The 143,190-nt window shown below is 32.1% G+C and overlaps 15 protein-coding genes and 1 long non-coding RNA gene across 27 annotated transcripts; 5 read left to right on the top strand and 11 right to left on the bottom strand.

Moving 5' to 3' along the window:
• Positions 1-14,426: 14,426 nt before the first annotated feature.
• Positions 14,427-19,301, top strand: LOC103849500. Of its 2 annotated transcripts, none has more exons than XM_033292846.1 (3): positions 14,427-16,255; positions 16,473-18,897; positions 19,044-19,301. In XM_033292846.1, exons 1-2 carry the CDS (start codon positions 15,759-15,761, stop codon positions 16,636-16,638), a joined length of 663 nt encoding a protein of 220 aa, XP_033148737.1. In that variant the 5' UTR covers positions 14,427-15,758; the 3' UTR covers positions 16,639-18,897; positions 19,044-19,301. The 2 variants fall into 2 exon arrangements, with proteins under 2 accessions (XP_033148737.1, XP_033148736.1); XM_033292845.1 differs by having other exon boundaries at positions 19,031-19,301.
• An 8,334-nt stretch (positions 19,302-27,635) lies between these two features.
• LOC117134430 lies at positions 27,636-29,628 on the bottom strand. The gene is made up of 2 exons (XR_004458600.1): positions 29,234-29,628; positions 27,636-29,183 (listed from the first exon to the last, which is right to left on the bottom strand). It is a non-coding gene; the product is annotated as an uncharacterized LOC117134430 (long non-coding RNA).
• Positions 29,629-30,604: 976 nt separating this feature from the next.
• Positions 30,605-33,056, top strand: LOC103868290. Of its 3 annotated transcripts, XM_009146390.3 has the most exons (5): positions 30,605-31,000; positions 31,069-31,291; positions 31,617-31,769; positions 31,864-32,547; positions 32,740-33,056. In XM_009146390.3, exons 1-4 carry the CDS (start codon positions 30,689-30,691, stop codon positions 32,526-32,528), a joined length of 1,353 nt encoding a protein of 450 aa, XP_009144638.2. In that variant the 5' UTR covers positions 30,605-30,688; the 3' UTR covers positions 32,529-32,547; positions 32,740-33,056. The 3 variants fall into 3 exon arrangements, with proteins under 3 accessions (XP_009144638.2, XP_018514281.2, XP_018514282.1); XM_018658765.2 differs by lacking the exon at positions 32,740-33,056 and having other exon boundaries at positions 31,864-32,710; XM_018658766.2 differs by lacking the exon at positions 32,740-33,056 and having other exon boundaries at positions 30,760-31,000; positions 31,074-31,291; positions 31,864-32,710.
• A 1,457-nt stretch (positions 33,057-34,513) lies between these two features.
• LOC103868291 lies at positions 34,514-37,330 on the bottom strand. Its single transcript, XM_033292848.1, has one exon. The coding sequence runs from the start codon at positions 35,245-35,247 to the stop codon at positions 34,744-34,746; it is 504 nt and encodes a 167-aa protein (XP_033148739.1). The 5' UTR covers positions 35,248-37,330; the 3' UTR covers positions 34,514-34,743.
• A 12,995-nt stretch (positions 37,331-50,325) lies between these two features.
• Positions 50,326-53,510, bottom strand: LOC103868292 (probable zinc metalloprotease EGY1, chloroplastic). Its single transcript, XM_009146392.3, has 10 exons — positions 53,029-53,510; positions 52,384-52,851; positions 52,167-52,307; positions 51,906-52,007; positions 51,529-51,740; positions 51,378-51,428; positions 51,213-51,282; positions 50,855-50,923; positions 50,700-50,750; positions 50,326-50,626 (listed from the first exon to the last, which is right to left on the bottom strand). Exons 1-10 carry the CDS (start codon positions 53,395-53,397, stop codon positions 50,468-50,470), a joined length of 1,692 nt encoding a protein of 563 aa, XP_009144640.1. The 5' UTR covers positions 53,398-53,510; the 3' UTR covers positions 50,326-50,467.
• A 9,012-nt stretch (positions 53,511-62,522) lies between these two features.
• Positions 62,523-63,768, bottom strand: LOC103868294 (probable disease resistance protein RPP1). Its single transcript, XM_009146394.3, has 2 exons — positions 62,975-63,768; positions 62,523-62,788 (listed from the first exon to the last, which is right to left on the bottom strand). The coding sequence occupies exons 1-2, from the start codon at positions 63,463-63,465 to the stop codon at positions 62,644-62,646; spliced, it is 636 nt and encodes a 211-aa protein (XP_009144642.1). The 5' UTR covers positions 63,466-63,768; the 3' UTR covers positions 62,523-62,643.
• Positions 63,769-70,661: 6,893 nt separating this feature from the next.
• On the bottom strand, positions 70,662-72,211 carry LOC103868295 (eukaryotic translation initiation factor). 2 transcript variants are annotated; one of them, XM_009146395.3, is made up of 5 exons: positions 71,958-72,211; positions 71,710-71,884; positions 71,485-71,610; positions 70,996-71,061; positions 70,662-70,904 (listed from the first exon to the last, which is right to left on the bottom strand). In XM_009146395.3, the coding sequence occupies exons 1-5, from the start codon at positions 72,152-72,154 to the stop codon at positions 70,872-70,874; spliced, it is 597 nt and encodes a 198-aa protein (XP_009144643.1). In that variant the 5' UTR covers positions 72,155-72,211; the 3' UTR covers positions 70,662-70,871. The 2 variants fall into 2 exon arrangements, with proteins under 2 accessions (XP_009144643.1, XP_033148738.1); XM_033292847.1 differs by lacking the exons at positions 70,662-70,904; positions 70,996-71,061 and having other exon boundaries at positions 71,244-71,610.
• Positions 72,212-73,210: 999 nt separating this feature from the next.
• On the bottom strand, positions 73,211-75,124 carry LOC103868318 (zinc finger MYM-type protein 1-like). Its single transcript, XM_033292849.1, has one exon. It carries the CDS (start codon positions 75,071-75,073, stop codon positions 73,271-73,273), a length of 1,803 nt encoding a protein of 600 aa, XP_033148740.1. The 5' UTR covers positions 75,074-75,124; the 3' UTR covers positions 73,211-73,270.
• A 2,734-nt stretch (positions 75,125-77,858) lies between these two features.
• LOC103868296 (phytochrome C) lies at positions 77,859-88,925 on the top strand. 2 transcript variants are annotated; one of them, XR_004458599.1, is made up of 4 exons: positions 77,859-80,132; positions 80,239-81,058; positions 81,179-81,795; positions 88,886-88,925. XR_004458599.1 is itself a non-coding variant. In XM_009146396.3 (3 exons), the coding sequence occupies exons 1-3, from the start codon at positions 78,098-78,100 to the stop codon at positions 81,675-81,677; spliced, it is 3,354 nt and encodes a 1,117-aa protein (XP_009144644.1). In that variant the 5' UTR covers positions 77,859-78,097; the 3' UTR covers positions 81,678-81,910. The 2 variants fall into 2 exon arrangements, 1 of the variants encoding a protein (XP_009144644.1); XM_009146396.3 differs by lacking the exon at positions 88,886-88,925 and having other exon boundaries at positions 81,179-81,910.
• A 2,184-nt stretch (positions 88,926-91,109) lies between these two features.
• LOC103868297 (protein RRP6-like 2) lies at positions 91,110-96,978 on the bottom strand. 3 transcript variants are annotated; one of them, XM_033292844.1, is made up of 14 exons: positions 95,916-96,978; positions 95,557-95,712; positions 95,140-95,298; positions 94,974-95,057; positions 94,270-94,481; positions 94,075-94,183; positions 93,308-93,390; positions 93,066-93,111; positions 92,904-92,991; positions 92,646-92,815; positions 92,177-92,362; positions 91,998-92,096; positions 91,853-91,928; positions 91,110-91,813 (listed from the first exon to the last, which is right to left on the bottom strand). In XM_033292844.1, exons 1-14 carry the CDS (start codon positions 96,588-96,590, stop codon positions 91,311-91,313), a joined length of 2,646 nt encoding a protein of 881 aa, XP_033148735.1. In that variant the 5' UTR covers positions 96,591-96,978; the 3' UTR covers positions 91,110-91,310. The 3 variants fall into 3 exon arrangements, with proteins under 3 accessions (XP_033148735.1, XP_009144645.1, XP_033148734.1); XM_009146397.3 differs by having other exon boundaries at positions 91,110-91,928; positions 94,270-94,320; positions 94,402-94,481; positions 95,916-96,934; XM_033292843.1 differs by having other exon boundaries at positions 91,110-91,928; positions 95,916-96,970.
• Positions 96,979-108,332: 11,354 nt separating this feature from the next.
• LOC103868298 (dual specificity protein kinase YAK1 homolog) lies at positions 108,333-115,730 on the top strand. 4 transcript variants are annotated; one of them, XM_033291472.1, is made up of 19 exons: positions 108,333-108,558; positions 108,598-108,952; positions 109,748-109,947; positions 110,091-110,244; positions 110,340-110,449; positions 110,569-110,638; positions 110,732-110,814; positions 110,901-110,979; positions 111,068-111,108; positions 111,318-111,440; positions 111,774-111,924; positions 112,120-112,234; positions 112,327-112,409; positions 112,512-112,586; positions 112,892-112,966; positions 113,054-113,835; positions 114,294-114,449; positions 115,056-115,342; positions 115,448-115,730. In XM_033291472.1, the coding sequence occupies exons 2-19, from the start codon at positions 108,806-108,808 to the stop codon at positions 115,513-115,515; spliced, it is 2,799 nt and encodes a 932-aa protein (XP_033147363.1). In that variant the 5' UTR covers positions 108,333-108,558; positions 108,598-108,805; the 3' UTR covers positions 115,516-115,730. The 4 variants fall into 4 exon arrangements, with proteins under 4 accessions (XP_033147363.1, XP_033147365.1, XP_009144647.2 ...); XM_009146399.3 differs by having other exon boundaries at positions 108,366-108,952; XM_009146400.3 differs by having other exon boundaries at positions 108,366-108,952; positions 115,420-115,676.
• A 164-nt stretch (positions 115,731-115,894) lies between these two features.
• Positions 115,895-117,836, bottom strand: LOC117134319 (the record flags this gene model as incomplete). Its single annotated transcript, XM_033292587.1, is given in 5 exon segments — positions 115,895-116,169; positions 116,289-116,361; positions 116,540-116,619; positions 117,488-117,596; positions 117,598-117,836. Coding segments are annotated over 5 exon segments (774 nt in total), but the record flags the coding sequence as incomplete, so codon positions are not given.
• Positions 117,837-120,515: 2,679 nt separating this feature from the next.
• Positions 120,516-121,551, bottom strand: LOC103868299 (protein COFACTOR ASSEMBLY OF COMPLEX C SUBUNIT B CCB3, chloroplastic). The gene is made up of 2 exons (XM_009146401.3): positions 121,290-121,551; positions 120,516-121,198 (listed from the first exon to the last, which is right to left on the bottom strand). The coding sequence occupies exons 1-2, from the start codon at positions 121,341-121,343 to the stop codon at positions 120,710-120,712; spliced, it is 543 nt and encodes a 180-aa protein (XP_009144649.1). The 5' UTR covers positions 121,344-121,551; the 3' UTR covers positions 120,516-120,709.
• Positions 121,552-127,094: 5,543 nt separating this feature from the next.
• LOC103868301 (tyrosine aminotransferase) lies at positions 127,095-129,218 on the bottom strand. The gene is made up of 7 exons (XM_009146402.2): positions 128,866-129,218; positions 128,350-128,689; positions 128,045-128,263; positions 127,909-127,968; positions 127,667-127,822; positions 127,494-127,587; positions 127,095-127,417 (listed from the first exon to the last, which is right to left on the bottom strand). The coding sequence occupies exons 1-7, from the start codon at positions 129,135-129,137 to the stop codon at positions 127,296-127,298; spliced, it is 1,263 nt and encodes a 420-aa protein (XP_009144650.1). The 5' UTR covers positions 129,138-129,218; the 3' UTR covers positions 127,095-127,295.
• A 1,344-nt stretch (positions 129,219-130,562) lies between these two features.
• LOC103868302 (cellulose synthase A catalytic subunit 8 [UDP-forming]) lies at positions 130,563-133,337 on the top strand. Of its 2 annotated transcripts, XM_033292101.1 has the most exons (5): positions 130,565-131,856; positions 131,963-132,042; positions 132,115-132,166; positions 132,255-132,411; positions 132,504-133,337. In XM_033292101.1, exons 1-5 carry the CDS (start codon positions 131,718-131,720, stop codon positions 132,754-132,756), a joined length of 681 nt encoding a protein of 226 aa, XP_033147992.1. In that variant the 5' UTR covers positions 130,565-131,717; the 3' UTR covers positions 132,757-133,337. The 2 variants fall into 2 exon arrangements, with proteins under 2 accessions (XP_033147991.1, XP_033147992.1); XM_033292100.1 differs by having other exon boundaries at positions 130,563-132,042; positions 132,504-133,277.
• Positions 133,338-141,004: 7,667 nt separating this feature from the next.
• Positions 141,005-142,367, bottom strand: LOC117134318. The gene is made up of 2 exons (XM_033292586.1): positions 141,986-142,367; positions 141,005-141,087 (listed from the first exon to the last, which is right to left on the bottom strand). Exons 1-2 carry the CDS (start codon positions 142,365-142,367, stop codon positions 141,005-141,007), a joined length of 465 nt encoding a protein of 154 aa, XP_033148477.1.
• Positions 142,368-143,190: the final 823 nt, after the last annotated feature.

Below are 143,190 nucleotides of genomic sequence, written 5' to 3'. Positions count from 1 at the left end.
GAAGATAGATGTTGTCTACACCAACCTAAACACAAAGTTTGAAACTTTGAGCACACATATGAAGAAGTTGGAGATGCAGGTGGTTCAGACAAGAGAAGCTCTTAAGAAGCAAGAAGCCTTAGTTAAGGGTAAAGGAGAAGAAGAACTGAAACACCACGTGGGTGCCATCATAGATGATGATTTCTGGCAAGTGGTTAAGCAAGAGAAGTTTCAAGAGGGCGATTTTTAAGTTGAGAGCTCCATGAGTTTTGGCAGTTCATACTGGTGTCGACCGACACCAAAAGAAGAACATGGACCGATGGAGTCATTAGAGCACCGACCGACACATCCTGTCCAGCATCGATCGACACCTTATATGGGATCCGTTTCATCGTGCGAGACAGTGAAGATCATGAATCACGAGGAGTTCGCAGCTTGACACCCTCATCCACCCCAACCCTACCGTGTCACCACGAAAGAAATCGATTGGCACCAATAAGCAGACACCGATGATCGACACTAGATGATAGGCAACGATCGACATGAGTCCCCCAGTGTCGATCGACACCCGCCTTTCACCTACCAAGTGCAGTTACCTAGCATCAGCGTAGCAGACTTAATAAACTCATGAACTCATCTAAACCTTCAGAAACATCAGCAGACAACAATAATCATCAATCTAAAGATGCATCAGAGCCTATGGTGGTTGAACAGGCTACTGAGGGACGAACCTTGAGAAAGAGGAAGGAAAAGGTTCCCAAGCATCTGAAGAGAGGAGCTACTGAGAATGAGATGGATAACTTCACTAAAATGGTTCTTAGGATACCCTTGGATAAGCCATTCAATGAGGCTTACTTTACCCATAGATTGTGGATGTTTTTCAGAGAAACCAAGTAGATTGAGAAAGACATTGAGAAGATGTTCCATCAGGTCAGAGAGAAGATGAGACAGAGGATTACACTGAAGAAGAGTGATCCTGGAAATTTTCTAATATCATGCTTGATAGGAGGCATTGACTACCCTAGTGCGCTCTGCGACACATGTTCTTCAGTCAGCATTCGACCAAAGGTGATGGCATACCATCTGGGTCTTGATATAGAGCCTTCAAAGGATTCGTTCACTTTTGTCAGCTGTTCTCAGAGGAACTCATGAGGAATCATCAGAAACCTTGAGGTGCAGATCGGTAATGCCCTAGTTCCAGTAGACTTCCATGTCATGGATATCAAGCTCAACTGGAACTCTTCAATACTACTTGGAAGAGCCTTTATGGCTACTTTAGGAGCAGTTTGCAACATGAAGACCGACAAGTTGTGCTTGACACCCATAGACCCTAATGTCTATTATGATCTAGTGAGAGTTGTCAAGCCACAGACGTCCTACATGGAGATTGGAGATGATTCATAATTCATTGCAGTCTGTTACTCCGATCCTGGAGATGAAATTGAATCGGACATTGGAGCATCGATCGACACCCAGCCTGAACTGTCGCTCGATGGTAGGTTTGAAGTTATGATCGACAGAGCTTTGGGAGCACCGATTGACAGTGACTATGCGAATGAGATAGACGACTTCACAGAAAGATCTATCAACAGTTGGGAGAATGACTACTACCAACCAAGCTTCACGATTCACACTGCTACTTCTTCGAAGAAGAAGATCTGTGTCATACAGCGAGATGAGTATGGAGTATACAGAGATGAAGATGGCAACACACATGCACTGGATGGAAGGATCATCAATGTTTCTAAGGAAGATATAGAAAATCTATTGGAGATGGTTGATAAATCAGGAGGAAAGTATAGTAGTAGTTGAAAAGATTTGAAGGTTGGTATTGACTCATTTCCACCTATTCATATTTGCAGAAAGTGAGAGTAGTGATTTGAAATTTTTTGAGTCCTTGCTATTTTCAAACCTCTTTCATATGACTGTCCTATGTTTTGCTTGAGGACAATCAAAAGGATAAATCTGGGAGTGTTGATATTTCATGGATTAACTATTTTCACCCATGATTTATATATGGTTTTTATAGTCTTTTATATGCATTTGAAGTCTTTTTAGAGTCTTTACATGTTCAGGTACTCATTGGACACAATTGGAGCTTTTGGATCATTTTGGAGCTTTGAGGAAAGCTCTCTTGAAAATATGCAGTCGGAGTCGATGATTGCAACAAACATTTTGGAACTTTTTTAAGATTTCATCCACCTGCGAGTTTAATTATGATTTTCCTCCCAGAAGTTCCAAGATTTGCGTCACAAGTCCATGGCCGCCTATTAGACTATTTATTAGAGTTTTCTATTGTTTTAGAGAGATACTTCTTTTTACACTTCGTTTTCTAGAAGGGACATTTTGATACCTAGAGAAGAGAGAGAGCTTAGGATTAGAGAGAGAGATCTGAACAGTATCTCAGAGAAGATCTCGAACTCCCTTTTGTTTCTTGATTCTACTTTGTTTGCTTTTCATTTTATTCTATTGTAGTATTATTTAAACAATCATACTTTTTCCTATGAATATGTCTGAGTAGTCTCATTGTTAAATTTAGGATTCTTCAAAGGTTTATATGGTTTGCTAATATGAACTGTTGTTAGGATGATTTAATCAGTTCTTCATCTAGTTCTTCTTACTGCTAAGTCTAGGATTGATCACCCTGAGCTTAGATTTATGATTCATTGGCCAAAGTAGAATCTTGGTCTGTTGCCTGAATTAAAACTAGTATGATCTAATTAATTAGGCGCACACAAAAGTTGGTCTAGGCAATTAGAGAACACATCAAACCCATTTACTAATGCTTGCTAGAAGAAACATCGATTGACACTCCGACATGAGTATTGATCGGCGTTTTGAAAGGTGCATTAATTGATACTTATAAAGTATATCGATCAACACTTTTTTAAGATTAACAAATGGAAGTTGAAATCATAGGTCTAGTCATTAAATATTCTCCACATACGAAAATTGATAGATTATAGCTTAAGTTTGAGTTAGAGAACATTAATATAAATAATCTCTAATAACCTTATGAGTTTGCATGCCTCCTGAAGCTAGCTATTTCCCTCATCTTGATAATTTACAAACAAACTTCATTTAGTTATTGATTAATATCATTTATGTCTAGTTTTACTTCCAAAATGATAAATCTATTGTGTAATCTTAGAGTCTTTGTGGATTCGATCCCTAAATACTATGGTTGAACCTCTAACTTGAGAGAGTAACAGTAAATCTAGGGTAATTTGAGAACTTATCAATAAATTATATAAAATTATTATGGAATGAAATTTACATTTAAATATTTAAAACTCTTAAGAATCATTTATTTATGTATAAGTATACACTTTATATGATATGTCTCAGGTGTTTGCATATTTTATAAACATAAGGAATCAACACAACTGTAATTAGCTTAAATAATCGTATGTATAAATATATAATTTTATAAGTAGCAAAAAAAATAGAAGTTTAAAATAAAAAATCTTGCATTTTGAAAGCGCGGATCAAAATCTAACCATTGTAAAACAAAATATTGATGTTTTATAAATATTGATTATTTTAATAAATTAACTGTAAATCATAAATTATGTGGAAGCCCCATTAGTCCAATGGTTTGACTAAGGGTTCATTAATGCTTCTACACCAGCAGGTCCAGATTTCAATTCCCGAAGAAAACGGATTTATTAAATAATTATGGAGGCTACAAAGGAAAGGCTTACAAGGAATCTTCAACATGATGCAAGTAAAGTCGGACATGTGTGATCTTCGTAGGACGGCTCAGGTGAAACAGTTAGACATAGATCCTTATAAGGCATGTAGTATTATTGGTTGTCGGATCGTCTATGTAATATTTTTTATAATTGTAATATCATAATAAATCAACGTTAAAAAAATTAACTGTAAATGGTAAACCAATTATCTTTAATTAAAAATAATATGTACTGAATTAAAGTTTTGTTTTATATAGATATCGTAAGTAAGAATAATATTTTCTGTAATTATTTAATCTTAGTGCTTACTCATTTTTATTACATTTGTTGCATTTAATTAATTAGTTGACTGAATAAATAGAATTTATAAAATTGTATGTTTGATTTTAACTTTTTATGTTATAAAAATTTCTTCTTATCAATCCTATACACAAGAGTTATATCCTCGTTATAGTATTTTAATTCTAGCTTTTCTCTCGTGTAACTCTCGATTAATCTTTGTTGTGTTGTGCATAATTTAGTTCAGTTGTGTAATGATACTATTAATTTGTTTTATAGAAATTTTTTTATTGATAAAATATAATTTTCTAAATTAAGTTTTAGTTACTTTTTAAAGATAATTAAAATTTATAAAAAGATAATGTTTTGCTTTAGCTTTTAAAATGTTTGTTGAATTCCTGGCATCCACATCATAAAAATTAGTTTCTATAAAATTTAAACCAAATATGTTTATTTGATATTTTTCAAAGTTTAAATATTACTTTCTCATGATGTTATATTTAATGTATAAGTGAACAAATTGTTATACTGTGGCCATGCTTTGATCGTTAATGCCTATATTTAAACTATGAGTTTTTTAAAAGTATATTATTATGAAAAATATTTACCACCTTAATTTAAATCTCTAATTTTTTTTTCTCCATCTTTTTTTGAACAAAAAACTCTAAGTTTATGTTTAAAAAAACTGATGAACAAAAATTTATAGCCTGGATTTATTTAAATTTATTCAACTTTAAAATAATAAGGTGATCATTTGACGTTAAAAATATTGTACTTTATTTTTGACGTAAAAAATATTGTACTTACTGTCATGATGAGACACTAGACCACGGAAAATTATTTCATAATTTGCGTGACATCATGGATTACCACATAATAAAGATTCAGTATTCTTTTAATTGATGATGATTCGATCAAATTGTATAGTTTACTAACTGATTATAAAGCCATATTTTATTTGTTTTTTTAAACCAAGCCATAGTTTTTCTTGACTGAAAAAAAAATAAAAATGAAACCGATATCAGATGCAAATTATACAGGGTTTTGCCCCCTGTTCGAAAACGCGGTGTCGGCGGCCGGAAACTCGCCGGAAACTCGCGTTGCGCTATAGCACCGTCCCGATTTGGTGCAATACGGTCAATTAATCGGACATTTTTTTAAATCATCGTTTTCGAACGTTTTGTGTTCCAAATCACATACATATCTGTTATAATTGTTAAATTATAGTTAAAACCTACAAGAATAGCAGAAAGAAACAGTTGAATCGAAAAAAAAAAATAATGGCGGCTGTAACTTTGGGAGAGAAAGCACAGGTCTACGTTGAAGACAAGGTTGTTTTTGTCATTTTCCTATTAATTTATCTAAAATTTGAAAAAATGACAAAAATGCTTCCTAAGCAACTCGAACCCGGGTGCTGAGAAGAATATAGGAAGCCAGTAACCACTAGACTATGGACCATTCCTGCTGAAATATTACATAAATAATATATTTAACCTAAAACTCCTCGCCGATTAATCCACGTACACTATTCGATTTATTGATTCGGCGCTAGGCTCCTATCCAACCGCACGCGTTGGGCCTACCGAGTTTCTGAACAGGGGTTTTGCCTAAGTCAACTATAGCCAATCTGGTAGGCGAGCGAGAAACCGGTAATGGAAGTCTACTTGAAAATGACACTACAAGTTGACGGACGGCAACTGTATATATATATTTTCTTATTTTAATAAAGCATAAAATATAAATATGAGTTCATACCTTTTTTTATAACACCATAATGAATAGGAATCGTACAATCAGGTTCACCATATTCTAGCGTTTTGATCAAGTGATTTAGGGCCTGACTGGTCCAAACGCATTGGTTGCGGTTGTGATTGCGGGAGTTTGTGGATGCAGGCGATTGCAGTTTCTAGTGGTTTTAAGAGATTTGTACGATTGGTATTGCGGCTAAAAATTGGTGCGTTTGCGGGTGACTTATGACTGGTTAATTACCTAATGCGGTAACAGTCAAATAATAAATTAACAATATTTACATTTAATATAATTATAAAAATATCAAAAATCATAAAATTGTAATAAATATAAAATTTATATTTAGAAAGTTATAATCTTAATTTTTGCAAATTTATTGAAATTTTTTTTATTAAAATTTTATAATATTAATTAAAATATAATAGATATATTTTAATATTTTCATAATTTCAATTTTAAATTTTTTATTAAATATTTTTACCTTTGTATATATATTGTTTTTTTAAAAAGAAATTTTTTTTACCCTCCCGCAACCGCAAACGCTAGCTGGCGCCAGCTTTTGAATTTATGAGATTCAGAGCGGTTTGAAGCGGTTTAGAGCGATTTGAGTGATTGTTGCAAATCGCTGACAATCGCTATCGGCCGCAAAAGCTACGTTTGCGGGTGGTAGCGGGAAAACCAGTCGTCCCCTTAGTTACTGTGTGGTGCAAGTTAACCGATTGGTGGGTCTGTTTTTGTAATTTCAATCTACGTTCCATATTAGAAGTTTAGACAAATAATATCTACTATGTAGAAATATATGATTCTAATTCGTATGAATTTTTTGGATAATCTCAAAAACCAAATTTATGCGAAATTTGTCAATTGGACTCAAAGTAGATCATGTTTAGTGATCACTGATCGCCATAAAGAGTTGAACGTGAGGTTAGAAAAAGCCTAACAAGTGATATCAAAGTCTATAGAAAACAACACTCCACTTCTATAAGAATTTTGGAGGTTTTGATGTAGAAGGTAGTCTCAAGGTAAATTTGGTAGTCTTGTATCGAAAGTCTTCTCAACGGAAAAAGTGGAGTTAACCAGCGTGTTCCGTTGGTAAAATACGATTGTAGAAGATAGCTGTCTGATTTTGGTAGAAGGTTGAAAAATCCACCGGTAGAGAAGAAATTGTGATATCGATGTTGACTCAAGTTTCACATTCAAAGTTTAGACAAATAATATTTGGTATATAAAAAGTGTTCAACTCTGAATAGTACAAAGCCTTTTGAAAATGAGCTCAAAACTAAATTCATGCGTGCTTTGCCAATTAGATCTATAGTGGACAATATCATACTAACTAATCACCATAGAATATGATATGGAGACAAAAAAAGTCAACCATTATTGTTTAGTGTGGCCCACTAGCCACATCAATACTATTAAAAGGGAAGGAGTCTAAAAAAATCTACTTATAAAAGTTGTTTGGACCATTTCATTTAACTGATTATTTTTGGTCTTAACTTAAATTTATACTAACAATATGTTACCATATATTTCTCTAACAATAATTTAGTCAATTCTTTTATTTATTTAAATCTCACTCCTAAATCATAATCATTAATATTACTATATTTATCATTTTGATTTTTAATCGTAAACGCATTGAAACTAATATTTTATATTATCACTTTTATCATATAATATATGATTTAAAGCAAAATAAATTACATAACATATATGTGTACATTCTAACTTTCTCATTCGTTTATAATAAAGTAATCATATCATATATAAACTTTCCCACTAAAATATCATATCATATACTAAACTTTCAACCGTCTATAGTTTGATAAGATTTTCATATTTAAAAATGATTTTTCTGAATATTCATGCTACCTTCACAAAAATGAAGAAATTCATTGGTTCTATTAAAGCTAACCTGACTTCACAATATCAGTATTGATTATTCAAGGTTTTGAAAATTATTTGTTTAGATATTATACTTTTATATACTTTTCACTTAAAACGAATCAATACTATTAAAAAGGAAAGAGTTTTAAAAAATCTAATATAAAAAAGTTGTTGGAGTTATGTATAACTATTTATTATTTTTCTAATAATACATTAATCATTCTAAACATACAATATTTTAAATATTTTTAACAAATCTTAATATTATTTCTTATGATACTTTTACTCAGAAAAATATTTCATCAACCATGTTTTGTACAATAACGTTAAAAATCTATATCAAAAGGTTGTTGGATCTGATATGGACATAATGAGTCCACATCTGTTCGAGTATTTAACGTTATTGTACAAAAACATGGTTGATATAGATCCTAAAAGAATTTGAAATGTATGAAAAATCTGAAAAATATCCGAAACACGAAAAGTATTTGAAACTCCAAACAAATACCAAAATAAATTCAAATACCTAAAAATTTAAAATCTTATTCAAAATCTGACACGATGAACTGAAAAATACCCAAAATTTTATCCAAATACCCAATTTTTTTTTAATTTGAAAAATTTACCTGAAATCAAAACTCTAATCGTAAACCAAAAACTTAAAAACAATATCCATAATACCGGAAACATATTCGGAATATCCAAATATACCTAATAAACACATATTTATGATTGGGTCTAGGGTAGGACCCGGACTCAAACAAAGACCTGCAGGTCAAAATAAACCCAATAGGTTATCTTCTCTGGACCTGAACTAAACCCATAATTTTGGGTCGGTTCGGTTTGTTTTTTTGATCCGGATATAATTCTCATGTCGAAAAGAAACTTACGTAAAAGTGTACATATAAAATTTCAAATAAACTAATTTGTAGATTAGATAGCTGTTAAAAATTATGTTTTTCGATATAATAAAACTTTGTATTATAATATAATACAACAACCCCGCGCTTTCTAAGCGCGGGTCAAAATCTAGTTTACTGTTTAATAATGGTAACTTAACGAAGTCTAAAAATAAATATAAACCACTTTAAACAGGAAAAAAATCAATATCTAGATCATCATATGCGATCACTCAAGTTTTTTTTTGTCAGCAACTACCACTCAAGTTAATAATCCCATATAATACACACTGGTATGAAGATCATGTCAAATACTACAAATAAAGACTCTGTTTTCCTGTTCTAGATGTGTTCATTTTCAGATTTTAATCAATCATCTTCATTATTTGATAGTTTAAGTACAAGAAACACAATTTATTAACTTTAGTAACACTCCTTAGAAAGATTTATGACATATGGAACGGAGCAGAGGCTTGCAGTAGACGTAATAACATTTTAAAATTAGACAGGGTATTACTTAGCAAATGGAATTTGAAGGTCTTTTAAGTTATATTTGAACAAACATATGTTTATTCGAAATCAAAAATTTATGTTAGAACCGAGAATGAATATTTATTATGTGTTTAAATCTGAATAAACGTTACGCTCAGTTTGTCCATTTAAAATAATAAATTTGATACTTTTTTTCCTTATTAATAAACATATGAGTACAATTAATTACAGAACATATAAACAAATATAACCAAAAACATCAAACAAGAGAAACAAAGAAAGGCAAAAAAAAATTATTAATCTTTAGTCAACTATTCATGGTAATTAGTTATGTAACAATGCATTCAGTAACCATAATAACCCATATAATGGTACCATTATATAAAGCAAAATAAAAACCCTCAAATATAACATAAATACCAAAAAACAACAACAACAGTTGTTAATAATAGCAATTACTCACATTGTCTAAAAATAACTATATAATATCTTTGACAGGAAATTCCTCTAAATCAAAACCTAATTCTCCACTATATTAAATACCCTCATTAAAAACAAATACAGTGGTATTTGAAAACTTAATCTCATTATCTTTTGATCGATTTTGTCTGATTTAACTTATAATGCTCAAGGTTTAACTGTAGAGAAGTGTTATGAGTATTATAACAATATAAAATTTTGCAACTCTGAAACAAATTAACAACAATACTGAGAATGCTCTCATGTCATTTTTATTATATAATTGTAATTTGGTGTAGACAATACTAATCGCTTAAGATAATCACCCCCACAACCAACTGAACATAATGAAAATTTACACAAAGTTACTTTTTTCATAAAAACCAATACATCAAATCCCGCACGTAACGCGTACCAGTCTTAGTTTTATAATATATATATATATGTATATTTCCTAGTGGAATTTATGCCCGCACATATGTGTGTCTTATTATGATAGATTTACTAAGTTTTTCATATCTTTTTTTCCTTCACAATATATTTACCTTACAAACTAAAAAAAAATTTGATAGAATTTTTTAAAATATTAACATTTTAAACATCAAAGTAACTAAACTGAATCAAACTGATTCGGTGTTCTTGGATCCTAATGAACTGTACTGCATAAACCGATCTAAACAGTAAAAGTAGAACAAGAATTTAAATTAAATAGATAATAAAATAAATACAGAATTTCGCTGATTTTAAATTTAAAAAAAAACTTATCTACAGTCCCCTTAAAATAACTTTAGGCATGTTGTCCACTTAGTAATAATATTAGTGTCAACCCAATTAAATTCCTCTAATTATACAATTAATATATTTATTTTAAATTAATTTAACTATGATTTTAAAAATTTATTTTATTAATCTCACCAACATTACTTATAGTTTTTTTAGGTGTGATTCCTCAAGGACAGTTACCACCATGAGCTCTCCAAGCTGCGAAGCAAGCAGGAAAAGAACCATACGTTTTTATAATTAACCAGACTGCATTACTGGTTGAGTCAAAGTTTAGGCTTTAAGACATTATGATGCATCATGAAATGAACTTTTTTTCGGTAAACATGTTAAAATTTATTACCATTTTCAGTTTTGACAGAAATGACAAAGCCTAACTAGTAACGGAAAAAGTACAAAAATATAAACAGTAACCGTAGCAGAAAAAGGAAAACACCACAACAAAACTATAGAAAATTAAACAACTAGGTAGCAGACTTAAAGCAACGTGACCACATCGTAACATGGACAGACCTATAAACCAGAACCTTATAAGCACCGACTACTAGCTAGTTGCCACGAGCTACCGATGTTCGGGCCACCCTCAAATCTTACGGCTCCTACAACTTCCTCCAGACGAGCTCCAAGAAACCGAAAATAGAACCCAACCACGAAGCTTCAAATTATCAAGTAGGAAGCTCCCACCGGCGGCATGGAAAAAGCAGGAAAACAACCTTTCCGTCGTTTGGGAGATGAAAAAAAAATATTGCCACCTCTCACTTATCTAACTGGGACCGTTACACCCATTTAACCATAAATCCAAAATGAGAAGTCAGACCGGTCTGAGCATAATCCCCCGAGGAAATCCACCACATGATTCAGATCAAGACAATTGTTCAATTTTTTTCCCCACCAACCATACCTACTACCTAGAGATCTCCTCTGTCTTGGCCAGTTACTAAAGCTCTTATTTCTTCAGAGGATGATGACTACGCTCACCACACCAATGAGAATTCACAAAGAGGAGATGCTTCCATCCAGCATCTCATAAAGCCCAAATAGGTCAATAAATACCTACCGCAAAAACTCCAATGACATGAGACCTAAACACGCTGCCAATGAGGAATGATGATCAAAGTTGATAAGACTGAGACCCATTCTCTCTACTCCCTACCAGAGCCTTAAACCAATGACTAATACCACACCAACTGGTAGATCTAAATAGAGAGATGCATGCAGTGGCCTAACTCATCAACACCTCCAAGGAACTGACCGAATATAGCAAAATGATAAAGACCCGATTGAAATCTGAAAACGACAACCCTTACAATGCCATCAACCAGCGCCGTCAAAATATCTCTTTAAACTTCGTCAAAAAACCCGAGCCAAGACCCTTCAATCCGAGAAGCAGTGAGTGAAGACCACTACAAACCTGAGTTAGATGTCATAGATTAGTGAGATACGCCTGATATCACTCCCGGAAACAAAGATCTGGCCAGCGGAAACCCTAGCCGTCATCACTCATGAACAAAACCCAACAGCTCGAACCGCACAAAACCAGCATCGCCGTCCCTCTCAGAGGAGACCGACGCTATCCAAACAGAGCCACCACTAAGAAAACTCACAGGAGTCTGAGACAAACCTAGAACAACGAGCATACCAACCAAAGACGAAGTGAGAGGGCGAACATAAGATACATAAGAAGGAGAAGAAGAACACCGAAAAAGGGGTGACCGGCGGTGTGCCCTTGGCTTCCCAGATCTGATTGTGAGGGAGAGAAACAAGCGCAGTGGAGATTTCCCATGAAATGACGTTTCATCTGTCATAGACACATAAACTAATGTAAAGCATTATATAGTTATGGTTGAAACTATTTCAGTTTGCTTTAACTTTTTGAAGTGGTACTATAATGGTATTATAGACAAGCCCAAAGCAAAGTCATCAAGCCCAATATAATGTCCTAAGCCCATGTGTTTAGGGTTCCCCTTACAAATAGCGTCCTATAAGTATTGATGTTATACCTTTAGTTTTGTAACTTTGGCTGCACAGTTGCAGCCTCTTCTTTGCTCATTTTGGATGAAATACAATCCTGTCTTTTAGTTCGTTCAGCCAAGTTAATCTTATTCCTCCCTTTAGTTTACTAGTCACTCAATAAAGCTCTACGAACTATTAGTCTTTCAATAATGCTCTATAGAGGCATAATCTTTCTGCATCTTATAACAAACCGCTTACACGCTGAGACGCTCCTATGCACAATAATCGAGAAAATACAAAAGCTCACTCTCCTCGACGCCGGAGGTGCCTTTGGCCGCCAGCTCTGACCCTTCAGCCTCCTCTTTCGTTATCTTCCAACTCACTCTGCAACATCGTTTTGTGTTTCATAGTGTGCTCTGTCGCCATCTCTGCTCTCTGCTCCACTCACTCCGATATTCATCCGCTGAGAGCGCTTCTTGCTGAGAAGAGAAGCTCCAAATCCTCAGCCCTGCTTATCACCACCTACAACCGTCGTGACCCTCCAACATCGAGTTCTTGCTTCGTCAACCTGCGTACCTTCGACTATCCATCCCAAATTGAGAAAGTTAAATCGAGGTCCTACGGATCTACGCTTAACCAGCGAGACATTCGACTCACTCTCCTCTACGAATATATGAGCTTTCTGATGGTCCCTCCCCTCCGGAAGGCGCTGGTATCAAAAGAACCACCCTGCCATGCTTCCACTCAACATCACCAGTACGGAGTGTTGGACTGTCTCTCCTCCCCTCGTGTAGCTCAACCCGTCGTCCGCTCGCCTGGCCTTTCCTCACAGTCACTCCACTGCGTCTCATTCCATCATCAATGGTCGAAGGTCCAAACCGGCAACTTTCCTCTCATAGGATCTATCATGTTCGCTCGCTCACCGTCTCCCTTCACCAGCCACAACAAGCCGCTCTGTCCATGGAGGTCCGATGTACAAAGATCCTTCCAACGAGAGTTACATTATCGGTGACCATTACTTCGGTTCCACCAAAACCCTAATCCCTTGTTAGGTATGGGCTTTACTTGATGTTTTGGGCTTTGACCTAATTTCAGAAGCAAATGTGTTTTAAGTCTTGGGGTCTCCTACCCCTTAGCCCACTCTCTCCCACATCTAAGCTTCGCGAGCCATACGTTCATTTAAACTCAAAGGTTGTACCGTCAACGACTCTATGTGTAGTACTACTCCGACAGCCTATCCACAGCTCACTGCAATGTCACCTAAACTCAGCATCTCCCGACTTTGTCAACTGCAATCTTTCAGAGACTGTATCGTCGACGACTGTGTGTAGTCCTTCTCCAGAAGCCTCTCTGCACCTTACTGCAACATCGGGAGATCCATACGTCTTCAGAGACGGTTATCAACAGCAGTCAAAACCCATTGGTTGGGTACTTCAACGTCGATTTCGACTTCTTAGTGTTCTTTAGGATGCAGGCTTTAGGAATACAAATGAAGATTTTCTGCGGGTTACTTCTCTCTTTAGCCACCTCTCTCTTTCGTTATGGTTTAATTATGTTAGCTTATCAGTTTACCGTCGAGTATCTCTCTGGTTATAACCGATTTAGCCTATTGGACGTTTAATTTTAATATGGCATTTGTTGTTAAAAAAAAGCCATAATCTTTCTAGTTTCAAAAATATTATCATGGTATCATAGCTTCAGTCGGTTCATGGGAGTCACTCTTGTCTTCTTGTAACTGTCGCTCACTTTATCTAAGCTAAAAGCATCTGGTTTTCGAAGTCATCAAGCAGATGGAGCCAGATCATTGTCAGAGATCAAACAAGCTCCATCCTTTGTGCTTAAAACATTTCAAGCAAGGTGGGTCTGAAGAAACCTCACACAAGAGCTTCACGTCAGCAGGGTTGTGGTAACGTGTCGGAGACCCGTCCAGACGTCCTCAACATTAAGTGAAGCGGTGACTTTATTTGCCCTGATTCAGCGCAGAAAAAGGGGGGGGGGGGGGGGAGAGGGGGGGGGGGGGGGAGGGGAAGTAGTGGTGAAAGCAACATCAAGTCAAAAAAAATTCAGAGATCATGGGCACAAAATATAGCGTGTACTTATCCAAAGTAATTTCTTTGTTCTAAGACATAACAGAACATAGAGCAATGTCGTGTAGTCATAGCGTGATAGGACAATGCTGGTTCGCTGTATTGGTCTGCAATTAAGAAGCTGCGATGACTTATCCTAGTTTGGGTTAGCTAACGGTCATTTTAGAAAAAAGTTTCTTCTGGGTTTTATGAACATGATGAGTGCAGACAAACTGTTCGACAGAATGCCAAAATGAAGAGCAGAAGGTCTATGAAGATTCTAATTGGTTATTGGATGGAAGATAGATAGTGGATATGATCAAAGTTGATGTGGAAAAGTCCCTTTTGTTATCAGACAAATTTGATGAGTTACATGGGTCATAAAGAACCAGGATTCTTTGTGAGAAAGAAAGGTCACAATGTACCTCTGAGTGAGATCGACTAAGCTCTCCAAGTTCAAGAGAAACCTATAAGTGAAGCCATGCGATACTCATGACCAAACAATCTCTTATACATGGTGAATTGAAGATTACACCTATAGCTCCATGAGATCATGCTTCCACCACTCATTCCACCAAGCCATATGCATTTGGGGTTCAAACTTGGCCTCTTGCTTTCACCCGATTCCAAGTTTGCGAGGGAGTACTAGAGACAAGTCCAAAGCAAAGTCATCAAGCCCAGTATAATTTTTTAAGCCCATGTGTTTAGGGTTTTCCTTACTAAGTAGCTTCATATAAATAAGTACTGATAGTGATGTTATGTGTTTAGCTTTGTAACTTTGTCTGCACAGTTGAAGCATCTCCCTTTCTCATTTTAAATTAAATACAATTGTGTTTTTTGACTCTTGCAGACAAGTTAATTGACTTCCTCTCTTTAGTTTATTAGTCATTCAATAGAACTTTATCAGCTATTAGTCTTTCAATAAAGCTCTACAGAGCCATAATCTTTCTAGTTTCATAAATGTTATCAAATGGAGGGCAGATTTTTTCATGAATTTCAAGTTTTCTCTTAAACCAAGTTCTTCCGAAAATGCATTAGCTTCCATTTTGATGTTCCCACAATTTGGAAATTTGGCGCATGAGAATTTTTAGTATAGAAACAAGGCAAAACCAATAAAGGAAAATGAAATAGTTGGGAGATTTGGATGTGTTTTTGTGTTAGATGTTGGTAATGCCTAAAATTAACCAACGAAAAGGTGACGTAGTACACAAATATAGCAACACTAACTATCACAACCACAACCACAATTATCTTTTTCTCATTCTTTTTCTCTTTCTCTTTCTCTTTCTTTTTCTTACCTATTTCTAAACATAGCAAGCCTGAGAAAGAAACACACACAAAAACCATTGTCTTTAGTCCTTCCTAACTGTTTTTCAGAGATAAACAAAACGTGAGTTCCCTAAATTTCTCTTGACCAAAAGAAACAATTTGCAACAAGAAAAAATCGTGAAAATGGCATAAAAAATGGTGATGCTATAGGCCAAGGGAAAAAGAATAAAAAGGTAGAAGAGGCAAAGGACATGGAAGACAGTCGCAGAGGATCATCTTCAACACCACAATCTCGAAGAATCATGGTGATTGCCGACCCAACCCGTGAATCCGCAGCTGCTCTTCAATACGCTCTTTCACATGCCGTGCTTGAGCAAGACGAGCTTATCCTCGTCCATGTTGAAAACAATGGTGGCTCATGGAAAAATGCTTTCTCCAGTTTTTTGAGATTACCAAGCTCCAGCTCCTCCTCAAACACCAGCGGGTCTTCACCAGGAGCTGCTAATTTTAATCCTAGCACAGCAAACTCGGCTTCATCTTTGGCCTCAGAAATTGGTCAGGGAGAAGGAAATTTTCTTGAACAGATGAGACGTATATGTGAAGTCGCTCAGCCAAAGGTGCCTGTGCACACCGAGTGTATAACCATGGAAGGCATCAAAGCTGCAGCTATTCTTCTTCACGGAGAGAAACTTGGGGTTGATGTTATAATCATTGGTCAGCGGAGGACAATCTCATCCTCCCTTCTAGGGTATGCTCTCTCTCTTTTTCTTGAGATAATCCAATTAAGAAGAATCATAAATCATGAAATATTTACGAAACGTAAAACAAGAGCCCCCAAACTAAAGAGAAAATGACCCACTGTACTTATATTTGTTTTAGAGAAACAGAAAAAAAAAACATTTTGAAGTTTCCAAGTCTGAATTTCTTTAAGCATAGAATTATATGAGAATGGTTTTCTATGACAGATCTAGGCGACCTGGAGGGTCTCTAAGAGGGTCAAAAGGAGTAGACACAGCGGAATATCTAATCGAGAATAGCAAATGCACATGTGTTGGTGTGCAGAAGAAAGGTCAAAATGGAGGGTATGTTCTAAACACCAAGACCCACAAGAACTTTTGGCTCTTGGCGTGATCATGCTCAATGCTCCTAGTCAGTTTCATAATTCATAAATGTAGCTAAAAAGGAAATTATTAAAATTTACCTGTCATCTTCACTTGCTTGTTTCATGATCTCTAACTTCAGTAGATGAAGTGTTATGGAGGCAAACATAAATGAACTATTTATTTTACCAGGTTCAATGTTAGCCAGATTGTGTACACCCCATACCTTCAAAACAAGTTTTTCTGACAAAAATTAGTTTCAACTACTGTGTCAACCTAAGGCTTCACGTATGCTTCAACACAAACCTTATGTTTGCATATATATAATCGTCGATTCATACCTCAACACTTAATTGTGGTCCCTATCCGAATATGCATTAGCAACATTTGCTAAACCTATCTTTTCTTTTCACACTAAAAGTTTCATTCATCATTTGAGGGATACAGTGGTGGAATACCTTTGTGAGATACAAATCGGCAGTACAAAAGGATGACTCCGGAGATATTTGCCGGTGAAAACCATAAGTTTTCCCAGAACCAAATCCTTAAGAAAGGGAGACTAAAACAACACCAAAATTAACTAACCGAGGCTGGATCCTAGAGAAAACAACAATGACTACGAAAGCAAAAGAGAAAGGTGGACACAACTGAGAACACAAATCAACCTTCACCTTGAAATAATTTAGTTCTCTCTATAGACTAATCAACTAATCGTTTCTTCATGATAAGCTGGCTATGACGTGGCCAGTGACTCCTAAACAAAAATAATATTTATAACAAAAAGTAAACTAATAATATATAAATATATAACAATGACATATAAAATAGAAAAAAAACATATTGTCATCGTCTTTCGCACATATATGTGAAATTGTCTCTTCTTTTTTCATTTGATTCCACCAAAACTAATCAACTCGTTCATGCGATCTCCTTTTAAGAACAGTGCTGATTCCAACAACTAGAAAAGTGCTGTGACAAAAATGAGAAAAATAGATACAGAAACAGATGGATATAGCAATATAACAATGACATCTATGTTTAACGTGGTTGGTACTAGCTAGCTACCTTTACATGTAAAATTTTTTTTATTATTGGAGATGATATTAAATTTATGGAGGAAAAACTGATAAGACATCTAACCTATACTAAAAGGGTTATATGAGGAGTAGAGAGTGTGTCCACGTAGGACAATTAAATCATCCAATCAGGAGACTTCTTTATGACACGTCATGCCCTCATCAATCAATAACAGATTAATAATGTGTCAAAAAAATTGGAATTACGCAGAGAAGAAACGAGGGTTGTCTTCCCTCTTCGTGCGCCGTTCTATGTCGTTTCCGTTTACTTTTACCTTCTGAAACAGTTTGAGTAAAGAGTTTGTGTTTAATCTCTTTGATTCGTCCATTCACTACTCCGTCTCCCTCTCTCTGTTTTCCCCCTGTTTTCTATTTTGTTGAACCCAAATTGATTGAGAAGATGGGGAGAGGAAAAATAGAGATAAAGAAGATTGAGAATGTGAACAGTCGTCAAGTCACTTTCTCCAAGAGACGTAACAGGTTGATAAAAAAGGCGAACGAGCTTTCGTTTCTCTGTGAGGTCGATGTCATCGTCTTCTCCAACACCGTCAAGGTTTACTATTTCTCCAGCGGAAGGTAAAAAGGATGAGTCTTTTGTTGTTTTGGGTTCATTTGAGATTCGTATAAAGGTTAGTTTTATGAGTTTATGTGTCTAAAGAAACCCCTTGAAAACAGAGCAGTGTTGTCTACCATTGATAGGGTTGATGGTGAAGTGTTTGTTCTGGGTTTTGTGTTTGAGGACTCTAGATTGTGTCTGCGTGGATTTGATTTTATCTGAGAAAGATCTGAGATTAGTAGTAGACGGTAGAGATTGAGGATGAAGAATCAATCTTTAGACGCTTTTGGTGATATGGTTGAAACTAATTAAAGGAGAGTTTTTTGTTTGTTTCGAATGTGTTCATGGAGCACATTCTATCTAGGTATGAATACAACTGCTAAGACTGAACAACAACTTCTACTTTGAATTAAAGGAGAGTTTTTTGTTTGTTTCAAATGTGTTCATGGAGCACATTCTATCTAGGTATGAATACAACTGCTAAGACTGAACAACAACTTCTACTTTGTTCTTCTCAAGATAATGGTGATGTGGTATGTGTATCTATTATCTATAAGCAGTGAACAATGGGGGATGGAACCAATGAGGAGAGCCAGTTGATGTGGTGACAAAGCCAGGACATGCTGCTCTTTTGATCAAATTATGATACACAACAAATGTAAGATTCTGATAATAACATGTTCTAAATTTTTGTCATCAGGAAGAATGCTTTTCATTACTCCTCACAATGACTTCTCTTGGAAGGAAAACCCTCAAATTATAAGTATTGATATCTGATGCATTCTATTCAGTTGTTTCGTGCAGATTATTACGTCACATGATCAGAGAAACAGCAGCTCACATATGAGAACTGATACATTGAGAAATGTCTCACCAATGGATTTTTGGAGGCTCTCCTTCTGCACATGTTAATCTTGGCAACTGGTTTTATTCCTCATCTCCTGCAACTATATTTGTATGACTGTATTAGATCATATTACTACCAATCTTCTTCCCAAGAATGGCTTTATTGTTGTTCAAGAAATGTTCTTATATGTGCTTCTATTTTATGTCTTCATTTTAGGTTCCAGAAAATTGTTCCTCTTAACGCATGTAATGTACTTGGAGCTGAAGACAATGGTCCTGCCCAAAACATGACACTCCCTCATAAGGAAAACGCTCAACAGCCTCCCTGGGACAAGCGGTGCTGTCCCCAATGCAGAGATTGATTTCTAATTTTCTCTGGATCTTCGAGTCAGAAGAAAGGGACTTTCTTACATAGGGACTTTCCAGCCCCTGAGCATGGAGAATGGATGACCAGGACCCTTCAGTTCTGCCATCGTTTTAGCATCTATGGTCATGTGTTCTTCAGTCATAGACCAAGTGAAGCGATTGTATTGGGAGTTTTAAAGCTGCAAAATAGTTCTAGCAAAGCTTAAAAAAATCTTCGGGTATTGAGGTCCATTTTGATGATCAAACATGTCTAACAATATCAGATACAAATCAGAAAGATGTCTTCACATGCTGTTGCCTATTTTAGAAATGAACCAGTCATAGAATTGGAAATATAATTATGATATTGGTTATATTGGATGACTACAATTCGACATGTTTATGTTCGAGCTGTAAAACAGCAATACAATATTACTTTGTTGTATGAAATGCTTTTTCATATTTAGAGTGAAAGCTATAAGCACAAGTTGTGAAATGTTTTTTTTAGATAGCATGTATGTATAGTAGTATAACTCAATTGTAATTTTATTTTCACTATACACTGAAACAGTTTAAATGTAACTTTTTAATGTATCTTACTATTTCTCTCGAATTTTATATAAAATTATTCTTAAAATATTAGAGCATCTCCAACCCATAGCTATTTTCACCTCTATAATAGCATTTAGAGGTGAAATTGCTCCAACCCACCTCTATTTCTTCCTTTATAATAGAGATCTCTATTTTTTTCTCTATTTATAGAGGAAGAAATAGTATTCCTCTATTTTTTACTCTACATTTAGAGATTGCTATTTTAGGAGAATACATTGGAGTATATCCCATCTCTATTATAGAGTTTCTCTATTTTAGAGGTGAAAATTGCAAAATACATTGGAGATGGTCTTAGAAAAGTTTGGTATGATAAATAGAGCGTGATAGTTCTGTAGGGTGATCATCTGATTCGGAAAACATAAACTTCAATTCAATCACTCTAGCAGACATCAGAGGCCACGCCAATAGTCCAACTACAAAAGCTTATTCTGTTTTCACTACTCTACCGACTGAGCCAAAATCACATTCCATTATATGTATAAAATAAAATTAGTTAAAGAGTATAGCTAACTACAAAAGCTTACAGACAATTTATTAGAATATTATTTTCAGTATCAACTACCCATTCGGTGAGTTAAACTTGACAGTAACAAAAAAAAAATTACAACGTCAGTTTCAACCCAAACTTTACAGTTAGATTAACATATTAACATTCAAAATAATCCTTAGACTAGAGCTTGACCCGCGCGCCTGCGCGTTTATTTTTATTTTTTATAAGTAAATTTTTTATTTGTATTAGTTATAATATATATTTTATAATTTACCCGTTCAAATAATTGTTTAATATGACATTTCGAAGAAAAATAATTTTATTTTTTATATTGAGTAATTTTATTTTATCATGTAAACCATCAATTGTATGATCAATATTTTTAGAATATGACATGTATATCCGAACAAATGTATTTTTATTTTTTTATGGATTAAAATTTTATGATAATATATAATAATTTTTTCGTATATATTATTTATGGATTAAAATTTATGATAATGTATAGTAAAATTGTTGTATATACTATGTATTATGTATTTTCAAATTATTAAAATAGTTACCGTATAATGTATGTATTTAATTATGAAATTTATATATCAAATTAATTATTTCCAAACACACATATATAAAATAATAGAAAAAGAGAAGGAATACAAAAACTTAAGTTTATTAATTATTGTTGCCATAAAGTTTTAGATAGAATTTGATTTTGGAAATACATTAATTAAAAAAGAAAAAAACAAAGAATCATAAAAGGTAAGTTAATTAATAACTTCAGTGGCATGCGTTGTAAATAAGTTGAAAAATTAAGGAGTATTTTATTTTTGTACTTCTCTTTTAATAGTATAATATAGAGTGTCCACGTAGGCAAAAATAATCGGCCAATGAGAAACTATATTTTTGCCATGTCACCTCCTCAATTTATTTATACAAAATGATCCTTTAAATTTTTACTTAAACAATTATAACCGGAAATATTTTTTAGTGAAATATATTATTTATATAAATATAATTATATTTTTTATTTACATAATAGTTTGTAAAGAAATATTTAATGTAAATAATATCATAATTTTATAAAATACTAAAATAAATTGGGCTGGTTTTCAACTTTCACAAATAAAAATATTATTTGTAAACTTAGAAAATAATATATCAAAAATATTCCTTTTTTGGATTGAAAATAGAAAATACATCGGAGACAAATCCATCTCTATTATGAAATTCCTCTATTTTCTAGAAAAAAATAGAGGAATACATTGGAGATGGTCTAAGGCATGATCGACGTAAATGATCGAAGTTGAGATGATCTATTCAAATATTCACTTTGTTTTATAATGTAATGGTTTAAAAGTATTTTTTTGTTTCACTATATAAATTGTTTATATATTTCAATGTAACTTTATATTTATTGGATACTGTGTGGTCAATTAAATTATGTAAATTATTATGTAATTGATTAGATTTATATATTAAATGACAGTTTTCTAAAGTAATAACTTTTAAATATTACAGATTTTAAAAATTGATTACATTTTGAAACAAATAGAGTAATCTATAAATCAACTCTATATAGATATGAGTGGCCTCACCTTGAATTTCTCTCATTCTGTGCATTCCTAATTGGAAGGAGATAATCAACATCTAATATTATGTTACTCTCAGTATATTAGAAATGGTCGAACCGTAAACCAATTAAGTATGATGTAAGGAAGACATAAGATATATTTTCAGTCATCACAAATATAGAATCAATTCATAACAACTTAATTATGTCCAGCGTAGGACAACAAAGAAGAGTTTTCATACCTTCTAATATTAATATATCTCACTATATTAGTGGCTAAATGAGTTTCTCTAGCACAAATACTCACTTCATTCTTGGAGTTTAAGCTTTTCTATCTGATGATATTAGTAGTTTGATCCAAAAAAACGGTCGAACTGTACATTGTAATTGGCGAAAGAAAACAAACAAAAATCAACCGAAGAATTTTAATGTATATGAAACAAAAATTGGAAATAGCAATTCTCTGCAATTAAAGAATAAGACAATAAAATTGTAAAAATACAAAATAAAACAAAACATATACACAGAAAGAAAGATTTAGTAAAATAAAATCATAATATAATTTCCATAATTGATAGTGCTCAGTTACACTAAAAAGTCTAAATTTACAACATACACATTTTTATTTACATCTTTAAACTTATTATCTAATAAAAATGATTCTAAAAAAATGTCAGCATGAAGAGTTAGAAAATATACAATAAAATATAATACTTAACGTTAAAAATACATTATCACTGATCTCTAAAAAATCATGTTAGTAGTAATAAAAATGAAATGACAGTACATTTATTAAAACCATAGAACGACACGCAACAAGGTGTTATTAAATATACAAACTACAAATTATATATGCTTAACGCAAACACACATAAAAATGAGACATCATATTCGGATATATTTAATTAGATAATTTTAAATATATTATATTCTTGATAATTTTAAAAGTACTTAAAAAGAAACTAAATTATTAAAAATGAATATAAAATAAAACTAAAGCAATATTTTGTAACGTTAAAATAATAAATGAATAAAAAATATATTATGTTAATAAAATAGATTTTAGATTTTAAATACTTATAATTCATGTAATATTACAAAATTCAAAATTTGTTTATTATAATTAATATTTTATCATTAGATATAGTAATATAATATTCAAGATCGATATTCAATTGTCAGTTTTCAACTATTACATGTTAAAAAGTATTATTAAGTACACTTCTTTTTTTTAAAGAGAGTTTTATATTTTAAGTAGTTTATTGGAATACTTTTTCGTGAATTTATTCGAGATGAGATTCCGATCTTTTAAACTAAGATAATTTATGTTATATACATAATTTTTTTTTTTTACATAACTTTAAAATCTCGGACTTGATTCTTCATATTTTATTAGTTAATTATGTTACATATAATAGAAACACTTACTTCAAACTAAAAATATAAAAAAAAATCCAATTTAAAAATTAGTTATATATAATTTAATATACAAAAATTCACATACAAATAAAGATGGGAAATGTAACAAATTTAAATATATTATCCGCGCGTAGCACGGAGGAAAGATCTAGTATATAGTAGAATCCCATATCTCAAAACATAGACTCATGTGTCTAAACCCACAATCGGATAAAACATCGATAGCAACTTGTTGCAATCTAGTTAATATAATGCACTTGATGTAATATCCATCGTCTCGATAGAAAATCCAGATTCAAGAAACATCAACAAAAGGAGTTTTTCTATCTTCTCAATTTCCGTCCTTTTTTGATAGAAACTGAATTACCAAATTAAGCGTTGCGATACAATATAGTTTATCTTTTGTATGTGAAATGAAATAATAATATGAATGAACATATAACATCTAAAGCTCGTAGTCACATTTTAAATAAATTTGTTTAATTTATTGTAAAATTTGAAAAGAATATAATCCGGTTAGAGAATAATCGTAAGTTGGTTAGAGAATAATCTAACAAAATAAATAATTTTGGTTAATTAATGAAGTTTGGTAAGTTTGTATAAAGCATAATATAACAAAATAATTAATTAATTTGTAATTATCAGTTAAGTGGCACAACTTGTAATTATTAAGATCAAAGAATGGTTAGTTTCAAAAGGTACTTCAATTTTAATAATAAAGATTTGAAATGAAATAATAATATAATTTAACATATAACATTTAGAGTTTGTAGTCACATTTTAGATAAATCTGTTTAATTTTTGTAAAATTTGAATAGAAAATAATCCGGTAAAAGAATAATAGCAAGTTTGGTTAGAGAATAATAATCTAACAAAATAAATAATTTTGGTTAATTAATGAAGTTTGGTAAGTTTATATAAAGAAAAAAAATAATAAAATAATAATTAATTAGTAATTATTAGTTCATTGGCATAAGTTGTAATTATTAAGACAGAAATTGGTTAGTTTCAAAAGGTACTTCAGTTTTAATAATATACTAGATACTGACCCGCCTTTTCAAAGGGCGGGTATTCTATCTATTAAAACTAGAGTTTTTAACCGCGCTACGCGCGGATAAGATATTATATGTATTTCTCAATTCTAAAAAAATAATGTATAATATTGTATTACATTATTTAAAGAATATAAAATAAGACTACATAACATAAATATTTTTTTTTAATTTTCTTTGTGAAAATTATTATGTTGTTTGATTGTTGTACTTGATTTGCATATTTTGCATAGATATATGTGATAGATGAATAACTTTATTTTTATTATCAGTAAATAATATATATTTATTATATAATATAAGAAAAATAAAATTATTTACTTTTTGAACAACCTTGTCTCATGTTGGGAACTCGGTTATAGACATATCATATTCGAAGAAGACATTTTACAGTTATCGATCTTCTTAAAAGTCAAGAAACAAATCTGAATATCAAAACAATATCTCATACGATCTCTTTGTGGAATAACTACTCTAAAGTAATTGAATTTAGGCATCAAAAAGGACTGGAAATGGATGTGCATATCTGTTATCTAAGTCAGCTTTACAAAGTACTATTCATAGTTCATATATCATTTATGTCCATCCTATTTTTTTTGTCCATCATTTCTTAAAAATCTTGAAATAATTGATGCTAATTAATAATAAAATTTTGGCTGGCAAAAAAAATCAAATTTGTCTAATTATCGCTAAAATATTTTATTAATATTGTCTAAGAAGCTTTCAAGTGATATCATAGTTTAATTTTTGTTAGTTTTTTTTGTCAATTTTTAGAGTTTTTTGTATTTAAGATTTTTTCCATATTAAGCTTCTATTTCTTTCACTGAATTGATATATATATATATATATATATATATATATATATATATATATATATATATATATATATATATCATAAAAATTACCATCAAATTATTTTTACTAATTTATTATTTTGTTTTTAATGAAAATACACCTTTAAATAATTTAATTTAAAATAAAATTATATATTAATTTGTTGTATTCTAACAATTTGATTGATTTAATTAATTTGCTTTGGTGGATAACTTAAAAAGTTTTCATATGAATCGGAGAAAGCAATCTTATGTTGTTATATTATATTTATTTGTGTATATAGAATCTATATATAATGCTAGTGTAATAAAGAAAGAACAATATTTTTTGTAACTTCAAAAAGATACATTATTATAATTTGAAATTAATTAAAATTGAATAAAATGGTAATTAAATATTTGTAAATCTAATTGTTTTTTTTATCTTGTTCAGTTCGATTCTCATGAAAAAAAATCGATAGGTTAAACAAATGTTTCAAAATTTGTTGTGTTATTGTTTTGTCTATAAATTACAAAATTTATTGAATTGATATATTTAACTATTGCACCCTTAAATAATATTTTATTAAGACATTAGAGAACTATGTTTTGAGTTGTTTTGTCAAAATTGTACAAAAATCTATGATTTTTCATATTTGTCACGGAAATTTATATGTTAAACTTACTTTTACAAAATTCTTAACTTTCTCACGAAAACAAAAATCTATGATTTTTCATATTTTTCAATGTTCTCACACTTTCAAAGAATATATTAGCTTAGTCACTTACTTATTTTTTTTTACAAAACAAAGTATCGGAGTCTTGAATGTTGAATTCATATTATTGTAATTGTACATAAGAGTTTGTGATTACATACTTAGTGATTCTTGTATATGTGTTCAAGAAAGTTTCAATGGCTTAGTGGTAACTGTCCTATATTAATGTCATAATAACCCGGGTTCGATCCTTTCCTTCGCATTGTTTTTCATTTTTTACGAAAAAATAAATGAAATGACCTGGCAATTTCGGGCTCTCTGATTGGTTGATTTTTCTATCCTACGTGGACACCCTCTCCATTGCTTATATTTGCCTTTTAGTATAGTATAGATGTCATTTTTCAATTTTAATATTATTTCTAATTATATAAGGATGTGTTTCAATATTTTATTATCTAATATGGTTTTATTTTTATAAATTGTAATTCTAATTTGTGCGAGTATGTGTTTGAATAGTTTATTATCTAATATGGTTTTTATTTTTATAAATTATAATGTAATATGTCAAAAAAAATTGTAATGTAATTTATTTGTTATTATTAAAATTGTGTTTATACATATAGGACTGCAAATCCGTTGTTTGTTTAATTCTTAAATATATCACGTATATTAATTTGTTTATTTCTTAAATGTATAATCTCAATAAAAATAAAACAGCATTTTTATGATTTTAAGTATAGATATTTTACACAAATTGGCATAATGGGTTAATATATTTGTTTATCTCTTAAATGTATAACTAGATTTTGATCCGCGCTTAGAAAGCGCGGGTTTGTTTGTTTTTCATTTATTAATCGAAAATTGATTTGCAAATTACCATTATTTTTGTTTCGAACCATAACAATTGAGTTTTTAGGGTTTTATCATTTTTTTTTCTTCAAAATATGGTATTTTTTCAAAATATGGTAGTTGTTCTATGACAATGTTTGAGTTTTAAGATTTGTTTTCATATCTGACCTAGATTCATGGTTGGACCTATAGACCCGATACATTGTATATAATCCGGTTCGGATTTAATGAAAAATTCATTAATTAAAAATCTGATATAACCAGGTAAAAATCCAAAAACTCACTATTAACCTGCAATCTGATACCATTGATCCGATTACAAAATATCTAATAGTAATTTTTTTAAAAATTGATTAAATTACTCATATATTTATTAATATTACATAAATTAGTGATTCCTTAGAATTTGATAAAATTATATTATGTTATCCAAATAAAAAATAAAAATACAAAAACTTATTGATATGACAATATTAGTTTATTTTCGTCATTAATAACCTATTATAAGTTTGTGTTTTTATTTTAGATTTAAAAATTAATTTTAATATAGTTTTTAAAATTTTCTTGAACACTCGTAATTGTCATATCAATATTATGTATAAAATGATATTCAAATATGTATATGATATATGGTGTAGGATATAAGATTTTGGTTTGTATTGAAAAAATGTATAATATTAAAATGAAATATTGATATGTATATTTAAGAAAATGATATTTTCATATTTGCTAATTTATTTATAGTTTGTAATATATTTATACATATATTATATTTAAAGTTAGTATATCTTTTAAATATATATAGGCCCATTATTTATAGATCTATTTAGGTGTACATGTAGGCCCAAAACCAAAAGACTTAAATGCCATTAATGAATTTTATTCATCCTTTGTAAAAATAAGGGTATTTTTGAGAAACTGTAATTTTCATTAAGTGAATGATCATCTTTTAATGGTATTGATCTCTGTATAAAAAATAAAACAATCTTTTTAATGATTTTCACTAAATATATTTTAAACAAAATGGCCTAATGGATTAACAATGGTTCAGTTTGGACCTATCGAATGGGCTTTAAATTTTTGTAGATCATTAAAGATATTAAAAAAGTAATGGTATGTTTTATAATATTTTTAAAAGGTCAGGGGCATAATCCTAAGAAGGATTCTGCTTGAATAGTATAGATATCACAATACCGGCTCTATGAAATGTTGAATTTTGTTTTTTCTTTTATGAAAAGCTTCATAATTTATTCTTCATCTTCTCCGAACTTGTTAATAGGATTTTCGAAGTATATCCATGACAGCCGACCATTTTTCTCATATAGATCATCAAAAGTTTATGCATTTATGCGTTATTTAAATCTTAGACTAGTATGGTTTATAACTACATTTTAATAAAATTTCATTTTTATTTTTCATTTATCTATAGATTAGTAACAAACCTCTTAAAATGGGTATTATTTAACAACCCATGATATTTATTATTATATACAATATTATTGAAATTTTTTCAAATTTTAAATGTTTTAAGCATTATTTATTACATTCATTTAAACTTAAATAGAAAATTACATCATTTAAACTTAAATAAGCTTTCATATTAAATTGAATATTATATAGAAATGAAATGTTAGAGTCAATAAGTTGACATCAAATAAGTTTTGTAATTCAAAATTTATCAAAAATATATGTCACACAATTAATCAAATAAATTACAGAAATTTAATTAAAAATTCATAACAAAAATATTAAAATGTCTGAAAATAAAATTAATTAATATCTTATATAAGTTCATATTAATATAAATAATATATATATATATATATATATATATATATATATATTATTTCTTTAATAAAATTTTGTTAAAAATAATTTTGCGCTGATCAAGCAACGTAAAAAGTATGATTCTCCCTTTTTTGGCAATGATTGTTCCCTCCCAGTCACAATAATCGAGACTGTTTCTTATCCTTTGGTCTGAGCACACACGATTTTGCATTGCCACTCGGTTTATTCATCTTCTGGCTTATTACCACTAAACATTTCGCTCCTCTTTTCAATTTTTTACCAGTTACGGGTGTAACCGTTGGATAATACTACTTCTTGCTCATCAACCCGCTTGGTTCTTCTCCCGACCTGGATCGGATGGACCGCCTCCAGCTGTCCAATCATAGGTAATCGTCTCCTTAACCCTACCGGAGATGAACTTTGGATGTCAAAAATGTTGCAGAAACTTTGGACATGCAGGATCATCCCGCTCTTTTGTGATATTATTGCGGAAACTTTAACAATGCGAAAAACTATTTTCTCTGTTCTCAGTCGTGAGATTAAATCTTCCTAGATTCTCTATGATTCTCAAGTTCTCAGAAACTTAGTGAGATCACATGCAAGACATTTAGAGATTGCTGATTTCTCAACCACATTCACCTACTTACTCCTTTTTTTTACTAACATCCAGTTTAGATTTATCTTTAGAATGGTCAATGTTAGAGCTCACTCTATTGCCAAACAAATTCTCTCTTTAATTTATTACTAGGATAAGACCCGCGCAAGGCGCGGGATAAACATTTCTAATAATCTATTGATCACAAAATTTTCAGAGTGGGAATCTTCAAATTTCTAATAATTTATAGACGTTTTGAAAAATTCAAAATATAACATATAAAAAAAAATATAAATGTTTTTATTATATATTTAATGTGATTTTTAAATATCTTTTAATAATATAAAATTAAAAAAAAGAACTAAGATACAAAAATTGTTATCAAATATTTATTATTCATATTAGGTAATTTCGTAGCTTTTATTTAAGGAAATTGCAAAACATTTTTTGGTACGTTATTTATCAATTCGATAGTTAGTTTAATAAAAAGTGTAATATAAATTAAGATGGACCAACCTATTTTTCTAAGAATAGTATATTTTGTATAGTTATTTATTAAATAAGAATTTATAATCATACGGTTCTATGATCATTCATATCGTTTTATAACAAAATATTTAAATCATCGATAACAAAATTTTCAATCTGAAATCTTTAATAAGTTTATAATTTATAAATGTTCTTGAAAATTCATTGAAAGTTTTGATATTAAAATATTTATGTAATCTTATGGTATATAGTGTTTAATATATATATATATATTTTTTTTTTTTTATTATTATTAAATGATATTTTTTACTCATATGGTTTTAAAATCATGTGTATCTTCTTATAATAAAAATGTTAAACCATTGATCATTAATTTTTAACATAATAATTTTAATAGTTTTAGTCATTTATTGTCGTTTTTAAAAATTCAAAATATAACATATACGAAAAAATCTAAATTTTATTTTTATAGCTAATTTGATTGTTTAATTTATTTTAATAATATAAAATTAAACAAAAAATGATGGAGGAGATATAAATTGTTATCAAATCTTTATTATTAAAATTATTAATTGTCATATATATATATTAGTCATTTATGGTAATTCCGTAGGTTTTATTTAGGAAAGAAAATATCATATCATATCATTATATCATATAGTTTGGCCAACTTATGTATCTAACAACATATAAAAATCGAATGTGGACCTACTTATTTTTCAATTGAATGTAATTGACTACCTAATTGAGTGCCACCTATGCATTGGGGCTTCTTTTAATTAATACAAAATTGAGGTTACAACTTTTCAAATGTTTCTCAATTAATATATAGGGGATATTAAAAAAAAAAAGAAAAAAAAGCGCTGATGAGAATCTACAGTCTTAAAACTTTCTACAGTAACCCCAAAACAAAAGGCCGCCGACAATTCCAAGGGTTTGAGATTTCTGAGATGAACTCGATTCAACGTTTCTCGTTAACGCGGCGGTTGAGCAGCGTCGAGTCCTATCTACGGCATCTCTGCGGAGGAGCGTTCCGTGTAGGCGTGAAGGACGAAGGAGACTGGTTCTACTCGCAGGAATGGTGGGACCCTCACGAACGCGGTCACACCGTTTCACAATCTTCTTCGAGCAGAGGAAACGGTCTTGTTTCTGTCGTCGCCCACCCTTCTTCTCTTCCCGTGAGTATCCCGTGTGGAGTCAGTTCTATAGCTCTAGATGATTTCTAATGCTTCCTGTTGTTATGTAGAGTAGAGAATCATGGGCAGAAACTGAAGGATGGCTAGATAATAGGTATATGGAGATAATGGGAAGAGACGGTGAGAAGTTTAAGATACTTGGATATCAATGGAGATCACTTCGCTTCAACGATGATACTCGACAAAGCACTGTGAAAGTCATGGCTGCTTGTAGAGCATTGCAACCGAGTTCCATTTTCTACATGCAACACCCTCATTGCCTTGCTGTTCCATGTAATTATATTAACCCTCTCTCTTTGTTGCCACCAAATGCTGAATCACCCACAGAACATGACTTGTTCAGATGATACTACTAGTACTAGATAAGTGAATGAAGTTTTTTTCAGTTATTAGTTGTTACCCCCAACTTATCATGTTTTAGGTTCTCTGTTTTTTTTTTTGAACACTTTTTATTTTCAGTTATTAGTTGTTAACTTTTTTTTTTTTTTGAACACTTTGACTTAACATTTGTTCTCTGCTTTAACTATAACATAATATTGTTGTTACTTATGGTTTTGATTCTTTTGAAACCGAACTGTTTTTTTTTTTATTGTGACAGATTTGAAGAGCATGGTTTCAGTGGGATTGACGTCTCTAGCAGCTTCGAAATATGATATGACGAATGCAGCTATTGGGAAGAAACAAATGCGCATATTATGCGTTGGTCACGGTGGAGGAAGCTTACCGTTGTTTTTAGCTAATCACATTCTTGGTAGGAACTTTTCATTGTACCTACTATTGTATATACTTTCCATCACTAGTTCTTATGTTAATTTATGTGAATGGTGCTTTGATCCGTCTTCTAGGTGCTCTTGTTGACATAGTTGAGATCGACCCAGTAGTTATTTCCGAGTCGGTTCGAGCAATGGGCTTCCCTGCATTCTCTGTCATGACAGCAACAGGGAAACGTGCGTTACCAACTCCTGACATTATTGACCAAGTGATGTGGCGAGGCATCCACGAGAGACTCTTCCTCTACGAGTCAGAGGCTAAGGAATTCGTTCTCAATAACCAAAATAATTCTTATGACATTATCTTCATGGATGCTTATGATGGAGCAGACATTTTTCCACATAGTCTGTGGGATTCCAATTCTCTGTTCATGAAAGCTCTGAGCGAAAGACTTCACCATGACCATGGGACTCTGGTGGTGAACCTTCACTCTGATGCGGACATCTCAGATTTAGACAGATCAAATGAAGGTGTAACAACGGGAAAGTATGTTAGGAAAGTCGGTAAAGCCTATAAAAAGGGTTTAATGGAGAATGAGAGGAATGGATTGGTTTTTGCTTGTGAAGTTCCATGGCTATGTAATGTATCTCTGGTGGTGAGCAGAGGCATGAGTTCAGATGGAAGACGTAGAGACCAAATCAAGACCAGTCTTATGAAGACTTCCTTACAAGTGGACAAAATCCTTCGTCTTCCTTTCTCTTGCTTGGATTACCTGAAAACTGGTCTTGCTATCATATAAATTGATCTCCAAATATGAGGTAAGTCTTTTGATAATGGTTTGTGCGTAGAAAACAGAAACAAAGCAAAAGCTAAACACGATAGAAAGCTAAAAATACAGTGGAACTTGTCGTTTATTTGGTGTTAAAGACTAGTTTGTCTTGCACATTTGGTTGCTATAAAATTTTGTTGTGATTCCATATATTCATACAAGTGTTGTCTGATGCATCTAGAGCTACCAGATGGTCTGTCTGCCCCCAATTGCGTTTGTCCATACACACCATTTGTTTATGGAGACTCTAATTGGTCAGTCCGAAACGGAACACTTACCCCAGCCGATGAAGACCATGTACAATGGAATTGTCACTGACGGCCCAATTTTGTGGACTGTTTTTTACTATTTCATTAACCTGTGTATTACAAATTGGTGTTTTCTCTTTAAAGAGTAATATAAGCAAAATTAAAAATAAGTTTGGTATACATGTTATAATATGCGTGTGTATTTATTAGACTTTGTATAGAAAAATTAAAACTCTTATGATTTCTTCAATGAGTAATTCAAAGTAATTTGTTGGATAGTTAGTAGTTGGACAAGTAAATACGGTCCGATAATTCATAACTTTTTTGGAAAAGAAATTTTTTTCTTCTATGAAACGTAAATAATGGAAAAGCATGTGAATGGTAATATAAAACCAGTTAAAAAAAAACAGATTTTGATCCCAAGATTAATTTTTACTAAAAAATTATTTAGTGAAAATTAGCAATTTTATACATAGTCATTTTTATATGACACTTTTTGAAAGTATATATAATTAAACTAAAATTTATATAAATATCATTTATGAAAATAAGATAATTAAATTTTATAACCCTCCTAGTACTAATATGAATCTATTTTATAAATTCTTCATAATGGGAAAAATTAATTTTATTATAATATAAATTAACTAATGTCATTTAATCCGTTTCATACTTGATATATACATATTTATGAAATAATTTACAAAATGCTGTAATTATAAATTATAAGTTATAATTCGATGTACCATATAATAAAATAATATTAATATTAATTGAATTGCATGGCAAAAAATTGTATCCAATAAAGAAAAACCAGCTAAAAACAGTATAAAATCAACCAATCAAAAATTAAAGAAACTAATAAGGAGACATCCGAGCTTGTGAAAAATATATTTTTCTTTCTAGAAGGTCGTTATAGACCATCAGTTCAATAGCAGACATGAAACAAAACAATGATCACATGGCAAGAAGTGGATCGGCAATCTTATGCGAAAAGTGAAAGAGATTGGTAAGGAGTTATGAGTTTGTAAAAAAAAATATTTTTCTTTCCGTAACATAAACTACCTCCCCAAACATAAACAACCATTATCCCTAGTGTTATATAATCTAAGTTTGGTGAAGATTTAAATTATAAGAAAAATTTTAACAAGAAAAAACAGAATACATGCTCGCTGATATGAGTGTCGATTGACACAGTTAAGTGGCGTTCAATACTCTAGAGTAATATCGATTGACATTGACCAAGTGTTGGTCGATACTTATTGCAGACTCGTCTTCTTTGAATTTTTTAACCTGAAATAAGTAAATACGAAAAATTAATAATCAATGAAAAAACAAATTTAAAACTTGCTAATGAATTGTCTCCTGTGAAGCGCTTATTTATACTCTTTACCTTGATGTTTTGGAATCTTAACCTTGATGTTTTGGAAGTTTTGAGCTAGCATGGAGATAAATGATATACTATGAATTTTACCAATTTTTATGCCATAGTATATGTCAATATGTCTCATTAAGTACACCTCTCGATTACATACCACCATGAATAAAGACATATGTGGAAACTCCCAGCCAGAGCTAATATCAAGCCCCATTTTTCCCTCCTCAACCAACGTGTGATCCCATTCCCACCATTTTACTTTTAAATGCTGTAACAGACTGGTACTGTTCCCCATCGAGATAAAGAAAGGCCAAAGCAACCATCCAAAGTAACCAACATAAGTCCTTATTATGATCTTATAGAATGATCATAACTCGAACAACTTTAAGCAAATTGTTTTTATCATTATTACAAGTCATAAGAAACATAAAATAGAGTAAAAATAAAACCAGTAAAATACAGCCACATAACAGGGAATAAGATCATGAAGTTAAAAAAAAAATGACAAGCAAAAAATAAAATAAAATAAAGAAGACAGATCATCATATCAGAATATCCATCAGTTGTGCTCGAGAGGTTGAGGGCTAAACAAATCAGAGTAGACCTCCATAAAAAACTTCTCAACCACATCGATGTAAGCAGCGCAACGAAGACGAGAGTAGCAATCGAGGAACTCCCGAACATCTAAGACATGTTCCTCATCATTTATTATATCAGCATTCATTATCGCCTCCATCTCTTGTAGCTTTAGGAGAACAAGCTCAACCTTTGGTTTGGAAAAGAGTGTCTCATCTCTGTCTCCTCTTCTCGGTGGTTGAATCAAAACTCTGTTTTTGGTCGCATAGTCTCTGGATTTAGGCTGTAACTGCTTATGTATGGATGATGTCGATGATGATGATATGATGTTATTTGGGTTTTGATGATGATGATCGTTGATGGGAATGTTATTAGGTGTTTTAGGTAGTTTGTGATAGGTAGCATTGTTGGAGAAAAATGATTTGACGTTGTCGATAGTTTTTTGGAAGAATTTTCTTGTGTTGGAGATGGAGCTTCTAAGCACCATCTTTCTGTTTTCTTCTTGTAACTCTGAAGTCGAGAAGCAGGCTTGTTTTCGTTTATTAATTCTGTCGTCTTCTTTGAGTTTGGTGAATTGTCCCCAGAAAGCTCTTCCTTGTATTAAAGAAAAAAAATAAACTTAGGGACCATGGTTTTTTATTAAAATATCAGACTATTTATCTCGAGTAAAACTTTTAAAATAGTTCAGTTTCAAATTTTTTTTTTTTTTTTTAAAATAGTATTGATTTAACGTGTGATAATGCTTTATTTGAAAATCGGTAAAACACATAACTTTTTACGAAATTATCATTGTTTATATACTAAAATGACGGTCGTGCGGATTAATAATATACTAGAGTCTAATCCGCGCTAAACGCGGGTATTTTTATTTTTTATTTTGACAAAAAAAATTAAAATTTTATTTTAAACATTTTAGGTTTTATTTTTTATTAATATGTTTATACACAATTGTGCAATTTGGTATTTGTAAAATATTTACATGTGATTAAAGTGGGTTGCTAAATATTTTATATATAACAGTTCTATTTTATACATTATCAGATTTAATTTTTTTAATTGAAATTATTAGCACATAAGATAAAAATTTCATTTTGTAAAATTTTGTTTGTGTTTATTATTATTATTTTTTTTACTAACAAAATAAGTTACTAAGATTTGAATTTGATGTGTTAGTTTTAAATGGCTTTAGATCTTTGAGGAATGTTATTCTTTTAAGAAGTTGTATGAAAACAAACTTTTCTGTACGTAGAAGAATGGGTTTAAAATGTTGTAATTTAGTATTGCAAGTGTGTATATTAATAGCGTGGATTTTAGTTGTTAATAAAATATTGTGTTTGAAAAAATTAGTTATGCTCAAATATTAATGTGGACATAAAAAATCAATTGGATTTTTTAATATATTCAATTGTTATATATATTTAGATTAGAAATAAATTTTAGGTTTTAATAAATATGACTTAGTGTATGTAAATATATCTATAGAATATTAACCTATTAATCGTTCTCATCGATAATTAAAGATAATTAGTGTATATATAGTATCTTAATAAAATTCTGAAAATATTTTTCGATTTTATTGATTTAATACCTAATAATTGATATCTTAATAAATTTTGAGCAAATATAGGTTAGTTAAATGAATATCAAAACAATAAATGTTTGTTACAATTTCAAATTCTTGAACTTGGTTTTGTTTTTATATTTGAAACTTAATTAGTAAGTAAATTAGGAATATTTAAAATATATATTTAATTAAAACTGGTTTATATTATAATATTTTTGTTCAGAAACCTTTATATTATATACTTTGTTTGACATATGCATGATGTATTTTCAGATTATAAATTTTCATTATAACATATGAAAACTTTTTTTTAATATATGAAAACTTGATTCTTATTTATACAAATCTGACATAGTATAGATATACGACAACAAAATTATACATTAATGCAATACGTAAATATGTGCTTACATATAAAAGAAGTCGTGGATATCATGCATCATCAATGAAAATACACTATGCTCCTAGTTAATTAACGGCCCACCAGAGTATGTGATTACTTATCATTGTGCAAATCGTTTTACTTTAATCCTGAGCAATATTAATTTGGTATTGTAGATATAACAGAAAGTGGGTTAGACGAATCACAAATGTCAAAGTATGGAAACGGTTTAGAATTATTAATCAGTTTTTGTTAAGAAAATACATTGAATTATCAATCAGTTTCAATTATTTATAATGCTTCAGATATTATTAAATCTCTTGTTGGACCATTTAAAATTTAAGTTACAACGTTTGTACAGTAGATAAAAAATATGACTCTATTTTAATAGAGTAGATGTCTAACGAATTTTGGTTTTAATGTGAGTTTTTACTTAATTATAAATGAGCTTTTTGTAAAATTGATCTACAACTTAAAGTCAAACACAAAACTAACCTCCTTTTTTTAAAAAAAATTGGTTTTGCCCTATTCACCCCACAAGTTCATATAATTTACGAAAATGCCATCAATTTTTTTTTTTTCGAAAATGACATCTTTACTCTCTCACCCTCATCATCTTCAAGTAATTACAAGATTGCCATTGTCTTCAATACCACAACCACCATGAACAACCAATTTGAAGCTCTTAATGCTCCCAAAATCGATTTACCCTTCTTCTTTTTCCATTCTTGTGAACTAAACACAACATATCTATCACTTTCTCTCCACAATGAGCTAAAAAAACCCAAAATTTTGATTCTAAAATTTTTATGGTTCATAGAGTCATAGAAGCTAACTATTCTGGGTGGGTGACTTTCGTTTGTGATTCTGTGTGCTTGGAGAAGCCTTATGTATGCTAAGGAACTTATCTCACTAATTTAAGGTATGACATCGAGTTTTTTTCCAGATCTGTTCGTTAGACGACTTACTTGGGAAGTCGTCTGGCTGTAGACGACTTACTTGGGAAGTCGTCTGGCTGTAGACGACTTACCTAGAAGTCGTCTGGCTGTAGACGACTTACCTGGAAGTCGTTTGGCTGTAGACGACTTACTTGGAAGTCGTCTGGTCAACGCAGAGGTTATTTTTGTAGTTGACGTTGAAATCTGTAACCTGAGACGACTGAAAGTTAAGTCGTCTACTATTGTTTGGTTTCAAAAAAATTTCCAAAGAACCTAGACGACTTACATTTCAGTCGTCATAAGTTAGTTTCGCATTTGACTGGATAATTTCAGAAGTTTGACTTCCCGAGACGACTTACATTTCAGTCGTCTGTCGAAAATTAAAATAATAATATTTTTTTAAAAGTAAACGACTTACAATTAAGTAGTCATAGGTTAGTTTTGCAATTGAAAAAAAAAAACTTCAAGATTTAATTATACACAGACGACTTATAATTCAGTCGTCCACCAGACGACTTACAAGTAAGTCGTCCAGAATTTTTTTCCGAGATTCTGGTCAAACCTCGTAAATCCTGGACGACTTACATTTCAGTCATCTCGTGGACGACTGAATTATAAGTCGTCTGTATATAATTAAATCTTGAAGTTTTTTTTTCAATTGCAAAACTAACCTATGACGACTTAACTGTAAGTCGTCTACTTTTTAAAAAAATATTATTATTTTAATTTTCACTAGACGACTAAAATGTAAGTCGTCCAGAAAAGTCAAACTTCTGAAATAATCCAGTCAAATGCAAAACTAACCTATGAAGACTGAAATGTAAGTCGTCTAGGTTTTTTGGAGTTTTTTTTTAACCAAACAATAGTAGACGACTTATTTTTCAGTCGTCCGAAATAACAGATTTCAAAGTCAATTGCAAAAATAACCTCTGCGTTGACCAGACGATGTATAGTTTAGTCGTCTGGACAACTTAGATTGAAGTCGTCCGCGTCTTCTCCGCTAGTTTTTAAGTCTTCTACGTTAGTTTTTGAATAACTTGTATTTTTAAGAGTGATAAGTAACTTCAAGATATGTAAAACTCATATTTACAAAATATGTTCTCTCTCTTAGTTTTACTAAATTTGACTAAATTTTTCAACGCAAACTTATAAAAAATATGATATGCTTTGACTAGTTTACTATTGTTTGTTTTCATCTCTTAAGTATTATTGTTATAGACAATAATGATGACTATTATTATGAGTTGGAAGAAGGGTTAAATGCTTCTTAAAATGTTGTATCAATATGAAGCTACCAACATTCTTGTTTATTAAGATGAGAAAAATGCCATTGGAGTTTATTATTGCATATGAGAGATCCAAAGATAAGAAAAAAGCTACTGAAGTCTATTATTTCATTGATTTGTAAATGTGTAAACACATTTGTTAGCACATTTAATACATCTTGGAAAACATTATTACTGATTTTACAAAAAATTCACAACTAAAAGAGTAGACATGCAATTCACAAAACAGACTACAAACAAAACTATTATAGATCATTCCTCTACAAAGACAAGCTTGGATTCCACTTGAGTAGACAAGACCAGACGACTTTTAAGAAGTCCAGACGACTTCCAGGAAGTTCAGACGACTTTGTCAGAAGACTTTTAGGAAGTTCAGACGACTTCCAGACGACTTTACAGGAAGTCCAGACGACTTTTAGGAAGTCCAGACGACTTCCAGATGACTAACAGGTAAGTCGTCCCAGAAGTCTTCCAGATCTGAAAAACCTGCATATTAAATCCAGATCTGAAAAACCTGCATATTCAAAAACGTTCAAATGGCTTAAAAACAGAAAAAATGAGTGGAAGATTAGATAAATTTACCTTTACAGAACACACAAAAATACATATCTAAAAATAATAGATCTACCTTTAAATTAGTGGAAGATGAGTACCATCTAATTAAAAACCTGCAAAAAAGATAGATTAGTAAGAAAGACATGTGACAAAATTGAGAAATTCATATAAAGTTTGGTGTTTTCAAGTCAAAGAGATTAGAGTGGGTTTGGAGAGTTTTAGTTTGGGAAAAAAGTAAGAACTTTATACAACAAGAAGTTACCAAATGAAGAAAAATCAGACATAAGAACTTACCAAAACGCTCAGAAAAATTCAGACGACTTCCTGGAAGTCCAGACGACTTTGTCAGAAGACTTCCAAGAAGTCCAGACGACTTCCAGACGACTTCCAGACGACTAACAGGTAAGTCGTCCCAGAAGTCTTCCAGATCTGAAAAACCTGCATATCAAATCCAGATCTGAAAAACCTGCATATCCAAAAACGTTCAAAAGACTTAAAAATAGAGAAAATGAGTGGAAGATTGGATAAATCTACATTTATATAACACACAAAAATACATATCTAAAATTAATAGATCTACCTTTAAATTAGTGGAAGATGAGTACCATTTGATTAAAAACCTGCAAAAGAGATAGATTATTAAGAAATACATGAGACAAAACTGAAAAATTCATATAAAGTTTGGTGTTTTCAAGTCAAAGAGATTAAAGAGAGGTTGGAGAGTTTTAGAATGATGAACATTACATTTTTGTTGCAGCCATTTGAGATGAGGAGAGAGAATGTGTAAATTTTTCCTTATATAGGGAGACAAAAAATCCAATTAGGTTAAATATTTTTGACTCAGACGACTTCCTGGATGACTTACATTTCAGTCGTCTGGTGAAAAAATTAAAATAGACGACTTACATGTAAGTCGTCGAGAAGAGTTTAATATTTTTAGCGGAAAATTAAATATTTTTAGCGGGAAACTAAAATAGAAGACTTTCCAGACGACTTACTTGTAAGTCGTCTGGTTTAAATTATTTAAGCGGGAAAATAATTTTTTTAAAAAATTTTAGGCAGGAATATTTGGACGACTTACATGTAAGTCGTCTGTTTTAATTTCTTCACCAGACGACTGAAATGTAAGTCGTCCGAGTAAAATGATCCGGTTAGGTTAAAACGTACATTGGTAAAATTAAAGGTTCGGTACGATGTGGACGACTGAAATATACGTCGTCTGGGTAAATTATTCAACAGACGACTGAAATATAAGTCGTCCACACCCTAAACATAACCCCTAAACTTAATTATCTAATTAAACACTTCATAAAACCAAATCAAACTTGAAAAGTGTTTACTATACACAGAAATAAACACATATAGGTGAAAACTAATTTTTGAAAAAAACATTTTAGTTTTCCAAAATCTAACCCTAACAATACATACAATACTACAACATATGTTTGCCAAACTCCTAAACCAAAGTATTTCATGATTCACTACTTCCACTCATCTATCTTCAAAACAAATCAATTTTATCATATCTTAATTTATATCACTTAAAACTGTTTATAATTACTTGATTTTTATTTTTCACGCATCAAAATATTTTTTTACAAGATTTATAAATTATTTTTAAAATAAACTGGTACCAGACGACTTACACTTCAGTCGTCCAGACGACTTCCAACATCTCAGACGACTCAGACGATTTACTGGGGCTATATTCGTAAAAATGGCTTCTGTTTTTTTGTTTGGTCACAAGGGACTGAGCTGTAATTTCACTAGGCTTTTAGGTTAGTTTTGCATTTGATTCAAGTTTGGGTATATGTTTGGGATTAAAATCAAGTTGTGGGTTAGTTTTGGCAAAAACCCCATTATAAATTTATAAATTACATACAAATTTTCAATTTATATTATAGAGTATCTAACTTTGATATACATGTTGACAATTGATGTATTAATTTGTTTTTGTTTCTTATTTTTATTTAGTAGATATAAATCTTTTCTATAGTAACAAACTAACAATCAAATTATTATTAACCAATTTTGATTTGAAACGAAACATTTCCTGTAGCTGTGAATTGAAAGGAATCCTAGTATCATTGAACAGTAATATTTTGTCAACAAAATAACAATAACCAGTTTGATGTCAAAAATAAAAAAAATAGACAGTAAATATTTTATATTAACAAGAATTTAAATAATAAAAACTGTAAAACAAAAAATAATAATTACTATTACAAAACTCGTACTTGGTATTTGATAATCCAGGGTGAACGATCTATTTCCCCACGAGAACTATCGTATAGCATTAGATCCCCACCAAACTATGATCTCGTGCTAAAATTCCATGAATTTAAAGTTGTAAACTTATTTCTCTCCAAATTATAAGTTGTAACTTGATTTCTCTTCAAACCGATAGTTTGAACCTTAGTTGTCCATAGACCATAGTTTTAATCGGTTAACTGACCAATTAACCAATGAAAATCTCAAACTAATTTTTTATTTAAAAAAAAAACTGATTTACACACAAGAAAAAAAGTGATTCTCAGAATTTTTTTATTAGACAAACAATTTTTTTGGCAATTTTAATTCAATTTTTTGATGAATCAGTTAAAAAAAAACAATAAGGTTTTCTTGGGTTTAATTAGTTTAAAATTGGTGGGTTAATAGTAAACCGATTAAAACCACGGTCAATGGACAATTAAGTTATGAACTATAGATTTAGGGAGAAATCAATTTACAACTTATAATTTGGAGAGAAATAAGTTGACAACTTTAAATTCATGGAGTTTTAACATGAAATGATAGTTTGATGGAGATCTAATGCTATACGATACTTTTCGTGGGAAAATAGATCGTTCACCCGATAATCCAATAAATGGATTTAAGGACTTAGGGAGTAAATGAATTTATAAAAAAAGAAATTGAAAACCCGCAGATCAATCATAAGTACAAGGTTATGCTACTAATTTCATTTAGGTTTTAAAACTTTAACTAGATTTTGACATGCACAACCGTACGGGTAGTTATTTTCACATATATATATATAGATATTTGTTTTACATAATTAGTATATATTTTGAATGTTACTCATATTTTTAAATATGTATATAATTATTTAAAATAAAATAATTTTATAGTTTTCATGATGTAAATTAATTAAGTATTTCAAATCATCATATATATATATATATATATATGCTTCTTCTTATTATGTATTTGTTCAATTGAATTGTTTTTTCATTATCAAACCAAATTTTTATGCATGAAACGACATATTTGAAAATTATTTTGAATTTAATTTATTATGATCCTGGTCCATAATTCAGATCGGTAGATTTCCTTTAGCAATTTTTTTAATGTTTATTCATTTAAGATAATAAATTATTGCATACATAAAAGTGTAAGATAATTGAATGTTTATACATGTATTATATAGGTTACTAATGTTAACCCGTTCTACCAACATATTATAGTTTTTAGCATAGATGTTTAATATTTATGAAAATAAAATATATTAACTTATCAATTTAAAATAACAGATATTATTATAAATTAAATAGATAAAATAGGACATGTTTTTTCATTTTATAAAAGATAACTGAATATATATATATATATATATATATATTAATGTATAATAACATTTCATTACTAATTACGAAATTAGTAAAAATATATTTATACATTTTTTGACAATGAAAATCTTGGTATAATCTTTTTCAACAGATTTTTTTAGAATTTTTTTTAAAAAATATTACATATATATATATATATATATATATTTATATTTAAATTAAAAGATATCAAAAGATATTATGATTAAAGTAGTTAAAAAGATTAAATATTATTAGTATTAAATAAATATATTTGATAAAAAATTTAAATAATAGTCCAACTTAAAAATCACACATGAAATGAGGTTGTGATTTCTATTTTAATAGAATAGACTGAACAATAACATTTTATATCAAAAAATATGAATCCGAAATACAAAAATATAATATTGTTCGCTAATACCACTAGACCTAAACACATAACTTTTTTGTGGAATAAATACGACATAGAGATAGTTTATACTTTTGTCAACGGTTTTTGGTTCAGAAGAGGTTATATATTCCTATACTTTTTTTCTAAAATTGGATTCAGCTTTGTTCATTTGCATTTAGTTTACTTTATTTCTTGCATGATTGCCATTCAGTATCAATGAATATTCTATGTTTTATAGTGTCACATTTTGTGCTTGAAACGCTCCCGTTTTTGTTTGTTTCTAAAGCACCGAGACGTCCATACTTTTTTTGATCTACCTAAGTACCATTAATTATATTATTCACTTCTTTGGATTCTGTGGGATAATATTTGTCTTCGAAACAAAATTATAATCTATTTCGTAAACAACCACTGGAAATCAATACCTCCTTACGCCCTACACATACAATATAGGTAACTAGAAATTGATCCGAATGCGGGTGTTAGATATTTTTTTTTATAAATTGATATTTTATTTTATCATTACTGTTATATATTTATAAGTGTCATCAAGCAATTAATTTTATAAATATTTAAATATTTTTAGGTTCTTATATATCATAAAGAAATTCAAATCAAATCGTATAATATGGTTATTTTTGGTTATTTGATTAATTTTAAGTTATTTTTAGTTTGAATTCAAAATAGCAGAACCAAATCTTTAATAATGCTATTGTTAATACAAATATACGAACATGTTTCACATACATCAGTGTTTGAATATTTTTAGGTTTCTATACTTTAAAACTGAAACCATCCAGACTTGGGAGGAAACCCACCCGAAAATCTATAATATCTATTCAAAACCAGATACCTGAAAAAATAACCCGCACCTGAACAGTTACCAAATGTTTATGTCTAACTGATTATGTAAACAAAAAAAAAATCTGTGTTAACCATTTTGAGTTCTTGTCACAAATGGAATAATTTCATTTAAGCATGTCAAATTATTATGGTTAACTAGGTCTAGATGATAACATGCGCGCATACAAATGTTGTTTATGAAATGATTGTAGCATTTTGCAATCCTACAATTTTTATCGATTATGAAATGATGAATACAAATGTTGGTCTCTTAAATATATCATCGTTGTTGAAGAGTTAACGTATCACATCTCATTTTAGTTATTTTTAAGACTTCATATGCACAAAAGGAAATTAAGTTTTGCGGCTGACACAAATCACCAAAACCAAATAGGCAACATCAATTGTATAATGACGAAAGGAGATTAGGTTTTCTGCTCTCTATTTGGTTACTATTAACTCTCCAATAAGTGATTTCATTTTCTACATCTATAGAATTGTGCTATCGTTCTCGTCTTTGTTTCACTGATATGTTAAGTTTCTTTTTAAACTTCTTTTATGAATTCAGTGAATTATATTAGTGTCAATTTAAAAAAATAGACATATGTAAAAATTAGGTTCGCTCCATATACATATCTAAAAATCAAAATTTTGAAAAAAAATCAATGGCTAACTATATTAACAGGATAGTGTTCAAATATAATATATCAAGCTGTTATAGAATATAAGTGCAAACTCAAAATATAAATATTTGTCTAGTATATATTCACCAGCTCGGTCTAAAAATCATCTAATTAAAACAACGAAAGAAATTACTTATTTCACCAGTTCGGATAATATCTGAATCCGAACGGGTAATATTCCGGATATCCAAAGATAACCAAACATAAGTATACTTAACTCTATATTTCTAGTTTATTTCTCTAATTTTATTCAAAATATTTATATTAATGATTCTTATTGCCAAAAAATAGATAATATACATATAATTATGGACAAAAATCATTTGCTACTCACTTAAAATACATATCAAGTTCTTATTTCTTGCATCAGCAAAAGTTTCATCTAAAATCTTAAAACAACAACTAAATAAGTGTCTTTCTATTTTAAAAGTTTTATCTCCAAACCTATTAATATTTTAATCTTTTAAAAGTTAAAAAAACATTTAAGTTAAAATATATTTTAAATACAAAAAACTTAAACAATGGATAATTTATTTATTTTTTCTTCAAAATTTAAATATCCGAACCTGGCACAAAATATCTGAACCCGAACATAAAATACCCGAACCTGACTCGAAGTGTAGAAATACCTGAACGGGTTCTATACCGTTATACTGAAATATCCGATACAAATCCGAACATGTATCCGAACACCTTCCCCTATGATATATGATCTTTTGTATCTTGCTTGAACAAAACAAAAGTTAAAATCATTGATCACAAAATTTTTAATGTGGATTTTTAGTAATTTATAGTCGATTTTAAAAATTAAAATATAACATATAAGAAAAATTCTAATTGTTTTTATTATATGCTTAATGTGCTTGTTTAATTTCTTTTAATAGTATAAAATTAAAAAAAAAGAGATGCTAGAATTTTTTTTATCGAATATGTATTATTCATAATCATTAATTGTCATATATATGTTAATCATATTAGGTAATTCTATAACTTTTATTTAAGGAAAGAAAAAATATTCTTTTGTACACTATTAATTAATTTGATAGTTAGTTTAATAAAAAACATAGTATATGTTTATATGGACCAACTTATTTTTTTAACAATTCTAATAATCATTTTCGTGATGACACGTGGCTACGGAAACATGTTATAACGCTCAAGGAAAAATATATAGGGGATATGTAAAATAAATGCTGTTGAAATATTACAGTAAAAATAATTAATGAAATAGTTAAAAAGATTGAAAAAAAATATAAAAGATCTAATATAAAACTTCAAAATACGTAGTTATGTTTAGTACTTCTCTAATAAAAGATGTCGAATTATTTAGAAAAAACAAATAAGAAAATGGTTACAATTAATTAAAATAAAATAAAAACGGTAAGAATTCACTTAAAATATGAAAATATTATTTGTACTTCACTTTGATAAAATAGATGTTCGAACTTCAATGTTTCATTCCTAAGCAACGGCATTTCCGAAGTTTTGGTTCATCTCCACCGTCTTTCTGCATTTGTTACCGATCATATATTAAGTAATTGTATTTTGTTTAAAATGATCACAATTCTTAGTATAAAATAGTTTCGTAAAATAATATATTTTATATCATACTGTATATAAACTAAATTGAAATAAAAGGTATTGCTTGTACTCTTTGTATTCTTATATTTAAGATTTTACTGAAACTGAAAACAAAGAGGAAAAAGAGATAGACAAAAGAAGAAGTAAATGTAGTTTTAATGAAAATAAAACAGTAAAAAAAATAATTTACCTCTTTGAATGTTTTGATTTTAAAGTGAAATATCACAAACTAATTTTCTTATAAAATATATATATATCGACAACAGAAAAGGATCTTGACTTAAAAACTTTATGGAAGGAGTGAAGTAAGAGGGAGGACATGCTTTTAAAGGTAGAAAGGGGTTGATTTTCTGCAGTAGTCTGTGGTTGTTGAGTTGGTACCATCGATTTAAACTACTCCTGATTTATCTATTTTACCAATGTTGTATCCACCCACCTCTTTCTATGCTTTTATTAGCAAACATGAAGCGTCCATGTTAATATGATATGGTTATTTGTTAGAATATCTCATCTTAAACAAAAATGAGAATGGTATCCTTTTAAAGAAAAAAAATGGTTAGAAAGGTCTAATTTTTTGATGGGCATTGGCTCCTACCACCAGCACGGACTGAGCAGATACTTCAAGTGCAGATACACCTCAAACTATATCTCTGGTGGATGAAGATGATCACTATGAATGGGTATTAAATGATGCCAGCTCAAAGCGATATTCAATAGGAGAGGTGTATAGGAAACTGAGAAATGAGGAAGAGGAAGCAGTACCTTGGGCCAAAATTGTTTGGATCAATGCTGGGATACCGAAGCATAGTTTCTTAACTTGGTTGTTTGTCCTTAACCGATGTCCGACTAGAGATCGCTTACTAAGTTGGGGGCTTCAGACGGATTCAGCTTGTCTACTCTGCAATATAGCGGCTGAATCACGGGATCACCTCTTCTTCCAATGTCGTTACACTTGGGATCTATGGCAAATCATCGCAGTTAAGTGTGGGCTAATACTTGAAAGGGACTGGAACAGTTTGATTCTGCAATTGCAACAACTACAGGGAAATAGGATCAGGAAGAGACTTACTTACATCGGATGGCAGGCTGCAATATATTGGTTTTGGAATGAGAGAAACAATCGACTACACCGGCGGCAATTCAGGAATGTAGAATCTCTGTTTCGCCTACTAGATCGACAGATAAAAAACAAGATACTATCCATGCGCCAATCTAATCCGATCAACTCCTCCCGGCTCATGAAAATGTGGGTATAATCCCTGTCCTCTTGATCGGATTCCTCAGTTTCTCCATTTACTGGGCCTCGCGTGGTGGGCTTGACATCAGTTCTGTTTGTTCTTCACTTATGGGTTTCTTATTGGGTTTTATATAACTGGCAAGAAAACAATTGGGCTCGGATTGACTGTAGCCATTAGGCTTGTAACATTTTTTCTTTCTTTCTGCATTTTAATATATGAAAGCCTTTAGTCAAAAAAAAAAGGTCTAATTTTTTGGGCATTTTCTATCTAGCTAACTATTTCAAATAATAAAAAAAAAATGTTATAATCGATCTCCAAAAATTAGAAATTAGAAAGTAGAAAATAAATAAAAAGACTAGTAAAAAGAAAAGATTTGCATTGTTTTTCTCATTTAAAAGATCCAATATCCTCAACTCGTTGAACCTTATCATCAGTAATTTATGTAGGTGCATGTGATGAATCCTTGTATCCGATCCTCGTTTATATAATTATATATCTGACAAATGTAACTATTGGTCTTTCATGTCAAAGACGAACAAGTCAAAGGCGAACAAATTGCAGGAAGATTGCAAAGGCATATAACTTGAAAACTTTATCATATAGTCCAAGACAAATATTATGCATATTTGTGTCTCAATGAGTGAAAACCATGGACTTCATGATGTGAGTAGAAGTCAATAGCATGTTGAATGCTGCTGCTGATTTGGTAGTTTCAGAAATTTTCACTACAAGAAAACATAGGTATTACAAAGGTGGTATTCGTTGTTAATTTGATTATTGTTTCGTTGTAAATCGCTCGTCGTAATAGAAGATTTGTCGTAACTTCCCTGTTACGTTGTGATTAATCGTATACGTTAGAACAGAAAAGCATTGATATTCGGCGTAATTGCATAGTTAAGTTTCGTCGAGAATATATGATGTCAACTTGTCATTAACTGCTTGTAAACAACAAATTTACAAGGAAGTAGTTGTTAAGTCTTCGTAATATTTTACACGAATTCACTAGTACTTCAATATAAAATTGTCCTAAACGTTACGAGGAGTTTACAAGTCCTTCCTTATAATTGTTTTTGTAAATATAGTTTATAAATATATAAAAAATTGATCAAACATTATTATTCTTTCTATAGTTTCAACAAATAGTTGTCATAAATAATTATTTGTAATATTATGAATTTTTGGCAAATGATATTAACTGTTTATAGACTTATTTTTTTCTATTAAATTTAATTATAATTAAAATAAATAAAAATTAACAATTATCGACTAATCAATTTATAACAATTTTAAAAATTTCATAAATGATAGACACAAAAGCAAAAATATCTTAAGTGATTTCTCAATTAATAATATAGTAGTATAGCAGAATGGGATTTAAAAAAATATTTTATAAATTAATTTATAAGTTCTTATAGAGGACTTACAAAATCCTATGATAATATAAAATATACAATAATACAAGATAAATAATTTGATAAATGTTTTTGTAGATGATTTATGAAGCATATAATATGAACTTTAGAAGATGTTAATAGTTATTATGATAATTTATGTAAAATATAATGTTTTTAAATAAGAATATAAAATCATTATATTGATTTATATAAACTGTTTCTCGTTTATTATTTTATGTATTTTAAAAATATAAAAAAAATATCTATATTAAATAATATCAACAATCAATTTATAACAATTTTTTTAGGATTTCATATATGATCGACGCATAAGAAAAAATCTCTTAAGTCACTTCTCAATTAATATATAGTAGGATAGTAGAATGAAATTTTAGAATAAATTTTATAAATTAATTTATAAGCTCTCATAGATGACATACAAACTCTTATAATAATTTAAAATATACAATAAGCCAAAATAAATAATTTGATGAAAAAATTTATGGATGATTTATAAAGCATGTAATATGAACTTTAGAAGATGTTAATAGTTATTATGATAATTTACACAAAATATAATTCTTTTCAATAAGAATATAAAATCATTATATTAATTTATATAAACAGTTTGTCGTTTATTATTTTATGTATTTTATAAATATAACAAATGATCAATTTATTTCTCTTTCTATAATTTAAACAATTAGTTACCATATATCGTTATTTGTAATATTATGTAAATTATTTTACAAATGATATTAATTGGTTGTAGACTTACCTTTCTTTTTAGATCTAAATAAAATAAATAAAAATTAAAGATCATCGGTCAATCAAATTATAACAATTTTGTAAGAATTCACCTATGATCGACACGTAAGCAAAAGTCGACTTTTCAATTAATATATAAGGAGGATGGATAGTTCCACGAAGTTATGATCGTTGCGTTCTCTTGGCAAATGACATCTTCTTTGGTACGTTTTCTTTAAGACCAATCTTATCTTGTCGCAAGTGCTAGTAGAAGCAAACTCTACGAGATTATCATGTTTAGTATATCGTCCTTGCTAAATAATACTCTTGTACAATGGATAAAAGATGTTGCCATTTTAGAGCCGGATGTAATATATGTACAATGTGGAGCAAAAGCACATATCAGAAGTACAAATTATTCTTCATCAGCTTACATCGTACAAATATGACTCGTTATATCTGGCAATCTTATACATAACAAAACTAAATTTTACATCTTGTTGGCCCTAACTACAACATCAAAATGTGTTTACAAGCCCTATGCCTACCTCTTCTGCGAGTTCGTCCCATACAGGCAGGAGTATCAAAACAACCAGAATAATTGCTGTCCCGACAAGTGCCTTCCTCCATGTTCCAACCTCGGTCACATCGTTCAGGCATGCTTTTTCGGGTGTTCTCTGTTCAAGAAATTTTTATTTTTTAGAAACAGCTTGCATGGTTGAAGGTACAAAGTTCAGAAATTCTTTGTACCTGGCAGATTAGCACGTAGAGACCCCAAGGAAGTGCCAAAGGGCCACCGAGCTGAAAAGTAGGAAAAAGTAAGGGGAATTAAACTCGCAGGTTCAGGTTCGAGAGCACAAATTATATCAACGCCAAAAAAATGGCTCAGAACAGTTGAAATATACCACTCTGAGTCCAAGCATTACATAGGTTGACAACCCAAATGTAACCAGTACATTTTTCCCAAATGCGCCCTGCACGAAAGCCATAACCATGTTTCAGACGTGATGTTATAATGTTATCATTCTGATCCCTTGCATGAATATCTTAGAACCTTTTCAGTCAGTCCATAGTTGTTTCTCAGAAGAATTTTGAGAATATTTAATAATACAACACACGTGAATCAACTGCAGAAGGTTCTAATGACAAGAAGCCTTTTCCTTAATACGATTCAGGAATTTTTTCAGGTTCTGTAAACCAAAAAATATACTATGCTATTAGGCATTGAAGAATCTACAACCGTTGCAAAAACGAGACAAGTACCTGTACAGCTCTTCCTCCATCCAAACACCCAACAGGAAGCATATTAAAAGCCGTTGTTGTTAAACCACACCTTAACAATTAAATAAATTTGTATGCACGTTAAAAATTGTAACAATTTCTCTGAGGAATAGTAGGGTGTTTATAAGCCAAGGCACTAGACGCTACCATCCAGCAATAACAAGCGGGTGGATCGAAACTGTTGTAGCATGCATAGCTCTGCAATCAACAGAAACGGATGTTGGAGTTAAGATTTTTTTTATTTTTTTTGTCTGTCTGTCTGTCTAGGTTGAAATGTCGGTAGCGGTAGAGAGCTTACGCGTATCCCAGGGTTGCTCGGCTGATGAGTCCAAGAAGTAATGAACCTTGGAATAACATGCTAGGGACCTGCACCAGATCGCTAGCTGCATCTGGGTTAGTAGATAGAAACAGACCAACAGCAAACATGGAAACTGAGAGTGCAGCTCCAGCAAATGGACCAGCTAGCGAAATGTCAACTTTTGTACTCCGGTCGGGAAGAATCGACTTGAACTGTACAAAATCAAGTAAGCAGCGTCAGCCAATAGTCTTGTCTTCAATAAATATTTTTAAGTAGAGAAGTAAAGATAATAAAATGTCTTCTTGTAGATGTGAATTACGTAGAGAGATCAACAGGAGAGATAAGCTCCCTGAACTTGAAAGAATGAAGAATACCACCTGTGTGATTGCACCAAAACTTCCGAGTGTAATGTTTGGAATGAAGTAAGGAATGCTAAGCTTTACTTTCTTTGGAACTGCAGCAAGAAAGTGCCCCAATTCCTGCAAATAAATTTGTTTAAAAAATATTAATGAGAGCAAAAATAAGAAAACCACACATCACCAATATAGGAAAAAGGCTTATCATTTCAAAAAGAAGCATGCCTGCTTGATATGAATATGAATATGAATATGAAAGAAACACAACAAGCTGCAACTTACATGAAACAAAAGAATTCCCAAGACACCATATGCCAAAGGCAATGCAGAATCTACAAATGGATACAAAAGCTCCATATCAGGTGGTTCAACAGCATTTGGATCGGTGAAATACCTTACCACCTCAGGAGGTAGACGGTTAATCTGTCAATCAATTAAGTAATCAGTGACATAATGATGTAGTAGATAGTAGTGCTCCTGGGATAAAAGTAGGGTATACCTGAGAAGCAATTCCCAATTCTACAGAGGAACCAATAGTCAGAAGGAACAATATGAAGGCAATCACATACTGCCAGAGCGTGGTTGGTCCTGGCTCCGAGACTTCTTTACGAAGCAGACCAAAGCTAACACGTGCACCGCCGCGTGGATCTGGTCCCTCCGAGTTAGGCTCCTCGATCATGAACAAATTATACTTATCGCCAGCAAGCTCGGCCAGTTTTCTTTGAAGCTTTGCAAAAACATCTTCCCTTTTTCCTCTTAAGTTCCCAAGAAATAGGATGCCCTCTCCGAGATCCCCAAAGGGTTCTTCTTTCGTCACCCAGAATGTTGAATAGCCAAAGATGTTGTCCTTTATTAACTTGACATCTGCAGGGTCTACTCTCTCAGGTCCAAGAAGCTCCATTAGCTTAAATGAGTCTATTTGGAAGCTGCTGCTGTATGTTGGATCAATAGGAGATTCAGTTGATGGCTGAAAAAAAAAAGACACCAACTGCTCTTTAGTTGCTTCCTAGTTCCTATTTTTCTAATTGCAAATGTGTAACATACTCTTCTTAAATCCAGGAATCATAGTGACAAGAATACAAACTGAAATTTGAGGAATACAAGACTCAGTTTCACAATTGAAATCAGAGACAAGACTGTGTACCCTTGAAGAAACATAAGGAGTCTTGTCGGAACCGAACTCGTTGATGCTGCTAGTGTTACTTTTCTCGTCTGCATCATCATCTTCTTCTTCACGCGAAGCAGTTTCAACAGTTGAATCTCTAATAACGGACGACTTGGTGTCTCTGTTTTCTCCGCCGTCGATTCCTCTGCTACCGTTTTGATCATTCCCTAAACACTTTACAGCCTTAAAAACGCGGGTTTCCTCAGGGCTAGAGAAACAGTATCTCTCTCTCAATGGTGAAGTAACCTTAGGCATTGGTGTCTTAATCTTCTTCCCGAGATTGCAATGAAACGATCGGAATCTGATGTTAGTGGCAGCTGCGAAAGCCACGCTCGTGAGAGTCCCCATCGGGTGGAGATAGAGGAGAAAACAGATGAAATGTTTTAAAAAGATAAGGAAAATGGGTGCGAGCACTTTAGTTTAAGATAAGACTAGGATTACCTCCCGTGCTTCTCACAGCCCAAAGTTCAGTTAATTTCACTGTCGTCTGAATTGTCTGATTATGAAGTTGTAATGCTTACCGGCATATAAAAATAAATTTTGATTTTGTCGCATATTTTCTAAACCTAGATAATATAATATTAACTCATAACCTTAAATACATTCGCTATGAGATTAATGATTCAAAATGCACTCGACATGAGAGTGTAGATTAATACAAGCCTCAAGCTATCTTGTAATCAATCGTTGTTTACAGTAATAAACAGTGTTGAGTTGGGATCCTATCTTCATATTTAACAATTGGTGCTGTGAAACCGGTTCAGATCCAACGTGGTGTGAGTGTTGACGGAGCAGTGATCAACGATCGCAAGCTAATTTTAGGTGAAAAGACGATTCACGGCAAGACTCGTAGATTAGATTCGGTTGGAAGCAGATTTTGACTTTGTGGTGTTGATCGGAAGTGTAGGCGTCGAGTGTCTTATTTGGTGGAGCGAAGCGAATAGTTACGATGTCGAAGGCAAAGGTCGTTGCGACGAGTTTGGTGCATGGGGAAACAATTGGTGATTTTGAGATCAAATCACAGCCTATGGATTTGTAGTTCTAAAAGGGAGGTTACATAAGATTGGATCGAGCTAGGAAGAAGATAGAGACGCGTTTTGGTGATATGGACTATCAACTATGTTCGATCCTCCAACTTCTCGAGAAATAAAAAAACACATGGAGTTGTGCACATCGCCAGAATCATCTCAGAACTAGGTACATTCCATGATTCTAGAACAAAACCGAAAGGATTCTCATATAGGTTATCGATCTGGTATATTGAACTTAAACATTCGTCATAATGTTATCCACAGTTAGATGCATGTGTTTGTGGGAACAAATCCTTCAGTTTGGTTCACGAAATTGGAGAAATTATTTGAATTCAAGATCTATGGAGATGAATTAAAACTTGATATTGTATACTTCTGCGTCAAAGGAGAAGCATTGACATGGTTCAAGAGAGATGCATAGTCGGAGATTTTGGGATTGGACTGATTTTAAGTGCAGAATATAGGGTTTTGATGAATTACTGATAAGATAGAACTGCTATGGTGACTTAATTAGGATCCTTCACAGAATTGATCTATCTGATTGTGTTGTAAAGTAACTAACTAGAACCATGAACTTAGGATAATAGACAACCACAAAAGTGAGTTCTTTACTTGATAATAATTTTGATGAGTTAGGTCGTTAGGCGCATGCGAGAGATGGTCTGATCATCTAGTGAACATATTGATTATGGCGTTAATGCTTGTATAAAGAGGTATTGATTGGCACTTTGTAGTACCGATCGACACTCGTTCCTTACTCACACGTGAGAGCTGGAGTAATAGATTAAACATCTCATTAGACTCGCAGCGAAAGTTGGATATCTTACTTTTGAATTCAAGTTATAGGACGGTTCATCATACTCTCTTAGCATCTATAACTGATACACTGATTGCCTGAAACCCTCTAAGTTTAGCTTTCATCCCATATATCTTACAACCAATGTTTTTAAATCCGACTCGGACACTGAACCGGACGATTTACCGGGTCACTGGGTCACTGAGTTAACCGCGGACGAACCGCGGGTTAATAAATAAATTAATTTTATTGTATAATAAATTACAACCAACTATTTACTTGTTTTCTATTATTTACTAATTTAATAATTATTTATCTAACTTAATCTTTATTTCTATAGTTTATTATGTGTTCATGCTCCATGTAGATTTGATCCATAAATACTACAATATGATCACTTATTTGAGAGAAAAGGTTGTTCAAAAGTAATTTGAGCGATATCAATCTCCATAGCTGCTTTTAACAGCTCCATAATCCTCTTATTTGAATGGAAGACGCCACTTGCTTGCAAGGATACTGAACTTCAGCTCCTTGTCTTCTGGACCATCATGGTCTTCGCAAGGGTACATCTTCAGCAGCTTAAAAACAATATCTCTCAAATAGTTCTCTGAAAACTTTAAAGGTGAACATCATTTCTTTCTCGTTAGGCACGCCCCCATCCTTAGAGAATTGTGAGTGTGGAAATAAGTAACCAGAGTATTAAAGTCCTAAAAACTTGAGCTTTTCCATGGGTATTAATAACCAAGCTTATGTAAATGATTTGGACAGAGCTCTTGCTCTTCTTTTTAGTTTTGCAAAGCTTTTTGATGGATTGGGCAAAACACTGCTCTTAAACCATGTTGAAAACTTGAGAATACATGGAATAAAATGAGCTTCGATACCATGTTGATTATTGTGAATTAGTAAACCCAAACATTTCTGGTGAAAATCTTATCATAGAGGGAATGAGCTCAATGGCTCTCTTAACTTTCATTCATCACAATACATATATACTTATACATAAACAACAACTAAACAGGCTTAAAGCTCATTTCACGTTAGTATTGTCATCATTGCTCTAATACAAAGTAAAACCAAGAGCTAAAACACGCTGAAGAAACCGTGGGCCACCTCTAGTATGTGGGAAAATATCTCAGTCATTTTCTTTCCTCTGAAATAAGAAAGCAGCTATTGTTGATTTTTGTATAGTTGCTTGCTTCTTCCTTCACCAGGCCGCTTCTCTTTGCTGGATCCTTGTTGGACTGGTCTTCTTCATGGTTTTTCCTTGTGCTAATTGGATTCTTCTTCTTGGACACCTTATGTAGACAAACTAATTGGACTACACTAAGCTTCATAATGTCTAAGTAGGCTGGTGGCATTATGTACATAATGATTGGGCTTCTTTACTCATGCCCATACTTCACTTTTGTACGTCATACTTCACCTTGCACCTTGCGAGACTTTATACTTCTCACGCCAATATGCACCAATTGATGCATGTGTGCTTTTCGCATGCACTTGCTGCATTATTCGTCTTCTCTGCATCATGAGTGATTGCCACACTCGAATGGACTCCTGAAGGTTTCCATTTTGTCCTTTTTTGCTCCTTTGAGTGATGATAGCCTTGCTTCCCTAAAGCTGTCCTTCACATGCATACTAGACGGTTTGCCCCCACACATTCACTCATGTGATCTTCCTTGTTTACCTTGGAGTGTATAGTAGTTTGTCTCACTTAAGTTCCTTCGTTGCACCACATGAAGAGCTTCTCCTCATGCCACTTGGTTCAGCTCTTCATGGTGTTCTACTTTCACCATTCAATTTCTGTTTCAAGTGGACACCTTAACTTTGGTAGTGCATTTTTCTGTTCCTGCTCAGACATTTCTCTAATGTAAGAGCCCATCATAACCTTTAGACCTAGAAGGAGTTTTACCAGGAAGCCATGTAACTTCTATAACAAGATTTGTAAAAAAAAAAAAATAGGGATTTTCTAGACAAAAACTTAAGGACATAATACTTGCACAGCCTCAACAGCTTATTGAAATCTCTTTTGAAAATATGGTTGATCCTGTGTTCATACTAGAGTTTGACCTGCGCACCTGCGTGGGTGTTTGTCTTTTTTTTTTACCCTTTTATAAATGGTAATATATATTTTTACATTTATCTGTGTAAATAATTGTTTAATATGACTTTTATAAATACAATAATTTTATAGTTTATACTAACTAATTTTATTTTATCTTGCAAATCATCAATTGTATCATCCATATTTTAGAATATGACCAGTATATCCACACAAATGTATTTTTATTATTTATGGATCATAATTTTATGATAATGTATAATAAAATTGTTGTATATACTATTTAAAAATATATATAAATATAATCATACCGAATTTTCATCGGACTATTATTTATGTGAAAATATATATAACATAATATATTTTTATATTAATCTATATATTATATAAATGATTCTTTTTATGTGATTTTATTTCAATTATTACTTATAAATAATAAAAATATAATTATATATCTTTAAAACAAATATTGTTTATTAACTATTTAAAGCTAGGTAGCGAATTATTATGGAATTAATTATTATGTATACATGGAATTAGTAAAATAATTACAATATAATGTATGTATATTGAATTACGAAATATATATATATATATATATATATGGAATTAATTATTTCTAAACACATTTATATATTATAAAATAGAAAAAGACAAAGAATACTTAAAACTATGTATAGTAATTATTGTTGCCATGATTTTTTAGTTAGAATTTGATTTTGAAAATCCATTAATTAAAGACGTAAATACAAAAATGAGAAACACTTTCTTGTCTCTTAGTGAAGATACATTGTATCTTTCTAATTTATCACCTGAGACAATATTTATTATGTAGTTCTAGTTGTGCATTGTACATACCTAGTAAGGTCTTTGATAGTATCCTTTGATACATCCAAATATATTCACGTAATCCAAATTAATCAATAGTAATGTTATGTATCCACTACAAGAAACAATGCGATTTGTGTGAAAAAAACCCTCTCAATTCCTTTGCAAATTGTTATTTGCGAAGAAAGACATTTACTCGCAAGTCCTTAGTCGCAAATAAAACATGTTCACAATAAAATCGTTATTGCGAGAGAAAATAAATTCCTCGCAAATTTTCGATTGACAATATTCCTCCCAACTTTACAAGGGAACTGTAAGGGAATATATTCCTTTGCACATTTGTGAGGGAAATATTGCGAGCCTATGATCCCGCTGCAAATTTGCGAGGAAGTGTTCCCTCCCAAGTTTGCGAGGCAGATATTCCCTTGCAATAAGAGATTTGTGAGTGTAATTCTCTCGCAAATTTGGTAATAGCTCAGCTATTGCAAACGGTAAGAGCTTCTATGAATACGTAACAATCGTGACATCCACACCAGAAGGCTCATAAAGTCGGAGTCACCTATAGTCTGAAGAATGTCATGCCACCTATAGTCTGGAGAGTTCCAGGCCACCAATAGTTGGGAGAGTGCCCGACCACCTATAGTTTGGAGAGTCTCAGGCTACCAATAGTCGGGAGAATGCCCGACCACATACAATCAGAAGATTACTGCAATATCCACATACATTTATTATATTTAAATGAAACAAACAATGTTGAATCTTCTAACATCTCATTTCCAGTTTAACACATCAACTAACAAATAGATTCCACTAAAACTCAATTCAAGAAGAAAAGACATATTAAAATTAAACTATGTATATTTGAAGTCTTAAACTGTGTACGAGAAATTACGAGAATAGCCCTCACCTTAGCTAATATCGGGTAGGTCTGAGCATTTTACCCGGACCCGAAGACCCGACCCGAAACCGACCCGAATAAACCCGGTTCGGGTAAGAACCGACCCGATCAAATTACCCTATCGGGTCTTGTTGCAGAGGACCCGCGGGTCTTAGACCCGACCCGATCCAAACCCGAAACCCGATGGGTACCTGAATTAATAATGTAAATTAAATAAAATACATCAAAGGGGAATCGAAAACGGATTATTTGTCTAGAGAACATGGAGGTCAACCACTAGGAGATAACGAATTGTTGTTGACCTCCATGTTCGAAAGTGTTTCCATGCCTTAGCACACAAAGGGACTATACCGTTTGAAAGTGTTTCCATGCCTTAGCACCCAAAGGATGTGTAACCTCGCAATCTTTTACCAAATGATGGGCATGCCATCTCATTGACGTAAGGGGCGGACCCACCCTCTGAGGAGGTATCTTATGCATATAAATCCACTGATAGAAACTGTCAGCTCTGGTGGTTTAAAATGTTCAAATGTGCCCCCATTCAACCCATGTTCGACACCAGTGAGCGTTTTTTCTTCAGATTTGTGTTTACTTTATTATATTTTAGTCACATTTTTATAAAATAAGTTTTTTTTTATCTTTTGCTTTATGCTATCTAATAGAAAAGATTTGCTTTTCTTCCTTTGATTGAATATTAGCTTTTACCTTTTCAAAAATATAAACTATTTTGTTTAAGTTTTAGTTTAACAATTATTTTATCAATCTATTCTATCAAAACAAAAATATGACCTACAGATAAATGTTAAGTCCAACTATTTATTTCCTTTATTTAAATACAAAAAAAATTGTATGACGACTTTTTTTGGCAACGCAAATTATAACCATAACTACTTCTTCTAATAAAATAATTTTGCAACCTCTACTTTAGTTCCAAAATTTTAGGAACCGACTTCCCCCAAATACATATATTCAGCTACTGTTATAAATATTGAATATTACTTCTTCATTTTAGTTCATACCAAATGCCATGGTTTTATCTATTATATTTAAAGTAATAGTTTAACATGTGTCATTTGTTATATTACTTATCCTCACTTTCAGATATATAAGTTTTCCTTCCTTTTGGTTTGACTATTAACCTACGAATAATTAATTAATATGTTTAATCAATATTATTTATTCATTTGATTCTTAAACATTTCATTATGTTTTCAACAAACGAACTGTTTACATTTATAAAATTATTATTATTCTTACTTATTAACCGGCCAATGTTATTTAATAGTATGATAGTATTTTAAAAATTGTTATAATTAAAAATTCAAAAATGTTTAATATTTAAACAACTTTCTATTATATATGATATTAAAGTATTATAAAATTTTTTTCTAAATCCGAATTATTAAAGGTATATTTAAATCATATTGGTTGCAAATCTTACATGTACCAATTTGAAATAATAATATAATATCTTAGCTATTTATTCTTTAATTCTTCGAATAATGCAGTATTCATCAAAATTCAAAATCAATAGGATGCTTCAATCTGAAACTATATTTTCCATATATTCTCAATACAAAATTTAATTACTTCACAAAACCAGTTAATGTACATAAACTTTAGTCCAACCAAATTCTACAAAGTATATGTTTGGAAATAAATTTAAGATTATTAAAACTATTTAAGTTGATATTATTATGGAAGTATTATTTATAAATTATATTTTACGGGTTTTAGTTTAAGGGGTTTAAATATTTTATTCGATTAAAAAATATTTATTAAATGTGATTTTACTTAAAGTTAGTGAAGACCATATTAATCCATATATATGTATATAACAGAATATACTGTAAATTACTTTTGTCAAGCATTTTTTTGAAAATTTGTTTGGTTTTCGGTGTGGATTGGATTTGACATTGGTTTCTGGATAAAACACTTTAAGAACCATTCGAATATATAGAGCATGTCTAATAGAGTATGCGATTTTAATTTTCGGGTTGATCCCGAGTCAGGTTATTTGGGTACAAATATTCATAACTAACTATGTTAGGTAACTGTTAAGAAAATATAATATGTTGCAAACTTTAGAAATAAAGTTTTAAATAATTTTTAAAATGCATATGGCACAAGTGTATAGTTATGCAACTTGACATATTTAATATAGTTACCAAAAATTATATTAAATTAAATTAATTTTAAACATAAATATGATTACAAAAAATAACACAAATATAAAAATTAAATCTCTCAAAAAAATTAAAACAAAAAAATATACATGCCCTTTAAAAGGGTGGGTTAGAATCTAGTTTTATTTTCAATACTTATATTAAAATAATCAGTAAAAAGTATCCAACATAACAAAAACCTGTTTATCTTATCAACTGACTCAAGTTTTTGAAAAGTGGTTGTTTAAATGTTCTTTAAAATTTTATAATTTATAATTTAATTAATTAATACATAATTAAAGTTTTAATAAATATATATATATTTATATATTATGATAAGTTTTTCATAAATACAATATATATGTATATATGTTGTGCCCCATGTTAAATTATTTTCTGGATCCGCCCCTGATTGACGTGGCTGCCCTTTCCGAGTGATATAAACGCTTTAATCTTTTTGTGATTGGTAAGTTGCCACATATTTTGGTACGACACACAATTCTTTCTTGTAGTTTCTAGATATCTCGGTTTTCCACAAAATCGGCATTCCAGTAGTTTCTCATCGTCTTTCCAGAAAATCACGCAGTTGTCAACGCATACATCGATGATTTAGATGGTAGACCAAGATCCGCTACTAACCTATGAATTTCATAGAAATTTTCAGCAGCAAGATTACCTTCTAATTAATACTCATTAATTAGTTGACCTCATGAATCCATGCAATTCTCATTTAGATTCTAATCAATTTTAAGATTCATCATCCTAGATGTGAGTGATAATCTATAAATCCCTTCTATACATCCTCTTTATATGGGTTTTTTTTTTTTTTGCTGCGTCTAACATATTATAAAACTGTTTTGCTTCTATGTTAGGTTCTTTCCTGTTACTATTAGGAAGGACAACTTCATGAAATGCATCGGTAACCATGTCATGATACTTATTTCCATGTTTCTCATACCCATCGCACACATTATTTCCAAACATATTTTGTGCATGGTACTCATAATAATAAGCATTATAACTTGGTAGTTCAAATCTTTGGTCTGTACTACGACTTGATGCAATTCCCATGCAAAAATCATATGTAGTAGTTTCGTTTAAATAATCTATTATATAGATGCCTTTTTTACAGTATCTATTTCTAAATATGGCTCGTTCTTGCATTTTCTACAAGGACAAAATATTTTACCATGTTCTCTCGCGAATGGTTGGTTAGTTGCATGTTGTAAGAATCCCCATAATCTAGCACAATACTTTTTCGTCACTTCACCAGTCTTTGGATCTTTATGATTGTACATCAATGTCTGTAATGCGTATATTTCATGTTTGAAAGATATTTTTCTCTCTACCTTTTTTTTTTGTTTTACTTTGTTAAGTATTTTATTTATGTCAGCTATTTATAGACTTTTTAAAAAGTTGCAGGGGATTTGCGAAAAATTTCTCCTTGCAAAAATTCAGTATTCACAGAAACAAATGTGTTTCAACAACTTTACTTGTTTTTTGCAAAGCAATTGCAATGGACTGAAACCGACATGAAAATGCCTCACAAAACCCTCACACATTTGCAAGAAAAATATCCCCTCGCAAATTTGCCAGGTAACATGTTCCTTGTAGTTCCAATACAATTTTGTGAAGCAAAGTTTCCCTTGCAATTTTTCCTTACGAATTAAGTGTTTTCGTGTAGTGATCTTCTATATCGGATTCTAAAGGTCAAATAACCAATTATCAATTTAAAAAGGGTTTACTCTTCAAATAAAAATGAAATTAGATAATACAGATTTCGCCATAAAAGTATAGGCCTACGTGTCCAGAACCTCTTAGACATTCAAAAAAAAATAATTCCATTTTTCCATATGAGCTCCCGGTACAAATAACTCCTCGAAATCTCTTGTTGGCGTGGAACTATTCAAAATGTTTGAAACATCAGTTGCTATTTTTTCGATCATGGCTGCTTCATTATCCCTAAAAAAATAGAAAAATTAATTTATAATTCCATTAAAATACGTAGTTGTTGGTATTCTTATAAGTTGTAAAGCTACAGAATATATATATATATATAATATAAGTAGTGGGATAAAAAAGGAGAGAGATAGAGTTAATGTCCTATTGCGAAATATCAGTTAGAACAAGTAAAAAACAAATGTATACCAGTTGTTTGAATGGTAACCAGCGATGGTGGCCACACCTTCCAAAGCCTTTTTCCATGTCTCAATCTCGTCACTTGTTTTGCCTTTACACGTTTTTCTAAAGGACTTCCCAAAATCTTTCCTCTGCTTCTTTACATCAGCTGGATCCACTTCATAGAAAATGGTCATAACTGTCTGACCAAGCTCTGTCCTACACTTCATGATCTCCACTAACTCGTTTAGGCACCAAGACGAAGAAGCATAGTTCTTGGAGAGCAAGATGATCCCAATTTTCGATCCTTTAATAGCATCGATAAGCTGGGGACCGATCGACTTATTCCTCTCGATATCATCGTCAATGAAAGTGTCAATTCCTTTGCTTCTAAACTCCTTCAGAATGTGACTGAGAAAGGATTTGCGGACATCTGCCCCATGGAAGCTCGGGAAGACATGGTGCTTCCAACTTGGAGGCAGAGAAGATAGAGGAGAAAGAGAAAAAGAAGACGAAGCCATTATAGTATCAGTATGATTGAGATGGAAGCAATATCACACCGCTTTTTTAGAAAGCAATTGCAGAAAGGGATGGACAGGTTTTTTTTTTTGCAACTTGCTTGAATCTTGAAAATGCTTCTATTATTGAGATAATAAAGGAACTTTCGTAGAATCCCTCTATTCTGGATTTACTAGGGAGGTAAGACGCAAAATATGTGGCCACAAATAAAACAAAAAGAATACAATCTATCTTTACTATTATTTGAGAACTGAATTTGTTTACTTATCATATTCTCCATGATTTTAATGAATTTGTTTATTTACCATCGTTTCCATGATTTTAGGATAAATAATTAGTTTGATTAATTTTCTTATTTAAAAAAGTATGTTAATATATATATTTATCATGATATTTAAAATAATTAATAAAAATTAAATTATTTTACTGATATATAAACTATTTAAAAATATATATATTTAATATATAATTATATGATATTTAGAATATCTAATTAAGAAAATAGATATTAACAGTTGATATTTACAATATCTACAAATAATATCATAATTTTGTTTATCTTATATTTAGTTTACGACTTAATGACTAATATTATAGCTATTTCTCTAATTCTTATTGGAAATATTGATCCAAATATATATATATTATTATAAAAATTATACATAAGTATACTAATATATTCAATTTAATCAGTTTCTTCAGTTTATTCGGTTGAATCGGTTAATATGTTGAACCATATCCATATATTATGGCTTCTTAAAATAACATCTATCTGGTTTATTCGATACTACCAAATCCAAACTATTTTCTTTATTTTGGTTTGGTTCGGTTTTTAGTGGTCGGTTTTACCGGATTGAACACCCCTAGGCTATTGTTATTTTGTTGACGTTTTATGGGTTGTAGTTTTTTTATAATCCTTTCTGTGCCACTGGGTTTCTTTTCGGTCCAAATACAATAAGTGTTTAATTTCAAATCCAGATTTCCTAATTTGATTATTACCAAGGAAAAATTTTCGATCCAAAACTCACATCTTAAATATAAAATATGAAACAAAAGAACATAGTTTAATATATTGATTACCAATATGATGTTGAAGTATATTTAAAATATTAATTTAAAATTATATCTAATTTAATAAGTTTTTTAATAAAAATGAACATTATAATTAAAAATTAGTATATATATTAGTTCGTACAAAGTGTGGGATATCAACTAGTTATACCAAAAAACAAAAGAATAAAAGGTTCTTAAAAATTGGAAGAACTGCATAAATATATTAAAATAAGTCTTTTTTGGTAAAAATGTTAAATATTATTATTATTTTTGATTTTCGTAGAAGATTACAAAAATACCAGTAAATAGCTACTACAAATCTACAATAACTAAACTACACAAACTAATTTAACTAAGAGGGAAGTCACAAAAATAAACCCACAACCTGTTGAAAACCTGTCCTAAACTGACTGATTACTAAATCGAGACCAAACGGTAAAACTACGACGAACCTTAGTAGCTCTGAATATCCATCACATCTTAATTGTTGACAGAACGGTGTATCGGGGACTGACAAGAGAGGAACCGCGACTCCACCACATTGCAAGATGTTTTTTGCCGCCAATTTTGCACGTCGCCACCGGACATGACACTACAAGAAAACACAAGTTTTACGAAGGCAGTTTTCTTCGTGACTTCGTCGTAAAAGCAGTGTTACGAGGAATTAGCGAGGAAACCCGTTTCGTCGTTATACGTTTGTCGTAACGCATATATCCTCGCTAATTCGTCGTAACGTAGCGAGGAAATAATTTCGTCGTAAAAGCGAAGAAGAATATTTCGTCGTAAAGACCACGTAAAGCTTCCACGTAAGGACGTCGCTAAATTTCCTCGTAAATACCTCGAAAGCCATTCCTCGTTAAAGCCACGTAAATAACTCGAAAGTAAATACTCGTAAAGTAAACGTAAATACCTTGATAGCTTTCCTCGTAAAGACCACGTGAATTTTCCACGTTATTTCCTTGTAAACATTTCCTCGTAAAAACCTCGTTAAGCTTCCACGTAAAGAAGTCGCAAAATAACTACGAATTTACTTCGTTTCGTTATTTTACAGAAATAAAAAAAATTATAATTAAAAAAATAATTTAAATAATTTAAATTATTAATAAAATTAAAATTCTAAAAAAATCAAAACCAAAATATTTTATATGTAAATAAGTTTTGAATTCATAATACAAGAACCGAAATTAAAAAGAACTAAGGGTCGTTAATTGCCCGGTAGAATTCATCACTCCTCGCCGTTACATCCGCCTCGGCATGTGAGTCGTTGGTTGGTGACTACCCGGCTCACCGAACATCTCTCTGTAATGGGCAGTAAGTCTACCTTTTCGAACCTGAGAAAAAAATTTAATTTTTTAAATTTCCGTCAACAGTATATTTTCCAACATTATCCACCTAATCAACACTAAATAACATAAGATCCGTAAACTTATCTAAATTCCCTATACTAACCACCTAATCTACCTAAACTAACCAAATTAGAGAGGAATTAGAGAGGCTTACCATTGCAACGAAACAGGGAGGAAGTGGAGAGGAAGTAGAGAGGAAAGAAAGAGTGAGCATTCGGGGTGTATATATAAGATTACATTCCGTCGCAAATTCCTCGTAATTTTACGACGAATTACAGAGGCCCGTGTTTTTTTTACGACGAAACAGCGAGAGATTACAAAAGCCCGCGTTTTATTATACGAGGAAGTTACGAGGAATTACAAAGGCTCGTGTTTTTTAGGTACGACGACGTTACGACGATTTTGCTTACGTGGAATTTCCGAGGAAAGCTTCCCTATAAATATACCCGTAACTCTCCTTCTCAACCCACACCCAAACTCCCAAATCACACCCTATCTCACTTCATACTCTCAAATCCAATCCTATTCAAATTATAAAAATTAGAGAAAAAAGGAAGAGAAGAAGATATTGGAATTTATGTTGGTGAGACTTAAGTAATATAATTGCTGGAAGTCTTGCCACATGTAAATCCAGTATATTTCTTCTTTTTCTTTTTTTTCTAGTTTTTACGGTACGAGGTGTTTACGACGATTTTGGTTACGAGGTGTTTACGACGATTCCGTCCTACGTGGAATTAAAGTAGGATGCGTTCATCATTTACTTTACGTGGTATTTACGACGAATCTCTCCTACGTGGTATTTACGACGAATCTGTCCTACGTGGTATTTACGAGGAATTCGTCGTAAGTTCGACGTTAACATACGAGGAATTAACGAGTATTCCGTTTAAATCCCTAAAATCCAAAACCCCAAACCCCATATTCCTTATCTTCTACTTCATATATTCCAAACCCTATCTTTATTTTCATTCCAAACCACAATTCCTTATTTTCATTCACTCAGAGAGTCTTACGTGGAATTAGCGTGTCCCGCTTTCTTTATTTTTTTAATTTCGTCGTAAACTCCTCGTGGCCTTACGACAACCTTACGACGATTTTGGCTTGCGTGGAATTAGCGTGGCCCGCTTTCTTTATTTTTTTAATTTCGTCGTAAACTCCTCGTGGCCTTACGACAACCTTACGACGATTTTGGCTTACGAGGAATTAACGAGTATTACGTTTAAATCCCTAAAATCCGAAACCCCAAACCCCATCTTCCTTATCTTCTACTTCATATATTCCAAACCCCAAACCCATCTACCCTTGAACCTCAATCTATTCTTTCACCTCAAACCTTATTTATAATATATTCCAAACCCCAAACCACAAGTCCTTATTCATAATTAAAATAAACTTTCACATTACCTTATTCATAAATCAAACTCCCACATTATCTTATTCATAAAACAAACTACATAAAATCAAATACATCAATCGGATACATCAACATTCTCGTCATCACTAGAAACATCATCATTTTCATTAAACTCGTCTTCAACAGCTTCGTCTGTGGCATCGTTGGTAAGATCTTCGTACTCGTGATTATGCGGATCAATGAGAAGGATGTCATCAATTTCTTGTTCAGGTTCCTCGACTTCATTTATCTGTTCTTCTTGCAATGGTGGTTCTTCTCCACTGATAATTCGTCCTCGAGGTGTAACTTTGATCACAGCTAACCAATTTATACCCGAATCTCTCATTCGAGGGTATGGAAGGAAGCTAACTTGGTCTGCTTGTGAAGCTAAGATGAAAGGCTCGAATTTGTTGTACCTTCGTCCACCGTTGACATCAACTACACCAAATTTGTTAGACCGAACATCTCTGTTGACGATGGGATCGAACCATTCACATTTGAAGAGGACGCATTTCAGCTTCAATATCCCTGGAAATTCGACTTCAATAATCTCCGTCAAGATCCCGTAGAAATCTATTTCCCCTTTCACACATATTCCATAGTTACTGGTCGCCCGCTGTCTACCATACTCATATGTGTGAAAAGTATAGCCTCGTGTGAAATTACGACAAAAATTAATTGGATGGCCAAAAAAAACGTGAGCTACCTACCAAGTTGGTGGATTCAAAATTCCTCGTTAAGTACACGTAAAGTATTTCGTCGTAAAGAACTCGCGAAGTTTACGTGGTATTTACGAGGAAATAGTGTTTTCTCGTAAAAGCCACGTCAATTTACATCGTCTTTACGACGAAATTGTTTTGTCGTTACCTTACGACGAAATAACGATGCTTCTCTTTTTCCACGTACTTTCCTCGCAAAATCAACGTACTTTTACGAGGATTATTTTTCCTCGTTAATTATCCTCGTTAAACTTACGTTTTCTTGTAGTGTGAGATGGTCACATCTTGTAACTCAGGCAAGAAATTCCCACCATCTTGAGCAAGAGTACATGAATAATCAACAAGGATAGACCCAACCAGACCAATCCAAGAAGATCAGAACCGGAGCTGCGCAGAGCCATCCTACACGTGGTCAAACGAAAGAGGAGTCTAATAATCAACAAGGATAGCCGTCCTTACAGATATACCGACTGCCTCTGACTTTCAAGAACTGCCACCGACCGTCATGATTACTGGTTCCAGAACTTTTGCATCTCGGGGAGAAGGTTAGGGAAAACATTTACCTATATTGTGATTTTTCAATGTCTTTACCTACCATTTGTATACTCACGTAGAAGCAAATAAAGTAAGATGTGAGTACACGAGCATATGCAATATTTATGGTACTACCTTAGGGAGTTTTATTAATTTCATTCATAAAATAATGTGTTTGTTATCTAATGTAGATGAATGTAAACGACAATGAGAACCAAACAAAAAAAAAAGGACTCAGTGAATTATGAAGTGAGTACTCATACAGTCTAGTATTTTCATAACAATGTGATCATTCTTTTAAATTGACCAATATTTCAGCTTCATATTTACTAATATTTTTGTTTTATGGTCTTTACGCATATCATTCTTACATTCATGTAGATCAATATTAATTATAATCATGACCAAATTAAATATATGAGAAAGCAATGAGTCAGGATGTGAGTATACGAGAAGATGCAAGTCTAATGGAGCAAACACCAGTTAGTCTTTTCAAATAGTTGACAATACGAGCAAGAATAATCGTGGTCATATTTTTAAAAAAATTATGAACCATATTGTAACGACCCAATTTCAGTCCAACAGTTTTGTCCGTTAAAGCCCAGGCATTCCCGAAACCCAGAATGATTCTCTATAAATACTCACTTCCATCAACTTTATTTCCTCCAAATCAACAAGAAAAATAGTGGAGATTTTGCAGATACTAGAGATTGAACCAGCGGAGATCGACCACATCGACCTCATCACCACCGTTCGCAGATCAAGGTAACCGCTGGAAACCGCCATGCCTTTAGTTTCAGTTTTGGGTCGTGTAGTAAATCGTCAATAACTTTCTCACCGTGAACTAGGGGCAGCACCGGTGTCACGAGGTCCATACTGTCTCGGCCCAGCAAAGATAGATTAGTTGAAAAAGCAGTTGAAGGAACTATCTAATACTGGTTTATCAGGTCGAATACTTCACCCTGAGGAACACCAGTGTTGTTGTTACGAAGAAAGATGGGAGTTTCAAACTTTGTATCAACTACAAAAACTTGTACAAGATAACCATCAAAGATAAAGATAAGTACCGATTCCGCTTATCGACGAGTTGTTGGATTAGCTACAAGGAGGTTCATGCTTTTGAAGGTTGAATTGGCATCAGGATACCATCAGATTTTTATAACTAAGGAGTATGTACGGAATACAGATTTCAATATACATTATGGACATTATGAGTGTGTAATGATATCATTTGGGTTAACGAATGCACCAATAGCAATCGTGAAGTTTATGAATGATGTTTTTCGCGAGCAACAGGATAATTGTGTGATCATCTTCATCAATGATAACATGGTTTATTCTTGGAGTAGTGAAGAGCATGCTGAGCATTTGTTGATTGCGTATTTATGCAAGAGGATCAGGTCATTGCATATGCATCGCGTCAGTAGAGACCTCATGAGATAAACTAAATTGACATCACCACTTGCCGGTTCATGTATAGTTTCCATGTTCAAAAACATCAGGCTACCCATCACATGAACAAAAACATCACATATATCCCATGTTCGAAATTGCGCTAGGCGCTATACTCAGGGAGTATTCAGGGAGTAATTTTACAATAAAAATAAGAAAAATTCACATTTTTTCATTTATAGTATATGTTAAATTGTTTTGAAAATCAATGGCAGATGTGTTATTGTTGTCCAGTGGTTACATTAGCCTTATATTCAGCTCTCTTAACCCAGATTCGACGCCCACAAATGTTAGTTTTTCATTTTTTTTACATTTCTTTAATGAAGGGTATATTTGTAATATATAATTCATCTTCTTCATCCCGACCTTTGCGTCTTTTAACCCTAGTTTATGGTTGTTTTCTTATTTTTTTTAACAAAAATCATCTTCTCCTGGGACGATTTGCTTCGATTCTCGATTATTAACAATGAAATATGAAAGATTTATGTTGAAAGGACCAATTTCGAACCAGAAAATGCCAAAATATATACAATTTTTTTCTAATCAGAGTTTTTGCCCGAATAACACAAAATCGCATCGGAACACCATCGATTTGCGTTTAACCGGCGAGTAATCGGCCAACTCGCCCACATTTTCGAACATGGCATATACCAATTTGCTGGAATATACCAATATAGATAATATCATCAAGGAAAAAAATATTAGTTTGATAAAAAAGGTATTCAAAAACGATGCTTTCAAAAAGTGAATTTATATAGCTGAACATAATATTAAAAATCTCTATGAAACATAATTTTTTTTGTAGAGTTGCACCTCAAACTGAAGTGGCCCTAAAGGTCTCAGCTATTAGAGCAAACCGACAAAATAAGGAAGAAAAAAGACATCTTTCATCTTCCTCTAGCGTCTTCGTTTCAGACAGTGAACCGACTTCTTCTAGAATCATCCTGCAAGTAAGTAGACCAGATTTTAGTAAGCACGTGAAAGGATAAACATGAACAAAAGTAATATTAGCTTCTATAGGAGAACGTTAATTACATGGTTAGTGAAAGTTATCTTGTCGGTGACGTCAAGTAGCGCCTTCCACTTCTTTCCAATACCCATCTGAATTTACCATAACAAACAACAAAGCAGTAATTTAAGCAGACAGATTCAGAAACTAGTCTTTTAGCATCTAGATACTGCCATGTTCTAAAGAGCTGTCAAATGCTATGTTTATAGAGCGTAAACTATAAAAGCAGGTATCACAGAAATATGAATAGTTAAACGAACCTATAAACCTTCAGTATAAAAACTAATTTAACTCATTATAAAAAACCTCTCTACATCTTTCGTTGATAATTTAGAGTAGCGTTATTGATATATTAAACAGCTTATGCTATTTTACTGTAGAAAGCAATCAACACGTTCAACAAAGGAAGCTAGTGAATAGTACTTGGGCATCTCATCGCACACCACCAAAAAGCAAGAAAATGAAAAAAAAAAAAAAAAAAGACAACTAGAAGAAAACATGATTCGTAATCTAACCAGGACAGCTTCATTTGATTTAGTCCGTGTCCACAAGGAGAGCTTGTCTTGCTTTAGGCGCACACTAGCAACAACACCACAAATCTCATCTGCCTCATCGAATTGCTCTCCAATCAAAGCCATCAACTGCCGCCCAATTACGAGAGAGAGAGAGAAGAAACAGACATTAGGACATAAGCCACAATTGTCTAAAGACAAAAACAGTAAAAGGGAAGACGGTATTACAGTTTCAAGCCAAGCCTTGTCTAAAGCTTGCTTCCTGTTGTTGGTGACAACAAAAGTCCACTTTCCGCCGTGAGCACACTCAGGATCTTCCCACTTGGGCTCAACGCCAGCTTTGAACAAGTGGATATCAGCATTGGGTGTCAATTTGCTGGGAATGAATATAGTCTCGTGCAAACTGCAAAAACGCATGCCAGAAGAAGTTAATCGAAGAAATCTAAAAATGAGGAGGAGAAGAAGACACGACACACCCCCAGAAATCTTCGACAGTGTCGAAGGTAGAGGCTTTACGAAGGGAAGCTCCCCAGGCGGCGCCTTGCTTTGGCTTAGATTGGTTATCGAACCAGAAACACCATTTTCTTTCCAGCTTATGAGGCTGCTTCTCCGTTGTCGACTCTATCGGTACTTCCGCCGCCGCAAGGGCTTCGTTCACATCCTCCGTCGCCATATTCTTCGCTACTTGTGAATCAGAGAGAGATTAGGAATGGAATGTTCACTTTGAAGGCTCTCATTAAGGCCCATTTGGGTCAATTCGGGCCGGGCCTCTAGAGACCCATTATTTTAATTTTATTTGATTGTAAATAATTATTAAAAACATCATTAAAACTCAATTCGGGCCTGCCCAGGGCCGCTATTGTTTGCATGTGTTTTTCGCCCCTTTCACTAATCATCTAAATTCCGTGTTTGGTTCGGTTCTTTTCTCTACCGAATATTCACATATTTTTTCATAAATGTGTCAATCTCTACTCATCCTTGAATGGATCTGAGATTGATGTAAGAGTAAAGTATCCTCAAAGGGAACGGAAGACTGTGATGATGAAATTATCTTGGTTGATGTAAGGGGATCCAGCAGAGTCAGTATTATTGTATGGTCCGATAAAAAATCCTCACTAAATCAACTGAGTCTTTTCTCTGTTTCTATCAATTTGTATGGATATGAGCCATGGATCCAAACAACGGCTTTGGTGAAAGATTGGGTCAAGGAGTGCTCTTTGGAAGCTTTGTGGCGGTGAAGGTGATATACAAACGGTGGTTTGATGCAGAGAACTGCAGACAGTGGAACTCTTATTTGCATGCAGTACCGGTCCGGACATCCGTGGTGTCTAAAGCACACGGCCAATATGATGTCCCTAACTATAACTTTTTTCTTTTCGTAATATGAATATATAATCAGACAATGTAAAATATTATTAAGTTTAATTTGTTTTCATAGAATAAAAAGTAAAAAAAAGTAATACATTATTTATGAAAGATAATTCTCCTTGCTTTTTTTTCCTGCAAAATCATTTATCAGCTTCGAGTAATCAAGTTTTTTTGCTAATTCATGCTCTATGGATATCATCGACAGTCCATTCAAACGCTCCTGAGACATAGTCGAACGTAGATAATTCTTGATGAGCTTCAACTTTGAAAAACTTTTTTCTGCAGAAGCAACTGAAATCGGAATTGTTAGTAATATACGATAAGCGATCTCTGTGTTTGGATAACAACCATCCATTCTTTTTAGAAATTCCAACATCTGGATCACCTTTGTAACTTCTTCTGGTAACATTCCTCTTAGATATTAAAGTTCCAAAAACAAGTGTTTTCCATCTACATCAAAATGCCCATCATGCTCTAGAGAAGCTTCAAGCTTGACACAAGATATCATCAATTCATCATCTTTTGCTGACTTTAGCCTTTTCAAACCAAACAAAAACCCAAAGATATCTTCGTACCGCTGAAACTGCTCAAATCTAACCCCAAGTGACACTATAGCTTGATCCAAAATGTTGATGAAATAATCAATCCTAAAACTCTCTTCCGCGTTTAGCTGGTAATTATCATCAACTTTTTCAGCATCTTCACCAAAATGCTTTTTCCTTTTTATTAACCGCTTTGGCTTTGAAGAAAATGTTGGTTCGATCTCCATGTCAATGGCAATTTGCATAGCTTCAGCTTTTGCTTTCTCAAAACCAGTTTCTCTGTACCCTTTCAAGTAACCAACAAGCCCTCCTAACTGGATAATAGCAGCCTCAAGATCCATATCCTCTGATTGTAAAGATTTGCTCACTGTATTGACAACATAAAGCAAATCATACCAAATTACCATGCCAAACAAGAACTCAAATCTTCCTATTCCATGTGTTTCACTTTCTGCAAGACACTCAGCTCCACTACGATGTCCAAGATTACCACTGTTCTCTGCTAAGTAAAACAAAGCCTCTCGTATCTTTACAGCTTGAAACCTTATTGGTTTTACACTAGCAATACGACTTTCCCAACGAGTCTGTGATAATTGTTTAAGTGTAGTACCTTTCACCAACTCTCTGTAAACTTCCCAGTTGTTGGTTGATGAAAACAGATTGTATAAACATTGCACAGTGCCAAAAAATGAAACTGCTTTCTCAGTTGAAGAAGCCATGTCACAAAGAGTAAGATTGAGACTGTGACACCCACATGGAGTGTAAAATGCCCTTGGATTAATATCCAGCAGTCTTTTCTGAACACCCTTATGCTTTCCTTTCATATTAGACCCGTTGTCGTAACCTTGTCCTCTTACATCACCAATATTTAACTTAAGATCAGCCAATGCATTTTGAAGAGTGGTAAAAATTCCTTCTCCTGTTGTGTCTTTGATTTCCAAGAATGACAAAAAGAACTCCTCAACCTTAGGTGAATCCGTAGAAACATCTATGCATCGAATTAAAAAAGTCATCTGCTCTTTGTGACTAATATCAGGAGTAGTATCCAAAATGATTGAAAAATACTTTGCCTCTTGAATCTTCTTTAAGATTACCATCCTAATCTCATTAGCAAGTAATTCTATCAACTCATTCTGAATCTTATGACTAAGATAATCGTACTGGGTTTCACCTTTGTCAATCCGTCGAATGTGCTCCTTCATTACTTCATCAAAGCCTCCAATCATCGTAATAAAAGCCAAGAAGTTTCCACTGTTTGGATCACTGACCTTTTCGTCATCTCCACGAAAGGCTAGATTTCTTTCTGCTAGAGTCTTTACCACTGCAATTATCCTCAACATAACATCTCTCCAATGTTTCTTCTCCTTGTTAATTGCCTCCTCCAAATGCTTATCAATAGTTTCACTCTTTTTCAGCCTCATTTCCAGCTCAATCCAGCGGCTCATGCAAACAACATGGTTGTAAGTAGTTTCATGGTTTTTCAGCCTATGTGAAGCATTTCTCCAATCACCATATCCAGTAGTTACCAATAGAGGAGGAAATGTTTCATGAGTGAATAATTTACAGCAAAAACAAAAGATTTTATCTTTAGATTTTGAGTAAACTAACCATCTCCTGTCTTGTTTCTCTCCATCTAATGAGTAAAATAACCATTTTGAGTAAAACATGAATAAGTGAAACATCTTTGAATACGATCTCTTGGAAAAAGATAATCAACTGGAGGTCTTGTAGGTGGACCTCTCTCAACCAAATAATCTCTCATTCTCTGTTCAATGTTCTTCCAATTTCCAAGATCATCCATATCAACATCTTCATGGAAGCTTCTAATATCATCAACTTTCTCTTGGGATTCTATGTTTTCATTCTCAGATTGTTCTTTGTCCACATTCATACAATCTGCATCATCTCTAGCAGTTTCTTCTTCACTCTTATCATGAACATCTTCTTCAATAACAAACTCTTCATCTTCTTTTTCCTCTTCAGCTTCAGAGATTTCATCAGGTTTAGAACTTTTAGTTATTGTGACATACTTAAGCATAGCATTGGTTTGAGATTTGATCACTTCATCTTGTCTGGCTTTTTTGTTCCTATTTTTAGCTCCACTTGATTGAATTCTTATTCTATTTCCTGGAAGCATTCTTTACAGACTACAATTCAAAAACATTAAAAAGAAAAACATAATTTAGATAATAGACACCAATAGATTACATATGCTAGAACATAAAACAAGTAAATCACAATCAAAAGTTAACGAAAACAAAAGAACAAAGAAAAAAAACTTACATAGATTCAGAGAAGATGGAATATGGTTGATAGGCAGAAAAAAATAAAAAAGAAGGTTGAAGAAGAGAAGATAGAATGTCAATTGTTAGGGTAAACACAATAGGTATTATTGTAGTTTATTTTTTTAATCATTTAATATAATCAGTTAGAAAAGGTAAATCAATCTTCACGATCATCTTTTGGCTATTGGCAAAGGTAAACCAAAAAAAAAAATTGGCAATTTGCTTTTATTATAGGCGAACAGGGAAAATGATAGGAGGAAGATTCGAACCCGGGCGCAGAGGAGAAATTAGATATATAATAACCACTGCACTAAAGAAACTCGCTGTACAAACTGCCCCTAAAATATTTATAAACCTTGGCGCCCGAAGCCCTTGCTTTATGGGCTTTAGCCCAGGGCCGGGCCTGTTTGCATGCTTCATTTGCGCTACGTTGCTTGATCCTTTTTTTATCATCGACTTAAAAACAGACTTATTGATTCTGTGAACCATACTAGTAGCTCCTCATCCACGTGAACAACGAAAGAAGGTTGTTTCTTTATATTGTGTACTAGACTGTCCGCCTTCAAATTATGCATGAATGATCTCAGAGCTGAGGAACGTTGCTTGATCCTTTTATTTTGTGCTTACACGTGTAAAATACTTTTGCTCATGTGTTTGTACTCCTCTACCTTTGGGATTATGAAATACAAAAGTCAACAAAAAAATACATTTTTAATTTGTTTTAAATAAATAAATCCAATATTATAATTCTGATAAATTTGTATATTATTTTTAATTTAATAAATCTTTTAGACCAAAAATGTGATACTATGGTATAGTAATAATGTTATTTTAGTGTAATTAAATATAAAACTAATGTCGTAGTAATTGGAATAGTTTAGCATTGATATAAAATGATAATGTATAAAGAACTAACCAAATATTAGTGCAAAACCATAAAAGATGTCTTATTTTGAGTTTTGAGTACAAATGGAAAGAAGATTCAGCGTACAATTCAAACACTTTCGAAACGAGAATCTCGGGTCACAAAAAATGAGAAAAGAAAAAGAGAGACAAAAACGACAAAACCTATAAAAAACCTAGGAAAAAGGCAGGAGACAATCATCATGGTAGATACCACAACTAACATATAGAACAAGCCGAAGGAATGGAAGCATCAACCTGACCAGATATCTCCAACGTCTCCATCTCAATAGGGTTTATAGTTTGATAGGGAGTTCACGATCGTCTGCCATGGTTATATCCTGGAACTCGATATTCATATAGTCCCGTCTCACTACGGAGCAAATATTTAGAGTTAAGAAAATAGATTGTATCTCGACTCAATGTCCATTTTTTAAAACAGTTTTCATCTATGTTTCTATTTGGTTTTTATAATCGTTTATTTCTTAATATCACTTTATTTATTATTGTTATTTCAATTCGATTTTCGGCTTCTACTTAGTGGTTCTTGTGATTGTACATATTTTTCATCACACTAATTATTTCAAGTCTATTATTTTGTAATAAATAAATTTATTCAATTTATATAAAAAATTATTATTTTTGTGTTTTATAAATAGAAACTTGTTTTGTTGAATTTGGACAAATATATATTTTATATTATTATAATGTTTATTTTATTTTATTTTTCTAATATTCTTTATTTATATTTACATAATTTTTTGTAAGATAAAATATAAACATTTATAATCATAAAATTTAAATATTTATAAATATAAAATAAAAATAGAAGAACAAAGTAACAGATTTTTTTTAAAAGATATTGTAAATAAATAAAAATTAGACATATTATGAATGATTATGTGGAAGTGAGAGAGGATGACGTGGAATGGTAAAAGAGAAAAATAGGGTGTTCGAAAATGTTTAACTCGTGGAAGCACCGTAGCCTACTAGTTAAGGTTTAAAGGTTTCCACATCCAGGTCTGAGATTTGAATCCCAGATAATACAATTTATTGCAAATTACAGAAAATCCAAGTTTCAAGTCCTCGAGAAAACGATTTATTAAACAATTATGTAGATTACGGAAGAAAGACTTACAAGAGATCTTCATAATACGGCTCATGTGATGCAGTTAAACGTAAGTCTTTATAAGACATGTAGTATTGTCGGTTGTCGAATCGTCTATATAATCTTTTTCGTATCGTAATAAATTAGTGTTAAAAAAAAATGTTTAACCAATGTACAAGGTCTAAACGAAAACAAAATATCTCTCGCAGCGGCGAGAACAGTTTTGGTGGTCCATGCTTCTTTCTATTCTACACGCGACGCAATTCACTATATCCAGAAATAAAACGCATGCCGTTTAATGAATCAATCTACCCATTTCCTCTCCTCTCTGGGATTCACTCACTAAAGTAACCAAAGAAAAGATGCAAACTCTCAAATAAATCGCAGGAAACGAAAACAAAGGTCTAAGAATGTCATCAGGTAGCAGCAATTCCGGAAGCTGTTCAACTCGATCCAGAAACAACTCTCGACTTTCTTCACAAGTCCTCGCTGATGCAAAGCTCCACGGGAGTTTCGAGGAATCCGAGCGCTTATTCGACTACTCAGCTTCAATTCACGTGAACATGCCCACCTCCTCGTCCTACGACATCCCTTCCTCTTCAGACGTCTCATCTTACTTACACAAGATTCAGAGAGGGATGTTGATTCAGCCCTTTGGTTGCTTAATCGTCGTTGACGACAAGACCCTCAAAGTAATTGCCTTTAGCGAGAACACGCAAGAGATGTTGGGTTTGTCTCCACACACTGTGCCTAGCATGGAGCAACGTGAGGCTCTGAGTATCGGAACTGATGTGCAGTCTCTGTTTCAGTCTCAAGGCTCTTCTGCGTTGCAGAAAGCTGCTGACTTTGGTGAGATTAGTATTCTGAATCCTATCACGCTTCACTGCAGGACTTCGGGTAAGCCTTTCTATGCCATTCTCCATCGGATTGAACAAGGTCTCGTTATAGATTTGGAGCCAGTGGGTCTTGATGAGGTCCCAGTGACTGCTGCTGGTGCGTTGAAGTCATACAAGCTCGCTGCTAAATCGATTTCGAGGTTGCAGGCTTTGCCTAGTGGGAATATGTCGTTGCTCTGTGATGCTTTAGTTAAGGAAGTTAGTGAGTTAACCGGGTATGATAGGGTGATGGTTTATAAGTTTCATGGAGATGGGCATGGGGAAGTGATTGCTGAGTGCTGTAAGGCAGACTTGGAACCTTATCTTGGGTTGCATTACTCGGCTACTGATATACCACAAGCCTCTAGATTTCTCTTTATGAGGAACAAGGTTAGGATGATTTGTGATTGTTCGGCTGTTCCAGTTAAAGTAGTCCAGGACAAGAGTCTCTCACAGCCGATTACTCTCGCTGGATCTACTCTGAGAGCTCCTCATGGCTGTCACGCGCAGTATATGAGTAATATGGGCTCAGTGGCATCTCTTGTTATGTCCGTAACGATCAATGGTAGTGAGAGTGATGAGATGAACAGAGATTTGCAGACGGGTAGAACCTTATGGGGCTTAGTGGTTTGTCATCACGCAAGTCCTAGGGTCGTCCCGTTTCCTCTGAGATATGCCTGTGAATTCTTGACTCAGGTGTTTGGCGTGCACATCAACAAGGAAGCGGAATCAGCTCTTCTGTTGAAAGAGAAGCATATTCTGCAAACTCAGAGTGTGCTATGTGACATGCTTTTTCGCAATGCACCTATAGGTATAGTCACTCAGTCTCCAAATATAATGGATCTTGTTAAATGTGATGGAGCAGCTCTTTATTACAGAGATAAGCTCTGGGCTTTAGGGGTTGCTCCTACAGAGACACAAATTAGAGATATAATCGATTGGGTTCTCAAAAGTCAAGGAGGAGGAAACAGTGGCGTTACCACTGAAAGTCTAATGGAGTCTGGCTATCCGGATGCTTCCGTCCTCGGGGAGTCAATCTGTGGAATGGCTGCCGTACATATAACCCAAAAGGTTTTCCTTTTCTGGTTCCGGTCTGGCACTGCAAAACAGATCAAGTGGGGTGGTGCAAGACATGATCCTGATGACAGAGATGGTAAAAGGATGCATCCTAGATCCTCGTTCAAGGCTTTTATGGAAATAGTCCGGTGGAAAAGTATGCCCTGGGATGACATGGAAATGGATGCAATCAATTCTCTGCAGCTGATAATAAAAGGCTCACTGCAAGAGGAGCATCCAGACACTGTTGTGAATGTGCCGCCGTTTGTGGATAATAGAGTCCAGAAGGTGGATGAAATGTGTGTTATTGTGAACGAAATGGTGCGGTTGATTGACACAGCTGCTGTTCCGATCTTTGCGGCTGATGCCTCTGGTGTTATAAACGGTTGGAATTCAAAAGCGGCTGAGGTGACTGGGTTGGCTGTTGAACAAGCGATAGGCAAACCTGTATCAGATATCGTTGAAGATGATTCTGCAATAACCGTTAAGAACATGTTAGCATTGGCTCTCCAAGGTCAGTATTTGGAAGCAAATGTCGTTTGTGTTGTTTCCGGTTCCCTTTTATATTTAGTTTTCATATTTTCCAGACTATTTTCATTCATAATACTAATACATAATAGGTAGCGAAGAACGTGGCGCCGAGATCAGGATCAGAGCATTTGGTCCTAAAAGGAAAAGCAGTCCTATTGAATTAGTCGTCAACACTTGCTGTAGCAGAGATACAAGGAATAATGTTCTTGGTGTGTGCTTCATTGGACAAGATGTTACAGGCCAGAAGACGCTTATTGAGAAGTATAGCCGCGTGCAAGGAGATTACGCCAGAATCATGTGGAGCCCTTCAACACTGATCCCACCAATTTTTATGACCACTGAGAATGGGTTATGCTCAGAGTGGAACGACGCGATGCAGAAGCTCTCTGGTATAAGGAGAGAAGAAGCTGTGAATAAAATGCTTCTTGGAGAGGTTTTCACCTCAAATGACTCATGCTGTCGCCTTCAAGACCATGACACGTTAACTAAACTCAGAATAGCTTTAAATGCTGTGAGTTCTGGCCAGGATAACATAGAGAAGCTTTTATTTGGCTTCTACCATCGTGATGGTAGATTCATCGAGGCCTTGCTTTCTGCAAACAAAAGAACTGACATGGAAGGAAAAGTTACAGGGGTTTTATGCTTTCTGCAAGTACCTAGTCCAGAACTCCAATACGCTCTACAGGTTCAGCGAATATCAGAGCAGGCAATGGCCTGCGCTGTCAACAAAATGGCATATCTCCGCCAACAAGTGGAGAATCCAGAAAAAGCAATATCCTTCCTTCAAGATTTTCTACATTCATCTGGATTAAATGAAGAACAAAAGCAGCTCTTGAGTACAAGCGTGTCATGCAGGGAGCAGTTAGCCAAAGTCATAAGCGACTCAGACATAGAGGGAATTGAGGATGGGTACTACTATAACCTGGATTCTTGTGTTTTTTTCCTGGTTGGATTGGTTACTATTTTTTGAATTTTCTGTTCTAATCCTGTTGCTTTTTGTTTGTTTGTTTGTTGATGTCTTTAAATCAGGTATGTGCAGCTGGGTTGCAGCGAATTCAGCCTTGAGGAATCCCTGGAATCAGTTGTAAAACAAGTCATGGAGCTGAGCATAGAACGTAAAGTGCAGATCATCTGCGATTATCCTCAAGAAGTTTCGTTAATGAGACTGTATGGAGATTCCTTAAGGCTTCAGCAAATCCTTTCAGAGACACTCTCAAGCAGCATACGGTTCACTCCTGCATTAAAGGGACTGTGCGTATCATTTAAGGTAATGTCACGGATAGAAGCTATAGGGAAAAGAATGAAGAGAGTAGAGCTAGAGTTCAGGATAATACACCCGGCACCGGGACTGCCTGACGATCTAGTAAGAGAGATGTTTCAGCCTTTGAGGAAAGATACATCAAGGGAAGGATTGGGACTACACATAACACAGAAGATGGTGAAACTCATGGAGGGAGGAACGTTGAGATACTTGAGAGAATCGGAAATGTCAGCTTTTGTAATCCTCGCAGAATTTCCATTGCTTTGAATGCAACTCTCCAAGGTCTCAATAAATAATTGAATAAATAATCGGACGTCACTGGATTTCACATAAATGTATGTTAGTTACTGTAACATAAATATAGGACGTTAATGTAATAATATACATACTAGATTTTGACCCTTCAAGCGCGGGTTGTTGGATTATATTATAATACTAGGTGTATTGCCCGCGATGCGGGCTTAAACATTTTCATAAATTTTCGAAAAGTTTTTTGTATACTATACTAGTTATATTGTGTTTTCCAAAAAGAATTCTTGCGATCAATTTAGTATCATCTATGCATTGTCTACTCTCGAATATATAAATATATATATTTCTGAACAATTAAATATTTAAGTATTTTAGTGGTATAATTTAAACTTGGGTCTCTAGTCAAAAAACAAAACTTGTTTCCAATTTATGTAAAGAATATTATTTTTTTGAATGAGCAAAGATTTAAGGATGGTTATTGTTTTAAGAACATCTATACTATTAAAGTAGGATTCTATTGTCCTTTTTACCTTAACCTGCCATTTTCTTTAATAACATTGCATGTTTCATTAAAAGCAATCACATAATATTAATAACAAATTTATATTGGGTCATTTTTTTCGGATCCAGCCCACATCAGATCTCTCTTGGGGCATTTGGGCTGATTAAGAAATCAGATTCAATTCTCACTTTTTTTTTCATTTGGGCCATTGAGTCCAAGTTCAAATAATTTTTTTTTCAACTATTCTTAATTATTATTTTTTTTCTTTTCTTAATATAATTTAAGAATTCATAAAAAAAAATTGAATTTTTTCATTAAAAAGTATAAATCTTTATTAAAAGTATATAATTTTTTATTAAAATATTAACCACATAATAAAATTAATTTATCAGAGTTATACCAACTTAATTCATTAAAGAAATAAAGTTTAATTTTTAAACATAAATAGTCGTTTAAAATGAAATACGATAAATAAAGATAAAAACTTTAAGTCTTTTATAAAATAAAACACAAATATATAAAAATATGACATTTACTAAATATTTTTCAATTGAAAAAAATAAATAAATAAACCTGCGCTTTAAAAGCGCGGATCAAAATCTAGTTAACTTGTTATTTCTGAACAATTAAATATTAAAATATTTTAGTGGTATAATTTAAACTTTGGTCTCTAGTCAAAAAACAAAACTTGTTTCCAATTATGTAAAGAATATTATTTTTTGTGAATGAGCAAAGATTTAAGGATGGTTATTGGCAAATAAATGTTTGAGAACTTTAATTTTTTTTTTTGAGATTCTACTGCTATAATAGTTTAAGGGTTTTTGAAATATTACTAATTAATTATTATTGATTCGAAGATTTTCAAATTTCATCAAAATTCTTTATTTATTTATGATAATAGTTTTTCATTCTATTTTAACAAAATTTAACGATATTAAAATATAATTTACCTTTTTTATTGATAAGATACAATTTTCAAAATATTTTAGCAATTAAAATAATGGATGTAAGATTTTAAATCCGCTATGTAATATGTTATTTGAATATCACAACAACAAATTAGTGTTTAGGCTTTTTTTAGCTTTAAGTTTTGAGATTATTTTTTAGTGTTTTGGGTTGGTAGAGTTTTAGCGTTAGATGAGATTTATGGTTAGGTTTAGGTGAGGTTTTAGGGTTAGGTTTAGGCAGGGTTTAGGGTTAGCAGGGTTTAGGGTTATGTAGGGTTTAGGGTTAGAAAGGGTTTAGGGTTAGGTAGGGTATTTAGGGTTAGGCAGGGTACTTAGGGTTAGGAAGGGTTTAGGGTTAGAAAGGGTTTAGGGTTAGGAAGGGTTTAGGGCTAGGTAGGGTTTAGGGCTAGGTAGGATTTAGAATTAGGTAACGTTAGGGTTAGTAGGATTTAGGGTTAGGTAGGGTTTAGGGTTATGTAGGGTTTTGGGTTAGTAGGGTTTAGGGTTAGGTAGGGTTTAGGGCTAGAAAGGGTTTAGGGTTAGGAAGATTTTAGGATTAGGTAGGGTTTAGGTTCGGTAGGTTTTAGGTTAAGTAGGGTTTAGGGTTATTAGGGTTTAAGGTTATGTAGGGTTAGGGTTAGGTTTGGTTTAGAATTAGGTAGGGTTTAGGGTTAGCATGGTTTTGGGTTAGAAAGGGTTTAGGGTTTGTAGGATTTAGGGCTAGAAAGGGTTTAGGGTTAGGTAGGGTTTAGGGTTAGGCAGGGTTTAGGGTTAGAAGGGGTTTAGGGTTAGGTAAGGTTTAGGGTTAGAAAGGGTTTATGGTAGGTAGGGTTTAGGGTTAGGTAAGGTTTAGGGTTAGGTAGGATTTAGAATTAGCTAGGGTTTAGGGTTAGTAGGGTTTTGGGTTAGGTAGGGTTTAGGGCTAGAAAGGGTTTAGGGTTAGAAAGGTTTTAGGGTTAGGTAGGGTTTAGGTTAGGTAGGGTTTAGGGTTAGTAGGGTTTAGGGTTATGTAGGGTTAGGGTTAGGTAGAGTTTAGAATTAAGTAGGGTTTAGGGTTAGCATGGTTTAGGGTTAGAAAGGGTTTAGGGTTAGAGAAGGATTAGGGTAGGTAGGGTTTAGGGTTAGGTAGGGTTTAGAATTAGGTAGGGTTTAGGGTTAGGTAGGGTTTAGGGTTAGAAAGGGTTTAGGGTTAGTAGGGTTTAGGGTTATGTAGGGTTTAGGGCTAGAAAGAGTTTAGGGTTATGAAGGTTTTAGGTTAGGTAGGGTTTAGGTTAGGTAGGGTTAGTAGGGTTAGGGTTAGGTAGTGTTTAGGGTTAGTAGGGTTTAGAGTTAGGTAGGGTTTAGGGTTAGGTTTTAGGGTTAGGAAGGGTTTAGGGTTAGGTAGGGTTTAGGGTTAAATAGGGTTTAAGGTTAGGTAGGGTTTATGTTTAGGGTTAAGTTGGTTTACAGTTAGATAGGTTTAAGGTTTAGGTAGTATGAAGGGTTTAGGGATGAGGATTAGGTTTATGTAGGGTTTAGGGTAAGATAAGGTTAAGGTCTAGGTTTAGGTAGGGTTTAGGGTTAGGTAGGATTTAGGGTTTAGGTAGTAGGAAAAGTTTAGCGTTTGGTTTAGGTTGGGTTTACTGTTTGGTTTAGAATAATGTTTAGGATTATAGGGTTTAGGGTTTGTTTGTTTTTTTGTTTATGCATTTAGTGCGGAGTTTTTCGGATAAAATTTTATATTAATATTAGGGATTGATTCATAATTTTTCTTAAAATATTAAAAATTTTAACGTGATTTTTAATGTTCTTAAAACAAAGTATGTATTTTTTATTAGGGTTTTTAGTAATTAAACCCCTCAACTAAAGATGAATCGTAAAAAAAGCCCTCAACTTAAAATCCTGTGAAATAAACCCTCAACTTTAGTTCCGTTAACATATGTTACCCTCCGTCTAAAAAACCGTGACGGAGGGTGACATATGTTAACGGTTTATAAGTTGAGGGTTTATAATGTTGAAAACTTAGTTGAGGGTTTTTTTTACGATTCAAAAATAGTTGAGGGGTTTTATCACTAAAAGTCATTAAAGAGTTTTTAACTTACTTATTATCCATTTATACATTGTTTTAGATTGATTTGTAAGCCTTTAAACCTAATTTATATTTTAATACATTAATCTATTATAAAATTAATTTATACATCTTAAATTAATAATTTTCAACACGATTTACAACTTATTATAACTTCAAAATATTAAATTATTTGATATTTGACAATAGTGATATAAAAAAAATTGTGTGTTTATATCGTCATTTTCAAATATCAAATAATTGAAAGTTTCTTAGTTATTAAGTCTTAAATAGTGTTGAGAATAATTCATCCATGAAGTCAATCTTTCTATTTGGAGTATGACATACTTTTTCTTGTTTTCATGATTTTTGTCATCAGACTCATACTTTCCTATATTGTTCTTGATTTATTGTATTACTTTATGTTTCAAATATATTATTGATCAAGAAAATAAAAATATAATGTAGTTATTCAGAAATCAATGAGAATAAAAATAATCATGCATTATTTTGGAGGGGGGAGAAGTATGAACCGGATGACAGAAATCATGAAAATAGGAAAAAATGCGTCGTACTCTAAATAGAAAGATTGACTTCATGGATGAATTATCTCGATACTACTTAAAACTTAATATAACTTAGAAACTATAAATTATTTCATATTTGACAATGACGATATAAACACACAAATTCTTTTATATCACTATTGTCAAATATCAAATAATTTAATATTTCAAAGTTATAATAAGTTGTAAGTAGTGTTAAAAATTATTAATTTAAGATGTATAAATTAATATACAAATATATTAATGTATTAAAATTTATAAATTAGTTTTAAAAGCTTATAAATCTTAAAACAATGTATAAATGATAATAAATAATTGAATAACATTTAATGACTTTTAGTGATAAAACCCCTCAACTAAAGATGAATCGTAAAAAAAACCCTCAACTAAAAATCCAGTGAAATAAACCCTCAACTTATAAACCGTTAATATATGTCACCCTCCGTCACGGTTTTTTAGACGGAGGGTAACATATGTTAACGGAACTAAAGTTGATGGTTTATTTCACAGGATTTTTAGTTGAGGGTTTTTTTTACGATTCATCTTTAGTTGAGGGGTTTAATTACTAAAATTTTATATTAATATTAGGGATTGATTCATAATTTTTCTTAAAATATTAAAAATTTTAACGTGATTTTTAATGTTCTTAAAACAAAGTATGTATTTTTTATTAAGTTTTTTGTGACAATAAGTTGAATATATCTTAGACCACAAATCATAAATATTCTCAGTCTTATACATTTTATTCTTCAAGTTATTGTTACTTTTATTTCCTTTTATACATTTCTCTTAATATTTATGTATGCATCCATAATATTTTTTAAAAAGATTTTTTCATTAACTAATGTATTTATTGTAGTTTTAAATATATTATAGTTTTCGTGCACTTGATTAAATTTTTTTAGCGTTGGTGGTATTTGAAGTGGTTGAGAACCTGAATGGATATTTACTTTCATAAAAATTTTGGTGTATGTTTAAAAATAAATATAATATGCAACACACTACTGTTGACTGTTTATATACTTAAAATTCTGAAGTAGGTAATTGCAAATTTGCTGAACTCATAGATTCGTTGCTACTTTATAAATTATCAGAGGATGAGGTACATATGGTAAAAATTGTTTTGATGATAATATAACGTCCATATCGTAATGTGTGTTTTTTAATTTTATCTACTATGTATTAAAAATAATTAACACATTTAATAATATTAAAGAGTAAAAAGTATTATTTACTTTGCAAATAATAGTTTTAAATTATATAATTAAAAAAATTGTTTGATTGATATTTAATTACATAATTTATGTTTTTAACGTTTTGCTAAAATACTTTTTCAGATAACAATACAATATATATATAGAAATTATCTTTTTTAATTATATTTTTAGATTATGGATAATTCAATATTCTATTTTTAATTATATAATTAATAATTTTATTTAATTAATATTTAGTTATAGAATTTATGTTTTTAATTTTTTACTTAAAGATTTATTCAGATAACAATACAATATATACAGAAGTTATCTCTTTTTTAAATTATATTTTCAGATTTTGGATAATTCTTACTATTCTTAATAATAATCAATTATCTAATCAAAATCAATTAAAATTTCGTTTTTATTTTTTAATTTATTTATACATTTTATTCATTAAGGATATAAACGATATTAACTACTCTAACTTTCAACGTGAGAGATTCATTGCAAAAATTTACTTCGCAAATAATAGTATAGATACAAAGTCTTATTATATCGAAAAACATAATTTTTAACAGCTATATAATCTACAAATTAGTTTATTTGAGATTTTATATGTACACTTTTATGTAAGTTTTTTTTGATATGAGAATTATATCCAGATAAAAAAAACAAACCGAACCGACCCAAAATTATAGGTTTGGTTCAGGTCCAGAGAAGATAACCTATTGGGTTTTTTGAATCCGCAGGTCTTTGTTTGAGTCCGGATCCTACCTAGACCCGATCATAAATATGTGTTTATTAGGTATATTTGGAAATTTCGAATATGTTTCCAGTATTATGGATATTGTTTTTAAGTTTTTGGTTTACGATTAGAGTTTTGATTTCAGGTAAATTTTTCAAATTAAAAAAAATTGCGTATTTGGATAAAATTTTGAGTATTTTTCAGTTCATCGTGTAAGATTTTGAATAAGATTTTAAATTTTTAGGTATTTGAATTTTTTTGGTATTTGTTTGGAGTTTCAAATACTTTTCGCGTTTCGGATATTTTTCAGATTTTTTAGATATTTCGAATTCTTTTATGATCATAAATACCCGAACAGATGTGGACCTATTACGTCCATATCAGGTCCAACAACCTTTTGATATAGATTTTTAACGTTATTGTACAAAAACATGGTTGATGAAATATTTTTCTGAGTAAAGGTATCATAAGAAATAATATAAGAGCTATTAAAAATATTTAAAATATTGTATGTTTAGAATGATTAATGTATTATCAGAAAAATAATAAATAGTTATACATAACTCCAACAATTTTTTTATATTAGATTTTTTAAAACTCTTTCCCTTTTAATAGTATTGATTTGTTTTAAGTGAAAAGTATATAAAATTATAATATCTAAACAATAATTTTCAAAATCTTGAATAATCAATACTGATATCGTGAAGTCGGGTTAGCTTTAATAGAATCAATGAATTTCTTCATTTTTGTGAAAGTAACATGAATATTCAGAAAAATTATTTTTATATATGAAAATATTATCAAACTATAGACGGTTGAAAGTTTAATATATGATATGAGATTTTAGTGGGAAAGTTTATATATGATATGATTACTTTATTATAAACGAAAGAGAAAGTTAGAATGTACACATATATGTCTTGTAATTTATCTTGCTTTAAATCATATATTATATAATAAAAGTGAATTATAAAACATTAGTTTCAATGCTTTTACGATTAAAAATCAAAATGGTAAATATAGTAATGATTAGGATTTAGGAGTGAGATTTAAATAAATAAAAGAATTGAATAAATTATTGTTAGAGAAATATATGGTAACATATTGTTAGTCTAAATTTAAGGTAAGACCAAAAAATAATGAATTAAATGAAAGAGTCCAAACAACTTTCATAGGTAGATTTTTTTAGACTCCTTCCCTTTTAATAGTATTGATACATATAGTTAACTCTTGTTGTATTGATCAAAGTAACAAACACCCTCCCGCCCCTGGCAAGCATCAAACCAATGTCTCTACTCTTTAATAAAAGTCACCGGAAATGTATGACAATAGATTAAAGATACACTTAGGATCAAAAATAAAGGTGAAGTGGGTTCTACTTAAGAATTCCAGAAGATATTAACGGATTTAAATGAAATTGTTTGTTTTTTTCTAAAAGAAAAATTATTGAACAGAGTAAACGAATGGACCGGTAGATAGTAATCAAAAAGAGAGAAAGAAGTATTAATCAAAACTATTTTTTAACCCTTCCGACATCTCTTTGGAGATATGTAAGAATCTTGCAAATAGTATTTCACATTTTGGTAGAATTTAAATCCACTAAAGAAAAAAATTCACTTGAAAAATGAGAGAAGATTTGCTTACAAAAAGAGGAGGGTGGGAACTGGATTCCGTACGATTCATGAGTTTGATTTGGCCTTACTAGCTAAACAACTTTGGTGGGGTTGAACCCCGAACCTCGATCTTGCTGAACCATATTACTGGACTCGGGCTTAATTATATAAGCCAAAAAAAATTGAACCTTTCGAACTTAGTTCATTTGGGCTTTAAATGTTTTAGACTTAAGCTCGTTTGGAATATGACTGGTCTGAAAACCCTTAGCTATATTTTAATATATTAAATTATTTAAAATAATTAACTTTCTAAATTATTAATTTAGACTATTCTCTTATATAGTAAGTTTTATTCTTTTATATATCTCATATTAATTGAAAATATTAATAAGTTAAGACTGATTTAATTTTGATTCACTTATAACAAGATTTCAAAATTTATGAATGCTAACAAAAGAAAGTCTAAATTGACTTTATATTTTAGAAGAATAGATTGGAACTAACTATAGGACTTGGATGTTTGAGAATGATGGAAATGTCAAACACAGTGCTATGGTGAATTAGTTCATATAACACGTGATCTTGTAAGCATTTTGATAAATACAATGGCATCAGTGTCTAGTTTTAACATTGGTTGCTCATGTATTAAAAAAATATGCAAATTGTCTTAACAAGATATGTTGAAGCAAAAAAATTAGAATTTTTTTAAGTCCTAGCGAAATACATATCTTCATGGGTTTATTTCTGAAATAACCAAAAAAATAAAAATTAGTTGTATAGAGAGAGATAGGAAGAAAAAAAAAGATGAGAGAGAGTCTATTTTTGGTTAGTTAATGAACTATGGTTTTTTTTGTTTATCTAGTGAGTGCAATATCCATATCTTCATTTATCCAAATAACATTTTTCACAGCATTTCTCTTTGAAATCGTTTTTTAATCAAATATACTTTCTCTTCCGCTCTATGGTTCAATTCTTCTATTTCAATATTCTACTTTTATAGAAATTTAGAGTTTGATTTTTTTTTCTTTTAGTTTGAAATCGATTTAGGTCTTAGCTCGTCTATAGTGTTGGCAATTGGGTTGTACCGCCCTGCCTAGTCCCACCCCGCCGCGGTCATGTTCAATGTGGGTCTTTGCGGACAGGTCCGCGCAAGACGCGGGCCCTAGTCTTTTCTATGTTGACTTCTTTCTTGTTTCATTATATCTTAGTTAAGGGGCAAATATATCAATATTTTTGAGACGGTAAAAATAGAACCATGAATAACAAAACTTGACAAAAGTGTATTTCTATGTAAATCATTCATATAACTTATAAGAAGGGTTAAGTGACACAAGTGAATAGTGAAGTGAATGCATCAAAATAAATTATGGTCTTGCTTTACAGACTAATAGTGATAACTGGTTAAACTGTAGATGTAAAAATTCTATTGTAGGACTTAGTTTGTAGTGTAATGTTTATTGTTTTAGCTATATATATATATATATATATATATATATATTTTAAAAAATATTCCAATTTTAAAATACTTGAATAATTGCTTTAAGAAGAAGAAACATAATAAAGGCTGCATATATTGTAGTTTTATTTTAGACTCATTAAATTGTTTAAAAATTGTAAGCTTTAATTTTTAAAATAAAGTTATAATATGATTGGTAAGAATTTATGAATTAAAAATAAATAAAGCTAACCAAAAAAAAAGTTAAAGTCATGTACAGAAGCTGCAAGGAAAACGTAGAAACCGTTAGCTGCACCACGCCTCACGGAAATGACACGGGGACAATCGCTTCACTACAATTTCCACGAGAGCGCGAGTTAAAGTGGTTGATGGTTTGAACAGTGAATCAGATTTTGATGTTTCAAACCAAAGAGTTTGTATCCATAAGTCCCATAAAAAATGAGAAAATCTGTAGTAGACAATGTAAATAAGTAAAACAAAGTTACCATTGACCACAGCCAAAATGAATTGTAATCAAAACAAAACCTATCAATACTGAGATCAGATCATTGATTAGATATTCAGTTAGAGAGTCTAACTCTTGAAGGTTGCACTTCTATTCCCGGATGCTGGAAAGGCTTGACGGCGTTTTCCTTGCCCAAACTCAGACTGTTCCGGAGCAGACCCCTTCTTCTGACCTCCTGCTTTTGACCCACCTTCTTTCTTTCCTCCTTGTCTTCCCTTTTGTCCTTCTCCAAATGTCACCTCTTTTCTTGCAGCTTCATAATCAAACGGTTCTATGTTTAAGAACTCGGGCTTCTGGGCCTTATTGTTGCTCTTACTCATGGAGTTAAAGCATTTCTGAAAGTTTGTGGACAACTCCGAGAGGGACATTGGTTCATCTTCCGCATCAATTTCCTTCCCACCATCATCGTCTAACAGTATAACATTCTCCGCCTCCAAACAAGATACTTCGGCATCTGAAACTCTATCAGAAGTACTAACAATTTCTGAGGCTTCTTCTGAATCATCTTTTAACGCAGTCACACCATGTTGCTTGGAAACAGAGGCTGGCATAGTAGTCGACACCTCTTCAGGCTCCTTTGGTGATGGTCCAGTAGCCGACTTTGACTCAGAACTTTTGTCGGTAAAAGATTGGAATTGCAGGTTTACAGATGATCGTATCTGTTCGAGCTTCGCCTCTTCATTCACCTGAGAACATTTTTATCAATCATTCTGCATTGAAAACCAACTCTAGAGTTCTAATTTAAACAAACTTACGTTCTTATCGGTTCGAAATTTCTTTTTCGAGGCTGAACTTCCCAGTAATGCTCCTAAACCACTGCTTGGTTTCTTAGAGATCAGAACAGCCGCAGGAACCTAATAAATAACAGAAAGGCTTTTGTGACTACGGCATGGATTACAAAAGAGTACCGACCAAAGAAATAACTAGTTGTCACCTTAGCAGAACCAAACAAGCCTGTCCCTAAATCCTTCCGTTCACTAGCATCTGCTGCAACCGTGACGAGGCCCGAGGTATTATTCTGAACTTGCAAAGAATTTTCCTTCAGATTCGGAGAAGCTACGTCTCCTGTACGAGTATACATGTCTTTCCTCTCACTAAGAGGTTCAATATTCTCCATTACCTACAACAGGAGAAGTATATCTTCAAGCAGGCATGGAGAATACAGCAATAGGCAGTATATGGAGCTATTCTGTGAGGTTTCAGTACTAGGAATTTGGTATCACAATTAGCCCTTGAAATTAAATTCTTTCAACGCTAGGCTCTGGTTTCTTTGGAGGTTTGAGTATCAGAGGATATTAAATACCCTAATCGGCTTTCAATTAGCTTATAAACCTCAACTGAAAACTTGCACTTACATTATATAAACAGAACGAGACCTGAAAATAGATTAACAGATATCTTACAGTTCCAGGAGACGCATCTTTTAAAGATATAGCAGCAGACTCAAATGCTGCACAATTTTGTATCGAATGCTTGATGAGGCTGACAACAGAATCAACATTACGCTCAATGTAAGGATGCTTTGACTTCAACAACCGACGCAATTTGGCAACACTAAGAGGCATCTCCTTGGCTGTTATGATAGTAATCATTAGACCAAGTTAGTAACTACCAGAACAATCCACTCTGGCAGATGAAAAATCAAAACCTAGGCTATATACCTATTTCAAGAAGAAGTTTGTTTGGCAAAACATAACCAGTACTCTCGTCCTCCGCACGTGCAACGTAATCACGCCATTCACAAAGTCCCTAGAAAACAGAAAATTTAAAGTGAGCTCCATATAGTATTAGCAAAAGCAGAATAAGGATGCATCATATATTACCGCAACAATGGCAAGCTGAGCTGCCTTGAAGCCCGCTGCCTGAAGCCTGACAAAATACCAGAATAACGGAAACAACATCGGTGGTCATGTAACTTGGCTTAAGAGGAGTCTATTCATGAAATAATCTTGGCGAGTGAAAATAAATAAATGCTTAATAGGCTTTAACAATAAACACATAAACCATGTCTGCTGAGCCAATCGAAACTAAATTATAATTATTCTTTGAAGGAAAAGTAACAAACCCATATATGTGAAGGTATGAATTCTCAGTCAAAAGCTCTTTCTCATACAGTTGTGTGCACAAATCGTAACTGCGCTTATAGACCTATAGGAAACAGTAAGTCAAAATTGTCAGAATTTTGAAGAAGATAGAGCCTATTCGTCTTGGGCTATACATCTACTGAATGAAACAAAATATAGACAAGCAAAGATGTTAAAATCACCAATTCCAGACAAATGTGAATGCCGATAAACAATATGATTTCCCAAAACATGTGGTTGACGAAATTTTTTGCCAGTGCTACTAAAGACAATTCAGCCAGAGAACAATTAAATGCATGATGAATGCCTCCCAAATTTACTCTTTAAGAAGCATAAAAGTGTAGCAAACCTAGGAAATCACCTAGCCGAGCCAGCTAATATTAAATAAAAAAACTGAAAATTAACTAGCTTACAATAGAACCCACCAATTATGATGTACCGATGAATCCCTCCGAGAGTTAGAAAACCAGACGAATGTTGCAAAACTAGAATCACTTAGGTTAGGCAGCTAATATACATTAAGATCACTGAAAATCCAACTAGCGTAGAAGTCAACATAACCCACCCATATAAACCCAACGCACTTGGCCGCAAATAATATTCCACAAACAATGCTATGACATCAAGTTTTTAAGCTACTTCCTACTTGGCCAGTGTGGGAATCTAACAGAAAGATACTATATTGATCGGGTAAATACCAAAATGCAGATGGATATTAGACTTGTCAGACTAGTTTAATGACGACTACCTCAAGCAGGGGAGAGTCTGTTTGATGGTCAGCCTTTGCCACTCTTTGCAGTTCTAGTCTCATTACGTCATATATGTACAAAAGATAGTGGGTATCTTCTCTTGCATATCTGCACGGAATTCCAAGAAAAGGTGAGCTAATAAAAAACTAATACCAGAACAGTAGTGAAAAGACACAGGACAGAAAAGAATTAACCTTGTCATTTCCTTTGGAAGAGGTCGAATTCTCCAGTCTGCATTTTGGTATCTGCAGCGATGAACAAGTTGACATACAAGTGACAAGATGAGGGTGAAAACGAAAAAGAAAACAGATTGGACTAGAACGCACTCTTTATTTGCTGTAACACCACAAAAATGCTGCAAAAGAAACTCCAGGCTGTTTCTCTCCAAATTTAGCACCCTTGAAGCCTGAAAAAAAGCGAATATGTAAGCCAAAACCACCCTACTTTTAGGGGAAAAAAAGCTATATAAATTAGATTAAAATCTGTTTGCTTCTTAATCACCACAATATGAAATCCAAAGCATTTTTAACCTATTGACGTGTGTGTCTTGGAACACATTACACATACCATGAGCTACTAACAGTCAGGAGGTTATTAAAAGAATTAAAAATCCAGCGTTGCGCAAATTCTTTCTAGTTGTCCCCTAGATGGTATAATTAACTAAAACATATCTTCCAAATAGATTGGTTCAATGTACTTTGAAAGGGAGAAAGGTTCAAATTATCCATTTCCAGACCAAGAGAAAAGAAAGTAGGAAGCGGCATACTCAATTCAGATGCCAGCATTCATCTTCAATATAGCAAAAGGTTTACATTATGGAAAATGGACCTCCTATGTTTAGTGTGATAGGAAACATCACAGGAAAATTACGAAGTCATTGCTCAAACTAGAATCAAACCTGTCCTGTGTCAAAGAGATTGCAGACATATATCCCGAAGTCCCTTTGAAGCCAAACAATATCTCGATCTGCTCCGTGCATCACCTAGTTAAATGAACAGAGTTCATAGTGCAGGAAAATATTTTAAACCTTCTAGAAAAGAAATTAATGTATCACAGGCAAAAACCTTTCTCTTCTTAGGGTCTTTGAAAATCTCCCTTAGGTAAGGACCAATATGAACACGAAGCTTGAATGTATCAACTATATAATCCTCCGTCCTGGTGGAAATTTGCATTAAGCATGTCAATCCTTGAAAAGACCGGTACTGATTATGCTCCAGATCAACCTAAACAGAGCAAAAAGAACAGTTATAAGAGAAGGGTGGTAACTCCACAATCTGAGTCGTTTTGGGTAACGAAATAAGATAAACGTTTTGCTCTACAAATCAAAATGCTGAAATAACTATGACGCTGGTAGTTCAGTATTATTATTTACAATAGACTAGTCTTTACATAATAATGATATAACTATCAAATTTCTTACCAACTCTTAACAGACATTATAGTTAAACAAGGCGCTAATAAACAAGAAGAAAAGAAATTACCGCAAACTCTTCAACAGTACGCAATTTAGAAACTAAATCTTTCAGATCTTTCACATCTTGAACGAGCTTGAATGGAGTCTCTTCCAAAGGGAGGGGCTTAACAGGTTCCATCTCGCTTACACTATTGCCAACGAAGTCGATCACTGAAAGTTTCTCCTGCGTAGTACATATAACAAACATTAAAAAAAGGGAAAAAAATGCCACAGCCTATACATCTAGTATAACTCTTTCAACTTTAACGATTGCTTCACTAGATTAAAAGGAATAATCTCATTCATGAAGTGAAAGTGGTGGTGCTTAAGTCAATTACGAAACAAAACAAGAAACGTCCTCAAGAGAAAAAAAAAAAAGAGAGTAACCAGTGGATGCAAAACCCGCTGATTGTCCTCGCTCCTCTCCAACCAAACATGCTCAAAGGGTTGATTAGCGTTGTTCACCAAAATGTTAAACTCTTCTTGAGGCTTCTTTATGGTCGGTACATGGAAAGGAACTTTTGCCTTACCAGATAAGCTCCTCTCAGCCACTTTAACATCAATCACTGATCCACCATCCCTACCAGATCCACCAACTACAGGTTTCTTCTTCTTACCGTAAACCATCTGAAACCCATCCTCCTCAAAATCAGACGCAGGAGGCAACAGAGTCCGACCTATTTCTTCCTCCTTCTTCCGCAGCCTCTGAAACTCATCAATCGAAACATCGAACCTCTCGAGAAACTCATCGTTGACGTTGCAGAGCCAATCATCGGCGTCGTCTTCTTCGATGTCCCCGGGGAACGTAATCGATTTCCCCAGAACCTGCTCGGAAGCACCGATCGTCTCGAGAAGTGAGTGCGAGGTTGCAGAGACATCGTCGGTGGGTCGCTTGAAGTCGTCGAAGTTGTAGAAGAAGTGAAAATCTTTACTCGACGGGATCAGACGGGAAGAGGATGAGAGTTTCGATAGGTTTCTTGAGAAAGAAGAACCATCGACGACTAAGGCCTCCAGGGAAGAAACCTCTGGAGAATCTTCGACGTCCATGTTACCGTCGCTCATTTCTCTCGGCTCCAGGAAGAGAGAGAGAGAGATCGATTAGGGTGGGTGTGTATCTGTGTCTCTCTTGGCTCGGCTAGGGTTTTAGGAACTCCACGGCTGCTCTCCAGCTATTTTTTTTTAGTACATTAAGGGCAATAACGTAACTTCCCTGCTGTCTGTCCTACTTTTCTTTTCTTTTTTTTTTTCTCTTTTTTGGTAAAATTATTTCGTCAAATATATAGAAAAATACTTTTGAATAACCTTTAAACATTTTTATCACAAAAATATTCATCCCTTATAAAAAGACAAGCATTTATAATAAATGTTTTGATATAAACATCGACATGTGTCCCCTCACATTTCAATTTTAAAATACTTACGTATCAGCTTCACAGTTATTTAGCAATTAATGTATTGTTCATACACTAATTTCTTAATTTTATCGCAAATAATTATATATGTTCACACATTAATTTGTATTAATCAACTCATTTTTTGTTTTCGTATTTCTAACATTTGTATTAGTGAATTAAAGTTTTTTCCAGGCAAGTACTGAATAATATTATTGTTAAAAGAAATAAATTACTAAATCCTTAAGATTCACATCAACTAAAACGCTGGAATGAGAATGTTTTTTAAAATTGATAGTTTCGTATATTGCCAAACTTGCCCATGGTTGAAGTTTATGCATACGAAAACAACAAATAATTGTGATTAGTTATTAATTAAGAAAACTAAAGTGAAAAAACGTTACACACAAAGTTGGATCTTTAGTTTAGCCAAATATTCTTTTTCTTTACAGAGTTTTCATATCAAACCAATAGTTAGAAACATATTAGAAAAAAACAGAAATCATAAAAGCTTTAAAAGAAAAGAAAATTCCCGAAATCAATTGAAAAACATAATTCATGTACTGAGTGAAAAGATCACATTATTTTTGACGTAACTCTAACCCATTTCATTCGATTGTTGTATCGTATTTTTATCATATTTACGAAGGAATTTTATAAGAATGTACACGTTATTGATTATAGAATACGTTAATTTTTTAACATGTCCAACAATATTTGACACGACGGTCAACTATTCTTATTGGTATTCTTAAACTATGGTCCAATAATTATTTATGTAAAATAAGCCTAACATATTAGTTTTACATTTACTTATTTTTCTTTATATTTGTAGAAAAAAAATAAGTCTGGGTAAAATATTTGGATCGGAACAACCGAGCCGAACTTAATTTCAAAGTAATACTAAACACAAACTAAAGCTAATTAAGTACTCAAATTGATATAAAAGTTTAATATCCGGATAACCAGACACGAATCCGATCCAAACTGAAATATCTAAAACACAATTATATACTTAAATATATGGGCTTTTTGCAAATATAACTCAAAACTTGAAGTCAAACACAAAACTAACTCATGTATTTTTGGAACTTTGACTTGCTTTTTTCACTCTCAAAGTTCAGATTATTCACGAAAATGCCATCATTTTTTTTCTTTCGAAAATGCATATTTTACTCTATCACCCTCATCTTCCTCAAGTATTCATAATATTGTCATTGACATCAATACACCAACCAAATTGAATCTCTTAATGCAACTAGAAATCGATTTACACTCTTTCTTTATCAATTCTTATGAACTAAAAACAACATCTCTTTACTTTCTCTCCATATTCATCCAAAAAAAAACCAAGATTTTGATTCTAAAAATTTTGTGGTTCATAGAGCCATTGAAGCTTATGATTCTTGGTGGGTCACTTTTGTTTGAGATTTTGGGTGCTTGGAGAAAACTTTTGTGTGCTAAACAATTTATCTCACTAGTTGAAACTATGAAATTAGTTTTTTTTTTCAGATCGTTTCGTCCAGACGACTTACCCGGACGACTTCCGGATAAGTCGTCTGGTTGTAGACGACTTACATGGAAGTTTTCTGGTTAATGTAGAGGTTAGTTTTGCAATTGACTTTTAAATGTATTTTTCTAGACGACTTACATGGAAGTCGTCCATATTTGTTTGATAAAACAAATCGAGACGATTTACATGTAAGTCGTCTCAGGTTAGTTTTGCAATTGAAATATTAAACAAAAAATATATTTTTTTCTAGACGCCTTACACGGAAGTCGTCGGTCCGACGACTTACATTCATGATTTTATTCCGAGATTCTGGTTAAACCTTGCTTATCTTGGACGACTTAGGAAAAAAAGCTCGAAACAACTAACGTGTAAGTCGTCTAGAAAAAAAAATTTGTTTAATAATTCAATTGCAAAACTAACCTGAGACGACTTACAAGTTAATCGTCTTGAAAAAAAATATTAATTTTTTAATTTTCTACTGGACGACTAACTGGTAAGTCGTCCATGAAAAGTCAAATTTCTGACACATTCCGGTCAAATGCAAAACTAACCAGTTTTCCCTAGACGATTTACATGTAAATCGTCTCGATTTGTTTTATCAAACAAAGGTGGACGACTAACCTGTAACTCGTCTAGGTTAAAAATCAATTGCAAAACTAACCTAAATATTATAAAAATATTCTTTTACTGTTCCTTTTATCGTTTTAGAAAGAAAAAAATCTTTTACATAGTCTTTTACAATTATATATTGTTTAGGATATTATAAAATGAAATTACTATCAAGTAATTATTTTCAGTTAATATTAAAGTTTTTTCAAAAATTGATATTTTACAATTTAAAATTATATATTACTACTATTTTGTACAATTTTTCTTTGCTTATAAACAAGATTTTAGTGCTATGTTTAGCATTAAATCCTAAAAAAGTTTACTATTAGATCAAACTTTAAAATTCTCCTTGGTCAGGATTTTTTTAGAAAACAATTATGTTTTAGTTTAGGATTTAAAATAACAGAAAAAAAAGATTTTTCAAATATTTTTTACTAGGATCTTATAAAAATAAAATTATTATCACATAATCGCTTAAAATTTCTAATTAACATGATTGTGATATATATTTTAAGATTGTGACATGTATTTTATTTTTTATCAGAAATTTATAATCATATTATTCAAAAATATTTGATATTAATTTTCATTTTTCAAAGTCCTCAACAAAAAATAATTGTAAAAAGCTATATGAAAGTAGTTTTTTTTTAAATTATAATTTTCATATTAAAAGATACAAAAGAAAGATAATTATAAAAGAAAAATATTAACTTTTAAAATAAATATAAAACAAAAATCGAATTATAAAATCCTACAAGTAAAATACATTATTTAATAAACAAAAACGAACATGTCACCCACCACATGTAAGGTCGCCCAGCGATCTCAGAACACGCGTCATGGAGAGAACTCACTTTCTTTGCCCGAGCCAAAGAAGATGCGCGCAGAACTACCGCGTCGGCAGACCATTCAAACCGAGCAGCCTACACATAAGTTCAATCTGAAGAACCTAGTCTGATGAATCATCACTTCTAGAAGGATAAGCACCATCTTCATTTGATCCAACAAACTTCGATCTCCCTGCAAGAATAAGCAATCATTTTTTTAGGATAAAGATTAGCTTGAAGATGAAGCAGCCCTAAACAAAAGGGAGGAAGATAAATAGTATCAGATCGAGTGGGTAAAACAGAGGAAATGAGAAGTGGCGATCGAACCAAAGCCATATAAATTGGTGCTTTATAAGATATTGTTTCATGGAGGCAAAGTCGGCATGAGGTGCTATGGAAGCCACCAAAACCTAGAGTTAAGAGCCCGGAGAGGACCGGCAACAAAAAAAAACAAAGTCTTTCTTTCTTCTCTGTGACTAGAAAAGGAACAAAGATGAGAGAGAGCTCTTCTAACTATGTCTTTTTGACTAGCATAAATTTTATTAAAGAGAAAAATTATTTATACCGATATGATACATATCAAGTGAGCAAAACTCATAAGTAGTTGTGCATGAGAAACAATACAGTATCCGAAACTGAAGGTTGCAGAAATGTGATTTTGAGGATGACATACGGACTTGAATTTACTCTGTAGAATGGGGTTGTGTGCGTAAGGGGTATTATAAAGATGGACTTGCCAAGATGAATGTAACGATAGTTCCACCAAAATTTGTACCTATGAAAGTTTCAATGAATAAGAAAAAAAGTCTTTTGGATATTTGGTTGAGTCTTTCAATGTATGACATGAACAATTAGGTCTTAAGTCATGTTAACTAAAAATCGATACAAATATTAGTCACATTATATCTAATTTCAAAATGCAAAACAAGTAAGAAAAATGTCCACCACCTCAATGTCGAAAGAACGATTACTGTATATTTATTACATAGCAAAGATTCGGCTAATGCCATAATCTGAAGGTACGAAGGGTTGGGATGTGGAATGTAGGGGTGTGGAGTGAGAAGTGTGTGTAAAACTTATATGGATCTGGAATGGGGAATTGCCACTAATACCACTTTCCTAATACCACTTTTCAACTTTACACTTTTCAAATTTACCTTTAAAATTTTAATGGGTAAAGTACCATTATACCCTTATTTAATCAAACATAAACCTAGTGTCTTTCTCCCACGATTTCTTCAATCTCAGATCCACTAATAACAATCTATCAAATTCTCTTCGGTGATCAAATCCGGCGAGATTCGATGATTCTGACGAGTTTTCCGGCGAGATTTGACGACACCGGCGAGTTCCCCGGCGAGGTTTGACGACGCCGACGAATTCTCCGACGAGATTTGATGACGCTGATGTCCGGTGAGATTTGACGAAGACTTCAACCTCAAACGAACAGAACAAAATGACTTCTTACCACTAACACGCAACAAAGGTGAGAGGATAATATATGGTGATTTTCGTCACTTTCTGTAATTTTTCTCATAATCGATCAATTTATGGGAAAGAAGACGAAGCTTTTTTCATGAGGTTTTAAAAATTTCAAATTTATAAAACCTTATAAATATTTATCGATGAGGAACATAGTGTTATGTTTTATCGTTTTTTGATATATCTTGTTGATTCTTCAAGCTTTAAGTAATTTTGTGTTGAATATATTTTTACTCCTACTAACTTATATTTATTTCTTCTCCAGATCTTTGTCCTGCGATCAAATTGGGAGTTGCTCCAAATGAAATCACCGGTGAACTTTGCGATCTCTGGCGAACTTGGCGAGATGTAGACGCGATCCGACGAACAGAGGAAGAAGATTGTCGAAGGTGTCAAGATAATTTGAGAAGGAAGCATCAAAGAAGGTGATTTTTGTCTTCTACTTTTGTTTTTCTGAAAATGATTTGTTTAAGTAATTTCATGTTGAAAATTTCCAAACATGATCTTTTTATGTGATGTTTGACAAAGGTGTCGATATTGAAATTGAAATTATACTCTGTGATATTTATAAGCCCTTATAAATTTTATATTATAGAAACATACTATTTCTATAATTTTTGATGTTTGAATATATATTGGGATATAATTCATTGGGATTTCACTGTTGATAAAGAAAGAGGAGGTTCAATTAGTGTTATTCCTAAAGATATATCCTACAAAGAGTTGATTAGGGTAGTTCTAGAAGATTTTACAATAGATAACAATATAAAGTTTAGCTACGTTTCACCATCAAAGTCTATCTTTGGTACAAAAGATGCTCTTCCAGTTTTTATTAGGAATGATTTCCAAGTAGTATCATTTATGAGCAAACATAAATATAGTGGAAAACTTTCTTCAACTTTGACTAACAATTTATGAAGTAAACTCTTTGGTTATGTTTTATTTATAAATTTTATTATTTACTTTACCACAGTTACTAGTTACATGTTTTTATGTTGTAAAAATATATGACACATTCCCTTTCATTGTGACAAACAAGGATGTCTTTAATAATGCCCTTGAGGTATTTTAAATGAATTATTGGATTCATGTTTTTATGTTGCAGATGGAAAGACATAGATCACCATTAATTGTGTAAGATATGATATATATACGAGATGAAGTTTCTAGTACTCAAGACTTCCTCATTGCTGGAAATAGCAAAATCTTTGATGTATTTATTACAATTTTAGATTTTAAGAACTTATAAAATAATGAGAAAAATTATTCATTTCATGTCCTTGAGGTTTTATTACATTGTTTACATTTATAAGGACTTAAAATAATTGTACAAACTTATTAGTTCAATACTTTTATGTTGCAGATAGAAATACAAAGATCATCACTAATTGTGTCAAGTGTGATAAAACTCCAAGATGAAGTTTCTAGTAGACAAGACTTGCTTATTCCTCAAAGTAGTAATATTCTTAAGGTAGATATTATAAATTTATATTTATAAGGACTTTTAAAATAATGTTATAACATTTATTCACTTCATGTTTTGTGTTTTAGGGAATAACATTTACATTTACATTTACATTTGTGTTTCAGCTGAATTCACACTTAAAGAAGACTATGAATGATGTGGAGCATGTGTGCGGTGATATGCATATCAAGTACCTCACTTTCTTGAGGTAATGCAAAGCTACTAGTTGTAGTTTAACTAACAAAGTTTAGTATGTGTAATATATGAGGTGAAAGGTTATTATTTTGGTAGTCTAGCATTTTGTTTTGCTACTTTATGAGATTCATGTCTTTTATATCTTATTTTGTGTATAATATCTGAAGAAGTAGTGGAGATGGAGCATGGATTTGTTGAGCTGCAGAAGCATATTTCTTCTTGTCTTACACTGTTACACATGTTGTCACTGGCTTTTAATGTTAAATGTGTTATAAGTGTTATATTTTGCTCTGCTTCAAAGCCATCTCACTGAAATCTTCAAGCAAGGATTCTAGCAACTGTGAACCGTATCTCATGTATTTGAAAAAGACCAAGAAATCAATGGACTAAAAGATGAATGGTTTATAAATCTTATAAATGTTAACTATTTTGCTAAATAATTTATAAACCGTTATAAATAAATTATAAATCTTATCTATTTTGTAAATTCTTGTAAGCCTTGTAAATGATTTATGAACTGTTTATAAACTAATTTTAGTTTTATAGGTGTTATAAACTGATTTATAGATCCTTCATTAACTTTTTATAATCCCTTTATAAACTCTTCCTTAAAAATCCATTACAAGTCCTTATAATTTAGACGAATGTTTTTTTTTACAAATCCTTATATGAACAAATTAAACCATTTATGTCTTAAAATGAACTCTCAAACAAGCAAAAGACAAACTAAACACATAGATTAATATGAAGTGTATTAGGTTGGGGTTGAATACTGTCAGATTTTGTCAATCACTCATATGACCAAAAGAACTACAAAGGGGATCAAAAAATAATGTCCATGTAGATGTTCATCTCTAACTGGCTCATTTATATATAAATTGCTTTTATAAATGTTTTATACTCTTATAAATTATTTACATACATTTATAAACCCTTAAAAATTATTCTATTAATGATTATATATTGTTTAATAAGACTTTCTAAATGGTTATAGACTCTTATAATTGATTTAAAGACCTCCGGTTGATTTCTTAACATGTATATACCTATATAAACCTTGAAAATAATTTACATACCTTTATAAACCCTTAAAAATTATTTTATTAACTCTTATAGATTGTTTAACAAGCCTTTCTAAATGGTTATAGACTCTTATAATTGATTTACAGACTTCCAGTTGATTTCTAAACATGTATATACATATATACACCTTATAAATTATTTATAAACATTTATAATTTTTGTAATAAACATTTATATATAGTTTATATACTTTCTAAATTGTTTTATAAGCCTTTCTAAATGGTTATAGACTCTTATAATTGATTTAAAGACCTCCAATTGATTTATAAACATGTATATACCTATATAAACCTTATAAATTATATAAATTCCCCTTATGAAATATTTATAAACTCTTATAATTTTTGTAATAAACATTTATAAATAGTTTATATACTTTATTAACTGTTTTATCAGCCTTTATAATAGGTTTATAAAATTCATAAAAATTTTAAATAAATTTTTATAAATGATTTATAAACTCTTATTAATTATTTATATATCCTTATAAACCCTTATAAATTATTTTATAAACTCTTATAAATTATTTTTATAATTCTTTATAAATTATTATAGACTCTTATAAATTATTTAAGAGACTTTCTAATTGTTTCCTAAACCTAGAAACCATATAAATTGTATACATATCCCTTATAAATTGTTTATAAAATTTCATAATGTTTTTCTAAACAGTTATAAATGGTTTATAGACTTTATTAATTGTTCTATAACCCTTTTATAAATGGTTTAGATACTCTTACAAATAATTTATAAACCTTCATAAATAGCTTATAAACTTTGCAAACCGTTTTATAAACTTTTATAAATGATTTATGAACTCTTATTTGCTTTTCAGCTTTCTTTTTTCTTCATTTTTATCGTCTTTCATGTGTTATTTTTCTATATCATATGTTGCAAAAGGTAAATCCACAAGTCCTTGTTCCCATTAGATTTTCTTCATTTTATGTCCTTGTTGAACTAATTGTACAACACTGTTAAAATCCATATCATCAAGATCAGGATGTGTTGGGGTCACCAAATGTTTGTATTCATCAGGAAATCCAAACATTGTATTAACCACAAGAAGTAATAAAGAATAAACAACGTTTTATAAGTCTCTACAAACTTCTAATTTATAAACCCTTATAAAACTAAATTTATAATCTTTTATAAAATGCTTCACATGACCAAGACACCGATTGGATAATCACTTTTAGATTGTCTAGTGGTTCTGTTCCAGCTTCATCAATCCTCGGACGCAATCTCAAAGATGTGCAAAATTCATTGCTATCTACCTGCAAGACGAAATAAAAAGATGATGTTAACTTTTAATCATAGTCTAAAGATACCTTATATAAGCATAATGTACATGTATTTTGGTAACAGTCTTACAAAGAATATAGGATAATAAAAGACAAGACTTCTCAAATTCATACATTTATATGTTTTTATAGACATATATGATCAACTCTTGTTTACAAACTTCTTTATAAAACCTTGTAAAGCATTGAGTTGTACTATCAACAATATCTTAAAACCCAGATTTATAAGAGGTTATGATTTTTTAAAATACAATGTTCACTATCCGAAAATATTTCACCTAACCAGAACTATTCAAATGACAAGTCTAAATCAACCTTATTTGTTTTTTGAATAACAGAGGAACGAAAATCCTAAAATTACTTGAACCCAGATTTATAAAGGTTTATAATTTTTTGAAAACTCAATGTTCACTATCGAAACTCTTTCTCTTAGATCGACCTATTGTAAACCAACCTTCGTTGATTTTTCTTTTATAACAGAAAGAACAAATCCAAAATATTACTTGAATCGAACAAAAAAAATACCCAAAATTAGAAACATACCAGTGTGAATCGTGGAGAGGAGCCAACATCTTTGAGGTTTTGAATCGTGATTCTCGTAATTGCTTATCGCTAGATGCGTGAGAGAGAGTGACGATGGAACTCAACGGAGACGACAATGGATCTCGTCGGAGATGACGACATATCTCAACGGAGAGAGAAGAACGATCTCCACAGGGAGAGAGACGATGGATCTTGGAAAGAGAGACAGCGGATCTGACAGAGAGAGACGGTGGATCCGACGGAGAGAGAGACGGTGGATCCGAAAGGAGAGAGAAGAAGGATCACGACGGTGGAGAAGAAGGAGACGATAGATTGAAGTAAAGATAAGGTTAGTTTAGTCTTTTACCAATTAATGAATGTGCTATTTATGAAAATGTCCTTTGAGTGGTGGTATAAGTGAAAAGTAGTATCATGAAAAGTGTATAAGTAAAATTTCCCCATCTGGAGTATTGATTTCTCTGATATATATATCAGTTCTTGCATTTACCAAATTGTATATTTACTAGAGATTTTTTCCGCGCTTCGCGCGGATTGTGTCTTATAAATTTATTTTATTTATAATATTATTTGTCGGTTTGTTTCTTTTACATTAATTTTTTGTTTTTCCAATGTTAGTTTTTCTTAATTTAAATTTATATGTTTATAGTTTTTCATTTTTCTGGTTGTAGATGGAGAATTATATTTTTTATTGATGGTTTTTGTATGTGACATAAACTTTTTGAAATTTTAAAATAATGTTATATATAGTACAATTAACACATTAAAGAAGAGAAACATATTTAAGCACATTTTACACAGGTTTTATATACATAATTTTAAACATTATATATGTATATATTATAAGTTTGAAACATGTAAATGCTTTCTAAAGTTAAATACTTGTTCTGAGTTTACATAACTTATCGAAAGTTTTATCTTTTTTTTTAAATTTAAATCACAGAAAAAAAATCAAAAAGTCAGTATAGATGGGTTTTTTGGGCTTTTAAATCAACACTGAAAATTTACATGAATCATATAACAACAGTTTTATAAACAACTCGATAAAATTTGACCGAACCAAAGATTTTCACGCAATATGTTCTTTCTTCTTCAAATTGCGAAGAGCATATAGGCACAAGAAAAAAATCATAATTTTTGTTTTCACTTATATAACATTTTTTTTCCTTTACACACGGAATTTATTATACTGCTATAAGCAATTGAGAACTCTATTCATATAAGATTCACATCTATGCATTTTGACAAAGAAGAATTTTAGCCATCTTTAGTTTCAGAATGAATCAACTTCAGTCATATACACTATATTTTCTCTATGATTCAAATCTTACAATTTTAATATATGTGCAGATTTCCATGTGAAAAAACACGCACGCCATCTATAGTTCAACCTATTACTTTTTCCAAAGTAAACACTATAATCCTCGTGTGGTTAGCTCCACAAACTAATCTCTTTGGATCAGTGTAACCTTTCAGAAAATGATAATCTTAACATCTTACAAAAAAAAAACAACAAATATTGACTTATTTATATGAATATATATTATTTTAAATCATTATAGTGGACGAAGAAAGCACCATAATTTGTACAACTAATTTTCTTAGATTCACTTCATCATACTCACCATTTTACCATTTTAATTACATAATTATATATGAGCTTCTTCACCTTTCCCGGTTATTTTCTATTTATTTATAACTACAATATAAAGTTATAAACTATATATATATTATAAATTAATAATTTATTTACTCTTAAAGTCTAATGATTAAAAATAGAACATAATTCAATATAGATATATGATTCTATTAATAAATTAGCAGTTACAAATTTGATTTTTTTAGAAATATCAAAAGTTTTATGTTAGTTAATTATCTTCTAAATGACATTTATTTTTAATTATTTTTGGATGAGAATATTTTGGCTGAGGTGGATAGTCTCAAAAGCCTTGAATTTAGTCTATTTTATATAGTAGGATTTATTTACTCTTAAAGTCTAATGATTAAAAATAGAACATAATTCAATATAGATATATGATTCTATTAATAAATTAGCAGTTACAAATTTGACTTTTAGAAATATCAAAAGTTTTATGTTAGTTAATTATCTTCTAAATGACATTTATTTTTAATTCTTTTTGGATGAGAATATTTTGGCTGAGGTGGATAGTCTCAAAAGCCTTGAATTTAGTCTCTTTTATATAGTAGGATACTAATATTTTTTAAATTATTTGCTTATTTTTATTGTTTTTACACTAACTTAGGTAAATAGCTATATGTAATAAAAAATTAAAATTTTAGAAGATTTTATTTAAATTAACCAAATTGATATGGATGGTTAGTGTTCTAAATTATACAAAAACTATAAAATAATTCTTCTTTTCCATTAAAATATCTACAAAAATTAAAGGAATAATAATAATCCCTCTTAATACATAAATAAACTGGAGAGGAAAGGGAAGGAGAGAAGACAGAACAAAAAGCAGGAGTGGTGGAATCGAAGACGAAATCAAATCGAGTCATCTCATCTTCCTCAGACCAAACAAATCAGAATCAAAAAGCTTTTCACTTTTCTCTCCCTCTGATTCCTTTTCTCTTCTCTTCTCTTTTCGTTTCCCTTCCTCGCAACCTCCCAAACCCTGGGCTGCTGCGAGTCCTTCCTTCTCCGACATCAATCATCCAACCTTACCCTTTTGCTGGTGTTCCATCAAAGTCGATTCCTTTAATACACCTGTGTTGATTTATGGATCATCGATCAAGGGCGCTGACTTGGGTTTGATTTGATGAAGAAAAGAGCGGGGCATGGGACTTGAGTCAATCGGCTCCTATAATTGGTGATTGTAATCTATCTCAAGTTGCTTCGTTCCGATTATGGATGACATTGATGGTGGTGCTCGTGAGATGGGCTCATCAACACCGTGGCAGCCACTTCAGTTTGTTTTCAAGCCTTACATCCCACCGAATGAGTCTGATCTCACAGGTGGGACATTGCGTGCTACTGCAAAGAAGAAGAAGTCGGTGAGAATTGCTCTGCACATTTCATTTCATCTTTCAAATGCATTAAAGCTCTTAGATTTTTAGTAATTGAACGCAATACTTGTATGTATGTTCGTTAAGTAAGCCAATGTTGTTTGTAAGCTGCCAGAACTAGCTCTAGGTCCAGTCTTTACGCATAGCCTCCTAGTATGTCTTCGCTTACACTAGTAATAAAGGAGGTCTATGATAAAGTTTGCTTAGAAGATGTTACCACTCTTTCATTCTACCTAAATTATGCTATCTCATGAACTATTTTAAGTAGGTAATACACTGCCAAGTCCTACATACAGCTCAATGCAATTACCATAGTACTTTAGATGAAGGATGTATAAATATCTCTTTTTATGCAAGGTTCGGGTTAGAGTCCTTCATGCTTTTAGGTATCGCCCAACCAAAATCAACTCATTTATGAATCTGATGCAAAATGTTTTCCATTTTCATACTGTGAGGTTCGCTAGGGTCCTGGTTGAATGATTGGTCCAATGTTTCTTAAGTGTGCATTAACCTTAGCTGCTACAGAGGTAGTGGATGATACTTGATAAATGTTGTTGTTTTCTTGCCATAACTTTACAGGAGGTTATACTTGTATTCCATGCTCTATCTACCCTCTTTATCTTGTATTTGATCACTGTTCTGATTTATGACAAGTCATCAGAAATGTATATCTACGTGAGAATAGTAACAGTCAAGATTTTTGTTACTGTTCCAATACTTTCCAGAGCTCAAATTAGCTTCTTCTTCTTTTCTTTTTTTTTTAATATAATTATCTGTTTGCAGGTAGTGGTGAGACTAACTAGCGGCTTGGTTGAGACATACAAAATATGCAATCCACAGTTCAAATATAGAGGAGAGTTGAATCCCAAGCGGTACTTGACTACTCCATCGGCTGGTGTGCTCAATGATGGCTTTGATAATGTCAACTCCGACCTAATTCTGGCTGTAAATGATGATTTGAGCAGTTCAGACTCACGGCAGAGGTTTGCTATTCTCTTAGTTATCTTCAATTTTCATTTCTCCGATACTCTTCCTTCTTTTGTTGTGCTGTTAGAGGCATAAAATTTGAACCGCTTTCTATCTACGAAAGATGTCTTTTTGATTAAGCTTCACCACGTGCTCTTAGATACATTGTCAAAGATCTTCTTGGCCATGGGACTTTTGGTCAGGTTGCTAAATGCTGGGTTCCTGAGACAAACAGCCTTGTTGCTGTAAAAGTAATAAAAAACCAGCCTGCATACTATCAGCAGGCGCTGGTTGAAGTATCTATTTTGACAACGGTATGAGATTCTTCTGTAGTTAATGATAACTTTGTCTTAGTACTAAAAATCGTATGAGGTTTGTCTCATAATTTTTGGATTGGTTGAGTTTGTAGCTAAACAAGAAGTATGATCCAGAGGATAAGCACCATATTGTTCGCATATACGACTACTTCTTACATCAACGTCATTTGTGCATATGCTTTGAACTTCTGGACATGAATCTGTAAGTTATATGAATCTGTGACTATATGTTTGTCCTCTTATTTCCATTAATGCCAACTGTATACAGTTTTTTTTTTGTGTTGATGATAATTCAATTGTCCGTGGTAATTTGTGGTTTAGGTATGAGCTCATAAAAATAAATCAATTTAGAGGTCTCTCGTTAAGCATAGTCCAGCTCTTCTCTAAGCAGGTATTTATATTTTCTAGATCTGTGTTTTCACCATTTTGTTTGTTTTAGCGTCTGAATTTACTGTATCGACTGTTTTCTTATGGTGTCCCATAGATCTTACTTGGTTTGGCTCTTTTGAAAGATGCTGGCATAATTCATTGTGATCTGAAGCCAGAGAACATTCTTCTGTGTGCCAGGTCTACTCTCTACCGCCAATACAATACACACAACTGGAGTCCATAACTTTAACTTACTTGAATATATATTTTTTCAATTGCATCAGTGTGAAGCCAACTCAAATTAAGATAATCGACTTTGGATCAGCGTGCATGGAAGATCGGACTGTTTATTCATATATTCAGGTTTTATTTTTACTTCCTATTTATCTGTCTATTCTCTTATGTCAAACCAAACAAATGAACTAAGTTACCTATTTTTTCCTTTCTACAGAGTCGTTACTACAGATCGCCGGAAGTTTTACTTGGTCATCAGTATCCTTTTTAGTTATATATATAATAAACGAAATTAGAATATTTTCTCAAAGTCGTTGGTAGCGGAATCACTGTCCTTGGAAAATCATAACTTTCCTGTCCCGCGTTAGTTTTAATGCTAACAGAAGTTCTTTGCTTTTGTCTTCCCCTGGTACATGATATCTTTAAAGTATTTTGAGATTGTATGTTGAGGCTTAACCACTCTATAGATACACTACAGCTATCGACATGTGGTCATTTGGATGCATTGTTGCCGAGCTGTTTCTTGGATTACCACTGTTTCCAGGAGCTTCAGAATTTGATATCATGAGGCGTATGATTGAAATACTGGGGTATGATCTTTTATTATAAATTTGGTAAATGAGGAAGCAGACTACAATTGTAGGGGCCAGGGAAATTCTTTTTGGGGTTTTGCAACCTTGATGGGTCAATACTAGTACTCATGCATTTTCCTAGTAGCGGTTATTTTATTGTGTTAGCCTTCCCTTGGTGCTTACAGTCATTCTTTCTTTGGCCTCTGTATTCAGCAGTCCTTATTTTAGCTTCTCAATGAAGTCCTCAGTTTTATTTAATCAATGTGTCGAGATTTCTAGGAGCGAGGAACTCTTGTTATTATGTTTCTTCATGTTGTGATTGTACCAATATTATGTCATACTGTTTTCCAGAAAGCAACCACCTGATTATGTGCTCAAGGAAGCAAAAAATGTGAATAAGTTCTTTAAGTGTGTTGGGAGTGTCCACAATTTAGGGAATGGTGGAACTCATGGTGGCCTCAAAAGTGCTTATATGGCTCTGACGGAAGAAGAATTTGAAGCTGTAAGTAATGCTTAACCTCTGAGACAAACAAAATATAAAAAATATTGAAAACAGAGGAAGATAATTATGTCAGTGAACAAAGAAGGCTTAGATCGTTTCGTGAGGAAATTAATTTTATTCTTAGATAGTCATTAAGTTTTCACTTTGGTGATTTTGCTCTGGATAACTATGTGCCATTTTTTACTTTTTATTCAGAGAGAAAAGAAAAAGCCAGATATTGGGAAAGAGTACTTCCGCCATAAGAACCTTGAAGAAATTGTAAAAGGCTATCCTTACAAGATAAACTTGCCTGAAGACGATGTTGTCAAAGGTAAAGTCAGGACCCTATAGTGTTATAAGTTTCAGGGATAATCACTGGACTATCTTCCATGGTGACAGTTTTTTTTTCATGAACTATCACAGAAACTCAGATCCGGTTAGCTCTTATAGACTTTTTGAGAGGACTTGTTGAATTTGATCCAGCTAAACGTTGGTCACCTTTTCAGGTATTGAACTTCCTGGCTAACGTCATCTATATATATTGTTTTAAAGGCTTAATATTATGTTGCTACCCATAGTGGATAAACATCTACTTTTCATTTCTTTAGGCCGCCAAGCACCCTTTTATCACCGGGGAACCTTTTACGTGCCCATACAACCCTCCGCCAGAAACACCTCATGTGGTGAGTCAGATTGAATTTATTCCTATGTCTCAAACTTCTTGTGTGGCCTTGCTGTCATACCAATAGTTTTTTATTTCATCATTTTCTAAACCAAACAATCATGTGATAAATTGAAGATACTTTTCATTCTAGCACTTTCTTCCGATATTTCAATCTTCTGTGGTGGATACATATGCTTCACAGTTTAAAGATCTTGCAGAAAGTTAGCTGAAAGACAAATGCAGTTCTTTCTTGTGGACCGACGTGTGTTTAAAATTCCTCTATTCGCTGAATTGGTTCTTGTTATCTTTCCATTTTCTTTGTAGCATGTTGCTCAAAATTTCAAAGTTGACCATCATCCAGGTGGAGGGCACTGGTTTGCCGCCGGTCTTTCTCCTCATGTATGAATCTTTTCTCTATAGAATATTTGCAACACCTTCAAGTTGTTTGTGCACCTCCTTTTTTAAAGTTATTTATTTCTCTTACAGACATCAGGGAGAACCAGAATCCCAATGCACAATAGTCCCCATTTTCAGATGATACCTTATTCACATGCAAATAGTTATGGGAGTATTGGAAGCTATGGTAGCTACAATGATGGTGCCGTACAGGGAAGTAGCTACGGGAGCTATGGAGATAACGGCAATATGTTTGCCTATTATTCACCTGTGAATCATACTGGCCTATACATGCAAAACAGAGGTGGTGTCCCAATGGTTGGAACTAGTCCTGATGCCAGACGCAGGGTTATGCAGTATCCACATGGAAATGGCCTTGGTACAAGTCCATCCGCGGGAAATTTTGCTCCACTACCCCTCGGCACTAGTCCATCACAATTTACTCCACCAAATCCAAACAATCAATATTTAGCTGGCTCTCCTGGACACCATGGCCCGACATCTCCAGCAAGAAACAGTTGTCACGGGTCTCCTTTAGGGAAAATGGCAGCATTCAGTCAATTTAACAGAAGACAAAGCGTTGGATATTCTGGAGGTTCTCAGTCTCAAGATTCTTCCTTGTCACAAGCTCAGGGGCATGGGATGGACAATTTGCATCAAAATGAGGGTTATTCTGGGCAATTCTCTGGTTCACTTCCACATCGACATTTGGATCCTGGGTTCCAAAACCGTAAACAGTCACAAGGAAGTCCTGGGTACTCAACGCATAACATTTCCAGCTCATCCCTTCGGTCCAGTACTGGTCCCCATATTGAGAATACAGAAAAAGCCTTATCAGTGCCTGATCCAGGAGATTGGGACCCAAATTACAGGCAAGTATTCAAGATATTCCCTAATTTTCAGATTATAGAATGTCAAAGCTCTTTTCTGCGAGCATATATAGAAGAAATCTGGGAGAGGCTTATATAGAATATGAGTGATATTGTGTATTGCCTTCAGTTCAACCATTCGGACCAGGCATGTCACAGCCCCTGATCTCTCATCATTGTTAACTGGTAGTTGGGTTTTAAACTTAGATAGACAAATTTAAAGGCATTGAAAATCTATCAAAAGCTATCGGTGGAGTGACATCTAGAACCAATCACGTTTCAATTTAAAGGGCAATCATTCTTTGTTGCTTGATGTTATTCTCTGTTCTGTTTAATCTTCCCAGCTAAAATGATATCAACCTCTTTTTCATTCTGCTATTTGCAGTCGCATAAGATACATGCTTGCTTCTAATCCTTTAATTGGAAGTATTCTAATATGCACAGTTTTGTTACATGAACAGCGAAGAATTGCTTCTACAAGAAGATAGCGCAGATGAAAGTGTTATTGCTAATGCATTAAGTAGAGGAATGCAATTTGGTTCAACAGATGCCTCCAGTTCGAGAAGGTTCAACAGTAATCCCTCGACCTCATCATCATCAAATCCGGTAACCCAAAGGTAACCTAAAAGACAACCTTTCTTTCTTTTGCTGTTGAACCTCTGTTAGAATGCGTGAACATATACCCCCACGAGTAACTTCGGTGATACTTAGATCTACATCTTTCATATATACTAACTTATCAGTGCAGACTATGTATTCGTCTTTGAGTATCAGAACTACGTTTTACTTGGATTAGGGTTTTTCAACTAGATTATAGAAATGCATAAAGTCCCATACTTGATGTTGATGCCTCCTGAATTTGTGATATTATCTATGTGCATAATAGTCATCTTGATGGGACTTATATATTCATTCTATTAGAAAATGTATACAGTGCTTTGTACAGTATGTGTGAACCGTTGTACAAGACTGATTCTTGGTGGACGTGTATCTGAAGCAATTAATAAGAGTAACAAATCTTTCTACACTATTCAGTGACCCAGTAAAAAGCAATTTGAACTTAAGATGTTAGACGATATGATGTATTGTTTATCACATGAACGTGCTCTGGTAGAGAAATTTAAGCTTCTGTCCTGGAAGCATTTTTCGCTTCTTTTTGTTTTGTTTCAGTCTTGATGGATCTGATTGGCATAACTGCTTGTAACTTTTGATCTACACTTCAGGAGATATGTTCCCAATCAACCCTTTTCGCAAGTAGAGATTGGCAGCCCTCCAAGTAATGATCCTTATGCCAGATTTGGCCAACTTATGCCAGGATCGCAATTCACTCCTCATGTCACCCAGAACTCTCCAAGTCGCTTAGGGCAGCAACGGTCCAATCACGGGAGACCAAATCCTGGAAGGGCTACAGATCGGAATCACGTCAACGCTCAGCTTCCTCCGTCCAACACTAGTTCTGGGGGTCAACGCTCACCCAGGAGTAGCTCATATACCAGTGGTGCCCCTTGGGGTACTTCATTTCACCCATAACTAATTTATCTCTAGACCTTATTTTTTTTCTTGTTCACAGCTTCTGATTGGTCTTAGACTGTCCGTAAATTAAATTGGCTTGTAGGAGGACGTAGGACTAACCATCATGTCCCAAATGTTCATGGAAGGATGGACTATGGAAGTATTGCCTGATTCCGCAGTCTTAAAACTCTCATTTTATTTTGTTATTTCCCTTAGAGTGCAATCTTCTTGCTGGAGAAACAAAACTAGTTCATGGCTTGTGGACCTTTGATCAGAAAAAAATGCTTATTCATTGTGCTTTTTGCACAAATAAACCAAACAGTTTCTTGTCATTGATGTTGTTGTCTCTCTGGTTATCTATTTATTGGGATTATTTCGTATTTAAATCAGATAGTCTCTTGTGAGCCATAGTTCCTCTGCAGGTTCTCTCTCTTGTTCATCTCTTTATTTCTCCAACACCTTTGGTGAGTAACATCTCTTAAATTGATAAACATTTTCTTGTTAAACACAAAAAAGAAACGATCAGATCATAAAATAGTCCCAACAAAAGCTCTATTTTATTCCAATACCAGACATTAGCAAGTAAAGTCTCTCAGTGACTTGTGCCATATCTTGATTCTCCTTCTCCAACAGCGATGTATGGGGTTCCACACCCACAAACATGTAAAGTGCCTTCAGTTCTTCAGAATATGTTGTGCTTCTGGCAACACTTTATCCGACTATCTTCCTTACTGTCTCCATCTTTGCCCATATCTTCTCCTCGCTATACAACACCTTCATCGACATCCACAAAAACCTCAATCTCAGCAACTTAACTTGTACAGTCTTGGTTTCGCACAAGAAAAAAAGAAAAACCCACTTGAGAGTGATTTAATTTTGGAATCAAAACAATACAATGCATGATCACATTTAACAAGTTAATATCCACCGAGAAAGAATAAGACAAGCTGATGGGTACTGTGGAAGATACTCCACATATGACATCGGCAGACTTCTTGAATAAGTTCACCACCAGCACTATGTTATGTTAATGTTTAGACACTATGTACATGGTCCTTGACTTTGATATAGTTAAGTTGAAAATGACCCTGTTACATATGGTTTCTAATACATTCTAACAACCATTCGACTCGGGCCAATAACAATATCAAATAAACCCTCCAAAATTCTCTCACATGTTTGTTATCCAATCCACTCTTTGTTGTCCTCTCTGAAATCTTTTTCATAGATTCCTCTATCAAGTGATTGATTAGTTCTATCCTCATCTCTTTGACTCTTTTCTCATATCTAGGCATGGGTATTCGGAGTCCCAATCGGGTTTCGGTTTTATCTATTCGGGTTTTAGTTTTTCAGGTTTATCAAAATCAACCCCATTCGGGTTATATAAAAGTTTGGTTCGGGACCGGTTCGGATTCTATCGGGTTCAGATCGGGGTTAGTAAATCTTCAAAGAACTGGTATAACCCATTGTACTTTCGGGTTCGGGTCCCAATTGGTTCTTTGGTTTAAAAATACATGATTTGTACCTATTTTGTAACTAAAACATAAATGAAATCAGTTTTTCGGATTTAAAACACATGATTTGTACATATTTTAATAGCCAAAACATAAGTAAAATCGATTCAAAAATAAGAAAAAGCATCAAACGTGATCATTCAAAATCAAGCGAAAGATAAACATAGTTAGTGATAAAAAGAAAACCAGATAAATGAAATCATAAAACAAAAACTAAGTTCTCATGAAATGAGAAACATTATTCAATGAAAACAAAACCAAAATCTAAAAACTTTAGGCTTCAACCGGCACATTTCACCATCAACCTTCATGTAATAGATAATTATTTTAGAAGTTCAATAATATCTTAAAGTATTTTGCATACATATTAAGAATTAAGATCATATTTGGTAGAAGTTCTTTTTGTCATTTTAAATGTTCGGATTTTATCGGATATCCAGTTAGGTTCGGATTCGGTTCGGATAGTACCCATAACCCAAAATATCAAAAAACAGGATCCATTCGGTATTTATGTCGGGTTTGGATCGGTTCGGATTCATTTTTATCGGATCGGATTCGGTTCGGATTTTTGGATTCGGTTTATTTGCCCAGCCCTACTCATATCCTCAGGGAGACAGGGATTCATATACATCAAAGAAGTTAGTCACTCTCAAGGGTGAAGCAATTGCAGCAGTCCCCTCTTCCTGCACAAAAATTGGCTCACTCATAGCCACTCTTGCTATGCCATCATCATAAATTAAATACCAATTTTGTCTCGGGGACTCGGAGTAGCACCATTTTCTCACCTCTTCCACCAAAAGCATAATTAGGAAGCAGTTTTCTCATCAGCTTTTCAGTACAAACAAAGCTGGCCAAGAAAAAAAAATAAGGAAGGGACGAGATGAAGACGATCGTCGAGGCAACAACGAGTGACGGAGCAAGGAATGGTGCAAAAAACACTACAACAACTGCTGCAAGAACTTTCACCAAGTACTTTTGTTACAGGAGTTATGGTTCAATTATCTCATCCCGGTTTAATATTTTTTTATGTATTTGGTTGTGTATTTCCAGTTTAGTTTACAAACACTTATATGTAGCTCTTTACCTAATCAATAAAAAATAATCAACTTTGGAGATGTTAGTGGGAGTTAGATCTATATGACTATATAAAGTGTTGATTTTAACAGTATAGAAATTTGTTGAATTTGGAAAGACTTAGAGACGCTTTGGTCTTACCTATCAACCTTTCAAATCTTGGGACGAGCTTATTGACTGGCTGTTAAATGGACACTCATCTGTCAAGACTAGGACCCTTATGAAGCTCGTTTGTCATGCTGTTATCTATCTCACATGGAAGGAAAGGAACGACAGACAGACATGGGGCACCTTCAACTGCTCCATTAGCTTCGTTCAAACAAATGGATAGAGTCATCAGAAACACATTGTTGGCAAGAAGACATCGGAAAGGCTGTGATCAACTCCTTTCTCTTTGGTTTACCCATAGCTAATTTCTATAGTGGTAATTGTTAGGCTAAATTTTGGCTTCTCCCTGATTTTTCTTTTTTCTTGGCCATAGAAGTTTTTGGATGTATTCAAACTTTGATTTGATTTGATATTATAATTTACATTTTATCAAAAAAAGACTTAGAGAGAATTTTGTATATTGCCACAAACTATAAAAATAAATAACTATAATGATTTTAAAAATCCGAAGGATATATGTAGTATTATCAAAATCTCCTTTTATGAGTTAAATAGTTAAGAATACAATTCTCAATAACACTAACTTTAATACATTTATAGAATCACTAAAATCTAAATTTTTTAAATAACAAATGATTTTGTATAGAATTATAAAATCATAACCCAAGTATTACTAGATTTTAGTGAAAATATGATAATCTATAAACCAATAACATTAGACTCTCTAAATTCTAAAAATCATTATAAAATGTCTTTATTTTCTTCTTCTTCCGATTCTCTTTATTTCTGATCTCCTTCATGCTATTCTCATCTTCATCTATCTTCGTCATCTCCTCACCTCCTTCTATCATCTCTCTTTGATCATCTTTGATCTTCTTCTATCTTTCACCAAACCTGCTGTTACATTGTATCAGATGTTAAACATTTTAGATGTTGCGGATGTAAAAATGTTATATAAAAAGAGATTATTTGGAAAAAAAAAAAGAATTCTATACTATTAATTATTAAAGCACTGTTTTTAGTTTTTGGAGTTATTTACAAACATATGTCATTCCCTTTTTTTAAATAGTTTTATTATTGATTTTATGGTAATTCTTTGATGAAAACAAACTAATATTCCTTAATTATCTCAAATAAAAAACTATCACTTAATTACTTAGAGTTTTGGAAAACAATATCTTTTATATTTTGAGAATCTACAACCTCTTATTAGTGTCGTCGATTCTGGTCTTCTATTGTTCTTATGAAATCTAAACACTTATTATTAATAGTGTGCTTTACAATATTATTGCTGTTATACTGTTTTCACTAGATATTGTCATCGAAAGACATGGAACAGAGGAGTCTACACGGTCAAACGACAGAAATATTGAGGCCTATGTAGAAAATGGATATAGCAATGACACAGTGGTTCTGATCAAACAAAATTATAATACTAAGAGAAGTTTATGACATGTCATTAAATATGTGAATATTATATAGGTCTCTTTGTTTTTATTTTCTTTGCAACATTACTTTTCTGAATTTCTTTTGCAGAAAAATACAAACGGTAAGCCCTTAGTAAAAAAAAATAAAATACAAACGGTTCTAATGAAAAGAAGACAAGATTGGCTAACTATGTTTTAGTTTGCACAACATTTTGAGTCCAACTTCATATTCCACTAAATCTAAATTGACTAAATGATAGATAGCTTTTAGCAAGCCTATTTAGTTAACCAACTTTAAATTAGATTCAAATAATTTAACTCCACTGATAAAATCCAATAAATTAAAATTATTTAATGTATAATCAGAAATTCAAAGAGTATAAATATAGAAATAGTAGGGTACAAAATGTGAAAAGTCATCATTTTAAAACTATAAAGTATTTATAAATATATTTCAAAGTAGGTTAATGAAACTAACCATATATTTTTAAAATGTGGGTTAAAATAAAAATTAAAATATTACAAAATGGTTCAGCTAAACAGATTATTCTTTTTAATTTTTTTATAATAAATAATATATTAACATATGTTATTTAAAATTATATAAATTTTAAGTTGATGTAATACATATTAAATTTAAAATAATTATTTTTTCAAACTAAAATATTATTATTCCGTTCAAAATTAGGATCATACATTATAATACGGATTAAACCTATATATTTCAGTTTATTCATAAGCTCAGTCGACTAATATATTAACATCAAAAAGAAAAGCCTATACACATAAACTGTAAAAAAGAAAAGTTAAACTTTTACATATAATAAATGATGCTTCTAACAAATTAGATGTCATCTATAAAAAAATTGTATTTATCAATTAGAAAATAATTCTGCGTTTTTCAAGCAATGGTCAAAATCTAGCTAGTTTTATAAAGAGAGAAATATAAAAAAGGAGAGAATAACTTGGGGTTATTACTGAATTGGATTACTGAATTGTAAATGAGTGCAATTTCCATTATAAAGGCAACATTGTGAGTACTCGCATCTGTCAAAAAAAAAATATATATATAGTATCTGCATCTTAATGCAACATCTATCCAAAACGAACAGACCAAAATCTCAAAATATCGATGCCCAGAATTCAAAGAATAATGAGCAGCACATACAGAAAGAGATACCATCAACAGAGGCCAAAAGAGTGTACAAAAACAAATGTATTACGGAGTAAGATTCTCAGATTCTAGCTAATTTGTTGTTGAGAAACAAGAACGAGAAGTCCCTGTGGACCAACCAAAATCTCACTAAGGAAACTCACAAGCCCGAACCAAACCACTGGAGTTACATCGACTCCTGCAAGTGGTGGAATCACTTTCCTCGTCTGAACAAGGATTGGTTCGGTCGGAGCGTACGCCAAAACGTACGGGAACTTGTCAACTGGGAGTTTCGGGTACCAAGACATAACAATCCTCAAAATAAAGAGAAACCCAAAAGCTGATAAGGTAGGACCCAAGATCCCAATCGCAAGCTTTGCGGTTCCTGGATCCAGATCTGCTAGAGATATGTTATGCAAAGCCTCCGAGATTTGTTTTGACGAGACAACACTTGAACAGAGGCTTGTTGTTGTTGTTGTTGTTGTTGTGTCTACTTCGATTTGGGTTAGCGATGCTGAAACCACTGGAAGACATGCAGACCGAGTTCGAATGTTGGGACATGACCGTCGAGATTTGGCCTGAAAAATGTATTGAATTCGAGAGATGGTTAGAGAAAACAGGTTAGGTTGGGTAAGAAGGAGTTGATGCATCTTGGTCGATTTGTCTCACCAGATTGAGCGCCGGCAAGAAAGGTACGAAGCCGGAGGAGGCTACTGTTGTCATCGCGAACTCTGTTACTTAGTGAACAAAAAATGTTGATTTTTGACTCTGTTTTTGATTGAGCGTAAGGTTAAGAATACAGACACGACTCTGAAAATCTGGTGCAGGAGGATAATGCTGACATGGAATATCAGAAGCAAAAGTTTTTTTTCTTTCTAGGTAAACAAAAGAGATTTTACCGAGGCAAATAGATTACAAGCAGGATCTTTAACGAGAAATCGTGTGTTGTGCCACTCAATCTAAAATCCAATTCTGAAATATCCCTCTAGTAAAATGGATTTCTTTGTGATTTATATTTAATGTTAATTATAATGTTAAAATATGTTAATTATTGGGCAATTGTCAATAATAGCACCTTTTAAAGTTTACTAGAGATTTTTTCCGCGCTTCGCGCGGATTGTGTCTTATAAATTTATTTTATTTATAATATTATTTGTCGGTTTTTTTCTTTTATATTAACTTCTTGTTTTTCCAATGTTAGTTTTTCTTAATTTAAATTTATATGTTTATAATTTTTCATTTTTCTTGTCGTAGATGGAGAATTATATTTTTTATTGATGGTTTTTTGTATGTGACAGTGACATAAACTTTTTGAAATTTTAAAATAATGTTATATATAGTACGATTAACACATTAAAGAAGAGAAACATATTGAGACACATTTTACACAGGTTTTATATGCATAATTTTAAACATTATATATGTATATATTATAAGTTTGAAACATGTAAATGTTTTCTAAAACTAAATACTTGTTCTGAGTTTACATAACTTATCGAAAATTTTATCTCTTTTTAAATTCAAATCACAAAAAAATGTCAAAAAGTCAGTATAGATGAGTTTTTTAGGCTTTTAAATCAACACTGAAAATTACATGAATTAGATAACAACAGTTTTATAAACAACTGGATAAAATTTGACTGAGCCAAAGATTTTCACACAATATATTCTTTCTTCTTCAAATTGCGAAGAGCCTATAGGCACAAGAAAAAAATCATAATTTTTGTTTTCACTTATATAACATTTTTTCTCCTTTACACACGGAGTTTATTACACTGCTATAAGCAATGGAGAACTCTATTCATATAAGACTCACATCTCTATGCATTTTGACAAAGAAGAATTTTAGCCATCTTTAGTTTCGGAATGGACCAACTTCAGTCATATACACTATATTTTCTCTATGATTCAAAACTTACAATTTTAATTATTTTCTCTTTATTTATAACTACAATATAAAGTTATAAACTATATATATTATAAATTAATAATTTATTTATCCTTGAAGTCTAAAGATTAAAAATAGAACATAATTCAATATAGATATATGATTCTATTAATAAATTAGCAGTTACAAATTTGAAATTTCTAGAAATATCAAAAGTTGTATGTTAGTTAATTATTTTCTAAATGATATTTATTTTAATTCTTTTTGGATGAGAATATTTTGGCTGAGGTGGATAGTCTCAAAAGCCTTGAATTTAGTCCCTTTTATATAGTAGGATGTCTCAAAAATAACACTAGAAGGAGAAAGTCACAAAAATGACATTCATTAAAGAGTAAAATATCCCTAATACCCTTGCTTTAAAATTAAATAAACAAACAAAAATAAATAAAAATAAATAAAATAAAAAAAAAAATTTATAGTTTCAGATTATATGTTTTCAGATTCGAAATTTTTATAATTTTTTTTTCAAATTTTTTTTTCAAATTTTTTTTTTATTTTTTTTTTCAAATTTTCTTTTTATAATTTGAAAATACTTTTTGAAACTGTTTTTAAAATTTTTATTTTTTATTTTAGTATTTATTTTTTATAAAATTTTAAACCCTAATTCCAAAACCCCACCCCTTAACTCTAAACCCTAAGGTTTGGATTAATTAACCCAAGGGGTATAAGTGTATATTACCTCTTTAATGAAACATATTTTTGTGACTTTGAACCTTGAGTGCTACTTTGGGAACAAAAACTTGGTTTAGTGCTATCCTAGTCTTTTTCTCTTAATTATTACTTAAATAGTCTCGTGGCAAACAAAGAAAGGTGTGGCGATACTAGACTCTTATTTTTTTAATAGAATAATATTTTCAAAACTTTATTATACATGTCTCTAATTTATTAATATATACTAGATTCTAACCCGACACATGCGCAAAAAAATAATATTAATATTTTGTTTGACATATTTAATAATAATAATAATTTATGAAGTAAATATTTTGAATTCAACTAAAATCTGAGAAAATTGTGATAAACACAATAATTATACATAGTTGACGTTTAAATAATTTTTGGCTGAGGATGAACGTGTTTTTTATAGCTTAAATATGTTTTTAATTAAACATTAATGTCTTCTTCACTTCTATTAAACATAGTTGACATTTTCTAACTCAAAGTTTAAAATCTGTAAAATTTTAAAATATATATTTAATGAAATATGAAAATTAGTTTGTGTATTAAACGGAGATCCAAAATAATTTGTATGTTTTATGAGTAAATAAAAATTAGTTAGTGCATTTTTAAGGATTTTTCCTTTGACAGTTTAACTAGGTGTTTAGTTAAACGTTAATATCATCATCACTTCTTTTAACATAACTAGGGGCAGAATCTCCGCGCAAGCGCGGGGTTATGGACGTTGGGGTTCTTTCTTAATGTGTCCATGTGATGACTTGTTTGTGAATTTTATGTGTTGGTGTGGTCATTAATTTTCAAGGATTTGTATTGTAATATGGTTGAGGTATGGAGATGAACTCTAATACTTGTTTTTTGCAATTGGTGTTGTGTATTTGTTGTGTTGGTAGTGTAAGTTTATGTTATGTTGTTTATTTGATGTGCTAATTTTTTTTAAAAATCATTTTTTCCAGCTTTGAAAGGATTTTCTATTTACTTTTATTATTTTCTGTAATGGGTGTAATGTATGTGACTCGTGACTCGTGATTCGAGTACTACTAATAACATTGACCTACGTAACGGGAACGGTGAAACGGAGTATAGCATCACAGGAAAGAATGGGAAATCGCGAGTCACGCGCGCATAGCTACGAAGCGGTAGATATAATAAAGTTGGAGATTGCCTTGAAAGGATGATTTAAATGGAACTGACACAGTTCCAATGATGAGGCTACTAGGGAAAGGTTTAGCTGAACTGTATATTTTTCATTTATTATTTTTCAATAGTATTTCTAAATTAATGGTAAAGTATATAAATAAATAAAATATATTCCTTATTTAATCTGTAGAACCGTGGGCACATCGAAGACGTAGTGCATTATACATGTCTACTCAGTCACGTAAAGTCGTATTACCATCCATAGGTTAGTTTGCCTGCGTAAAGATTCAAAAAAAAAAAAGAAATAAAACACCATATATATATATATATATATATATATAGTTGACAAAATATATATATATATATATATATATATATAGTTGACAAAAGTATATATATATATATAACTAGGATTATTTGGTTGATTTCACTTCATCTATCTTATTAAAACTCAAGTACAAAATTGGAGTGTTTGGAGACTTGAATAAGATTATTAAAAAATTTAGAGTGTTTGGAAACATGGATTGCAGTCTTTTAAAAAAAAATATTTTTGTTTGAAAACAAGGATAGTAGTATTAAGAAAAAAAGTAATGAGCTTATGTTTTTTAAAAAAATTGAAAGTTATCTAGGCCACTTTTAAAATATACCAAAATGGGTCGATCTAATTGCCTAAATTTTTTTTTTTAAACTAACCATAAAACAAAATTTAAACTTTATATACATATTGCAAATCAAAATAATAATTCAAATTTGATTTATATCAAAAATTGATTCAAAAATATACATATATTTAAAAATGGATTTTTACTAAAATATTTTTCAATAACCATTATAAAAAAATATTGTCAATATATATAAGAAAAATATAATACAAAGCCAAATTTGAAATACCAACTCAAATTATGGTTTTTATATTTCATATTAAGTTTTAAAAATATAATATATGTAATTATTTATATGATGGTATGTATAAAATACTATTAATTATATGATGGTACATATAAAATACGACTAATTATATGATGATAAAATACAATATATAATAATGACTAGGGATGGGCTTTTGGGTACCCATACGGGTTTGGTTCTGATCGGTTTGTATTTCGGGTTTTCGGGGTCAAAGATTTCAGCCTTATTAGAATGTTTCTAAATTTTGGTTTGAGTTCGATTTGGATCTTTGCGGGTTTGGTTTGGGTTTGGATAACTAATTTAAATTATTTTTAAAGTCTTAAATCATTATATATTTTAAATTTCTCAAAATGTATAAATAAAATAATATATTACGTATAAATTTGAATAACATATGTCATAATACTTAAGCTTAACATATCAATTGGCTTTATTTAAAATTTTGGATACGGAATTAATAATTATTTTAAGTATTTTTGGTGATTTGAGTATACTTTAACTATTTCAGATATTTACTTTTGACTATCTATATATATTTTCAAGTATTTAAACCAATTTAAAAGTATCATTTTTGATGTTTTATATACGTTAAATCTAAAAATAATTAATATATATAAGTATATAAATCTATTTTTAGATAAATTCGGATACCCAAATACTTCGGTTCGGATCAGATTCGGTTCTCTAAATAACAAAATTTTGAATAATTAGAATGTTTAATCAATTTATGTTCGGGTTTGGTACTATATTTTTGGATCAGTATCGGTTATGTTCCTCGGATTCATTTTTACAAATCCTAATAATTACATGAAAAACAAATATCAACATATTTTTCAAAATATACACCCGCGCGCCTGCGCGGGTCAAAATCTAGTCCTTCATTAAAACAGCTAGCTTCTTGGTTAATCTGATGCCATGGTAATAATTGCAAAACAGTTTCCATTAAGGAGATAAATTTATAGGATTTTCGACTCATTTTCGTTTTAGAAGTTTATAACTACAATGCAAGGAGAAATAACAAAGTATAAAAACAACCTTTTTATCAAAACAATTAAAAGACTACAATATCGCAGAGCCTAAATACCTTGTAAACTACTCATCAGAATGTTAAGATTCAACATATATTATCACCACATAACATAGAAGCCTATGACTTTACATATACATACATTCCAAATTAGAGAAAAAACAACAATAGCTATTTTAAGTTTGAACTTGGTTTTTCTCCAACCATGCTAACAGATTAAACATTATCATCACACACAACATAGGAACATGCAATTTTACATATAAACACAAGTTACCAGTTAAATATAGATTCCAACTTCAAGAAAACAAGACATCATAATAACATTGTGTGGGCTTCAAAAACATAAAAAGGTAGAACAAATTCTCCTTTTCCATCATAATGGGTCTAAAGCAATGTGTAAAATTTACGAATTTTAAAAGTTTGTATATTTAATAGGTAACAAAAATTAGTTTGTGTATTGAACAGAGATCTAAAATAGTTTGTGTATTTTATTGGCAAATAAAAATTAATCTATGCATTTTTAAAGAATTTTTTCTTTGGATAATACTAAATAGTCTCACACAATTTTATCCTTGGATTCAAATATCGTACATAAATTGTCTCACCTAGGAACGATATATTAAGTTAACGAAAGAGACTAAATCTCGAACCCCACATATTCGTATATTTTCTTAATTGTTTTCGAACGTTTCACCGCCTTATATTATCCTTTTTAACTCGTTTTTTTTGGTAATTTTCAATCTAGATTCCCATGCTATTTCATGGTGATGGCTGCTATTAATTTTTTTTTGCATTGCTAGTGTTTGACAAAGAGAGAACCTCATGGTAACAGCTGCTGCTTGGCATCACTTGGTTCATATTTTTGTTCAAAGAAAAACAAAGCTTACTAGTTATTACAATGTCTTGTTTTAGAAGTTTCTAAGCAAAACCTAATTTGCTTGGACTCCTTGAGAAGTAGAGAGAGACTTAACACTCATGGCTTTTTCTTGGAGTGTCTCTGGGAAAAGTTCTTTAGCCTGGAAAAGCCGTCTATGAGGAGATCCAGCTCAATCGCAAAAGTGATACGTAGCCAGTTCTTGAGCCCAACAGCTCGACCTGCAAGAGCCTCATTGATTATCTTAACTGCCCGTAACTGTCAACAAAGCTCGTTAACAAGATTACTATATTTTACCGGGTAGGATGATCAACGATTCCTCTTTAGCCAGCTTGCAGCAGAAATCCAAATCATCACTGATATCTTCGAGTAGCGACAGGTTTAACTTCACCTGCACCGATAAACAAATGGATTAGCCTCTGAGACTGAGCTTTGACTGATGAGTTAACCTGATTGCCTCAGTTCTTTACCATCGTGAACATAGACCCCTCGGGTTTGCTGGGGCAAGTGATGCAAGGGATCTTCATAACCTCTTCATAACAAATCTCTGCACATTCTCTCATCCTTTCAAGTTTCACTGAGAAGAATTCTTCTTTCGTATTCCCAAGGATCTCAGGAATGGCACCCTGGCTCAGATGGGAAAAAAAAGAAAGAAAAAATCATGTTTCCTAACAGAGATGTGTTACAACACCAATGCATCCCATCAATATACCTGAATGAACGTTACAGCGTCCGTCGAAATGTTGATGACGTTGGTAAGAGACTGAACAAACTAATATATCAAAGACACAGAAGTTAAATCACATTCACATACAACCAAAATGTAAATCAATTGCTAGGCAACAAACCCCAGAATCTTTCATGATGCAATGAGGGTCAAGAGTCACCATCCAGCCAAGTCTCCAGCCTGGAACAAACCATCTTTTCGATATGGCACCTAACAAAACTACAGGCACTATCTCTGCAAACTCTGCCATGGACACAAATGGTTTATCCCCAAATGCATAATGGTCATAAACTTCGTCTGCGATCAAAAGTATTCCAAGCTTGCAAGCTGTCTCTGCAATCTTCATCAACACCATATACCAAAAATGAGTAAAACTTTTTATGCGATTAAAAAAAAAAAACGAAAAGTGAGAAGCAAAGTGCACACCTTTTGAAGATGTTGGCGGGAAAAAACGTTTCCACAAGGATTGCAAGGGTTGACAACAACTATAGCTACGGTTTTGTCGTCTGCAAGAGCTTCAACAGCATCGAGATCAACATCCCAACCATTTTCTGGTAGGAGGTCGAAATAACGAACCTCTAGCTGACTGAAAGACGCTCTGGAATCATACATGGGGTAAGTGGGCCTAGGCAGCAGAATGTTGGCACCAGGATTTGCGAGTGCGGAGATCAAAATCTCAATTGCTTGCAAACAACCAGAAGTGATATGAACATCATTTGGAGATATCTGGTAAGAGAGATCGCGAGAGAGGTACTCTGCAACAGCTCTATTTGAAGGGGAAAAAAAAGAGAAACACAAAGTCATCAAGATTTGAATTCAGACAACAACAGACCCTTAAGACAAGACACCCTCGAATAATGATATGGCGCCTAACAAAACTACACCTTAAGACAAGAACATATAAAAAAAGGAAAAAGAAGAGGAAGTAAATCGTAATCTTACTTCCTAGCGACAGGAATACCGGAAGCAGAAGAATAGTTGTTAAACTTGGTGGAGCTAACAGCGTCGCAGATGGCTTTAACAGCTGATGGATCAGTACTGAATCTCGGGAACGGAGAAGGGTCGCCATGTCCGAGGGCGATGACGGGTCTAGTGCCACCTTCGTCGAGATTACTGATTAAGGTATTAAGATACTCACGAATGCTTAAGGAGCTTGAACGTTCGACCACCTCGTTGGCTCCGAAGTTCCATCGCTTGGCTCCGATTTCACCCATCTTTTTTTGTCGGAAACGTAACACAAAGAAACTGAAGCTAACGTTTTGTATTTTTGTTTGTGATATGTGTGACTGGCATAGAAGATTCTCTTCCCCAAAATATCTAATCCATAAAATCAAAATATAAATTAATTAAAGGGTTTTTTTTTGTCAACATTCTGGATTTTATTAAATTCCAGCAAGTAAAGAAGAGTACAATTGAGCATCGACGTAACACACACGCGTCAGCTTAAGAAAAAAAAGAAATACAATACGTGTTCAAAATTTAACATGCAGATCTGAAAACTGTATCTCCGGCGCCCGCCAACGAACCACCCCTGATTGAAGCTACAGCTCCTCCATCACCATATTGCATCCTCTTTACTTTGCACTCTTCAACCTCCAACTTTCGCTCAATCCTTTGCTTGTGTTCAGAAAACTCCATGTCCATCGAATAATAACTCTAAGATAGATCGATTGACCAAACAAGAGATTTTTGCTAGACCATCTTCAATATAGAGAAGATGCCAGCTTTGCCAAGTCTCCGTTAAAGCCAGCCGAAATCAAATCCCACATCACCGCTTCATTTCCCTTCAGAGACTTTACTAGAGCCATCTATTGGCTTCTCAAACAGAGAGTAAAGATCGATTCTTTCAGAAAAGGATTAAGTGCAAATCACAATTTAATGCGAAAGAGGAGAAAATAAACTTTTTTTAAACTCAAAACAAATAGGGAAAGATAAACATGAAGAACAGTCCCAATTTGTTTTGATTATGCACAACAAAATCGCCAAGCGAAGAGTAAATCCGATAAGCTGAAATTTTAAGAAAAATAGCCAAAGGATTGAGCGAAAAAAGATATTACATCTATGCCTGGACATTCGGAGTCCCAATCGAGTTTCGGTTTAGTCCAATCGGATTTCGGTTTTTCAGGTTTATCAAAATCAGCTCCATTCGGATTATATTAAAATTCGGTTTGAGATCGGTTCGGGTTCTATCGGATTCGGGTCGGGTTTAGTATTTAAAGAACCGGTATAACCCGATATACTTTCAGGTTCGGGTCGCAATCGGTTTAAATGTACCTGATTTATATCTACTTTGTAACCAAAAAGTAACTAAAATCGGTTCTTTGGTTTTAAAGTACTTGATTTCTACCTATTTTGTAACTAAAACATAAATAAAATCGGTTCAAAAAAAAAAGAAAGGAACATCAAATGTAATCATTCAAAATCAAGTAAAAGGTAAACATAGTTATTGATCGAAAGAAAACCAAATAAATGAAAACATGAAACGAAAATCAAGTTCTCATGAAATGAAAAACATTATTCAATGAAAAATAAAACCCAAATCTAAAAACTTCAACATTCAACCGCCACCTTCAACCATCAATCTTCATATAATATATAATTATTTTAGATGTTCAATATATTTTGAATACATATTAGAAATTGATATCATGTTTGGTACAAGTTCTTTTTGGAAATTTTGAATGTTTCGGGTTCTATCGGATATCTATTTAGGTTCGGATTCAGTTCGGATAATACCCATAACCCAAAATACCATAAAACAAGATCCATTCGGTTTTTATGTCGGGTTCGGTCGGTTCGGATTCATTTTTATCGGTTCGGGTTCGGTTCGAGTTTTCGGATTCGGTTTATTTGCCCAGCCTTAATTACATCAAAAGAAGATAGATGAAATATTGATGTCTGTGAACAGGGAAGAAGAGGGATAACTTTTTTTTTTTACATTGGATAATTATGCTATTACAACTATCAGAAATATTACAAACGATTTTACAGCCGATTCAGGCATGACTATTTCACCTGAGCTGATTCAGGCATGACTGCATCACCTGAGCCGCCCTATGGGATCCACGCTTGACGGTACTCCTTGTGCAATGATGCAGATCTCTTGTAAGTCTTTTTCTCTCTTAATTCGTATAATTTTGTCTTTTTCGGGAATTAAAACCCAGACTTTCTGATATAGAAGCATTAATGAATTCTTAGTTAAACCACTGTACCAAAGAAGTTTCCACCCTTGCATCAAATTAAAGGGCTTAAATTAAAATTATTGGGATATGACAAATTGCATCAAAACTCCCTTAAATTATTAGCAAACTGACAACAATCTAAACTATACTAAAAGGAGAATAACAAGCCTTATGAGCTATGCCACCTAGGATCAGAAAATCAGCCAGTAATATTGCATCAATCATCCATGTCATTTTTGTTTAATATTGATTTGGGCTTCGTGTTTTGTTTTGGGCTTCTTATTTTACATTTCCTTAGTTTGTTTAGGGCTTCTTCTCTTAGCTTTGTCGACTCATTCTCTCTTTTCTTTTTTTGGTGATTCTACCGTTCTTCTCTTACCTTTAGACTTCCACATCCTCCTTTGCTCTTCTCTCCAAATCCGTTTGAACTCATACTTTCACCACTAACTGCTCTAATCAAACCTTGCTTGAGCTCTTCAATGGATTATTTTCATCTTTCTTTCAGTTATTCTGGCGAAAACTCTACAAAGTTAATAATCAAATGTTTACCCCTATTGTTTCAGATCTCCTCCATAACGTACCTTCTTATCTCTCTCTCAAGGGAAAACGAAGATGATTGAGTCCAAGTCTCCGGTCTGCAACACTTGCGGAGAGGAGACTGGTGTGGAATCAAACGGAGAGTTCTTCGTTGCTTGCCATGAATTCAAAGAAGGTCGAAGAATCTGCTTGCGTAGCGGCAAGCCTTACGATGGTAATTATCACATTTCTTCAAATGTTTTTCCATAAATTTTGTATCTTTTTTTTTTTTGTTAAAAGTAGTTTCACAATTTATGATATTTTATTTGCTTACTCCTCAGAGAATGTGCTTGATGATGTTGAGACAAAGACATCTAAACACCAATCCACTGTTGCAACACACATCAGTAACACTCCTCAGGTGTGTACTATATAATTAGTGTCGTTTTTATGTCATAATAAGATTCGAAATAATTCTTCTTCATTTTTGTAGGATTCTGGAATTTATGCTAGACATATAAGTACAGTCTCCACAATAGACAGTGGTAAGAACTAATATCCAAAAGTTTAAAATTTTGATGAGTTTAATTAGTTTTAGAAGCTAACCAATGGAATTTTGATTTGTTGTTGAAGAACTCAACGATGAATATAGAAATCCTATATGGAAGAACAGAGTTGATAGCTGGAAAGACAAGAAGAGCAAGAAGAAGAAGAAACATGCAAAGGCAACAAAAGCTGAAGACCCTGATGCTCAGGTTCCTCCCCAACAGCACATTGAAGATATATCACTGTAAGCACATTCTCACTCATGGAACAACATAGTCTTTGTATATTAATCACCAGAAAGTTTGAGACACTGACTGGCCTGTGTCATTTTTTCAGGAACGCAGAGGCTGCTTCTGCTACAGATGTGCTTTCTGTTTTGATTCCTATCCCAAGGACAAAAATTACTTCATACAGAATCGTTATCATCATGCGTTTAACCATCTTGGCTTTGTTTTTCCACTACCGTATCACCCATCCAGTGGACAGTGCTTACGGTCTATTGCTAACATCTGTGATATGTGAGATCTGGTTTGCTTTCTCGTGGGTGTTGGATCAGTTTCCTAAATGGTCTCCTATCAACAGAACGTAGAGCCATGAAAGTAAGTAAACAAAGTCTTTAAGAATATCCATAACATTATCAGAAACTTAACTCTTGGTTTCTTTTTTAAGAGATTATGAAGAGTTCAAGATCAGAATGAGGTGCATTGGCTGCGTCGATGAAGAAATCAGTAAAACAAGATTTTTTAGAAGACGATGGAAAGTCCGGTAAAGCTGTTGGAACATCCACACCTGACAAAGGTGTTATATATTTGGAGAGGAGGCAGGCATTTTTGGCTTTGACCAAAGCTTCTCCCGGCATATCAGCCAATGGTAGCTTAGGTACTGGTTCGTCCAAACTTTTGGTCTTAAGCACAAAATCATTAGACGTTCATAGAGTCTAATGAGAGCTCAATGGACCTTTTAGGCATTCTAACTTTTAATCTTTAGTGTATTCAAAGATGGTGTTGTAGTTTTAGATACACAAGCAATTTTTTCATGGAAAGGCTATCAAGGCTCTTTATTTTTTTTTTCTGCATTTTAAGTGATGACACTTTAGTCAATACATATTTTTATCGATTGGAAAATTGAGAAGTTGAAAGTAAGTTAATATGTTTTGGCACCATTAATTTTTTTTTTGGCAACATTAGCTTCTTATGATGTCTGTACATTAAATTCAAATACAGTATTGAAATTATCATACATAATTTTTAAATGACCATATACAATATTTTAAATTCTATTTGAAAATAAAAGTACAAAAGTAAAGTTCAACCGCAGTAGAAAAACAAACAATGCAAACAAAACACAATTTTTATTATCGTGTAAAATACTTAAAACTATATTTGAAAATAAAGCACGAAAGTGTAGTAGTTCAACTGTAGCAAAAATAATAATAATAATGAGGACATTTCCAATGATTGATTTTATTTTATTCACTTTCTTTAAAATGAAGAAAAGATGAAGTAGTATTTACTTTAATAGTTGATTTTATTTTCTTTCTGTAAAATAATATTCCAAGTATGTTATATCTCTAATTAATTATTAATAACATCTTTCACTATTTTATGTTCACTCATGTTACAAAATTGTTTTATTTTAACAATAATCTGACATAATTATCATTTAATATAAATGAAATATTATCATACAATAAATTGATTATATAACATAAATAAACAAACATATAGTTTCATTTTTTTAAAAAATCACTATGTATATATTTCTTCTATAAGTGATTAACAAAAGTGTTTTGAAATAAAATATTAATTTATTTATCTTTAATTCTTCTTAAACAGGGTAAGAATTCTTAAAAATTAATATTTTCATATTCTTCGATATCAATATCTAAATAGATAAGAGTCGAGACTTTGAATTTAATTGGATAATATTAACGTATATAATATATTTTACAAAATATACAAAATAAGTAAAAAGTTCATCTTCAAAAATGAAAATGTAAATAGTATATCTTCAAATGTGAATTAGCATTGTTCATTATTCATTTTAAATTAAGAAATAAAATAGGATTGAAGCAAAAACAACTCTAAAATAAATCAAAAATTAAAATAGGGTTGAAGATAGTTAAAATTACTTATTCTTCTTAGCCATTTTAATCGTATTAGCCATTTTAGCTCATTTATATGAATTACTATTTAACAATAAAAACATGTTTTTTTTTTTTGTTTTTTACAACACAATAAAAACATGTTAAAAACTGTTTCCAAACAAATTTTTTTCACTTTCGCATCAAAAAACAAAAATGTGGTAAACTATTGAAATAAGAAAATCACATTGAACCGAATCAAACATTCGAACAGTATTTCTAATGTAAAGTACAAAATAAGATCAATAGGAACATAAAAATCTAATTTGTAAAATAAGTTTATAGTACATAATCCGCGCGTAGCGCGGAAAAAAGCTCTAGTAACCATAAAACACGGTAATTAACAGACTAATCGTAAAAAACTAATGGCTATAATATATTTCGGCCGTGCATGTGGGCATGCAAATTATATAATTAGTTATTAATACATTCATTACTAATTAAAAGACTAGAACTATATAATTATTAAGTATGTATTCTTTTAAAAATTCTTCCGTATTTTTTTTTTAAATTTTTTTTGGTAAAGTAAATTTCAAAATAAAATTAAGAATTTTACTTTTTTAATATTTAGTTATGTATTTTTTTTCATTTTCAAATTCTTATGAACATTTTTTTTCAAAGAACATCTTAATATATATAGGAATTATCTTTTTGTTTTAAAATATTGTTTTTTTAGATTTTGGATAATTTTAATCACTTATTTAGATTTCATATTTTTATTTTTTGACTAATTTATATATTTTATTTATTAAGGATATAATAATATTAACACTATAACTTTCAACGTGGAAGCTCGAATGCGAAAAAAAAACTTCACAAATAATAGTATAGATATAATATGTATTAATTTCTTTTTTGTCCTTCGAATAGAAACACACACATCTTAGCCTACCTTTTATTTTTGAGTTTTTCTTCTGTTCACCTCTAGGATGAACATGTGCCTTCACCGATAAAACGATAGCAAATAAAATTTGGGAAAATTGCCAAATATGACCCATAATTTGATTTTAAACACAAAGGGTATACCCCAACTTGATCGAATGTAAAACTAATCCAAAAGGTTAGTGAAATTACAAGTAGCCCATTATGACAAAAAAAAAACAGAATTTACTTTTACGAATATAACCCCTGGAAGTCTTCTAGGGATTTTGTAAGTATTCCAAGAAGTCTTCTCATATTGTAGATCTTAAAAATAATTTATAAACTTTATTAAAAATATTTTAATGGGTGAAAAAATGAAATCATGCAACTATGAACATTTTTAAATCATATAAATTAAGATATAGTAAAGTTGAATAGTTTTCAACACATATGAGTGAATAAAGTGAGTCATAGTATTATTTGGTTTAGGGTTTTGTAACATATGTTGTAGTATTATTTGTATTTTTAGGGTTAGGATTTCAGAAGTTTGACATTTTTTTGGAATATTAAAATTTGACCTATATGGTTTAGCTTAGAGTATATTAAACAATTTCAATGTTTTTTTTCTTCTATTTAGTTAGTTATTTAAGCTTAAGGTATAAATTTCTTCTAATAGAAAACTTCCCTCAAAGTCTTTTTTTTTTTTGGTCAAAAACTTCCCTCAAAATCTTTTAAATCAAAAATATTTAACCTAAATAGAAAAATTTTGTTTCCATATAAAAAAAAATGTACACATTCTATTTCTTCCTCTCAAATGGCTGCAACAAAAATATAATGATTCTCATTAAAACTCTCCAACCTCTCTCTAATCTTTTTAAACTTGAAAACATCAAACTTTATATGAATTTTTCATTTTTTTGTCTCATCTCACTAATTTATCTTGTTTTTGCAGATTTTTTATCACATGGTTCTCATCTCACTCTTTTAAATGTAAATCTATTAATTTTGGATATCTACTTTTTTTTTTGTGTTCTATAAGGGTACATATATCTAATATTCCACTCATTTTTTCTTTTTGAAGCCATCTGAACGTTTTTGGATATGCAAGTTTTTCAGATCAAGGTTTGAATATACATGTTTTTCAGATATGGGTCAGACTCCGGAAGACTTCTCGGAAGACTTCCTGGAATCTTCTAACGGAGTTTTCTTCCATGTTTGCTCTTTCATAACAGAATTGAGCATTTTGGTAAATTTCCATGTCTGATTTTTTTTCCATTTGGTAACATCTTTTTGCATAAAGCTCTTACATTTTCCCAAACTAACACTTTCCAACCTTTGTCTAATCTCTTTGAACTTAAGAACACCAAACTTTATATCAATTTTCATTTTTTTTCTCATGTCTTTCTCACTTATTTATCTTATTTTTGCAGATGTTTTATCACATGATTCTCATCTTTCACTCATTTAAATTTTGGATATCTATTTTTATGTATTTTATAAAGGTAAATCTATCTAATCTTTCACTCATTTTCTCTATTTTGAAGCCATTAAAAATTTTAATATCTTTAATTTAAAATGTTTTTGGATATGCAGGTTTTTCAGATCTGAGTTTGGATATGCAGGTTTCTCAGATCTGGATCTGACTCAGGAAGACTTCTGGGAAGTTTTCTCGAAAGTCTTCTAAAATATAATGCACCTGAAGACTTCCTGAAAGTCTTCTGACTTCATGTTACTTCTTTCATAACAGATTTGAGCGTTTTGGTAAGTCTCCATGTCTTATTTTTCTTCATTAGTTAATTTCTTGTTGCATAAATCTCTTACCTTTTTCTCAAACTAAAATTTTCCAACCTCTCTCTAATCTCTTTGAACTCGGAAATACCAAACCTTATATCAATTTTTCATTTTTGTCTCATGTCTTTCTCACTAATTTATCTTGTTTTTGCAGATTTTTTATTACATGGTTCTCATTTTCCACTCCTTTAAGGTAGATCTATAAATGTTGGATATCTTTATTGTTTGTTTTATAAAGATAGATCTATCTAATTTTCTACCCATTTTCTCTGTTTTGAAGGCATTTGAACGTTTTTGGATATGCAGGTTTTTCAGATCTGAGTCAAATTTTGGAAGTCTTCCCGAAAGACTTCCTGGAAGTCTTCTGACAGAGTCTTCTAAAACATAATTCCCTATAAGACTTTCTAGAAGTCTTCTGACGGAGTCTTCTCACATGTCAAGAGGAATAATCTCTAACTCCATGTGTAATAATTTTATTTATGGCATGTTTTGTGATTTATGTGTGTACTTTTTTAGTTGTGAATTCTTTTATAAATTGAAGAGATATTAATGAAAATTTTAGTAAATATGTTCATGTTTACAATATTATCTTGCCAAAAATGCTTGAACTTATTGAAGTTATTAATACAACTTTAATAGCAAAATAAAATAACACAAAATTTTATCAAATTTACTAACACTAAAGGAGAAGAATTCTAAGAAAACTTATTCAAATTCACAAAATATCAAAACTTACATAAGTTCAAACATATAGAACTTTCACTAGAAGTTTTTTGGGAAGTCTGCTCAGAAGACTTAATTTTAAACGGAAAAATAAAATATAAGCGGAAAATTTAAGCGAGAAATTAAAATTTAGGCGGAAAACTTAAATTTTAAGTGAAATTGAAATTTCAATTCTCATGAAAATTAAAAAGTATATCTAATGATCTAAGAAGACATACAAATCATATAACTCGGTAATCTTGAAGTTACTTAACCCTATTGAAAGTTAAAATAAATATCTTAAAGTTATTTAACGAGTTTACAAAAACTAAAGTATAGGACTTCCGTGGAATGTCTTCTCGAATTAGCTAGAAAAGTTAATAAACATGAATGTTGCTAACCTCATAATTAAAATCAATTAAGTTATGAATTTCATTCAGGAGCCCCATTATTGATTAATATACATGAATTAACAAGAAAATGTTATAAATTTTTTATAGTTATAGAGAAAATGAAAATTTATTAAACATTGACGTAGAAGACTTCCACAGAAGTCGTCCGCCAGAAGACTTTCAAGATGTCTTCCATTTAAGTCATGATTTCTTTGGAAGTCTTCCTTTGTAAGTATCAGCTTACTTTTGTTTTTGAAAAAATATCGAAAATACTAGAGAAGACTTACTGGTAAGTTGTCTGGATGAACAGTTCTGGGAGAAAAAACTGATTTCATAGTTTCAACCAGTGAGATAACTTGTTTAGCACACATAAGTCTTCTCCAAGCACCCATAATCTCAAACAAAAGTGACCCACTAAGAATCGTAAGCTTCAATGGCTCTATGAACCATAAAAATTTTAGAATCAAAATCTTGGGTTTTTTTGGATGAATATAGAGAGAAAGTGAAAGAGATGTTGTTTTTAGTTCATAAGAATTGAGAAAGAAAGAGTATAAATCAATTTTTAGGTGCATTAAGAGCTTCAAATTGGTTATTCATGGTGGTTGGTGTATTGATGGCAATGGTAATATTCTGAATACTTGAGTAAGATGAGGGTGATATAGTAAAATATGCATTTTCGAAAAAAAACAGGTGATGAAATTTTCATGAATAATATGTACTTTAGGGGTGAAAGAGGCAAGTCAAAGTTCCAAAAAAAACAATGGTTAGTTTTGTGTCTCACTTCAATTTTTGAGTCATATTTGAAAAAAATCATTTTTATTTACCAATTGATCTTTAAACTTCTGCATAGTTTTCTTATATCTAAAAAAAATCTATATTTTAAACTAAAATTATTAATACTTCCATTAACACAAATATAAATTCAAATAAATAATTGTTTATTCAGTTAAAAATTAAACTTATATATATAACAAAGATTTATTTTTTTTTTTGATCAAAAAAAAAAAAGATTTCATCACCTGTTCGTCCAGACAGGTATATAACTTATATATAACAAAAAGATTTTTGTTAAGAGAAAAAATAGCCGACAAAAAGAATAAGAGGAAAAAATTAAAACTATGTATGATTGCTTCAAAAACTGATGGAAACAAGAGTGGTTATTTGAGAGGGGGACCTTGAGTCCAGGGGCGGACGTAGGTGAAGACCTAAGGGGACATGTTGTCACGGACTGATTCTTTACTTAGCCAGAAAGTGCAGTTTTAGCACCTTTTCATCCTAGTGTTTGCTAAGTCAGCCTAACTCCTATAACTCGATCAGTACATAGAGAGAGAGTAGGGACAATTTAGAGAGAAATTAGAGCTTAAGGAAGTATTTATTTTATAACTTGGTGAATGAACCTTACAATGAGGCTTCAGCCCTTTATATACACATCCCACTTTCTTAATGGACGGTCGAGAATGAACCGATCTAACAACTCGGATCTTTTCCTATCTATGAAGTTACTTAGTGGTTAAATAGCCTCCCTTAAGCAATTTCGCTCCTAAGTACTCTACATATTTTCACACACTTTTTATAATATTTAATACTTAGATATTTTACATAAGTACTTCATACATAAGAAAACTAAGTAAAAATGAGCTTGAATCTCCTTTGGCTTTGCCCGATATATGGCTCCTCATCATGGACGTTTTTGGGTCTTCAAAATGAACTGTGATATCCTCCCCCACCTATGCTGGAGTTTCGCGATGCTTGGTTTTACGTAAACAACATATTCTTCAGCCTTAAGTATATGTATGTCCATCAAGTTTCCTGACTTAACAGTTTACATACCACTCTTGGTAAAAATTCAACAATAAGTATCATGATGTAAAGATCAGATTATGTCCAAGCTTCTAACCAATGGTATATTTCTTGTGCTACAAAGTTATCAAGAATCACAACGTCCCATTCCATTGATTCTTCATTAACTAAATCACTAACTTAATTATGAGATGTGCTACTAGGACATTTGGCCTAGCCGACCTTGCAGGTGAAGTTGAAGTTGGAATCCGTGGATCCTTCCATGCTCTTACATCATAACCTAAATAGATATTTTGCCAAATCTCCAACAACAGCAGAGGCCTCACTGCAGATAAACTAGTCCATACATATATATGAAGGGGTATCTATATCACTAGCTCGAAATGGCAAACTTAGTGTATAGTACTTACCACGCAAAATCCGGACACAATAATGTGATCGCTATCTAATATGTTTGTTTCACATATATGGATATGAGGATCACAAATTTTTAAAATAAAAGACAAACCACATATTATACTAGATATTTTATAATAATTTTAAGAAATAATTATAAATAAAAAATTAAAGATATCAGAATTTGAATTAAATCCTAACGTGAACGGTATACCTCCAAAAGAGAATTAATTTAATATAGGTTTAGTTTTTGTCTAGAAAGGTACACGAGCTTACAAACCCAAAACCTCGGCATCATTAAAAAAATATGAACACTTTATATTTCATTTTTTACATTTACATTCGATGTGGACTATTTTTGCAATCAGAGAAGAGAGGTATCCAACTCATTGAAAAGTATTTCGAGAGACTGCAATGAGTGTCATCCTCTTTGGCCCAGTGTTCATTACTGAGGATGTTTTAACAATAAAAGAAGGATTATATTCAACAAGAACAGTTACAAAATCTTACAATTTCAATGAACTCTGGTAATCAAGAGCCGACAAACCAACACAAAGGTCTTCAGAGACGAAAGTCCAAAAATGGGAAAATATGGAAACATAGAACAAGCACATAATCTAAACTAACAGATCCAAACTGGCAGAAGCAAGGAACAGATAAAAAAACCCAACAAAAATCAATAACAACAAGGCATGAAGATTGTGTTTCAAAAAAAAAAGTGTTTCAAATAAAACAAGTCATGAAGATTTTCTTTAGAGCTTTTTGATAGAGACAAGACGAGGGAATCCTCCTATAGTGAATATCCCAAGAGAATAAGAGACTAAAGCTTCATACTCTAGGAGACAGAACCACTTTTAGTTCATAAGTCATCAACCAGAAATGCGCAGACAGAGAAAAACCGACTTAAAACGCAAAATTGAAGCACGACAGACTGTAGATCTCGATCAAATCATAAGATAAACCACAAGGACCGAAACCACTCATAAACAGGTTCAAAGTTGATCGAGAACTTGACAAGGATGAAGATCGAAACCAAATATGAGCCAAATTAAGAGAGATTAATATCAACATGCAAATCATTCAATCCATCATTATGTATCTTGGAAATAAATAGATCTGAAGGGTAGTAAACCCAACCCACGCTGACTAGAAAGATTAATAGGAGAAGAACGATTAACACACAGCAAGATTAGCTAAAACTCTTGTTCCTTCTGGAAGGGGCAAAGCAAGATCGAAGGTCTGGAAATCCACATGTAGAGTAAAACGAGAGCAAAAGCGAAATATCTAGATAAAAAGACAAAGAGCGACTACAGCTCTATGGAAGCAGCCGGAGTCGACAAACAGTCAATAACAAATGGATAGATCTAGAGAGAAGGTTAAAACCTCTATTTTATGGTTTATTTGTGTCATTCCTTTGTTAGATCACTTTTTCTCTTCGGGGTAATCGGTTTATTGGAGAGAAGGTTGTAAGTTGTAACATCTAGCCTTTAGACTGGAGTTATGTTTATTTAGAGGGTAGTCCATTATTCCCAATCAAAATATTTCGATTAGACAGGAAAGAAAGATATCCAAGACAACTATTTTTTTTTGTCAGCATATCCAACAATATGATTATTTATGACATAAGATAAGAGATTTAGCATCAGAAAAAAAGAAAGAGAAGATAATAATATTGTCACTTGAACAAGTTACATAGGCATTTTTTTATTTTCTGTATCTATTTTTAAATTTACGAGCCCAAATAGGCTTCCCGTCGATGTAAAACTTTTGTTTACTCTCGCCCATAAGTATACGATCTACAGTAACGACTGAATCCAAGACCAGCCTCGCATATAGTGATTGTTGTTGAACATCCTGATTACTATTCAAGTTCTCATTGGGTAAGTTTCCACCGTACTTAGGTATGTGAACGCCCTTAACACAGTTTTCTCCATATTTTTCTGTGAATACCAGCCTCACTTCCGCTTCGGATACTGGGATTCCACGAGAAAACGTTAGAAAAAGGGTCCGGTCGTTTTCAGTTGCGATGCAACTAGCATTCCAGCCCCATATACCACTAGGGATAGGGAATAAATTTCTGCTGGAGAAATTATCCAAGGAAGCAACACTAGGCATCACGTTGATGCTCCCAAAAGTTGGATGCGGGAACCCGGGGATGATGAGAGGCTATAGAACTCAAAGATCAATTAAGAATAACTCAATTCTTATTAGCTTAAGAAAATATCTCAAAACTTAAGCTCCCACAATGATCTATCAAACTCACAAGTTATGTCACAAGTTGACATCTCCTTATATAGATCAATATATTTCCTAATCTCATTAGTAAAACAATCTTTATCTAAAGCATAACTTAACTAGGATAATGATAGCTTGTTTCCTAAGCTATCTTTCAAGTTTATCTCCAACAATCTCCCCCTTAAACTTGAAATCCATTTTTGACAAATCTTTAACTCCAACTAGCTCTCTCATCTCTTTAAACTTCAACCTTGCAAGCGCCTTTGTCAAGATGTCTGCTCTCTGCTCTATCCCGGGAACATGCTTAACGTCTATCAACTCGTTCTCAACACATTCCCTAATGAAGTGGTAGCGACGATGGATGTGCTTACTTCGTCCATGAAAGACAGGATTCTTAGTAAGCGCAATAGCTGACTTGTTATCAATACGAATCATCACTTTCTCACTCATTGCTCCAACTATCTCTTCAAGAAGATCTTGTAACCAAATAGCCTGTTTTGCTGCCTCTGTTGCCGCCATGAATTCAGCCTCACAAGAGGACAATGCAACTGTCTCTTGCTTGGTAGAACACCACGTAATGGGACTTCCAGAGTAGTAGAATATATGACCAGTAGTTGATCGTCCATCATCCTCATCAACGTTGTGACTGCTATCCGAGTATCCAACTAGCTTTGTGTTGCTTGTGTCTCGCTGAAACACCAGT

The sequence above is a fragment of the Brassica rapa genome, chromosome A05 (assembly GCF_000309985.2).
Source record: "Brassica rapa cultivar Chiifu-401-42 chromosome A05, CAAS_Brap_v3.01, whole genome shotgun sequence".
NCBI classification, from domain to species: domain Eukaryota; kingdom Viridiplantae; phylum Streptophyta; class Magnoliopsida; order Brassicales; family Brassicaceae; genus Brassica; species Brassica rapa.
The sequence above is the reverse complement of the archived record's forward strand: the minus strand, read 5'-3'. Positions and strand labels throughout refer to the sequence as shown.

Bases quoted from the DNA above. Each gene is read 5' to 3' on its own strand.
- LOC103868301 (XM_009146402.2), bottom strand. From the start codon at position 129,137: ATGGGTGAAATCGGAGCCAAGCGATGGAACTTCGGAGCCAACGAGGTG. The intron at 127,588-127,666 runs GTAAAGAACTGA...TTATCGGTGCAG, and splicing joins AGGGGTCTATGTTCACGATG to GTGAAGTTAAACCTGTCGCT. The intron at 127,418-127,493 runs GTAAAATATAGT...AGGCTCTTGCAG, and splicing joins ATCGTTGATCATCCTACCCG to GTCGAGCTGTTGGGCTCAAG.
- LOC103868302 (XM_033292100.1), top strand. From the start codon at position 131,803: ATGAATTCAAAGAAGGTCGAAGAATCTGCTTGCGTAGCGGCAAGCCTT. The intron at 132,043-132,114 runs GTGTGTACTATA...TCATTTTTGTAG, and splicing joins ACATCAGTAACACTCCTCAG to GATTCTGGAATTTATGCTAG. The intron at 132,167-132,254 runs GTAAGAACTAAT...TTGTTGTTGAAG, and splicing joins AGTCTCCACAATAGACAGTG to AACTCAACGATGAATATAGA.
- LOC103868294 (XM_009146394.3), bottom strand. From the start codon at position 63,465: ATGGCTTCGTCTTCTTTTTCTCTTTCTCCTCTATCTTCTCTGCCTCCA. The intron at 62,789-62,974 runs GTATACATTTGT...CTATTTTTTTAG, and splicing joins GGTTACCATTCAAACAACTG to GGATAATGAAGCAGCCATGA.
- LOC103868297 (XM_033292843.1), bottom strand. From the start codon at position 96,590: ATGAGCGACGGTAACATGGACGTCGAAGATTCTCCAGAGGTTTCTTCC. The intron at 93,112-93,307 runs GTTTGTTACTTT...GTATTTTGTCAG, and splicing joins TCATACCTTCACATATATGG to GCTTCAGGCAGCGGGCTTCA. The intron at 91,929-91,997 runs GTAAGTTTGTTT...AAATGTTCTCAG, and splicing joins AATTTCGAACCGATAAGAAC to GTGAATGAAGAGGCGAAGCT.
- LOC103868296 (XM_009146396.3), top strand. From the start codon at position 78,098: ATGTCATCAGGTAGCAGCAATTCCGGAAGCTGTTCAACTCGATCCAGA. The intron at 80,133-80,238 runs GTCAGTATTTGG...AATACATAATAG, and splicing joins GTTAGCATTGGCTCTCCAAG to GTAGCGAAGAACGTGGCGCC. The intron at 81,059-81,178 runs GTACTACTATAA...TCTTTAAATCAG, and splicing joins ATAGAGGGAATTGAGGATGG to GTATGTGCAGCTGGGTTGCA.
- LOC103868318 (XM_033292849.1), bottom strand. From the start codon at position 75,073: ATGTTTCACTTATTCATGTTTTACTCAAAATGGTTATTTTACTCATTA.
- LOC103868298 (XM_033291472.1), top strand. From the start codon at position 108,806: ATGGATGACATTGATGGTGGTGCTCGTGAGATGGGCTCATCAACACCG. The intron at 110,450-110,568 runs GTAAGTTATATG...TTTGTGGTTTAG, and splicing joins GAACTTCTGGACATGAATCT to GTATGAGCTCATAAAAATAA. The intron at 111,441-111,773 runs GTATGATCTTTT...ACTGTTTTCCAG, and splicing joins CGTATGATTGAAATACTGGG to AAAGCAACCACCTGATTATG.
- LOC103868290 (XM_009146390.3), top strand. From the start codon at position 30,689: ATGAGAATCTACAGTCTTAAAACTTTCTACAGTAACCCCAAAACAAAA. The intron at 31,292-31,616 runs GTAATTATATTA...TTATTGTGACAG, and splicing joins TCATTGCCTTGCTGTTCCAT to ATTTGAAGAGCATGGTTTCA. The intron at 31,770-31,863 runs GTAGGAACTTTT...TCCGTCTTCTAG, and splicing joins TTTAGCTAATCACATTCTTG to GTGCTCTTGTTGACATAGTT.
- LOC103868295 (XM_033292847.1), bottom strand. From the start codon at position 72,154: ATGGCGACGGAGGATGTGAACGAAGCCCTTGCGGCGGCGGAAGTACCG. The intron at 71,885-71,957 runs GTGTGTCGTGTC...GCGTTTTTGCAG, and splicing joins ACTGTCGAAGATTTCTGGGG to TTTGCACGAGACTATATTCA. The intron at 71,611-71,709 runs GTAATACCGTCT...ATTGGGCGGCAG, and splicing joins ACAAGGCTTGGCTTGAAACT to TTGATGGCTTTGATTGGAGA.
- LOC103868291 (XM_033292848.1), bottom strand. From the start codon at position 35,247: ATGGTGCTTAGAAGCTCCATCTCCAACACAAGAAAATTCTTCCAAAAA.
- LOC103868299 (XM_009146401.3), bottom strand. From the start codon at position 121,343: ATGACAACAGTAGCCTCCTCCGGCTTCGTACCTTTCTTGCCGGCGCTC. The intron at 121,199-121,289 runs GTGAGACAAATC...TACATTTTTCAG, and splicing joins TCTTGCCGGCGCTCAATCTG to GCCAAATCTCGACGGTCATG.
- LOC103868292 (XM_009146392.3), bottom strand. From the start codon at position 53,397: ATGGGGACTCTCACGAGCGTGGCTTTCGCAGCTGCCACTAACATCAGA. The intron at 52,008-52,166 runs GTAAGTTGCAGC...ATTTATTTGCAG, and splicing joins TGGGAATTCTTTTGTTTCAT to GAATTGGGGCACTTTCTTGC. The intron at 51,741-51,905 runs GTGGTATTCTTC...GATTTTGTACAG, and splicing joins GTTTTGGTGCAATCACACAG to TTCAAGTCGATTCTTCCCGA.
- LOC103849500 (XM_033292846.1), top strand. From the start codon at position 15,759: ATGGAAGACAGTCGCAGAGGATCATCTTCAACACCACAATCTCGAAGA. The intron at 16,256-16,472 runs GTATGCTCTCTC...TTTCTATGACAG, and splicing joins ATCTCATCCTCCCTTCTAGG to ATCTAGGCGACCTGGAGGGT.
- LOC117134318 (XM_033292586.1), bottom strand. From the start codon at position 142,367: ATGCCTAGTGTTGCTTCCTTGGATAATTTCTCCAGCAGAAATTTATTC. The intron at 141,088-141,985 runs GTAAATTTAAAA...TCTGTCTCCTAG, and splicing joins CGGGAAGCCTATTTGGGCTC to AGTATGAAGCTTTAGTCTCT.